Here is a 140,532-nt window from a genome sequence, read left to right on the forward strand (position 1 = left end):
TAGGGATTTAGGGTCTGGTTAGGATTTAAGGTTTAGGGGTTAGGGCTAGAGGTTTAGGGGTTTAGGGGTTAAGAGCTAAGGATATATAGTTTAGGGTTTCATGGGTCGAGTTAGGGTTTTGGGTTTAGATTAATTTTTTTATTTATATTTTAAATATGTTTTTAAATTTCATATATAATTGAAAAGGATAAGATAACAAATATTTTAAAATATTTAATTAATTATCATTATAGTTTAGGGTTTATATGGCTTAAGGTATATGGTTAATTTAAGATTGAAGGCCAGTTTAGGAGTTACTATTTTAAGGTTTGGGGATTATATATGGATTTAGGGATTATGGTTTAAGGTTTAGGGGTTATGAGTTAAGGGGTTTAGGGGTTAAGAGCTAGGGATTTAGGGTTTCAAGGGTTGGATTAAGGTTTAAGGTTTAGACTAATTAGTTTTTTTATTTATATATTAAATATGTTCTTATATAATTGTAAAAAGATATAATAATAAGTTTAATATATTGAAATTATGAGTATAGTAAATTTATATTATTTAAGAGATCATATATAATAGATAGACTTTATATATGTATATTGAATGGTTAATTTAAGATTTAAGGTTTACTTTATATTTGTTAAATGATACAATTTTATACAATTAATTAATGCTTTTAAATTTAAAAATATTTAATCTAAACCATTTGATATATTTAATATGGATAGATAGGTAATTATTTAAATTGGATAGGACCAAATTATAAGAAAAAATAAAATACAAAAATAAAAATGGAATAAAAAATAATTCTTTATGTAATTATTTAATTTGGATAGGACCAAATTATAAGAAAAAATAAAATACAAAAAAAATGAAATAAAAAATTTTCTAATTATTTTAAATATTACTTAAAATTATAATATTTCTTTATGTAAAATTTATATGAAAGATACAATAATTGAATATAAAAAAATATGCGAGCTTTAGCGGCGTTTTCAGCAAAAAATGCCACTACTATGTATTAAAATTTCCTAAAACGGTGCCGTTTGGGTAGAAAAATTTAAATTTTTTAGTGGCGTTTTCAGCAAAAACGCTGCAAAAGGTAGACATTACCGGCGTTTTTGTGAAAACGCCGCAAATATGTATTGCAATTTTTCAATAGGGTCAGTTTAGGTAGTGGCGTTTTTTCTTTAAAACGCCACAAATGTGGAAGAAAATAAAAGATAATTAAAATAGAAAAATAAAAATGGAATTTAAACACTAAAAATGTTAATTTTATCTAATTTATTATAAATATTACTTAAAGGAAACTAATAAATAAGTTAAAAAAATTAATATATAACATTTGACAATTTAGGAGAGGACCAAATTAACAAATGGAATTAAATTAAAATAAAAAATAAAAACGCTAAAATTTATAATTTTATCTAAAATTTATAAATATTAGTTAAAACACTAAAATTTATAATTTTTACTACTATATATTATAAATATTACTTAACAAAACTATGGAATACCTAAACGGCGCCGTTTCAATATAAAATTTGATTTCGTAGTGGCGTTTCCACTAAAAACGCCGCAATAAACGAGACATTAGAGGCGTTTGGAATAAAAACACCACAAAAATTCTTAATTTTATAGACAAAACGGCGTAACTTTAGTCTGCGATTTTAATGGCTTTAGCGGCGCTAGGGGAAAAGGCCACTAAATGTGCGCAGCGCCGCAAGGTTGGGCTGTTGTTTAAACAAAACGTTTTTTGTGGGCATTAGTGGCACTACTGTAGAAACGCCGCAAATTTTCAATTATTTCTGCTTCCAAATCCCTAAGCAGCCCGTGCCCTCTTCCTCTTCCCTTTTTTTCCCAATCCACCTCCACCGATCCACCTCCGGTCCTCCACACGGCTCCGCCCAATTCCAGAATCAGAGGTTAGCTTAGAGCAGTGCTTCTACCGTTCTACGTATTCTACCTTTCAATTTCAAAGGTATGTTAACTTTTATTCCTTTCCTTACACTGTATTTCTTCCTCCTTACACTGATCCATCAATTTTCTTCATCTCATCTTCCAATCTTTGAAGATAATCCGTAATCTTGGATAACCTTTGAAACCCATTTTTAATCTTCGAAACTTCTTTCAGAAACTCAGATATAGTTTTCGGTACATAAACCAAACTCAAATCCAAGCTTTGAGGACCAAATCCAAACTCAAATCGTCGATAACCAAACTCCTTTCTTCTGCTCTACGAGGCGTTTCATTTATTTATTTTTTTAATTTTATTTTCAGGGTTTGGACATACATGGCCGAATCTATATAAACGAACAAGGGATTAACGCACAGGTACTTTGTCAGTCGCCCCTTGCATTTTTTATTAATTAATAATTGAATAAATAGTTACGTTCCATTATTCAAGGCGATTTGAGCATTGTGATTACTGTCTTCTTCTACCACTCCATAATTTGGTGATGAATCGACATTGTTTTTCTGCTCATTTGATTTTTCATGCTCGACTAAACAAAAGGGTGTTTTTTATCCCTTTTTTTTGCTAACGAAAATGAAATATTAGGTTGCAAATGCTAGTGCTTGCTTCATTTTTGACCTTGTACAGTTATTTTCAAATTTAAACTACAAAAATTTTAGTAATTGAAAATGCATATAGTTCTCATATGCTTTTCCATGTATGTACAGGCATATTTTTCCTATCTTCATTCAGCACTGTCTTGGTGCTTAGTTCCTTCCAGCATATTGATTAATTGTAGAAGATAGTATAGTTTGGTCTTTTTTGTTCTCTTCTTTCCCTCCCATTCCTCCTTTCATTTTAAAGTACTCAAGTCGTATGTTGTTTGGAAAAACAAGGGCAGAGTATTTCTTGAATGCAAGTAAATGATTGATATTGATGGCAGTGCTAGAAAGTTGCATAGCTTGGTTTGCAGTGCATAATGCCTATCAGATTCCTTGGAGTAGTTCATTTTTTGCCACTAATAATTTCTTCTATACCCCTTCATTTTGCAGTATAGTGGGCCCTCAAAACATTCTTTTGCATATGTTGAATGGCTAAAAGAAGATGACAGATTTTTAGATATACTAGTTCAGACATCTCCAGCGTTTAAGGGGCATGCCTTTCCCAAACTGAAGCTGCGATATAAGCCTTCACTTGTACAAGTAAGCAATATGTTTATGTGTCTGCATGTCTGTCCTTGCATATTTGTTTAATTGTATCCAAATTTGAGTTATTCCTTTTCTCTTTTGCTGCTTTTTGGTCTTCATAATTGTATTGTGTTCTTTTTTCTGTGATGCGGTATACACATTTGCCTTTAGCTAATTACTCTTGTAAAAGGCTTACATATTAGTTGTAACTGTTTAACATAGAATTTCTTGATGGAATGTTTAACTGTTTTAATTACTCAATACTATTACACTCCCACCGGTATTTAAATCCTAATGGAAGAAGCATATTAATTGTAACTTCATAATTCATAAAATAGCTACCTTTAATGTAACCTTACTACCTTAGCATGCATGCTGTTGATATGCTTCATAAAGGATTCAACAAACTTAGAAAGATGAAATTAGGTGGAAATTACAGGATGAAAGGTACAAGATTCAAAGCTAAAAACACCCTCACCTTGTGTCTTCAACATTTAGGTGAACCTTATTTCAAGTAAATAAAGGAACACTATAATTTTTAGAACTTAGGACTTCAACTTGGAGGATTTGGATTCAGATCTTGTAAAGGGAGGCTAGGTATATGGAATGTGAAAGAGCCATCTTTTTTCTATGATTCAAGTCGACTGGCTTCCTAACATACTGAAAGGATAAAATGTTACACGGTTAAATCCCTATTCCCTTGTTTTTCTCACAATATAGTTCAACACTTCAACTGGTCAACTTAACGGTATCTAATAATCCCTAGTTGTCCTACATATTGTAGCATAAACTTTAAAAATTGTATTTGTGGTCTAACTTTATGGATCTGTGTTCTTCCAGCTTGTTCAGAAGCATCTGATTTCAGTATTAGGATTTTACTTATGTTTAGGATGGAACTATTTGTTGAACTTGCATTTGATGATTGTGACTATAGACAATTTTTCATTAATCTCATTGTTCTTTTGATGTTTGGGCATTTATATACCTTATTTCTGTCTCTCTTTTACTCATCCAATTCAGTTGAATATACACACACAAAAATGTTATAAATACTGAGGTTGATTGCAATTACAGCAAAGTCGGTTGCAGCTGATATGAACCCCCAAGTTTTGGTTGGTATATATGTTCAATAAAACTGTGAAGTATGAAATGGCAGTTTTGGATGACTTTTTAGTAAATTTCAAACAATTGATTATTGAAGACAAGTAAGCTTGATGCTTATGTTTTGTTTTTTTATTATAATGTTGTTTATTTCAACTCATGCTATTTACTTGGACTTTTACTTATGTTTTTTATTATAATCTTTTTGTATTATGTTTGTTATTTATTTGGAATCATGTTGTTTATTTGGGTTGATGTTGTGTTACTTTTATTTATTCACTTATATACTTCAATTTTTTGTTGTATGATTATGTTTAAAAACTTTAAAGAAAATTATTTTTTGAAAAATTACATAAAAATAAACAACAATAATTTTATTTTATTTTTAAACTTAACTCGAACAAATAATTCGATTCGATTTCTATCTCACTCGATTCGATTCGATAAAATTTCAAATAAAGTTAGGATGATAAAATGGGATTCGAAAACTCGATTAACTCGAAAATTTTCGATTCGATTCGATTCGATCGAATGCTCACCCCTAATAACAATCATATCATAACTTATATATACAGTTACATAATAAAATTTGATAACTCAAATTTATCAATCATATCATAACTTATATATACAGTTACATAATACATAACTTAAATAAAATTTTTATTTATTCTTACATAATACATAACTTAAATAATAACCTACATAACTTACATAGAAACTTATATAGAAACTTGCATAACTTACATAATAACATAAAAACTTAGATAATACATAGCGTACATAACTTACATAATACACCACTTACATAAATAACTTGCATAATACACCACTTACATAAATAACTTGCATAATACATAGCCTACGTAACTTACTTAACTTACATAATACACCACTTACGTAACTTAAATAACTTAAATTTGTCAATCATATAACTTAAATAACTTACGTGATAATACATAACTTATATAACTTAAATTTATCAATCATATCATAACTTACAGACATAAATATTAATCATATCACAACTTACATAACCAACATATATAATGACTTACATAATAACCTAAATAGTAAATTACATAATAATACATAACCAGATCAAATTAAATAAGTTACATAATACACAAAATAAAAAACTTACATAACTTACATAAGACATAAATTACATAACCTACTTAATACATAACTTACATAACTTAGATAATACATAACTTACATAATTTACTTAATACATAACTTACATAACTTACATAAATATCCCTTATGTGGTGGAACTCAAATAAGTTAAATACACTTATAAGTTACCGTGATATTTACTATACCTTAACTTAAATAATAACTTACATACCTTAATTACACTTATTCCTAAATCTTAAACCCGTGCAATTTATTGTCAATGTCAGACATACATAATTAAGAAATGGATCGCTCTTGGATGAATTTGTCAAGGGTAAGCGACGGTTATCGAAATGGAGTACAGACTTTTCTAAATTTTGCATTTCAATATGCAAGCCAAGAGAACATGATTCTTTGCCCGTGTAAGAAGTGTGTGAACATAAACTGGCATTATCGTGAAGTTGTATACGAGCATCTAATTGTTGATGGTTTTGTTCGGGGTTATAAACAATGGTTTTTTCATGGAGAATGCCCGCCGAGTACTTCCTCCTCAAGGATGGATGTATCTTATGATGGTAATGCTTACCATCAGTCTGTTAGAGGGGATGACATGGAAGGGATGTTGCGGGATGCATTTAATATGCACAATCATGGTTTGCAGTCGTTCCCAGCAGACTTTGTGGCATCTGATGATTGTAATCTCGGTGGAAATGCTTTTGCCGAACAGGGAAGAAGTGTACCTCATGAAGAGCCGAATGGAGAAGCGGCGAATTTCTACGCGCTACTTAATGAGATGAACTCAAAACTATATGAGGGATCGAAATTTTCAAAAATGTCTTTCTGCATTCGTCTTTTCCAGTTAAAATGTTTGGGAGGGTGGACCGGGAACTCATTGACAATGCTGTTAGAGTTTTTGAGAGAAATGTTTCCGTTTGCAAAAATCCCTCAATCATGCAAAGATATGAAGAAAATGATAAAAGACTTAGGTCTTGGGTACAACAAAATCTACAGTTGCCCGAATGATTGCATGTTGTACTGGGGCGATCGGAGAAACCAACAGTGCTGTCATGTATGCGGCGAATCCCGTTGGATAAATAGAAACACAGAAGATGGGAACGACGATGAAAATGATGCACAACCAAGAAAGAAGCCAGTCAAGATTTTGCGGTATTTTCCGCTGATACCAAGGCTTCAAAGGCTTTTCATGTCGTCGAAGACAGCGGAGTCAATGACGTGGCACCATGAAGGTCGAACCGATGATGGACTATTAAGGCATCCGGTAGATTCTTTAGCTTGGAAATCATTTGACAATAAATTTCTGAGCTTTGCAAGTGATCGAGGAGTGTGAGGCTTGGCCTAGCATCTGATGGATTTAATCCTTACAAGATCATGAGTACTGCATACAGTACTTGGCCAGTAGTGCTTGTTCCTTACAATCTGCCTCCGTGGATTTGCATGAAGCAATCTTCCCTTATCTTATCTATGATTATCCCTGGAGAGAAAGGGCCCGGGAATGATATCGACATTTATTTACAGCCACTTATTGAAGAGTTAAAACAATTATGGGCTGGTGTCGAGACATACGATGTGCTGAGAAAGGAGAACTTTAATTTACGTGCAGCTTTGATGTGGACCATTAATGACTTCCCCGCATATGCCAATTTATCTGGTTGGAGTACCAAGGGTCGTTATGCGTGCCCTTGTTGTGCTGCACAAACATGTTCGCAATGGTTATACAATGGGAAGAAGTTCTCTTACATGGGGCATCGTCGGGGGTTACCGGAAAATCATAGATTTAGATCTCAGAGTTCGACATTTGACGGTACTGAAGAGTTCAGAGAAGCTCCTTCGCAGACAAGTGGATCTGAAATCTTGTTAATGTTGGAAGATATGAATTTCAGTTATGGGAAGATGAATCAACCGGCAACCACGCAAAGAAATAAAAGATCAAATGATGAAGCTGATGATAACTCCGATGAAGAGGGTGATCCTAATGAGGCGGACTTGTGGAAAAAAAGAAGTATTTTTTTTGAGTTGCCTTATTGGGAGCACCACCTTTTACGACACAATCTTGATGTTATGCACATTGGGAAAAATGTTTGCGAGAACATTGTCTGTACAATTTTGAATGTAGACGAAAAATCAAAAGACAATCTTCAGAGTCGACTTGATTTAGTTCAGATGGGAATTCGACCTGATCTTCATCCAAATCCACTTCCGAATGGTAAATATCGGTTGCCGCATTCTATTTTCTCAATGTCGAAGACAGAGAAAGAAGTGTTCTGCATGGTGTTGAAGGATATAAAGGTTCCAGATGCGTATGCATCTAATATATCTCGATGTGTTAGTGTTAAAGATCGAAGACTATATTCGCTAAAATCACATGACTATCACATCTTAATGCAAGATTTACTGCCAGTTGCTCTACGATGTTGTATTTCGAAGAAGGTGACGTCTTGTATAATTGAACTATCCAATATAATGAAAGTCATTTGTGGCAAAGTTTTGGATGTTCAAGAACTTCAGAAGGTACAGGATCGAGCCGCTTTAACTTTATACAACATGGAGAAAATCTTCCCACCTTCCTTCTTCACTATTATGGTTCACTTGATAATCCATCTCCCGCATGAAGCAATTCTTGGCGGACCCGTTTTCTATCGATGGATGTATCCCATAGAAAGGTGTTAATTATAATTTTTAAAATTTTCCTCCATTCACCTATATGCCTTTAGTTACAACTTTTGATAATGTTGTATACCGTGTTTAGGTTCCTATCCAAATTAAAGTCTTTTTGCCGCAACAAGCGTTATCCAGAAGGATCGATTGCTGAAGGCTACTTGGCAGAGGAATGTATGACCTTCTGTTCAAGATATTTGGAAGATGTTGAAACAAGGTTGAACAGACCAAATAGAAATGCTGGACTCACGGATCATAACTTTGCCGAGACTTATTTGTTCCAAAGTTTTGGAGAACCAATCGGTAAAGTTGAAATTGCAGAATTAGATGATTTATCGTGGGTTCAAGCACATCAATATGTTCTGTTTCACCACGAATCAATCGAACCTTTACGCAAGTAAGTTCTGGAAATTTGATAAATATTCATCATTTAAAAATTGTTTATAGTCTAACAAAGTGAACATATTTTTAACATAGTGAGTACAAACAAATATTGAGATCACGTTCGCGCTCCCGAAGAACACAACATCGAGATATCAATAAGTTGTTTACAGAATCTTTTCATGAATGGTTAAGCCAAACGGTATGTAATTGGAGCTTTCACTGACAAATAATAACATTTACTCCAAACATTTTTAATTACTCAGTTTACTTTCCATTCAATAGGTTTGGAGTGGGAAGAACGTCACCGATGAAGTTAAATGGCTTTCCCAAGGTCCAAATCGGGTGGTTAAAAGATATAGTGCGTTCCTCATAAACGGATTCAGATTTCATACAAAATATCGCGAGAGATTGAGGAGAACGCAAAATTGTGGAATAGTGGTTAATTCCTCAATTACAAGTTATGCTAGTGCTAGGGACAATAATCCTGTGGAGGGAAATGTGGAATATTTTGGACTTCTTACTGACATAATTGAGTTGGATTACTACGGTAAATGGAAAGTTGTCTTATTTCGAGGTGATTGGGCCGATGTTAATACTGCACGTGGAATCAAGCAAGATCAATTTGGTTTCACAATGGTAAACTTTGCTCGATTGATTCACATAGGACAGCAATTGATTGATGAGCCGTATGTATTTTCTTCTCAAGTCAAACAAATTTTTTACTCAAAAGACCCAACTGATGAGGGTTGGTACGTTGTACTCCGTAACATCCCTAGAGACTTGTTTGACATGGGCAGTGGAAGTAGAGATGACATTGACGACAGAACACAAACTTTGCCATTTCCAGAACAGAACTTAAACGAAAACATCCCTAGTACTAGTACACAATTTCAATGGGTCCGCCAGGATACGGATGAAGAGATTTACGAATTATAATGTAGTAAGCTTTTACGATTATCTAATTACATCTACGAATGATGACATTTCAACTATTTTATATGTGATATTATTGTTGTAATTGTATACTAAGTTTTCAACTAATTTATTTGTATTGCAGATAAAATGCCTAGAAGAAAAGTGCGATCGCACCGTATTGTTCAAGGTACTCCAAACTCGGCGGAAACAAACAGTACTGAACAACAGACTGCTATTGGATCTTCGAATGTTCCGGTTACACCTGAGGAACCTATAGAAGTTCAAAGTAATTTAACATTTAATTTACATGTGTGTTGACTTCTTGTTTGTTTTTTTTTAAATTTCGTATATTACAATACTTTTATTTTTCAGATGAAACTGGTCAGACGCGGAGAGGTCGCGGACGTACGGTACTGAGCGATTTGTACGACCTAGATCCAGTCGAGCGTGTCCAAGTATCCAGTAATAGCTTCGGTCAACCTGTTGGATCAGAAGCTCGCCTTTTAGCAGGATACATGGGCATTCTAGCACGGAATGCAAATATGTTACCCATTAACTTCGAGTCATGGCATAAAGTGCCCGAGAGTAACAAGAACCAAGCTCTGGATAACATTAAGGTAACAAAATGTGTATGTCATTTATAATACTTGAGTTTAAGTTTCGTTTACATTTACTTTCTTAAGTTGTGTTTTTTGTAGGCGATATTTGCTCTAGAGGTCTCCGATGCTTATGTAAAGAAGGCATTGGGAAAAAGATGGAGAGACCATAAGAACACTTTAAAGAAAGACTATTTTAAAACAAAAACAACACTCGAGGAGAGATTACAAAATGTCCCGCCGGGAATGCTGAGGTACCAGTGGGAAGAGGTCGTTAGATTTTGGACTTCGAAGAAAGGAGAGGTATGTGTAACTTATAAAATTTTGTAATTACTTTGGTGTATAGTATTTCCTAATTAACGTACTAATAATTTCATAATGTAGGATCGTGAAGAAGTTGGAAAAAAAAGTAGGCAGCAACAAAAATTCACTCACACAGCTGGGTCGAAAAGTTTTGCGTGTGTAGCTCATGCAGAGGTATTTTCAATTTTTTAATATTAGAAGATATTTATTACTTACTTACATTAATATTTTTACTATTGTATTGTAGGAACTGTCGTCCGGTCAAAAAGTTGGACGCCTTCAACTTTTTGACATTACACATAGGAAGAAAGATGGAAACCCTATGACTCCTGAAGCTGCAGAAATTATGGTACGTTTGCTTAATTAATACAATTTATATTGTTTTAATAATTTATAGTGTTTATTTTCTAATGATTTATTTCATTTATTGTAATGCAAATATTGTTAAGTTATGTTGCATTGGGTTTTTTTAATATATATTGCGTTCCTAATTATAGGATTTATTTTTTAGGAAAAATTAAAGGATAAAAAGGCGGAGTACGAAGCGATTGCTTCCAGTGATAGTTCTGTTCATATTGACGACATTGATAACCGGATTATCACTGAAGTTTTGGGTCCTGAAAGGTATGGTCGGGTTAGATTTCAAGGATCTTTTGTTAACCCATCCCAATATTTTGGATCTAGCTCACAACAATATATGCCTTCGGGGAGTCGAGCCGAAGCTGAAGTTCAGAGGTTAAGAGACCAGATGGCTCAAAAGCAAGCGACAACAATTGAACAAATTACACAACTTAAAGCGGAGGCAACATCGAGAGAAGCTGAGGTTCAAAAAAGATTTGAAGAACTCCAGCTACAACTGAAAGCAGATGCAGCAGCGAGAGAAGTTGAGGTTCAACGAAAATATGAAGAACTCCAGCAGCAGCTTAAAGCAGATGCGGCAGTAAGAGAAGCGGAGGTGGCAGCTAGAGAAGTACAGGCTGCAGCGAGAGAAGCAGAGGCTAAAGCGAGGGAAGCAGAGGCTGCAGCGAGGGAAGCAGAGCAGCGTCAAAAGTTCGATGAACTCCAGCAGCAGCTTCAGAGCATGATGAAGATGTTTCAGCAGTCGCAACAGCCGCCGTCTTAGACTATCGTGTAAATATACTTCGATTTTGACTTTTAATTACCATTTTAACTTTTAACATTTTTGTAAGAATAATACGAAATTTATTTTATTTATTGATATTTATTATTTGTTTAATATATAGATTTATTACTTTTGGCTGGTTTAGATATAATTTCTTTTGATTTGTTTTTACAGGAGGGCTGAAAATATAAAAAATTTTATTTTACAAATCTGCCAAATTTAGTGGCGTTTTTTAAAAACGCCACTAAAGGTGTTGGCCTTTAGTGGCGTTTTTGGTCAAAGCGCCGCTAAAGATAAGGGTCTTCAGCGGCATTTGTGGAAAAAAGCGCCACTAAAGATCATGGTCTTTAGTGGCATTTTTGGGGAAAGCGCCGCTAAAGATTAGGTTCTTTAGTGGCGTTTTGTGGTCGAAGTGCCGCTATAGATCAGGGTCTATTGCGGCGTTTTAGGGGAAAGCGCCGCTAAAGATTAGGTTCTTTAGTGGTGTTTATGGTCAAAGCGCCGCTATAAATCAGGGTCTATTCCGGCGTTTGAGAAAAAAACGCCGCTAAAGACCCTGATCTATAGCGGCGCCTCTAGCACAAACGCCGCTAAAGATCAGGGTCTTTAGCGGCGCTTCAACTAAAGCGCCGCTAAAGGTCTTAGTCTTCAGCGGCGTTTGTGCTAAAAGCGCCGCTATAGACCAACACCTTTAGCGGCGTTTATTTCTCAAAACGCCGCTAAAGTTAGCGGCGCTAAAAAGCGCCGCTAAAGGCCTAAAAAAGTGCCGCTAAAAACCTGTTTTGGTGTAGTGGGTGGAATGGATATATATTGGACTAATACACAATATGTGTCAGATATAAATATATATTAAAAATGTGAGTTAACATTATCATTACCAATGTATTTGAAGCAATATGATTCCTTCTTTTACCTTAAAAAAAAATTCTTTCAAAGTATTGATAAATATAGGATTAATATATTATTTGATACTTGAATTTAGTTTCAATGTTCAATTTGATATTTAAGTTTTTTTTTTGCCCAAGTTTGATACTTGAGTTTGGCTTCATCCTTCAGTTTGGCGCCCAAGACTTTTTTCAATATGATACTTGAGTTTTTCTTTGTCCCATTTAAGTACATGAGTTTGGCTTTAATGTTCAATTTAGTACTTGAGTTCTTTTTTCTATTCCAATTAAATACCTATTTTTTTTTACTAAAGCACATGTGCCAACTATTCATTGGCCCACATAATGTCTTTTAGTATGAATACCAAATCGAATATTGAAACTAAATTCAAGTACCAAATTAGAACAAAAAAAAAACTTAAAGTATTACGTCTACATTTGAACCACCATTAAAGTTTTATATGCATAATTGTACAAAATTTATATATCAAACTGCACATTAAATCAAAATTAATGTATCCTTTTAATATTTATTCTTTCTTATATTAATTTATGAGTGTAACAATAATTCTATAATATTTATCCTTCATTTTTTTAATATCACATGAATAGAATTCTTCAGTTTTCACTTTTACGATAAAAAAACGATGCTTTCAAATCCACCGACATGAGAAAGGACATCCACTTACAAAATATCTACATTGTAATCTGTCAATGGAATTGTACTATCATATCCCATCATTATTTAATTTTAGACATTTAATTCATTATTTAAAATTTTAAGCATTTTACTGAACTTTAAATCTTGGGATGATAATTAGATTTGGCATATGGGAAAGACAATCAAATTTATAGACTGAAAACACAAGAGCACGGGAAGCCAGAACAATTTTTAGGAGCTAAATAAAATTTTAATTTTTTATAATCTCTATTTTTATAATTTTTAAAAAATTAAATTAAATTATTATTATTTTAAAGTGATCAAAGTGTAATTTTACTTTTGTTAATTTAAATTTTTAAAATTTTTAAAAAAATCTAAATAGTAATTTTTCATTTTAAGAGAAAATCAGGGCCGCTGCCAACCCCCTAAATTAGCCTCTGCACATAGGAGGATTTATTTATTTTTGTCCTTTTTTTTTGGATCATTTTCGTCTTCAATCTTCAAATACTAGTCAAATTATTCTTTTCACAAAAAAACTAATTGAACTGTTAAATTTGAATGACATTGATATGACAACTCACATGATATTCTACGTATACTTTACTATATACATGAATAATTTTCTAAAATTTTATCTTTTTTAAAAAAAATTGTTAAATTTTTTATTAATTTTTATGAATTAACAATTTGGTCAGTTTTTCTATCCAAAAGAAAACAATGTCTAAAATTTGAATGTTGAGGATAATATGATAAAATAATAATAATAATAATAAAGGTCAAAGTAAAAAATGAGTAAACATTAACGGCTAAATATATCATTACACCAATTTTTTTTATATCAAAAGGGGTAATTTCACTCTCACAAATTCTAATTTGTAGCATAGGACATATTACAATATAGACAGTAGAACCAAGTAAGCCCTCATTTTGATCAAATGTATTGGCAAAAGAATGGTATTGTAAAAATCTCTTGGTAACTTGCATCGTCAGCGAAAAAAAACGTTGATATAGTACAGACAAAATGATGGCAGAAGACAAAAATGGCTTGCGATGATCGAACGACGGTTATTCAGATATGTCTGAGGGCAATAAGATCATCTTACCAGAACAAACAATTCTGACACCTTTCCATGTTAATAAAATCTGTGTTTTGCCAATTAAGCTAATCATCGTCCGATGGCAAAGTTGGACTTTTAGAGCAGGCATCTATCTGATGAAGTTCCAACATCTTTGTCTCCGGATTGCATAGCCCTGGATGACAAGCGTAAGATTAGAACAGTGTCTGGAGATTTCGAAGCCATTGTCGCAACTTAGAAGGCTAAATACAAGTTCATACTGGCCTAGTTTTCTATCGAGAGCTGTTCTTTAATGGTTATTTTAAAATCATTACGAGGTCACCAAAGAGTGTTTTAAGGGGAAATGATCTAAGGTAGTACCACATTTGTGGATTTGTGGAACTCTACCAAGTTCATATCACCTACAATCATAGATCCTATGGTGCTTGATGAAGAAATAGGAAATATTATGGGAAATAGAAACCATTTTAAAGTCCCTCTCCCTTTTAATTGGTTGTGAAATCCATAGAAATAAACAGCGGTCGGCAAGCTTAGAATGCTTATTACTGGTGGCACAAGGTTGTAAGCCTTAAATGGAACCCAACCTGAACATTTGGGGATATCCCAGACAGCAACAGATGATTGCGTACACTCTGGCTCACATAATGCTCGATTATCCTCATGGTTGACATTCATTGCAAGCATCCATGCACCAATGGTCACATCCTCATTACTGAACATCCGAAAACTGCAGTTCATACAAAATGGGAAAAAAAATCATAATAAATCAGAGATATAAAAAAGTAATAGATGAAGGATCATTAGTAACATTACTTAATATAATGTTATGAAATGAACTTCCAAGAGAAAGAATCATCTTATGTTTCCATTTAGAACCAACCCTTCATCCCCCCTGACCTCCTCAATCAAGGACAACGGAATTGGGAAATGATAAAAAGATTGATCAGCATTCATTATTTTTCAGTTCAAAACAAGGCCGGTGCTGAGCCCATGGCCCAATAGTTCAAAACAAGAGTTCAAACATTTGAGTCACATATTAAGCTAAGCTTACAGAGTTCAATACAAGGTTGAAATTAGGAAATGTTTGGGATGCAAAACCAACATTGTCAGCAAGTCAAAATCTATGACCCAAATATAGACAAGACGCCAACAAGACACATAAAGAACAGAGGGAACCGATTTAACAGATAACTATGGATTAGATATCAAATCATTAAGAGTACCTGTCGTTTCTTAGAGCAACCAAACTTGCAACAACATCAGCTGAAAGAGCATATATTGGACCGTAGGCGTGAAGAAAGTACTCCTTGCCTAGGAGAAAGGATAATGGCTCATACCTGCACGTATTTAGTCAAATAATGCAATAAGATAAATCTTGTACAACATAATTCACAAAAGAAAACTATGGTGAACTTTTCAAAACCTTCAAATTATATCCTCGTCACCCTTTATGTATGCATACAAGAGACAAAACATAAATGCAAAATCCTACAGATGAATAAGAACATTCTACGCTACACATTTGTTCGCCAACAAAAGAAAACTATGGTTTTGTACGATCCTTACAAATGATCATGCAATTATAACCAATAGACGTTAATGATTTCCTGAGTTTTCCTTAAAATTTGGTGATGTCAATAGATGTCATTAAACTCTTTCCATTCACCTCCTAAATCAAATTGACAATATCAACCAAAGACCAAAAAGAAAGAAAAAAAACACTATATTTCTTCCATCAATTTACAGCAGAAGCACTCCCATCAACAAACCAGAAATGCTCACCAAAAATATGAACAGAAAAGGCAGTTAAAACAAATTTCTAAACCATAGATTAATATAGTAAATACTACAACAATACTAACCATTTTAGCTTAGGATCGGTGAATACCGGACCCTTTTTCATGCAACCAAGGTAAGTCTGAGAGTGAGAACGTTCTTTTACTAGTAAAAGTGATAGCCGATCTGCAAATCAACAGTACAACATTTTTATCTAACAACATAGGTGCAGAATGAAGGTCAGAAAACCATTCAACTCATGCATAAAAGAGTTAATAAATCAAGTCACCTGGCCTCAAATATATATCATCATCAGCTTTGACGTAAAACTCTGAATCAAAGAGTGCATACGCAGCTTTAAAGAATGCTAACCTGAAGCAGACATTCTAAATTAAGGGATCTTTCAATTGAATAACATGGCCAATTGAAAACTAAAATATCCGAAAAAAGAACTAACGTTTTGTACGGGAGCTTACTGTACTCCTCCTCAATATCTAACAAAAGGAAATCATCATATTCTGCTACTTCTTTTTTCAGCTCTGCCATCTTTGATTTATCATTTGTTCTACCAATTACAAACCTAAAAGCTAATCCAGTTGCTTCTTCCAATCTGAAAAATAAAAATTAAATCGTATTTAAAATGTAAAGTTAATTCAAACGGACCTTAATCGTTCTATACTAAAACAAATTACCGGTAAAACAAATATACCGTTGAAGGCCTTGACGATCAGAAGGCATCCATGTCTTTCTCAAAGACTGTCTCCGACCAGTGGAGCCAAACCCGGTTTGGATCCCAACGAAGCCCATTATTTTATGCCTCTTAGTCCCATCATCATCACCAGCAGCGGAACGACCGTTGTTGCCATGACCAGTTTTGTCCCAAATGACACGGACGGATCTAGGGTCGGAGTTCCGGCAACGGTAACCGGATCCACCGGAGGAAAGGAAAGAAGAGAGGGCGAAGAGGAAAGAGAGAATGGCGAAGGTGAGGAGGAAGGCGAAGATGAGGAGAGTAGATCTGGTGTGAGGCGTTGCCGGCGGCGAAGTGCGCGCGTGGAAGAACTTGGGAGAGGATGGCATAACTGTGAATTTGAAGAGAAGGGAGGGAGAGATTTGGGGAGAGATAAGGACTTAGGAGAGAAAGCAAGACTCGGTACTCATTTGAAGCGGAAGGCAAGTCAAATTAGACACAAAGAGAGTGACACCCTTCTGTCTTTTAACTATCTGCTTTCCTTTTAATCTTTTGGGTTAATTCTATCAACTATCTTTAAACTATGACTTCAATTTTAATTTGGTCCTTAATTTTAAGATTCAATTGGAAAGTTTTGAAACTTGGGACCCTTAAAATTTAATCTACAGTTTAAGTGTGGTTGATGATGCTAACCCCTTTTTTCAGTTCTTTTAATTCATCTGCTGTTAGATATTGTCTTGATTGCGAGGTTAAGCAAATGGGATTAATCTATCTCGACTCGGGTCATTCACATTTTCATTTTAGTCATTTAAAAATATCTTTTTAATTTGATCAAAAATTTTCTTTAAATCCGAGTCAAATTTTGATAAAAAAATATATTTAAATTTGATGCCTCTTTTCTTTCTTCACTGTTGTTACAAATTTAGAGCTTAAGTGACCAGAATGATAAATTTTTTAATAGTGGTGATCAAATTGAAAAAAAAAATTGTGATCAAAATGAAAGCATAAAAAAAGTTGAATGAACAACTAGCCAATTTATCCTTTTTTTTATCTAATTAGTTTAGATTATTGGTCCAAAAACATATTATATATTTTATAATTAAATTTAAATAAACTTATTAAATTATAATTCAATCTAGTCAAATTAAATCTGTCCATGAGTCGACTTCATCCAACTTAAATTTAATTTAAATAATAAATAATAAATAATAAATTTTAAATTTAAATTTAATTATAAAATATATTATTATAAAATATGTTTTTAATATTTTATTACTTTTTAATAATAAAAGGGGTTGTTTTGAAATGGACGGCTAACTTGAAATTATTATTTTTAAAATCAAACCATAGTCCAATTCAACTTTACCTATGGACGTACTCAACTTATAAAAGACTTTATCCAGAATCCGATTTAAGTGCGATAGGGCTGCTCGGCCCGACGACCCTCTTGAAATATGGGAGAGTTCGGGTAAAAATATAGGCCCGAAATATGAATTTGGGTAAAAAAATGAGCCCCGTTTAGAAAACGGGCCGGGCCTCGAGCACCACTTTTTTAGCCTGGGCCCAACCCTGCCCGAATATATAATAAATATATTTTTTATTTTTTTATTTTAAAATATTTTTAAAATACATTTTTTTATTTTTTATTTTTAAAATATATTTTTGGTGTTTATTAAAAAATAGGCCGGGCCGGGCCAGACTCGGGCTTAGGAATTTTTTTCGGGCCGGGCCTGGACAAAATTTCAGGTAAGAATTTTGAATAAGATTAAGTAAAAAGAATCTTCTAAAAAAAACAAGAATTCAATCTTGCAAATAGAATACTCCAAAGGTGCTTCTATGATTCAAATAATCAAAACTGTCCTCCATAATAAATAGTGAAAGTGCCTATATGTAGCTACAATTTGAATGAAAAACAAACCCCTAATTTAATTAAAACTCTAAGTTGGCTAATCAAGAAAAAAATTAGTTGAACTACACCTGCTTGTCGACTAAAAACGTAAAACTTCTAAACTAGCTTAAAAGACTTTAAAATATCTTAAAATTCAAATGAAATAAATACAAAAAACATAAAAAAAATAATAAATACAATATGGGATTATATATAATCAAAATAAAGCTTTAAAATCGAACCCAAATTGATTTAAACATAGAGCAACGCCCAAAACTTGTAATTTTCAAAATAATCTCGTTTAGAATATCTTTCTGGTGCAGTCTTCAGTTAAACGATGTAACTTGATCTCTTGAACTCGAGATCATGTGATTCAATGTGTGTTTCAAAGCTAAGAGCCTACTCTTTCGTTATTTAAATGACATCTTAACCCAAAAATGCCTGGAAGTCATACGTAAATCCATCACAAATATTCTATTTTTCATGACTTGAAAACTGATAGATTTCTAACACCCCAAACCTAGTCTAGATGTTATGGTCGTATGTCACTTGGGAAATTTGCTGCAATGCTGCAAGAGCAGATATTGTGGATATACCGCCAGAATTGCAGTAAAACTACCATAACACATTCCATCCATCACATATTATATCTTACCCTAATGCACATGCAAAAACATACCAACATCTCATGCTACATATGATCTTAGCGAAACAGATTTATGACATGCTTACACAAGTTTCATTAAAACAAATTATGGCACATAGCCTACATAGAGTTTTACTAATCAGTGTTATGCTTTACTAACATATAAACATTTAGATTACAAATTTCGTGGTCTTACTAGATTACTAAATATCTATGTAGCTGATTTAAAAAAACTCACTTCTGGTCAAACGGGGCCCACAAACTACCCAAAATGGACCTACACGCCTTGTGGTCTGTAACGCCCCAAAATTTTAATTTTGTGTATTGTGAACGTGTGACACAAAATATTTGTCTGCTTTAGTAGTTTTGTGTTCTAGGTGTGTTTAGGAGGTCCCAAGTTCAAGCCAGGACTTGGGCAAATTTTGGTATCTGGTTAGTAGGCTTTTAAGTAAAAGTTGGCAAAAAATTAACAGAATGGGCCTGTTGGTTTGGTGGATAAGTGGAGTGTTGGTATGAAGGAGGTCCTGTGTTTGAATCTTGGCGTGGACATTATTTTTACTAGTGCGTCCAGGAGAGTTTGAGATGGACTAAAAATCTGAGTAGTGGATTTAGTGAGGAGTTTGATAGAGAGAAATAAGGGATTAGGGTGGTTATCAAATATTCTGTTCATCTTTTTTTTACTTTCCCAAAAATCCCTCCACCCTCTTGCCGTTTTTCTCTTCATTGCTGCTGAATTTTTGCTCTTTTTCACCCTTCATCTTCTTGATTTTTCTTTTCCCACTCTGCCTCGTGTCACTCCACTTTTGTCTGCGATCATTTGGTAACTTTTAGATAAGTGATTTGTCTTTGTTTGTTAACTTTCTTCTAAAGTGTTTTGTTTATGGCAATTAAGGGAGGATTCAAGGGCTCATAATCACCAACCGGAGTCTTAGTTTGTATGGGAATTACTGTTCACCGATTGAAGGTAAGGTTTAGTCGCTTATGGGTTAAAACCTCGATAAGAGTTCAATTTGGGATCACGTTATGTAAGATTAAATTAGTGTTATTTGTTCAATTATAGGCTTTGGAGTGCTCGGGGACTGTTTTAGCATAAAACAAAACCAGGTGTGTACCTGAAACGCAGAAAATGAGATTCGGCGAAAAACTGAAATTGCTTGCTGTTTGGACAGCAGCAGTAGGCTAACTTTGAAAAATCACCATAAATTGTGGAAATCGAATTAGAAGATGAAAAAAATATGAAATTAAAGCTTATTGAGTTACGTTTCTCATAGAAGAAACGGTGGAAGTAATGGAATTGTAAACCGTGAGATTTAATAAATTTTGTGAGACAAGGTTAGAATGAATTCGGGTTCCCCTATTCTGACGTTGAAAAATCATCAAAAATTGGAGAAAAATAATTAGGGGTTAAAGTTTACATGTTTAAATTATTAATGAGTCTATTTTCAATAGAAACAAATGGAAATATCATCCAAATTTTGTACTAAGAGATAATTAATTTTTAGCAAAGAAAGGTTGAAGCTGTCAGACAGCAGAAGAGGGGTATGTTTGAAGATTTTACTGTAGAAAAGGTGTTTGAGTCTAGTTTGAAAGACATCATGCGGATATTGATTTGGAATTCTGTAGCTCAAGATATAAATAATTTAGTAACAATGACTCAAGTAGACAACTTTGAAGGAACATATAAGTAAATAGTGAAAAAATATATGAATACTTAGTTAGCACGAGTTACATTAAAAATGGACCACGCGGCCAAGGCCAATTTGGGCCGAGTGGGCCACACGAGTAGACCACATGGGCGTGTGAGCCCATTTTCACTGAATTGATTGCTAAGGTTGCACGGGTCACCCAAGACGACTGTGAACCTACTGTAGGGTCGGTAAGCATCACTTAGACCCCTAATTGTACGAAGTGACTGTTTGATTTATATATGTGTTGAGCATGATGATAGTATGCTTGTATACTGAGCTAGTTATATGTACTGATGTCCTGATATAGTATGTCATGACTTGTATGTTGCATTGCATGAGGTTGGGTTGATTATTTTTGGAGGAAGTGTACTGAAAGGCTCTTAAGCCTAACATACTGGCAGCTCAGCTGCAAATTAATATTTTGTGCTGCTTCTGGTACTACCTAGAGTGTAGGTATGGGTGGGTTGATTTGATTCTCACATGGAGTGTAGGGTTGGACGGAGTTGGTGTGTAGAGGCTGGTTGGGTAGGACTTTGTTACTAAATACTGCATGACTACTACTGATACTGTGATGGGCTAAGGTCCTACTGCATATTTGATACTGTACTAAAAAAGGGCTTGGCCCAGGACTGATTAAACTGTGCACTGTGATTTGCTATTGTTTATTTTCTATGGGAATACATACTGAGTTTTTTTTGTAAACTCACCCCTTTTGTTTAAATGTGCACAGGTAATTCCCAGATCTAGACGGATCGGTGCGGTGGAGGACCCGACGGTGACCACGGTTTTGGACTGTCATGGTTTTTAACCCATATTTACGATAATTGGTTTTATTTCTATTCTGTTTTCACTGGCTAAGTTTTTGTGCTGCAATTGGACTTTCGGATTTTGGTTTTGGGTTTTAACTATCTTTACCTTATGGATTACAACTGCTAGTAGTAGGAAACCTCAGTTTTTATTTTAAAATAAACAAATATTTTTCCTAAACGCACGATTGTTTAATTAGTTTTAAAAGCTTCCACAAACGAATCACGTTTTGAAACTATCGATTAAATGAGCAACGTAATTTTGGAACTAATAAAATATTAAGATAAGGAATTCAATGGAAATGTTTTTAACGCGATGACACGGTTTTCAAACACCCTATCATGTGAAATCACTAGATCCGGCCATAACGTCTGGGCCAGGTTTAGGGTGTTAAATGGTCCACACACCGTACTTGACCAAGCTGTATAGGCCCACATAATTTGCCACACGGCCTACCACACGGTCTACCACATAGACTACCACATGTTCGTGTGACCAACACGGTCTACCACATGGCTTACCATATGGCTGTGTAACCGACATGGTCTATAACACAACCTACCACATGGTTATGTGACCCACACGGTCTGTTACATGGCCTACCACACGATCGTGTAACCCACAGGGTCTGCCACATGGCTAGTTACACGACAGTGTGATACAGTTTGCTAGCTTCAAAATTTTCACGAAATTCTAGATTTTTTATGATTATTTTTAGTGTTTTTGGGTTAGAAAGACACACCTAAACACTTCTGATATGTTGTCTCGGCAGCAGCAATTTTGGAATCTACACACGAAATTTGAATCGAACCAATTAACTAATACACATACTAATACAACCTAAATAATTAGTTCTTATAAACTAAACGAAACCAACCTTTAATTTGAACATTCAAACACTTACCCTTGGAAAAGAACAACAACCTTTAACCACACTTAACTTGCTAGAGGATCGTCGTGTGTCTTACGATATTCCCTTATCAATACAAGAATGTTCAATTTCAACATTAAAACCAATTAAAAGTCCACTTTACTCCATGTCAACTAAAGAAGAAAACCACGTTACTACAACAAAATAATGACCAACACTTACCAAGAGACGACCTAAAGGGTGGCAACACAGAAATATGGCAAACCATAAAACTAAAGGAAGAAAACAGAGGAAGTGGTGGTAAGAGAGGAATGAAGAGGAAGGAACAGTAGAAGCAATTTTTTTATCAGCCCAAAGTTCATAGAAAACAACAGAAAGAAGGAAGATTGTGAAGGTTCATAGGAAACAAAGAAAGATAGAAGAATGTGGAAAAAGAGGGAAACATTGGACGACAGAAATGGGGAGTATTTTTAGGGATATTTCCCTTTTTTTAAAAAAAATTAACAAATAAAATAAGATTCTAACAAAATCCCCTTAATATTCAATTTGTTATTCACAACTCTAATCCCCTTAATATTCTAACCAAATCTCCTTAATAAGATAAATTAAAATTAAAATAACAAGAGTTTTGAAATTAAAATTTGGTTCAAACACTCACCGATCATGCGTTCGCCTAATCGTCGAAAGCTCAAACTAGCTTTTTCTAAACTTGAAGAAGGCTCGAATGATTCTGAAGTTTCAACAAGTAAAAAAAAAATCACAATCAACATGCATCCATAGACTCTCTTAAATAACAAAAAACACAAGCCTAAGTTAGATTCTCTTGGAATCAAAACCTTCGACATCTCATACTTGAAACTCAATTATCTCGGTCTACACTTAATCTTTTTGCCTAAAATCGATTCCATTAATCTAATTATTCACCTACGACTAATTCCCAACCTTTAAACTATGAAAAACTACGCAATTCATGGTATCAAAAATTTTCAACATGTTAAAATTGAAGAAATCTTTAACGAAACTTTAAACTCAATTTAGAAACCTTCTATTCATAACAAAACTAATTGAAAAACACTTTGAAACTACGTTTTTATCCAAAATCCTGAAATCCACCATTAACGACCCAATTTTCTACTTTTATTCAAAGCATGCAATTTAATGGCTAAAAACTCAGTTTAAAAGACCAGATAACATCTAAAACTAAGAGAAAGACAAATTGCTACCTTCAATGGAAGAAAAATAGAGCTTTCGTCGAAAATCTAAAAATCCTACAAGATTGAGAGATTACAAATTCAATGGTGTCTGAGGTGTTTTTCTTAAAATTCTATGAAGGTTTAAGGTTGTGAAACTGAAAGAAAATGAAGGGAACAAAGTTTGGGAATCAAAATTTGAATAGGAAGAGCTTGGGAGAGGATGGGACGATAATCAAAAGAACAGGGAGAACATTATTGTGAAATTTGTCGGTAGGGGAAATATATTATGTTGATTTTAAAGTTTTGGTTTATCTGCCTTATAAACAATCAAAATTTAGCCATTTTTACAAATTAGTCCTTATTTCAATATTGAAATCAGTCCTTATTTCTGATTTAGAGCTAAGATCCCTAAAATACCCCTTAAACTTCTAGACCTAATTTTGGGGTGTGACAAAGAAAAGTGAAGAAAAAGAAAGATTAGAGACGGTTTTGAGGCGAAAAGAAATCGAATGTTCAGAGATTGAAAGCTACTTTGGAAAATGTTTCCTTGAAACCAAAACGCATGAAAATAGCAAGTATAATATTAAAGCAAAATAACAAGATAAATAAAGAATATCAAAGTAACAGTGGAAAAAGGAATAGATAAGCTAATAGAGATGAATAGAAGGATAAGTGTTTGATTGAATCCTCTGGGAATGATTTCCCGAAAAAATTAATCGATGGCTTTAACTAACCCTTAAAGAGCGAAACCTTGGCAACACAGAGCTTGAAGAAATTCCCCAAAAATTTTGAATAAGATTAAGTAAAAGGAATCTTCTAAATAAAAACAAGAATTGAATCTTGCAAATAGAATACTCTAAAGAGTGCTTCTATGATTCAAATAATCAAAACTGACCTCCACAATGAATAGTGAAAGTGCCTATATGTAGCTACAATTTGAATGAAAAACAAACCCCAAATTTAATTAAAACTCTAAGTTGGCTAATCAAGAAAAATTCTAGTTGAACTACACCTTCTTGTAGACTAAAAACGTAGAACTTCTAAACTAGCTTAAATGACTTAAAAATATCTTAAAATTCAAATTAAATAAACGCAAAAAAATATACAATATGGGATTATATATAATCAAGATAAAGCTTTAAAATCAAACCCAAATTGATTTAAACATAGAGCAACGCCCAAAACTAGTAATTTTCAAAATAATCTCGTTTAGAATATCTTTCTGGTGCAGCCTTCACTTAAACAACGTAACTTGATCTCTTGAACTCGAGATCATGTGATTCAATGTGTGTTTCAAAGCTAAGAGCCTAGACATTATGCTTGTATGGCACTTGGGAAATTTGCAGCTATGCTTCAAGAACAGATACTCCAAATATACCGCCAGAATTGCAGTAAAAATACCAGAACACATTTCATCCATCACATATTATATCTTACCCCAATGCACATGCAAAAACATACCAACATCTCATGCTACATATGATCATAACGAAACAGATTTATGACAAGCTTACACAAGTTTCATTAAAACAAATTATGGCACATAGCCTACATAGAGTTTTACTAATAAGAGTTATGCTTTACTAACATGTAAACATTTAGATTACAGATTTCGCGGTCTTACTAGATTACTAAATATCTACATACCTGATTTAAAAAATCTCACTTCAGGTCAAACGGGGCCCACAAACTACCCAAAATAGACCTACACGCCCGTGTGGTCCACACACCCAATTTTTGGGGTGTGACAGTATTTATTTCCCTAAAAGAAAATACAAGTACTACAAAAAAGGGAATATAAAATGAAAAGAGTCCTAATCAAATAAATACACCTCAAGATATATCTTTTGTTTTCCAAAGGGAAAGCACAATAGGTCAACATGAAACTCTCTTAACCCAACCCTTCCGTGGATAATACTAGCATTTTCTATTAATATACACGGGCATTGTCATTACTAAAAAAAATCTTACCCTAGTAAATTCAAAATTCAAAATATACTTGAAATATGAAGTTTAAAAAAGGGAAGAAATTTACATTTCATTTCATTAGTTACCTGGAATCATGTTTGTGAACGAAACTACTGTTTTTTTTTTAGTTTTTCATAATTAATGAATATGTTTGTGCTATATCCTATAATATATTTATATCAACTAAACCTATAATTCGTAAAGGTTATTCATCACAAAAAAAATATTAGGAAAACTAACAAAACAAAATAATGCCTAAAAATAATGACAACTTGAAACCTATGTTTCACAGTTTCAAAATGTTAGCTATTAAAACAAGACATTTACTTTAAAAAAGAAAAAACACAATATATAAGGTAGCTCTCTCCATTAATTTTAAGCATTAGAAAGTAAAGAATTCAATAACCATTTGTTACCCTTATTTCTTTGATATTAGAATAATTTCAAATGGAATTTCGGGGAGTAATCTTTATTAGTTTTCTTTTTTTTCAACTTGGAGTTAATTCCAATGCCTTCCAAATGAATGATTTGATAAGCAAATTGCCAGGACAACCAGATGTTAATTTCAGGCAATTTGCTAGATATATTAATGTGGATGAAAATGCCGTTGGTCGAAGTCTTTTTTACTATTTTGTTGAAGCTGAAAAAGATCCCCTAACTCAACCCCTCACCGTTTGGTTAACTGGAGGTTAACTTCTTTGAATATTTTTTTATTGTAGTTTCTGATGTTATGCCGATTTCCTAGTACCTATCCTATAAGAATAAGTTAGATGAAATTTACTATGTGCAAGTCACAGACAAGGGGATGCTAGGGCTTTGTCCCCATTGGTTAGATGTTACAATTGAATTTTTAGCCTTTCCCGAAAATTTATAATTTAATTTAATCCCCTTTTGCCCCTTCAAATGGAAACATTATCGCTTTTTGCCTTCATTAGAAAGTAATAATTCAATTTAGGCCATTTCCATGCAAAGATTTTAGCTTTATCTCCATCCCTAATACAAAATTTATAGCCTTGCTCTGACTATGATTTTTTCCTCATCTGGAAAGCCATATGTTTAAATATATACTGAATACTTATCGAACTAGACTAGTCATCACGTTAGATCGAACCATTACTCTATTTTTCTAGCTTTACTTGAGCCTAGCCGACAAGTTTGTTTGATTATTCACATATAATAAAACCTTTTGTGTAATACTATTCAGGACCAGGGTGTTCTTCCGTTGGAGATGCCTTTGGAAGTGTTGGACCTTTTATTGTTACGAAAGATGCTCATGATCTCCAAACAAATTTATTTTCATGGAACAAAGGTTGTCTAATTTCCTATGCTTATCTTTTATTGATATTTTATTTTTTTGTGTATATATATCATGGTCTATAGTTATTTTTTTCATATCAATATAAATTTATCAAAAAATATTAAATGTTTTAGAACTATAAAATGTTACAGTACGTCTAGTTTTCATTGTGTTTAAATGAATTGCATTGTCTTTCTTATATTGTTTTTTTTTGTATTTCTATACCTATAAAAATTCTGTCTAATATATGTTTCAGTGTCAAATCTATTGTTTATCGACTCCCCTATTGGATCTGGATGGTCATATTCAAACACAAGTAGTGATTATAATAACGGAGATGATATCACTAGTAAGATCGTAGTATTTATACTTCATTATTAATTAAAATAGTTTGGATATTATATATATTGATGGGTTTCAATTGTTTGTTCCGTACAGATAAAATATTGCTTACATTTATACAGAAATGGTATGAAAAATATCCGGTCTTCAAGTCGAAAGATCTATATCTAGTTGGATCAAGTTTTGCAGGTGAACAATTTCTTAGTTCTATATCAACATATTTTTAATACACCAAACTCTGCTTAATGAATAACTAAACAAAATATAATGCGATCTCTAGCATATAATTATTTCTCTATATATATTGTACTTTATTATTTACATATCAAGCTTGCAACATTATTATTTTTTAGATTTAAACTCAAATAATTAAATTTCTTATTAAATTAATAACTTTTTAAAAATAATTCAAAAAATATAAATATTTTCATAAATTATTTTTTTAACATACTTCTTGAATTGAATACGTCAAACTAATTATTGAATAGAAATATAACAATCAAATGATCTTGTCTTAATACGAGTTATGGATAAGTCTCTATGCAACAATACAAACAATATAACGTGTTCATTACTATAATTAAATTTGTGGATTTTATTTAGGACACTTCGTACCAAATCTTGCGAATGCTTTACTCGACGACAACAAGCAATCCAAGCAATCCAAATTTAACATCAAAGGATTGGTTGTAAGTAAAATTGTATCTAATTAATCAAATTTAATTGCCACTTTAATATATATTTGCTTAGAAGGATTAGTTAGAAATGTTCGGGCTTGAGTAACTTGCCTAATTCGAGAAGGCTTAGCTTTATTAGATTGGATTAAGATACCGACTTCTACAATTTGGATCAAATCATTATGACTTTGATTACTGTTCATTAGCTTACATCATAGACAATAAATTTTGATTTAATCAAGCATCGGCACTAACATAAAAAATTAAAATTGTACTGAAATATTTTTAAGAATTTTATCGGACCTAGATAAAACAAAAATAACACGTGTTGCAGCTCAAATCTCCCATAAACATGGTGTGGTCCAATTCAATGTTAATTTAAATATTTTATTGTGAACTTTATTTTATTTTTTTAATTGTAACTATTTTGATCAGCTGGGAAACCCAATGCTTCGTAAAAAGCTAGACGATATTGCAAAAATTGATTTCTTTTTCTCTCGGGAGATGATAAACAGCTCGTTGTATAACGAAATCAAGAAAGAATGCAATGCCATTGATGAAAATAATTACTTTTCTAGCATCAAAACCACTTGGAGCGCAAAATGCAAAAACCTTGTGTTTGAGGCCAATTTGGCTGCTTTCAAGACCGATGCTCATAATTACTCCCCACAGAAGCTATTTGATGTCTTTCGCCCTCCTTGTGCTGAAACTGAGCAAGATTTGAACTTAGGAAAACAGGTTTCCATTTATTTCTTTACATTCCTCTTACTTTACTACAATTCAAAACTACAAATAACGTACGTTCGTATAGAATCGAATTAACTGATCAACGGAGTAGAACTAATTTGTGTTATTTTTCTTTTATTGGTCATATCAAAAGCATAAAACTTTATTTTTTGGCCCAGGTTCCTATAGTTAGCACAGAAGTAGACATGTGCCATCCATTAAGGGTGCAATTTTACTTTAATCTCCCAGAAGTTCAAAAAGCTTTCCATGGGAATCAAACAAACTTGTCATATAGATGGAAGGGTTGTTTCACGTAAGTTCTCCCTTAAAACTTGAAAATAATTTATGTTTTTCTTCCTGATATGTTCATATAATTACTTTTTAGAAATTATTTTAAATTCAAGTTTTAATACTCGCGGTCAATTTTTCTATCTCCATATTGTCACCTCTTGTTTAGGTAAAATAAATAAATCACTTATTTATTGCGGTGAATGTTGTGTAAAAATTGTTAACCTTAAAATTTTCATTATATGTCACTCTTATTTATTTAGAGCTAATTTTAAATACAACGAAGCTGATAAGGACCTTGACATGCTTCCTGCGCTTAAAAACCTTCTTCAACAATCCGTTCGCATTACAATATTCAGGTTGGTATTGTATTTGTGTGCCATACTTTTTTCCAATACTTTCTTGAAATAAGTTAAATAAGTATGAAGAATCAAAGTGGACGATTTTGAAAAGAAATTCTCATGCCATTTGACTGATATTTTTATTTTATTAATGTGTTTACAATGTTGTAGTGGAGATCAAGATGGTATAATACCGATAGAGGGAACCTTACAACATTTGAAAAAATTGGCTGAGGAGTTAAACATCAAGTTAACAAAAGAGGAAACATGGAGTGTTAGAACCAAGGTTTTATGTTTACACATTTAATTATATATATTAGGTTCTTTTTTTTATATTATGATTAGATATATTTAAGCATCAAATTATCCATCCGATATGATTACCAATTTGGGTCTAAACTTGAACACGAAATTTTAAGTGTTGAATCGATTGGCTTGATTAGTGCAATCAAGGCAAGCTCACACTAATTACCTAGTTCAATGGGCCTGACCAATACGTGCTAGGCTATGAACAAGATATTTCACAAATTTTGGGCAACTCGTCCTGATTTTTTTTAAATATGAAATTATTAAGGTAAACATATTTTATACTTACTAAATAGTTAGTCGAGCCAATAGGTTGGCCCGACCTAAGATGTAGTAATTGAATTTTTTTAAAACTTAATCATAAAAAAGTAAATATATTAGAAGAAAATAATTTTGCAGCATTTCATATATATTGAACAATGAAATGGGTTTCCTTTTTTTGGATATAACACTATTTATATTTATAAAGTTCTTTTTTAATACAATAAAATTAATTATAAATGTTTAACAGGAAGGAGGGTTGAAGTATGAATTTGGAGACTTACTAAAATTCTTGACGGTGAAGGGAGGTAATCATCATGTTACATTCTCTCGACCATCACAAGCTTTTTCTATTTTCTCAATGTTCACAATTAATTGGATGCATTGAGGATTGGTGATGAAACTTATGGAGCACACGATCACGATTCATGTTGAATCCATCATTCACTATAATAAGACTTATTGTTGTAATAATTTATTGTGATGATATGTATTATTTTATGATGCATGGACATCATAAATTTTTATATTATGCAATAAAATAATTAATTAAATCATTTGATATCTAACAAATAATTATTATTTTAACAAAATCATGCAATTTTCATACATGAAATTAACAAATAAAGAGAACTCTTAATAAAAAACCCAAGATGCGTAACAATTTTGTATCAATTTGCTTGAACCTTTTCAAACACCTTTTATAATTTTGTTATATGCATTTTGTATATTTGAATATATTAGATACATACTCTAAAACAATGTCAATAGTAATTTCTTATATTTTCTTGATCATAAGTGTATTATATAAATAATTATGAATAAAAGATGGAGTAATACATTTGCGTAGTGCTTATCATAGAAGACGATCACAATAGGTACACAAAACCCTTTTTCCTTTAACTCTCCTACAAAAGAAAACTTAACCCTAGATTTGCATTCCTATGTGATTGGCCGCCACCTTCTCCCTTCTATTACTTCCCCCTTCATTTTACTTTTTTTTTGTTTCCTTCGTTACCCCTTGTCTTTGAAAATTATAAAGGCCTCCCTCGGGGTGGTTTTGGAGCAACAATTTTGGGAAGCAACACGATTGAGCTTCTTTCATAGCCGCTGTCTCAACTCCTGCATTAGGGTGCTTATTTACATTACAAATTTGGCATTGTTGTGGAAACATCCCAGAACAAGATGAGTGTGCTTTTATGGCACACTGGGGTGGACAACAAATGGCTTTCAAGTTTGTTGTGTCTTGGCCTTTCTTTGTTCGACTCTAGTGTCTCCGTGATTCCCTTGTCTTGTAAATTTCAGTTTTGCTTTAGCCCTTGGGTTGTAGTCAAGAAATACGATCACATTGCATGCAAGAGAAAGGCTTGTGAACCAATTCTGCTTTCAAAATTAGTGAAGGAAAACCTATGTTTCTTAGGCTTTGCAGGCCTTATTCCAAGAGTTATTTTGCTCGATTTCTGATGCATTCTCGCACCTTTTTATATCGCACTGTATTGTCAAATGCTTATGCAACAACTTTTACTTTAATGAAAGTTTCTTTTCATTTGTTAAAATTACACAATTTCCCAATCCATGTACTTAAACGAATAACAAAATATGTCAATAACTTCATTTCTCCAATCAATTACGCTCTCTTCTTTTATCTTGATTTGTCAATATCTCAACTTCCCATCTCTTGCTCAAAGCTTAAATATTTTTTCTTTTACCAACTTCTCTAGATCAAGTAGTCAGTATCATACTAGTGGATGCAAAGTTTTTGTTTTGGTAACCGTAGTAGTGTATTTTATGTTTTGTTTCGGGCTTAATGTTGTTTATTAAATATATTTTCCCATTTGTATATATAGTCTAATTCTTAGTTTCTTGATAAAATATATTATATATGCAAATATACCATAACATTATACATTTGAACAATTTATTGAAAAATATATTTTTTTAAATATTAATTGCATCCAATATTATAATTTTATGCAATTATCCAATGCTAATAAACTACTAAAAAAATGCAAATTTTATTGAATGTAAAATCTATGCAATCGTTGTGGCTAAGATAAGCCGAATAAACTGAAACACAACCAAAACAAACCCAAATTTGGTTCAAGCACAAAGAACTGATCCAAGATAAATTAAAATTAAAATAACAAGAGTTTTGAAATTAAAATTTGATTCAAACACTCACCGATCATGCTTTCGCCTAATCGTCGAAAGCTCAAACTAGCTTTTTCTTAACTCGAAGAAGGCTCCAATGATTCTGAAGTTTCAACAAGTAAAAAAAAAATCACAATCAACATGCATCCATAGACTCTCTTAAATAACAAAAAACACAAGCCTAAGTCAGATTCTCTTGGAATCGAAACCTTCGACATCTCATACTTGAAACTCAATTATCTCGGTCTACACTTAATCTTTTTGCCTAAAATCGATTCCATTAATCTAATTATTCACCTACGACTAATTCCCAACCTTTAAACTATGAAAAACTACCCAATTCATGGTATCAAAATTTTCAACATGTTAAAACCCAAGAAATCTTTAACGAAACTTTAAAATCAATTTAGAACCTTCTATTCATAACAAAACTAATTGAAAAACACTTTGAAACCACGTTTTTATCCAAAATCCTGAAATCCACCATTAACGACCCAATTTTCGACTTTTATTCAAAGCATGCAATTTAATGGCTAAAAACTCAGTTTGAAAGACCAGATAACATCTAAAACTAAGAGAAAGACAATTTGATTCCTTCAATTAAAGAAAAATAGAGCTTTAGCAGAAAATCCAAAAATCCCACAAGATTGAGAGATTACAAATTCAATGGTGTCTTAGGTGTTTTTCTTAAAATTCTATGAAGGTTTAATGTTGTGAAAATGAAAGAAATCAAGGGAACGGAGTTTGGGAATCAAAATTTGAATGGGAAGAGCTTGGGAGAGGATGGGACGATAATCAAAAGAAAATGGAGAACACTATTGTGAAATTTGTAGGTAGGGGAAATATATTAGGTTGATTTTAAAGTTTTGGTTTAACTGCCTTATAAACGATCAAAATTTAGCCATTTTTACAAATCAATCCTTATTTCAATATTGAAATCAGCCCTTATTTCTGATTTACCATGCTACGGAATTCCCAAACACACTAGAGCTAAGATCCCTAAAATACCCCCAAAACTCCTAGACCCAATTTTGGGGCGTGACAAAGAAAAGTGAAGAAAAAGAAAGATTAGAGACGGTTTTGAGGTGAAAAGCAATCGAATGTTCAACGATGAAAACCTACTTTGGAAATTGTGCTCCTGAAACCAAAACGCATGAAAATAGCAAGTATAATATTAAAGCAAAATAACAAGATAGATAAAGAATATCAAAGTAACAGTGGAAAAAGGAATAGATAAGCTAATGGAGATGAATAGAAGGATAAGTGTTTGATTGAATCCTCTGGGAATGATTTCCCAAAAAAATTAATTGATGGCTTTAACAAACCCTCCAAGAGCGAAACCTTGGCAACACAGAGCTTGAAGAAATTCCCCAAAAATTTTGAATAAGATTAAGTAAAAGGAATCTTCTAAATAAAAACAAGAATTGAATCTTGCAAATAGAATACTCCAAATAGTGCTTCTATGATTCAAATAATCAAAATTGTCCTCCATAATGAATAGTGAAAGTGCCTATATGTAGCTACAATTTGAATGAAAAACAAACCCCAAATTTCATTAAAACTCTAAGTTGGCTAATCAAGAAAAATTCTAGTTGAACTACACCTTCTTGTCGACTAAAAACGTAAAACTTCTAAACTAGCTTAAATGACTTAAAAATATCTTAAAATTCAAATTAAATAAATGCCAAAAAAATAATAAATACAATATGGGATTATATATAATCAAAATAAAGCATTAAAATCGAACCCAAATTGATTTAAACATAGAGCAACGCCCAAAACTTGTAATTTTTTGAAATAATCTCGTTTAGAATATCTTTCTGGTGCAGCCTTCACTTAAACGACGTAACTTGATCTCTTGAACTCGAGATCATGTGATTCAATGTGTGTTTCAAAGCTAAGAGCCTACTCTTTCATTATTTAAATGACATCTTAGCCCAAAAATGCCTGGAACTTATACGTACATCCATCACAAATAATCTATTTTTCGTGACTTAAAATTTGACAAATTTCTAACACCCCAAACCTGGCCTAGACTTTATGGTTGTATGGCACTTGGGAAATTTGCAGCTATGCTTCAAGAACGGATATTCCGGATATAGCGCCAGAATTGCAGTAAAACTACCGGAACACATTTCATCCATCACATATGATATCTTACACCAATGTACATTCAAAAACATACCAACATCTCATGCTACATATGATCGTAACGAAACAGATTTATGACATGCTTACACAAGTTTCATTAAAACAAATTATGGCACATAGCCTACCTAGACTTTTACTAATAAGAGTTATGCTTTACTAACATGTAAACATTTAGATTACAGATTTCGTGGTCTTACTAGATTACTAAACATCTACATACCTGATTTAAAAAATCTCACTTCCGGTCAAACGGGGCCCACAAACTACCCAAAATGGACCTACACGCCCGTGTGGTCCACACACCCTACTTGACCAAGCTGTCTGGGCCCACATAATTTGCCATACGGCCTACCACACGGTCATGTGACCCACACGATCTACCACAGCCTACCACATGTTCGTGTGACACACACGGTCTGCTAAATGGCTTACTATATGGTCCTGTGACCGACACGTTCTACCACACCACCTACCACACGGTCGTGTGACCCACACGATCTTCCGCATGGCCTACCACACGATCTGTCACATGGCCTACCACATGATCGTGTAACCCACACGGTCTGCCACATGGCTAGTTACACGACCGTGTGATACAGTTTACCAGCTTCAAAATTTTCGCAAAATTCTAGATTTTTCGTGATTATTTTAGTGTTTTTGGGTGAGAAACACACAGCTGAACACTTCTGATATGTTGTCTCAGCAGCAGCAATTTTGGAATCTACACACAAAATCCAAATCGAACCAATTAACTAATACACATACTAATAAGACCTAAATAATCGATTTCTCTAAACTAAACGAAACCAACCTTTAATTTGAACATCCAAACACTTACCCTTGGAAAAGAAAAACAACCTTTAACAACACTTAACTCGCTGGAGGATCGTTGTGTGTCTTACGATATTCCCTTATCAATACAAGAATGTTCAAACTCAGCATTAAAGCCAATTAAAATTCCACTTTAGTCCATGTGAACTGAAGAAGAAAACTACATTACTATAACAAAATAACGACCAACACTTGCCAAGAGACAACCTAAAGGGTGACAACGCAGAAACATGGCAAACCATAAAACTAAAGGAAGAAAGTAGATGAAGTGTTGGCAAGAGAGGAATGAAGAGGAAGGAACAGTAGAAGCAATTTTTTTTATCAGCCCAAAGTTCACAGAAAACAAAAGAAAGAAGGAAGATTATGAAGGTTTATAAGAAACAAAGAAAGATAGAAGAATGTGGAAAGAGAGGGAAACATTGGACGACAAAAATGGGGAGTATTTTTAGGGATGTTTCCCTTTTTTTAAAAAATAAACAAATAAAATAATATTCTAACCAAATCCCCTTAATATTCAATTTGTTATTCACAAATCTAATCGCTAAGAATTTGAATTTTACCCACATACTACTGTTTTGGGCAGCACATCTTAAGGGAAACAAAAATTAATTTTGTTTTACACACACAAGATTCAAACATGAAACCCAAGGATAATTTCCATTGAACCACCAAACTCATTCTTGTCAACAAACTACTAAGAATAAAATATAATCTACATGCGAACAACCAATTGAAGGAGCAAAAATTAACAAAACTCAAGGGAAGGGAATCAAACATAGGACCTCTAGCACACAACCAAGGCACTTAACCATTAAATCAAATCAAATTTCTTAACATAATTAAACTCAAAAAATTATCAAATTTGGGGCATTACAACTCTCGGTTCACGAACCCAATTTCTACTCACCCAATTTTTGGGGTGTGACAGTATTTATTTCCCTAAAGAAAATACAAGCACTACAAAAACGGGAATATAAAATGAAAAGAGTCCTAATCAAATAAATACACCTCAAGATATATCTTATGTTTTCCAAAGGGAAAGCACAATAGGTCCAACATGAAACTCTCTTAACCCAACCCTTCCGTGGATAATACTAGCATTTTCTATTAATATACACGGGCATTGTCATTACTAAAAAAAATCTTACCCTATTAAATTCAAAATTCAAAATATACTTGAAATATGAAGTTTAAAAAAAGGGAAGAAATTTACATTTCATTTCATTAGTTACCTGGAATCATGTGTGTGAACAAACTACTGTTTTTTTTTTACTTTTTCATAATTAATGAATATGTTTGTGCTATATCCTAGAATATATTTATATCAACTAAACCTATAATTCGTAAAGGTTATTCATCACAAAAAAAAATAGGAAAACTAACAAAACAAAATAATGCCTAAAAATAATGACAACTTGACACCTATGTTTCACAGTTTCAAAATGTTATCTATTAAAACAAGATATTTACTTTAAAAAAGAAAAAACACAATATATAAGGTAGCTTTCTCCATTAATTTTAAGCATTAGAAAGTAAAGAATTCAATAACCATTTGTTACCCTTATTTCTTTGATATTAGAATAATTTCAAATGGAATTTCGGGGAGTAATCTTTATTAGTTTTCTTTTTTTTCAACTTGGAGTTAATTCCAATGCCTTCCCAATGAATGATTTGATAAGCAAATTGCTAGGACAACCAGATGTTAATTTCAGGCAATTTGCTGGATATATTAATGTGGATGAAAATGCCGTTGGTCGAAGTCTTTTTTACTATTTTGTTGAAGCTGAAAAAGATCCCCTAACTCAACCCCTCACCGTTTGGTTAACTGGAGGTTAACTTCTTTGAATATTTTTTTATTGTAGTTTCTGATGTTATGCCGATTTCCTAGTACGTATCCTATATGAATAAGTTAGATGAAATTTACTATGTGCAAGTCACAGACAAGGGGATGCTAGGGCTTTGTCCCCATTGGTTAGATGTTACAATTGCATTTTTAGCCTTTCCCGAAAATTTATAATTTAATTTAATCCCCTTTTGCCCCTTCAAATGGAAACATTATCGCTTTTTGCCTTCATTAGAAAGTAATAATTCAATTTAGGCCATTTCCATGCAAAGATTTTAACTTTATCTCCATCCCTAATACAAAATTTATAGCCTTGCTCTGACTATGATTTTTTCCTCATCTGGAAAGCCATATGTTTAAATATATACTGAATACTTATCGAACTAGACTAGTCATCACGTTAGATCGAACCATTACTCTATTTTTCTAGCTTTACTTGAGCCTAGCCAACAAGTTTGTTTGATTATTCACATATAATAAAACCTTTTGTGTAATACTATTCAAGACCAGGGTGTTCTTCCGTTGGAGATGCCTTTGGAAGTGTTGGACCTTTTATTGTTACGAAAGATGCTCATGATCTCCAAACAAATTTATTTTCATGGAACAAAGGTTGTCTAATTTCCTATGCTTATCTTTTATTGATATTTTATTTTTTTGTGTATATATATCATGGTCTATAGTTATTTTTTTCATATCAATATAAATTTATCAAAAAATATTAAATGTTTTAGAACTATAAAATGTTACAGTACGTCTAGTTTTCATTGTGTTTAAATGAATTGCATTGTCTTTCTTATATTGTTTTTTTTTGTATTTCTATACCTATAAAAAATTCTGTCTAATATATGTTTCAGTGTCAAATCTATTGTTTATCGACTCCCCTATTGGATCTGGATGGTCATATTCAAACACAAGTAGTGATTATAATAACGGAGATGATATCACTAGTAATATCGTAGTATTTATACTTCATTATTAATTAAAATAGTTTGGATATTATATATATTGATGGGTTTCAATTGTTTGTTCCGTACAGATAAAATATTGCTTACATTTATGCAGAAATGGTATGAAAAATATCCGGTCTTCAAGTCGAAAGATCTATATCTAGCTGGATCAAGTTTTGCAGGTGAACAATTTCTTAGTTCTATATCAACATATTTTTAATACACCAAACTATACTTAATGAATAACTAAACAAAATATAATGCGATCTCTAGCATATAATTATTTCTCTATATATATTGTACTTTATTATTTACATATCAAGCTTGCAACATTATTATTTTTTAGATTTAAAACTCAAATAATTAAATTTCTTATTAAATTAATAACTTTTTAAAAATAATTCAAAAAAATATAAATATTTTCATAAATTATTTTTTTAACATACTTCTTGAATTGAATACATCAAACTAATTATTGAATAGAAATATAACAATCAAATGATCTTGTCTTAATACGAGTTATGGATAAGTCTCTATGCAACAATACAAACAATATAACGTGTTCATTACTATAATTAAATTTGTGGATTTTATTTCAGGACACTTCGTACCAAATCTTGCTAACGCTTTACTCGACGACAACAAGCAATCCAAGCAATCCAAATTTAACATCAAAGGATTGGTTGTAAGTAAAATTGTATCTAATTAATCAAATTTAATTGCCACTTTAATATATATTTGCTTAGAAGGATTAGTTAGAAATGTTCGGGCTTGAGTAACTTGCCTAATTCGAGAAGGCTTAGCTTTATTAGATTGGATTAAGATACCGACTTCTACATTTTGGATCAAATCATTATGACTTTGATTACTGTTCATTAGCTTACATCATAGACAATAAATTTTGATTTAATCAAGCATCGGCACTAACATAAAAAATTAAAATTGTACTGAAATATTTTTAAGAATTTTATTGGACCTAGATAAAACAAAAATAACACGTGTTGTAGCTCAAATCTCCCATAAACATGGTGTGGTCCAATTCAATGTTAATTTAAATATTTTATTGTGAACTTTATTTTATTTTTTTAATTGTAACTATTTTGATCAGCTGGGAAACCCAATGCTTCGTAAAAAGCTAGACGATATTGCAAAAATTGATTTCTTTTTCTCTCGGGAGATGATAAACAGCTCGTTGTATAACGAAATCAAGAAAGAATGCAATGCCATTGATGAAAATAATTACTTTTCTAGCATCAAAACCACTTGGAGCGCAAAATGCAAAAACCTTGTGTTTGAGGCCAATTTGGCTGCTTTCAAGACCGATGCTCATAATTACTCCCCACAGAAGCTATTTGATGTCTTTCGCCCTCCTTGTGCTGAAACTGAGCAAGATTTGAACTTAGGAAAACAGGTTTTCATTTATTTCTTTACATTCCTCTTACTTTACTTCAATTCAAAACTACAAATAACGTACGTTCGTATAGAATCGAATTAACTGATCAACGGAGTAGAACTAATTTGTGTTATTTTTCTTTTATTGGTCATATCAAAAGCATAAAACTTTATTTTTTGGCCCAGGTTCCTATAGTTAGCACAGAAGTAGACATGTGCCATCCATTAAGGGTGCAATTTTACTTTAATCTCCCAGAAGTTCAAAAAGCTTTCCATGGGAATCAAACAAACTTGTCATATAGATGGAAGGGTTGTTTCACGTAAGTTCTCCCTTAAAACTTGAAAATAATTTATGTTTTTCTTCCTGATATGTTCATATAATTACTTTTTAGAAATTATTTTAAATTCAAGTTTTAATACTCGCGGTCAATTTTTCTATCTCCATATTGTCACCTCTTGTTTAGGTAAAATAAATAAATCACTTATTTATTGCGGTGAATGTTGTGTAAAAATTGTTAACCTTAAAATTTTCATTATATGTCACTCTTATTTATTTAGAGCTAATTTTAAATACAACGAAGCTGATAAGGACCTTGACATGCTTCCTGCGCTTAAAAACCTTCTTCAACAATCCGTTCGCATTACAATATTCAGGTTGGTATTGTATTTGTGTGCCATACTTTTTTCCAATACTTTCTTGAAATAAGTTAAATAAATATGAAGAATCAAAGTGGACGATTTTGGAAAGAAATTCTCATGCCATTTGACTGATATTTTTATTTTATTAATATGTTTACAATGTTGTAGTAGAGATCAAGATGGTATAATACCGATAGAGGGAACCTTACAACATTTGAAAAAATTGGCTGAGGAGTTAAACATCAAGTTAACAAAAGAGGAAACATGGAGTGTTAGAACCAAGGTTTTATGTTTACACATTTAATTATATATATTAGCTTCTTTTTTTTATATTATGATTAGATATATTTAAGCATCAAATTATCCATCCGATATGATTACCAATTTGGGTCTAAACTTGAACACAAAATTTTAAGTGTTGAATCGATTGGCTTGATTAGTGCAATCAAGGCAAGCTCACACTACTTACCTAGTTCAATGGGCCTGACCAATACGTGCTAGGCTATGAACAAGATATTTCACAAATTTTGGGCAACTCGTCCTGATTTTTTTTTAAAATGAAATTATTAAGGTAAACATATTTTATACTTACTAAATAGTTAGTCGAGCCAATAGGTTGGCCCGACCTAAGATGTAGTAATTGAATTTTTTTAAAACTTAATCATAAAAAAGTAAATATATTAGAAGAAAATAATTTTGCAGCATTTCATATATATTGAACAATGAAATGGGTTTCCTTTTTTTGGATATAACACTATTTATATTTATAAAGTTCTTTTTTAATACAATAAAATTAATTATAAATGTTTAACAGGAAGGAGGGTTGAAGTATGAATTTGGAGACTTACTAAAATTCTTGACGGTGAAGGGAGGTAATCATCATGTTACATTCTCTCGACCATCACAAGCTTTTTCTATTTTCTCAATGTTCACACTTAATCTTTTTGCCTAAAATCGATTCCATTAATCTAATTATTCACCTACGACTAATTCCCAACCTTTAAACTATGAAAAACTACCCAATTCATGGTATCAAAATTTTCAACATGTTAAAACCCAAGAAATCTTTAACGAAACTTTAAAATCAATTTAGAAACCTTCTATTCATAACAAAACTAATTGAAAAACACTTTGAAACCACGTTTTTATCCAAAATCCTGAAATCCACCATTAACGACCCAATTTTCGACTTTTATTCAAAGCATGCAATTTAATGGCTAAAAACTCAGTTTAAAAGACCAGATAACATCTAAAACTAAGAGAAAGACAATTTGATTCCTTCAATTAAAGAAAAATAGAGCTTTAGCAGAAAATCCAAAAATCCCACAAGATTGAGAGATTACAAATTCAATGGTGTCTTAGGTGTTTTTCTTAAAATTCTATGAAGGTTTAATGTTGTGAAAATGAAAGAAATCAAGGGAACGGAGTTTGGGAATCAAAATTTGAATGGGAAGAGCTTGGGAGAGGATGGGACGATAATCAAAAGAAAATGGAGAACACTATTGTGAAATTTGTAGGTAGGGGAAATATATTAGGTTGATTTTAAAGTTTTGGTTTAACTGCCTTATAAACGATCAAAATTTAGCCATTTTTACAAATCAATCCTTATTTCAATATTGAAATCAGCCCTTATTTCTGATTTACCATGCTACGGAATTCCCAAACACACTAGAGCTAAGATCCCTAAAATACCCCCAAAACTCCTAGACCCAATTTTGGGGCGTGACAAAGAAAAGTGAAGAAAAAGAAAGATTAGAGACGGTTTTGAGGTGAAAAGCAATCGAATGTTCAACGATGAAAACCTACTTTGGAAATTGTGCCCCTGAAACCAAAACGCATGAAAATAGCAAGTATAATATTAAAGCAAAATAACAAGATAGATAGAGAATATCAAAGTAACAGTGGAAAAAGGAATAGATAAGCTAATGGAGATGAATAGAAGGATAAGTGTTTGATTGAATCCTCTGGGAATGATTTCCCAAAAAAATTAATTGATGGCTTTAACAAACCCTCCAAGAGCGAAACCTTGGCAACACAGAGCTTGAAGAAATTCCCCAAAAATTTTGAATAAGATTAAGTAAAAGGAATCTTCTAAATAAAAACAAGAATTGAATCTTGCAAATAGAATACTTCAAATAGTGCTTCTATGATTCAAATAATCAAAATTGTCCTCCATAATGAATAGTGAAAGTGCCTATATGTAGCTACAATTTGAATGAAAAACAAACCCCAAATTTCATTAAAACTCTAAGTTGGCTAATCAAGAAAAATTCTAGTTGAACTACACCTTCTTGTCGACTAAAAACGTAAAACTTCTAAACTAGCTTAAATGACTTAAAAATATCTTAAAATTCAAATTAAATAAATGCTAAAAAATAATAAATACAATATGGGATTATATATAATCAAAATAAAGCATTAAAATCGAACCCAAATTGATTTAAACATAGAGCAACGACCAAAACTTGTAATTTTTTGAAATAATCTCGTTTAGAATATCTTTCTGGTGCAGCCTTCACTTAAACGACGTAACTTGATCTCTTGAACTCGAGATCATGTGATTCAATGTGTGTTTCAAAGCTAAGAGCCTACTCTTTCATTATTTAAATGACATCTTAGCCCAAAAATGCCTGGAACTTATACGTACATCCATCACAAATAATCTATTTTTCGTGACTTGAAATTTGACAAATTTCTAACACCCCAAACCCAGCCTAGACTTTATGGTTGTATGGCACTTGGGAAATTTGCAGCTATGCTTCAAGAACAGATATTCCGGATATAGCGCGAGAATTGCAGTAAAACTACCGGAACACATTTCATCCATCACATATTATATCTTACCCCAATGCACATTCAAAAACATACCAACATCTCATGCTACATATGATTGTAACGAAACAGATTTATGACATGCTTACACAAGTTTCATTAAAACAAATTATGGCACATAGCCTACCTAGAGTTTTACTAATAAGAGTTATGCTTTACTAACATGTAAACATTTAGATTACAGATTTCGTGGTCTTACTAGATTACTAAACATCTACATACCTGATTTAAAAAATCTCACTTCGGGTCAAACGGGGCCCACAAACTACCCAAAATGGACCTACACGCCCGTGTGGTCCACACACCCTACTTGACCAAGCTGTGTGGGCCCACATAATTTGCCATACGGCCTACCACATGGTCATGTGACCCACACGATCTACCACATAGCCTACCACATGTTCGTGTGACACACACGGTCTGCTAAATGGCTTACTATATGGTCCTGTGACCGACACGTTCTACCACACCACCTACCACACGGTCGTGTGACGCACACGATCTGCCGCATGGCCTACCACACGGCCATGTGACGCACACGATCTGTCACATGGCGTACCACATGATCGTGTAACCCACATGGTCTGCCACATGGCTAGTTACACGACCGTGTGATACAGTTTACCAGCTTCAAAATTTTCACAAAATTCTAGATTTTTCGTGATTATTTTTAGTGTTTTTGGGTGAGAAAGACACAGCTGAACACTTCTGATATGTTGTCTCGACAGCAGCAATTTTGGAATCTATACACAAAATTTAAATCGAACCAATTAACTAATACACATACTAATACGGCCTAAATAATCGATTTCTATAAACTAAACGAAACCAACCTTTAATTTGAACATCCAAACACTTACCCTTGGAAAAGAAAAACAACCTTTAACAACACTTAACTCGCTGGAGGATCGTTGTGTGTCTTACGATATTCCCTTATCAATACAAGAATGTTCAAACTCAGCATTAAAACCAATTAAAATTCCACTTTAGTCCATGTGAACTGAAGAAGAAAACTACATTACTACAACAAAATAACGACCAACACTTGCCAAGAGACAACCTAAAGGGTGACAACGCAGAAATATGGCAAACCATAAAACTAAAGGAAGAAAGTAGAGGAAGTGTTGGCAAGAGAGGAATGAAGAGGAAGGAACAGTAGAAGCAATTTTTTTTATCAGCCCAAAGTTCACAGAAAACAAAAGAAAGAAGGAAGATTATGAAGGTTTATAAGAAACAAAGAAAGATAGAAGAATGTGGAAAGAGAGGGAAACATTGGACGACAAAAATGGGGAGTATTTTTAGGGATGTTTCCCTTTTTTAAAAAAAAAATAAACAAATAAAATAATATTCTAACCAAATCCCCTTAATATTCAATTTGTTATTCACAAATCTAATCGCTAAGAATTTGAATTTTACCCACATACTACTGTTTTGGGCATCACATCTTAAGGGAAACAAAAATTAATTTTGTTTTACACACACAGGATTCAAACATGAAACCCAAGGATAATTTCCATTGAACCACCAAACTCATTCTTGTCAACAAACTAATAAGGATAAAATATAATCTACATGCGAACAACCAATTGAAGGAGCAAAAATTAACAAAACTCAAGGGAAGGGAATCGAACATAGGACCTCTAGCACACAACCAAGGCACTTAACCATTAAATGAAATCAAATTTCTTAACATAATTAAACTAAAAAATTATCAAGTTTGGGGCATTACAACTCGCGGTTCACTAACCCAATTTCTACTAACCCAATTTTTGGGGTGTGACAGTATTTATTTCACTAAAAGAAAATACAAGCACTACAAAAAAGGGAATATAAAATGAAAAGAGTCTTAATCAAATAAATACACCTCAAGATATATCTTATGTTTTCCAAAGGGAAAGCACAATAGGTACAACATGAAACTCTCTTAACCCAACCCTTCCTTGGATAAAACTAGCATTTTTTATTAATATACACGGGCATTGTCATTACTAAAAAAAATCTTACCCTATTAAATTCAAAATTCAAAATATACTTGAAATATGAAGTTTAAAAAAAGGGAAGAAATTTACATTTCATTTCATTAGTTACCTGGAATCATGTTTGTGAACGAAACTACTGTTTTTTTTATGTTTTTCATAATTAATGTGTAACAGCCCAATTTTGGGCCTAGTCGGAACAGTGGTTTCGAGACCACAAATCTGAAGAGGGAAAATATTATTATCATATTTTTATGGTCTACAATTTCACGGAAAATTTCTTAAGAATTTCGTTCGAAAATTTCAACGTTTGGGCACTCAATTTAGTTAAAAGGACTAAATTGTAAAAAGTGCAAAAGTTGAGTTCTACATGTTAGAAGTGTCTAATTGTTATGAAATTATAAATTGGTGGTCCTTATATGGTAATTAGACCATTAGTTAATTGATGGACAAAAATAGACATAAGAAATGGGTGAAATAGATTTTTTTAAGTAAGGGCATTTTAGTCATTTGGTAATTAAATAGAATTAAATAGGGAAAAGATGGCAAAATATGCTCATCTTCTTCATGGTGAACAAAATCAGCAAGGGGGAAGCCATATTTAGGGTTTTTAAGCTTCCAAGCTCCATAGTAAGTGATTCCAAGCCCCGTTTTTACTGTTCTTTACGTTTTTTGAGTCCCGGTAACTTGGTTTAGCTTATTCTACCATTAATTTGTGTTAGGGTTTATATTTGGAAAAATACCCATAGGTGAAATGTGTTTATTTTGCTGTTTAATGGTAGAATATAAAGCTATAAATTTTGTTAAACAATTTTTGCTAAGCGATTTTAAATGAAAACGGGTAAATTGACATAATTGGTAAAAATACCTACTGTTTAAAAGTGTGTGTTAGAGCGAGAATTTGATGTTGTCATAGAAGGGAAAAATGTTCAGCATGTCATAAAACATAAGAATAAGAGATGAATTTTAATTTTTGAGCTTAGGGACAAAAGTGTAAATATGTAAAATTTTGGGGGCAAAATTGTAATTTTTCAAAAAGTTGGGTGGAGGACTGTTTTATTAAATGTGAACATTAAATGAGTTAAATATGCTATTATAGATCAAGAAAGATGAGAAGACTACCTCAAACGGGGAAAAGAGAAGATAGTGGAGTAAATTACAAAATTACGATATTTTGCACCGAGGTAAGTAAACATGTGATTTAATGCATTATTTTGATATTATTCAATATATGTTGGGATTTAATAGAACATAGAATAAATATTCGGCATGATCCTAAAAATGTGGTTAAGTTGGGAAAGGTGGTAAAATGTTGAAAATATGGGTTCCGGTTGAACACTCGGAATAAGTCGAAGTATTTTAAATGTGAAGGGGGTTGCTAAGTGCTGATTCCCCCAAGGGGTTGCTAAGTGCTGATTCCCCGATTCATTGGTGGTTGCTAAGTGCTGATTCCACCGTATCTTGAATATAAAGGGGGTTGCTAAGTGCTGATCCCACCGTATTTTAAATGTGAAGGGGGTTGCTAAGTGCTGATTCCCCCAAGGGGTTGCTATGTGCTGATTCCCCGAATCATTGGTGGTTGCTAAATGCTGATTCCACCATATCTTTGAATGTGAAAGGGGTTGCTAAGTGCTGATTCCCCAAATCACTGGTGGTTGCTAAGTGCTGAATCCACCGATAACGATTAATATTCCGAGTGTTCAATGAGTAAATTGGGAAGGTGAATATTTATATGTGGTGGACAAGGTTATGAGAGGAATATTGAGTTTTATACTGAATCGACCCATGTATAAAGTGGGAGGAAGTATAAAAAATACAAAAGAAACAATTTAAATACAAAACTGTTTTAAACAACAGCAGTTGGGCAACTTTGAAAAATCACCATAAATGGTGGAAAATTAACTAGAGGTTGAATAATATATTAAATTTAATATTAATGAGTCCATTTTCATACGAAAGAAACAGAGCAAGTAAAAGAGTTGTATATTTGGGGATATTTGACTTTATTTGACACAGGGTTGGATTGATTTCGAAATCCCCTATTCCAAATTTGGAAAATCACTAAAAAATGTAAAAAAATAATTATGACCTGAAATTTATATTCCTGGATTCCTTAATGAGTCCATTTTTAAGAGAAACAAACGAGAACATTTTTTGAATTTTGTACAGGTAGTTAATTAAATTTTACTAAAGGGAGGTCAGAACCGTCGGGCAGTGAAATAGGGGAATATTTAAAGAATAAACTGTACTAATTGACAGAATAAAAAATTATGAAAATTTTATGGTGGAAAGGTATATGAGTCTAGTTTTGGGAAATTTTACGAAACTTAATTTGGAGTCCTGTATCTCCAGATAAAAATAAATTAGCGCCTGTGATGCATAAAGACAGATTGCTGGAAATTAAACGAACCTTGAAATTTATGTGTGATTAAAATTATGTTATTATGTAATCATGTGAGGAATTTATTTATTTGCCATATGTTTACTTACTAAGCTATATGCTTACTCGTTTTTATTTTCCCTTGATTACAGCGACATCAGCCAGCTCGGAATTTGGATGAAGTCAGGAAATCATCCACACTATCATCAACTTTTTGGGTATTTTGTAATTAATATATTTTGAAATATGGCATGTATGGATGACTTTATGTAATGTGGTATAAATATGTATATATTCAGTATTGTTCGGTTTAATATGTTGGTGTTTATTAATGGATAAATTATGTCTGAACATATAACTGTAATTGGTTGGAAATATTGAAGTTGTTTGAAATTGTATTTGAAAATTTACAGGGGGTTTTATGTAAAAATAAGCAGAAATGCTGCCGAAATTTTTATAAAAAAAATTATAAGTGTTTGAGTTCTAGTAATACCTCATACTCTGTTCCTACAAGGAACGCGGGTAAGGGGTGTTACATTTCAGTGGTATCAGAGCTACGGTTTAGCCGGTTCTCGGACTAATAAAATATACGAGAAAGTCTATCTATACATGCCATAATTATATTGTGATAGTGTGATGATTTCTGACATTTTAAATTGTATTTATATTTTTTATATAGTAAATGGAACCAGACCGAGCTGTAATGGATGATGTGGAAAGTAACACGCCAGCTTCCGCACAAGGGGCCGTGCCTAAAGAAAGTAGACATGAGACGCATAGTCAGGATGAGGCTCGGGAAGCCTTCCTTCGAATGATGAGTAATTGGTACACAGAATTTGTTCGTGTAAATCCGAATGCTCAACCTCCTTTACCCCCTCCTATTTCTCAACCGGTCCCCGTAGCTCCACAAAGTGTTGATTTGGTGAAATCAAGTAAACCGCCCGTTGACAAAATCCGAAAGCATGGTGCTGAAGATTTCAGGGCTAATGTTGGTGATGATCCAGAAAAAGCAGAGTTTTGGCTGGAAAACACTATTTGGGTATTTGATGAACTATCTTGTACTTCTGATGAATGTTTGAAATGTGATGTGTCTTTACTGAAGGATTTATCATACCGTTGGTGGAAAACATTAATATCAGTGGTTCCGAAAGAAAGAGTTACTTGGGACTTCTTCCAGGAGGAATTCAGAAAGAAATATATAAGCCAACGATTTATTGATCAGAAACGCAAGGAGTTTCTTGAGTTGAAGCAGGGTCGGATGTCTGTGGCAGAATATGAAAGGGAGTTTGTTAGGCTCAGCAAGTATGCCCAGGAATGTGTGCCCACGGAGGCCATTATGTGTAAAAGATTTGAAGAGGGGTTAAATGAAGATATCAGATTGTATGCTGGGGTTTTAGAGTTGAAAGAATTTGCAGTACTGGTTGACCGAGCTTGCAAAGCTGAAGAACTGAGTAATGAAAAGAGAAGAGCGGAGATTGAAGCTCGAGATGTAAGAAAAAGGTCAATGAGCAGGACATTTCAATCCCAACCAAAGAAGCTTAAAGGGATGGATCCGCGATCAACTGGTTCAGCTGGGTAATCACGTAGAGATCGAGGGAAATCATACCCCGGGACTAAAACTCAAACTACCTCGATGGCAAGTGTGGGCAATGTGGGGAATACTAAACCTTAGTGTCAACAGTGTGGCAGGCGACATGTTGGAGAGTGTTGGGGATTTAGACGAGCCTGTTTCAGGTGTGGTTCTCAAGAACATTATATAAAAGATTGCCCTGAGAGAATAGAGGAAGAAAGATTGCAGAGAGCTAGATCGGGTGATATTGTTAGTAGAGGTAGACCACCCAGGAATGTTGAGAGCAAAGTTAGCGGTAAAAGTGTGGTGAAAGATATAGTTGGGAGATTAGAAACTAGAGCGCCTGCCAGAACTTATGCCATACGTGCTCGTGAGGATGCATCATCTCCTGATGTAATTACTGGTACATTTTCTCTTCATGATATTGATGTTGTTGCTTTGATTGACCCTGGTTCTACTCATTCATATATATGTGTGAATTTAGTATCTAGTAAGAATTTGCCTATTGAAAATACTGAATTTGTGGTTAAAGTATCAAATCCTAGTAAGAACTGTCGGGCAGTGAAACAGGGGAATATTTAAAGAATAAACTGTACTAAGTGGATAAATAAAAAATTCTGAAAATTTTATGGTGGAAAGGTATATGACTAGTTTTGGGGAAAATTTACGGAACTTAATTTGGAGTCCTGTATCTCCAGATAAAAATAAATTAGCGCCTGTGACGCAGAAAGACAGTTTGCTGGAAATTAAACGAACCTTGAAATTTATGTATGATTAAAATTAGGTTATTATGTAATCATGTGAGGAATTTATTTATTTGTCATATGCTTACTTACTAAGCTATATGCTTACTCGTTTTTATTTTCCCTTGATTATAGCGACATCAGCCAGCTCGGAATTTGGACGAAGTCAGGAAATCATCCACACTATCATCAACTTTTTGGGTATTTTGTAATTAATATATTTTGAAATATGGCATGTATAGATGACTTTATGTAATGTGGTATAAATACGTATATATTCAGTATTGTTCTGTTTAATATGTTGGTGTTTATTAATGGATAAATTATGTCTGAACATATAACTGTAATTGGTTGGAAATATTGTTGTTTGAAATTGTCTTTGAAAATTTACACGGGGTTTTATGTAAAAATAAGCAGAAATGCTGCCGAAATTTTTATAAAAAAAATTATAAGTGTTTGAGTTCTAGTAATACCTCATACTCTGTTCCTACAAGGAACGCGGGTAAGGGGTGTTACATTTCAGTGGTATCAGAGCTACGGTTTAGCCGGTTCTCGGACTAATAAAATATGCGAGAAAGTCTATCTATACATGACATAATTATGTAATGTGGTATAAATACGTATATATTCAGTATTGTTCTGTTTAATATGTTGGTGTTTATTAATGGATAAATTATGTCTGAACATATAACTGTAATTGGTTGGAAATATTGTTGTTTGAAATTGTCTTTGAAAATTTACACGGGGTTTTATGTAAAAATAAGTAGAAATGCTGCCGAAATTTTTATAAAAAAAATTATAAGTATTTGAGTTCTAGTAATACCTCATACTCTGTTCCTACAAGGAACGCGGGTAAGGGGTGTTACATTTCAGTGGTATCAGAGCTACGGTTTAGCCGGTTCTCGGACTAATAAAATATGCGAGAAAGTCTATCTATACATGACATAATTATATTGTGATAGTGTGATGACTTCTGACATTTTAAATTGTGTTTATATTTTTTTATATAGTAAATGGAACCAGACCGAGCTGTAATGGATGATGTGGAAAGTAACACGCCGGCTTCCGCACAAGGGAGTGTGCTTTTATGGCACACTGGGGTGGACAACAAATGGCTTTCAAGTTTGTTGTGTCTTGGCCTTTCTTTGTTCGACTCTAGTGTCTTTGTAATTCCCTTGCCTTTTAAATTTTAGTTTTGCTTTAGCCCTTGGGTTGTAGTCAAGAAATACGATCACGTTGCATGCAAGAGAAAGGCTTGTGAACCAATTCTGCTTTCAAAATTAGTGAAGGAAAACCTATGTTTCTTAGGCTTTGCAGGCCTTATTCCAAGAGTTATTTTGCTCGATTTCCGATGCATTCTCGTACCTTTTTATATCGCACTGTATTGTCAAATGCTTATGCAACAACTTTTACTTTAATGAAAGTTTCTTTTCATTTGTTAAAATTACACAATTTCCCAATCCATGTACTTAAACGAATAACAAAATATGTCAATAACTTCATTTCTCCAATCAATTACGCTCTCTTCATTTATCTTGATTTGTCAATATCTCAACTTCCCATCTCTTGCTCAAAGCTTAAATATTTTTTCTTTTACGACCTTCTCTAGATCAAGTAGTCACTATCATACTAGTGGATGCAAAGTTTTTGTTTTGGTAACCGTACTAGTGTATTTTATGTTTTGTTTCGGGCTTAATGTTGTTTATTAAATATATTTTCCCGTTTGTATATATAGTCTAATTCTTAGTTTCTTGATAAAATAAATTATATATGCAAATATACCATAACATTATACATTTGAACAATTTATTGAAAAAAATATATTTTTATTAAATATTAATTACATCCAATGATTATATTTTATTTCTAAATGCAACTATAAAATAAAATTCTTACTTTTTAAGACAAAATAGTGCAAAATTTTTATTGGAAGTGTAAAAATCTTATGCCAATCGTTGTGGGCTAAGAGAAGCCGAAATAAACTGAAACACAACCAAAACAAACCTAAATTTGGTTCAAGCACAAAGAACTGATCCAAGATAAATTAAAATTAAAATAACAAGAGTTTTGAAATTAAAATTTGGTTCAAACACTCACCGATCATGCTTTCGCCTAATCGTCGAAAGCTCAAACTAGCTTTTTCTTAGCTCGAAGAAGGCTCCAATGATTCTGAAGTTTCAACAAGTAAAAAAAAAAATCACAATCAACATGCATCCATAGACTCTCTTAAATAACAAAAAACACAAGCCTAAGTCAGATTCTCTTGGAATCGAAACCTTCGACATCTCATACTTGAAACTCAATTATCTCGGTCTACACTTAATCTTTTTGCCTAAAATCGATTCCATTAATGTAACACCCCGAACCCGAAACCGACACCGGAGTCGAACACGAGGTGTTAACTGACTTTAACCCCTTATAAAATTTATTTTCCAGACACTGCCCAATCTGTGTACTAGTCGTTTTAAAAATCATATCTTGAGTTTCGTAACTCAAAAATCAGTTTCGTGATTTTTCCCAGAAACTAGACTCATGTGCCCATCTATGTATTTTTTTCTAGAATTTTTGGTCGGGCCAATTAGTACAGTTTATTAGTCAAAGTCTCCCATATTGCAGGGGTCGACTACACTGACCTTTGCCCATTACGACTTGGATATCTACCTGCACGGGGCTTCAATACTGATGCCGTTTGTTTCTATGAAAACTAGACTCAGAGAGGAATCTGTACATATATGGTACGACCCCTAATTATCTCTGGTTAATTTATAATGAATTTCCAAAGTCGGAGCAGGGAATCCAGAAACCGTTCTGGCCCTGTCCCACAAAAATCTGATTATCTCTTAATATACTGCCCATATGATCTTTTCGTTACTTCCTCATGAAAACAGACTCATCGAGCTTCGATTACATAATTTATTCATCAATTAATTCCACTCCTACTATTTTTAGTGATTTTTCAATCTCATGACACTGCTGCTGCCAGCATCTGTTACGAAAGTAACTAGGTCCATTTCATGCCTACCCTTGATCCAACTCAATCGAACATTCGTGCCATTTTTGGCATGGCTTAAAGTTTACATGCCAAAGTTCAAACACAACGTAATAGCTTATACATGCCAAAATGTTCTTCTAAGCCAACTAAGAAGGAAGTACCAAAACTTGCTATCCGGTGTGATGACTTCGATGACGACCTGACCCCGCAAAAATAGATGAGTCCAAGCATCCTATAATGGGTGACAAGGAAACACCGAGTGAGTTTATAACTCAGTAAGTCATAAGCAATGTACTACCATCCATCAATAACATTATCACAAGAGGAAACAAATTGGAACGAGACAATTTACTCCATCCATACCGAACCATACCATAGTTCCTCCCACCTATCGATTCAATTTCATATCAATTCATGCATTCACATTCCATATACTCATCAATAGGACATTGAAGCATTTTCATAAATCAATTTATTTTCGTTACAATCAAACGACTAAACGGCCTGTCACCCATCCTACGATAAATTTTATGTACGTGACTTCAAGTATATTTGTCACATAGGTTCAAACTTACCGGGCTCAACACCAAGTATAAGCATAGCACCTATTAGCCATGTACTCAGGACACTTACCCGATCCGCTGTCCGCGATCGACTCAATGGTGTCGCACACATAGTGTCCATAATGATTCATGAATGTATATTGAGTCCGCACACTCAGTGCTACATAATCAACTCGCACACTTAGTGCTACGTAATCAACTCGCACACTTAGTGCTACGTAATCAACTCGCACACTTAGTGCTACGTAATCAAATCGCACACTTAGTGCTACATAGTCAAACTCGCACACTTAGTGCCGCATGGTCAATTCGCACACTTAGCGCATCATATTCATTTCGCACACTTAGTGCAACATAGTCAAATCGCACACTTAGTGCTGTACAATTTAATCCCGCGCACTTAGCGCCAATCTCATGGTCATAAATGGTTATACCCGCACGTTTAGTGCCGAGATCAACAACTCAGTACATCTTACCTCTTTTCTTTTCATTCAACAATTTCATCATCACATACGTACATGCATATATATATGTATATTTATTCATTCCATTCAGCATCAATACATAAACATTATGACCATTTGAAATAATACCAACTACATGCTTAACGACTTACCTCGTGTTGGGTAAGACGGTTCCAACTCGGCTACTCGATGACCTTTTTTTTGCCTTTGCTCGATTCACCTCCTTTAACTCCTTGAGCTAAATCAAACAAATTTAACTCATTAAAGTCTCATTTTGCTAGCTTATGGCCGAATATGACAAGGAGTTTGATGGGTCATATGGCCACCTTTTAGCTCAAATACACAATGGTCATATGCATTTTTAATCACATCAAATGATTCAATACAATTCACTCGAACATCAAAAGAGAACCTCAAGGTACTTAGTCCATATACACATTAGACATTAGAGTCACATATGTACGAATTCACGAATCGAATTCGACATATTAGCTAATTTTCCCTTTAGCCGAACCTTCTAAGTCAAGATAAAGCCATCAACATGCTTACCTTTGACCGAACATACACATCAACTTAGGTGCCCATTTATATGGCCGAACACACACATGTCTATGTTAAGGCCGATTGCAACACTCAATACATTCTACAAGTATGGACACTTGCATTGACTAAACACCATTTCTATTATTTTTACTCCAAAGCCGAATGCCTCTCAAGCCCTAAGCTCATGACCCTTTCATCATTAAGCAAGTGTTATAGCACAACTAACATCCATTTTCAATTTGAACACCAACATAAAAATATTAAACATGAAAATCCATAGCCGAAACCTATACATGACATTACTCATTCCACCCATCGAAACAATATTTGTTCAAGACATCAAGCATTTTTATTTGGGTATTACATATATGAGCATTTAGAATTTATATTTTTAGCAAGATCAATTTCTTTCCTCAACACATTCTTCATCAAAACTTAAAGGAAGTAATCAAATTTCCTTCTTTAATAGCCATAGCCGAATGCTCCATCCATCCATCAAAGTTAAAAATTTTGCATGGTCTAAGTAAGAACCATGATAATTAACCTAAAACAAGCTAAAATTTCACAACTTTAACACAATATACTAACCTTATTAAGCATTCAAATGGCCGAAAGTTCTTTGCCCCTATTCCTTCCTTCACATTCGGCTTAGAAGAAACAAAGATGAACACTTAGTTTTCTTCACCCATTTCCCCCCCTTCTCAAGCTTCAAGTGACCGAATGTTTTTGCCCCAATTCTTTCTTTCAATCCGGCCAAGAAGAACCAAAAAAAACACAACTTGTTTTTCTTTCTTCCTTAGAACATTCGGCCAAGGGGAAATGAAGAAAGATGGACACTTTTTTTTTTGTTTTTCCTTCTTACTTTCACGGCAATGGGGAGGGGAAGAAACAATTACACACATCCTTTCCTTTTTCCATTTCTTTATTTCCCCATACTTCTTATTATATTTTATCCTACATACCTCACTAGGCCAACATGTTCCCAACATGTTTCCACCCATAGCATGGCCGGCCACTACTTATTAGGAGGGGGAATTTGACATGCAAGTCCCCCCTTTTTTCCCACATGCACTAATAGGTCCTTACGCATTGACCTATCACATTTTAAAATTTTCTCACATAAGTCCTATTGACTTAATTCACATGCAATCGACTAAATCGAAGCTTGAAATTTTCACACATTCATAGTTACATATTCTAGACAATAAATATCACATTCAAACATTTCGGTGACTCAGTTTAACGGTCCCGAAACCACTTCCCGACTAGGGTCAATTTTGGGCTGTCACAACTCTCCCTCACTTAAGAAATTTTCGTCCTCAAAAATCTTACCGGTAAATAGGTTTGGATATCGTTCTTTCATCGAGCTCTCGGGTTCCCAGGTTGCTTCCTCGATCCCGTGTTTGAGCCACAACACCTTAACCAACGGAACCCTTTTATTTCGCAACTCTTTCACTTCACGAGCTAGGATACGAATCGGTTCTTCTTCATAGCTCAAGTCAGATTGAATTTCAACTTCTGAGGGATTAATCACATGTGACGGATCAGATCTATAACATCGAAGCATTGAAACATGGAAGACATCGTGCATCCTTTCAAGTTCAGGGGGCAAAATCAATCTATATGCAACCGGCCCCACTCGTTCAGAAATTTCGTACGGCCCAATGAATCTCGGGCTCAACTTGCCTTTACGGCCAAATCTGAGTACCTTCTTCCAAGGTGACACTTTAAGAAACACTTTATCTCCCACCTGATATTCAATGTCCTTTCGTTTTAAATCCGCATACGATTTTTGACGATCTGTGGCTACCTTCAGACTTTCGCGGATTACCTTTACTTTTTGTTCGGCATCTTTAATCAAATCAACTCCGAAAATTTTACTTTCACCAAGCTCGGTCCAAAACAATGGCGTACGGCATTTACGACCGTACAAAGCCTCATACGGTGCCATCTTAATACTTGATTGAAAACTATTGTTGTAAGCGAATTCAATCAAAGGTAAATACCGTTCCCATGAACTACTGAACTCGAGGATGCAACATCTCAACATATCCTCAAGTATCTGAATTATCCGCTCGGATTGACCATCGGTTTGGGGGTGAAAAGCGGTGCTAAAATGCAGCTTGGTACCCAAAGCTTCTTGCAATTTCTTCCAAAATCGCGAGGTGAATCTCGGATCTCTATCCGACACGATAGAAATAGGTACTCCATGTAATCTCACAATCTGAGAAACATACAATTCGGCTAGTTTATCCAATGAAAGATCCGTACGCACGGGGATAAAGTGAGCCGACTTAGTCAGTCTATCAACCACAACCCAAATTGCATCCTTCTTACTTGCGGACAATGGCAGTCCGGACACAAAGTCCATCGTGACTCGGTCCCATTTCCACTCGGGTATCATGATCGGCTGAAGTAACCCTGAAGGCACTTGATGTTCCGCTTTCACTTGTTGACATATTAAACATCTCGAAACAAAGTCGGAGATGTCTCGTTTCATACCATGCCACCAAAACCGACGTTTCAAGTCGTTGTACATTTTCGTGCTCCCCGGGTGAATTGACATTCGGCTACAATGGGCTTCGTTCAGAATCATCGGAATGAGTTCCGAATTCCTTGGAACACACAAACGACTTCTAAACCTCAAACAACCATCATCATCAATCTGAAACTCCGATTCCTTGTTCGGAACACACTCAGCTCGTTTTGCAACCAATTCATCATCGACTTCTTGAGCTTCAAGAATTTGATGAGTCAATAATGGTTTGGCTTTTAATTCAGCTACTAACACATTGTCAGGTAGAACAGACAAGTGTACATTCATCGCTCGCAAAGCAAACAGTGATTTCCGGCTTAAGGCGTCCGCAACCACATTAGCCTTTCCCGGGTGGTAATCAATGACAAGCTCGTAATCTTTCAACAACTCAAGCCAACGTCTTTGTTGCAGATTCAAGTCTCGTTGAGTCATCAAATATTTGAGACTTTTGTGATCCGAAAACACATGGCACTTCTCACCAAACAAATAATGTCGCCATATTTTCAATGCAAACACAATGGCGGCTAGTTCGAGATCATGGGTCGGATAATTTCTCTCGTGTGGCTTCAATTGTCTCGACGCATAGGCCACAACTCGACCTTCTTGCATCAATACGCAACCCAACCCAAGTAGGGATGCGTCACTATAAATGACAAACTCTTTACCCGATTCGGGTTGCACCAAAATTGGAGCTTCAGTCAAATGAGTTTTCAGTTGATCGAAGCTTTTCTGACATTTCTCCGTCCATTCGAACTTAACATCCTTTTGAAGTAACTTCGTCATTGGTGTGGCTATCATCGAGAAACCTTTGACAAATCGTCGGTAATAACCGGCGAGTCCTAGAAAGCTCCGGACTTCGGTAACATTCCTCGGAGGCTTCCAGTTAAGTATGGCTGAAATTTTGCTCGGGTCAACTCGAATACCCGATGCGGATACCACATGACCCAAGAAGCTAACCTCTCTTAACCAGAACTCACACTTACTGAACTTAGCATATAACTGCTTATCCCACAAAATTTGTAACACTAGCCTCAGGTGCTCAGCATGTTCGGTCTCATCTCTTGAATAGACCAAGATGTCATCAATGAACACAACTACGAACCGATCCAAATATGGTCTGAAGATCCGATTCATCAAATCCATAAACACCACAGGGGCATTAGTGAGCCCAAACGGCATCGCTAAGAACTCATAATGACCGTACCTCGTTCTGAAAGCAGTTTTGGGTACGTCCGAATCTCGAATCCGCAACTGATAATAACCCGATCTCAAATCTATCTTTGAAAACACCGATGCTCCCTTTAATTGATCGAATAGATCATCAATACGCGGTAACGGATACTTATTCTTTATCGTCACTTTATTCAGTTGACGATAGTCAATGCACAACCTCATGGTTCCGTCCTTCTTTTTCACGAACAATACTGGTGCACCCCAAGGTGAGAAACTCGGTCGAGCGAAACCTCTATCCGTCAATTCTTGCAACTGAGCTTTCAACTCTTTTAACTCGGTTAGTGCCATACGATACAGAGCGATCGAAATTGGCGTAGTTCCAGGTACAAGCTCAATACCAAACTCTACCTCCCGAACAGGTGGCAAACCCGGTAACTCTTCAGGAAAAACATCCGGGTATTCACAAACCACCGGCACCGATTCGGGTTTCTTTTCTAACTCCTTGTCATCAAGTACATACGCGAGGTATGCTTCGCATCCTTTCCTTACATATTTCCGGGCCAACATTGCTGATATTACAGCTGGCAACCCCCTTAAGTCCGCAGACTCAACTCGGATTATTTCGTTATTTGCGCACCTCAAATCGATAGTCTTGCTTTTGCAATTCACAACCGCATCATGCGCGGTTAACCAATCCAAACCAAGAATAACATCAAACTCGTCGAACGGCAAAAGCATCAAATCGGCCGGAAAACAGGATTCTCGGATTATTAGAGGGCATCTCTTACACACTTTATCAACAAGTACGCATTGACCCAAAGGGTTTGATACTCGAATTACGAGCTCAGTAGACTCAACAGGTAGAGTCTTACTGGTTGCTAAGGTTTCGCATACATATGAATGAGTAGAACCAGGGTCAATCAATGCAATCACATTAGTATCAAAGAGAGTGAAGGTACCAGTGATGACGTCGGGGGAGGATGCCTCCTCTCGTGCGCGAATGGCATATGCTCTAGCAGGAGTACGGTTCTCGGCTCGATCGGCCGTATCAGAGGCCCCCCTCTGACTACCACCCCTGCCTCCTAAAATTCTCGGTGGTCTACCTCTAAATGTCACTCCACTAGGTCTTGCACCTTGAATCTTATTCTTCTCATCCAGCTCCGTGCAATCTCTAATGAAGTGGTCCTTCGAACCGCATCCGTAACAGGCCCTGCTAGTAGACTTGCCCCAACATTCACCTAGGTGTCGTCTTCCACATTGGGGACATTCAGGTTTCTCGTGACGATTATTGCCCACACTAGCTACCGAAGTAGCTCGGGAGCCCATCGATGGTCTTGCCCTGATGGAAATTCCCGCAGTCGCCCTCGACTTATTAATGTCCTCCCTGAACTTCTTTACAGCTGAGAACGGAGCTTTACCCGTCGATCTTTTACGATAATCTCTAGCTTCAAATTCAGCCTTCCTCTTCTCCTTTCCAAGTTCTCCCGCCTTGCAGGCTCGTTCGACTAGTGTTACGAATTCTTTTATTTCCAAAATACCCATTAGTAGCTTTAAATCTTCATTCAATCCTTCCTCAAATCTTTTGCACATAGCAACCTCATCAGCTACACACTCCCGGGCATACCTACTGAGTCTTACGAATTCATGTTCGTATTCAGATACAGTCATACGGCCTTGCTTGAGTTCCAAGAACTCCTTACGCTTCTGATCAATGAACCGTTGGCTAATAAATTTCTTTCGGAATTCCGTTTGAAAGAAGTCCCAAGTTACTCGCTCGTTCGGGACTATGGAAATCAAGGTCCTCCACCAATAGTAGGCTGAGTCTCGCAACAAAGATACAGCACATTTTAGACATTCGTCGGGTGTGCATGACAATTCATCGAACACCCGAATGGTGTTATCAAGCCAGAACTCGGCCCTTTCGGCATCATCAGTTACTATGGCCTTGAACTCCTCGGCCCCACGCTTCCTAATCAAGTCTACAGGTGGCTTACTCAGCCTCACAGGATCAGCGACTGATGGCATTACAGGCTCTTGGGGTGGATTATTCAAATTTGGGAATTGTTGGACAGCCGGGTTGGTTTGGGCATATTGTGCGACCCACTCATTCATCATGGTAAAGAAGGCTTGCTTAGCCCCCTCACATTGATTATTCGCAGATGACTGAGGTTCAACAGGCGGCGTCCCTTGTGCAGGAGCAGCCGCTACGCTCTCAACGTCATCCGCTAGGGTTCTTTCTTCACCGGGGTCCATTTACTAATCAAAACAAAAACATTTCAACCGTCGGAAGTCATCACACATTTAAACATTAACATTCGGCATGTATAGCTAGACTCATACGCGCTATGGTAGTCCTAGAACCGACTAAACCATAGCTCTGATACCAATCAAATGTAACACCCCGAACCCAAAACCGACACCAGAGTCGAACACGAGGTGTTAACTGACTTTAACCCCTTATAAAATTTATTTTCCAGACACTGCCCAATCTGTGTACTAGTCGTTTTAAAAATCATATCTTGAGTTTCGTAACTCAAAAATCAGTTTCGTGATTTTTCCCAGAAACTAGACTCATGTGCCCATCTATGTATTTTTTTCTAGAATTTTTGGTTGGGCCAATTAGTACAGTTTATTAGTCAAAGTCTCCCATATTGCAGGGGTCGACTACACTGACCTTTGCCCATTACGACTTGGATATCTCCCTGCACGGGGCTTCAATACTGATGCCGTTTGTTTCTATGAAAACTAGACTCAGAGAGGAATCTGTACATATATGGTACGGCCCCTAATTATCTCTGGTTAATTTATAATGAATTTCCAAAGTCAGAGCAGGGAATCCAGAAACCGTTCTGGCCCTGTCCCACAAAAATCTGATTATCTCTTAATATACTCCCCATATGATCTTTTCGTTACTTCCTCATGAAAAAAACTCATCGAGCTTCGATTACATAATTTATTCATCAATTAATTCCACTCCTACTATTTTTAGTGATTTTTCAATCTCATGATACTGCTGCTGCCAGCATCTGTTACGAAAGTAACTAGGTCCATTTCATGCCTACCCTTGATCCAACTCAATCGAACATTCGTGCCATTTTCGCATGGCTTAAAGTTTACATGCCAAAGTTCAAACACAACGTAATAGCTTATACATGCCAAAATGTTCTTCTAAGCCAACTAAGAAGAAAGTACCAAAACTTGCTATCCGGTGTGATGACTTCGATGACGACCTGACCCCGCAAAAATAGATGAGTCCAAGCATCCTATAATGGGTGACAAGGAAACACCGAGTGAGTTTATAACTCAGTAAGTCATAAGCAATGTACTACCATCCATCAATAACATTATCACAAGAGGAAACAAAATGGAACGAGACAATTTACTCCATCCATACCGAACCATACCATAGTTCCTCCCACCTATCGATTCAATTTCATATCAATTCATGCATTCACATTCCATATACTCATCAATAGGACATTGAAGCATTTTCATAAATCAATTTATTTTCGTTACAATCAAACGACTAAACGGCCTTTCACCCATCCTACGATAAATTTTATGTACGTGACTTCAAGTATATTTGTCACATAGGTTCAAACTTACCGGGCTCAACACCAAGTATAAGCATAGCACCTATTAGCCATGTACTCAGGACACTTACCCGATCCGCTGTCCGCGATCGACTCAATGGTGTCGCACACATAGTGTCCATAATGATTCACGAATGTATATTGAGTCCGCACACTCAGTGCTACATAATCAACTCGCACACTTAGTGCTACGTAATCAACTCGCACACTTAGTGCTACGTAATCAACTCGCACACTTAGTGCTACGTAATCAAATCGCACACTTAGTGCTACATAGTCAAACTCGCACACTTAGTGCCGCATGGTCAATTCGCACACTTAGCGCATCATATTCATTTCGCACACTTAGTGCAACATAGTCAAATCGCACACTTAGTGCTGTACAATTTAATCCCGCGCACTTAGCGCCAATCTCATGGTCATAAATGGTTATACCCGCACGTTTAGTGCCGAGATCAACAACTCAGTACATCTTACCTCTTTTCTTTTCATTCAACAATTTCATCATCACATACGTACATGCATATATATATGTATATTTATTCATTCCATTCAGCATCAATACATAAACATTATGACCATTTGAAATAATACCAACTACATGCTTAACGACTTACCTCGTGTTGGGTAAGACGGTTCCAACTCGGCTACTCGATGACCTTTTCTTTGCCTTTGCTCGATTCACCTCCTTTAACTCCTTGAGCTAAATCAAACAAATTTAACTCATTAAAGTCTCATTTTGCTAGCTTATGGCCGAATATGACAAGGAGTTTGATGGGTCATATGGCCACCTTTTAGCTCAAATACACAATGGTCATATGCATTTTTAATCACATCAAATGATTCAATACAATTCACTCGAACATCAAAAGAGAACCTCAAGGTACTTAGTCCATATACACATTAGACATTAGAGTCACATATGTACGAATTCACGAATCGAATTCGACATATTAGCTAATTTTCCCTTTAGCCGAACCTTCTAAGTCAAGATAAAGCCATCAACATGCTTACCTTTGACCGAACATACACATCAACTTAGGTGCCCATTTATATGGCCGAACACACACATGTCTATGTTAAGGCCGATTGCAACACTCAATACATTCTACAAGTATGGACACTTGCATTGACTAAACACCATTTCTATTATTTTTACTCCAAAGCCGAATGCCTCTCAAGCCCTAAGCTCATGATCCTTTCATCATTAAGCAAGTGTTATAGCACAACTAACATCCATTTTCAATTTGAACACCAACATAAAAATATTAAACATGAAAATCCATAGCCGAAACCTATACATGACATTACTCATTCCACCCATCGAAACAATATTTGTTCAAGACATCAAGCATTTTTATTTGGGTATTACATATATGAGCATTTAGAATTTATATTTTTAGCAAGATCAATTTCTTTCCTCAACACATTCTTCATCAAAACTTAAAGGAAGTAATCAAATTTCCTTCTTTAATAGCCATAGCCGAATGCTCCATCCATCCATCAAAGTTAAAAATTTTGCATGGTCTAAGTAAGAACCATGATAATTAACCTAAAACAAGCTAAAATTTCACAACTTTAACACAATATACTAACCTTATTAAGCATTCAAATGGCCGAAAGTTCTTTGCCCCTATTCCTTCCTTCACATTCGGCTTAGAAGAAACAAAGATGAACACTTAGTTTTCTTCACCCATTTCCCCCCTTCTCAAGCTTCAAGTGACCGAATGTTTTTGCCTCAATTCTTTCTTTCAATCCGGCCAAGAAGAACCAAAAAAAACACAACTTGTTTTTCTTTCTTCCTTAGAACATTCGGCCTAGGGGAAATGAAGAAAGATGGACACTTTTTTTTTTTGTTTTTCCTTCTTACTTTCACGGCAATGGGGAGGGGAAGAAACAATTACACACATCCTTTCCTTTTTCCATTTCTTTATTTCCCCATACTTCTTATTATATTTTATCCTACATACCTCACTAGGCCAACATGTTCCCAACATGTTTCCACCCATAGCATGGCCGGCCACTACTTATTAGGAGGGGGAATTTGACATGCAAGTCCCCCCTTTTTTCCCACATGCACTAATAGGTCCTTACGCATTGACCTATCACATTTTAAAATTTTCTCACATAAGTCCTATTGACTTAATTCACATGCAATCGACTAAATCGAAGCTTGAAATTTTCACACATTCATAGTTACATATTCTAGACAATAAATATCACATTCAAACATTTCGGTGACTCGGTTTAACAGTCCCGAAACCACTTCCCGACTAGGGTCAATTTTGGGCTGTCACAATTAATCTAATTATTCACCTACGACTAATTCCCAACCTTTAAACTATGGAAAACTACCCAATTCATGGTATCAAAAATTTTCAACATGTTAAAACCCAAGAAATCTTTAACGAAACTTTAAACTCAATTTAGAAACCTTCTATTCATAACAAAACTAATTGAAAAACACTTTGAAATCACGTTTTTTATCCAAAATCATGAAATCCACCATTAACGACCCAATTTTCGACTTTTATTCAAAGCATGCGATTTAATGGCTAAAAACTCAGTTTAAAAGACCAGATAACATCTAAAACTAAGAGAAAGACAAATTGATTCCTTCAGTGAAAGAAAAATAGAGCTTTAGAAGAAAATCCAGAAATCCCACAAGTTTGAGAGATTACAAATTCAATGGTGTCTTAGGTGTTTTCTTAAAATTCTATGAAGGTTTAATGTTGTGAAAATGAAAGAAATCAAGGGAACGGAGTTTGGGAATCAAAATTTGAATGGGAAGAGCTTGGGAGAGGATGGGACGATAATCAAAAGAAAATGGAGAACACTATTGTGAAATTTGTAGGTAGGGGAAATATATTAGGTTGATTTTAAAGTTTTGGTTTAACTGCCTTATAAACAATCAAAATTTAGCCATTTTTACAAATCAATCCTTATTTCAATCTTAAAATCAGCCCTTATTTCTGATTTACCAAGCTACGGAATTCCCAAACACACTAGAGCTAAGATCCCTAAAATACCCCCAAAACTCCTAGACCCAATTTTGGGGCGTGACAAAGAAAAGTGAAGAAAAAGAAAGATTAGAGACGGTTTTGAGGTGAAAAGAAATCGAATGTTCAACGATGAAAACCTACTTTGGAAAATGTGCTCTTGAAACCAAAACACATGAAAATAGCAAGTATAATTTTAAAGCAAAATAACAAGATAGGTAAAGAATATCAAAGTAATAGTGGAAAAAGGAATAGATAAGCTAATGCAGATGAATAGTAGGATAAGTGTTTGATTGAATCCTCTGGGAATGATTTCCCAAAAAAATTAATTGATGGCTTTAACAAACCCTCCAAGAGCGAAACCTTGGCAACACAGAGCTTGAAGAAATTCCCCAAAAATTTTGAATAAGATTAAGTAAAAGGAATCTTCTAAATAAAAACAAGAATTGAATCTTGCAAATAGAATACTCCAAATAGTGCTTCTATGATTCAAATAATCAAAACTGTCCTCCATAATGAATAGTGAAAGTGCCTATATGTAGCTACAATTTGAATGAAAAACAAACCCTAAATTTAATTAAAACTCTAAGTTGGCTAATCAAGAAAAATTCTAGTTGAACTACACCTTCTTGTCGACTAAAAACGTAAAACTTCTAAACTAGCTTAAATGACTTAAAAATATCTTAAAATTCAATTTAAATAAATGCCAAAAAAATAATAAATACAATATGGGATTATATATAATCAAAATAAAGCATTAAAATCGAACCCAAATTGATTTAAACATAGAGCAACGCCCAAAACTTGTAATTTTTTGAAATAATCTCGTTTAGAATATCTTTCTGGTGCAGCCTTCACTTAAACGACGTAACTTGATCTCTTGAACTCGAGGTCATGAGATTCAATGTGTGTTTCAAAGCTAAGAGCCTACTCTTTCATTATTTAAATGACATCTTAGCCCAAAAATGCCTGGAACTTATACGTACATCCATCACAAATAATCTATTTTTCGTGACTTGAAATTTGACAAATTTCTAACACCCCAAATCCGGCCTAGACTTTATGGTTGTATGGCACTTGGGAAATTTGCAGTTATGCTTCAAGAACGGATATTCCGGATATAGCGCCAGAATTGCAGTAAAACTACCGGAACACATTTCATCCATCACATATTATATCTTACCCCAATGCACATTCAAAAACATACCAACATCTCATGCTACATATGATCGTAACGAAACAGATTTATGACATGCTTACACAAGTTTCATTAAAACAAATTATGGCACATAGCCTACATAGAGTTTTACTAATAAGAGTTATGCTTTACTAACATGTAAACATTTAGATTACAGATTTCGCGGTCTTACTAGATTACTAAATATCTACATACCTGATTTAAAAAATCTCACTTCCGGTCAAACGGGGCCCACAAACTACCCAAAATGGACCTACACGCCCGTGTGGTCCACACACCCTACTTGACCAAGCTGTCTGGGCCCACATAATTTGCCATACGGCCTACCACACGGTCATGTGACCCACACGATCTACCACAGCCTACCACATGTTCGTGTGACACACACGGTCTACTAAATGGCTTACTATATGGTCCTGTGACCGACACGTTCTACCACACCACCTACCACACGGTCGTGTGACCCACACGATCTTCCGCATGGCCTACCACACGATCTGTCACATGGCCTACCACATGATCGTGTAACCCACACGGTCTGCCACATGGCTAGTTACACGACCGTGTGATACAGTTTACCAGCTTCAAAATTTTCGCAAAATTCTAGATTTTTCGTGATTATTTTTAGTGTTTTTGGGTGAGAAACACACAGCTGAACACTTCTGATATGTTGTCTCAGCAGCAGCAATTTTGGAATCTACACACAAAATCCAAATCGAACCAATTAACTAATACACATACTAATACGACCTAAATAATCGATTTCTATAAACTAAACGAAACCAACCTTTAATTTGAACATCCAAACACTTACCCTTGGAAAAGAAAAACAACCTTTAACAACACTTAACTCGCTGGAGGATCGTTGTGTGTCTTACGATATTCCCTTATCAATACAAGAATGTTCAAACTCAGCATTAAAACCAATTAAAATTCCACTTTAGTCCATGTGAACTGAAGAAGAAAACTACATTACTACAACAAAATAACGACCAACACTTGCCAAGAGACAACCTAAAGGGTGACAAGCAGAAGTATGGCAAACCATAAAACTAAAGGAAGAAAGTAGAGGAAGTGTTGGCAAGAGAGGAATGAAGAGGAAGGAACAGTAGAAGCAATTTTTTTTATCAGCCTAAAGTTCACAGAAAACAAAAGAAAGAAGGAAGATTATGAAGGTTTATAAGAAACAAAGAAAGATAGAAGAATGTGGAAAGAGAGGGAAACATTGGATGACAAAAATGGGGAGTATTTTTAGGGATGTTTCCCTTTTTTTTAAAAAAAATAAACAAATAAAATAATATTCTAACCAAATCCCCTTAATATTCAATTTGTTATTCACAAATCTAATCGCTAAGAATTTGAATTTTACCCACATACTACTGTTTTGGGCATCACATCTTAAGGGAAACAAAAATTAATTTTGTTTTACACATACAGGATTCAAACATGAAACCCAAGGATAATTTCCATTGAACCACCAAACTCATTCTTGTCAACAAACTACTAAGAATAAAATATAATCTACATGCGAAAAACCAATTGAAGGAGCAAAAATTAACAAAACTCAAGGGAAGGGAATCAAACATAGGACCTCTAGCACACAACCAAGGCACTTAACCATTAAATCAAATCAAATTTCTTAACATAATTAAACTCAAAAATTATCAAATTTGGGGCATTACAACTCTCGGTTCACGAACCCAATTTCTACTAACCCAATTTTTGGGGTGTGACAGTATTTATTACCCTAAAAGAAAATACAAGCACTACAAAAAAGGGAATATAAAATGAAAAGAGTCCTAATCAAATAAATACACCTCAAGATATATCTTATGTTTTCCAAAGGGAAAGCACAATAGGTCCAACATGAAACTCTCTTAACCCAACCCTTCCGTGGATAATACTATCATTTTCTATTAATATACACGGGCATTGTCATTACTAAAAAAATCTTACTCTATTAAATTCAAAATTCAAAATATACTTGAAATATGAAGTTTAAAAAAAGGGAAGAAATTTACATTTCATTTCATTAGTTACCTGGAATCATGTTTGTGAACGAAACTATGTTTTTTTTTTAGTTTTTCATAATTAATGAATATGTTTGTGCTATATCCTATAATATATTTATATCAACTAAACCTATAATTCGTAAAGGTTGTTCATCACAAAAAAAAATTAGGAAAACTAACAAAACAAAATAATGCCTAAAAATAATGACAACCTGAAACCTATGTTTCACAGTTTCAAAATGTTAGCTATTAAAACAAGATATTTACTTTAAAAAAGAAAAAACACAATATATAAGGTAGCTCTCTCCATTAATTTTAAGCATTAGAAAGTAAAGAATTCAATAACCATTTGTTACCCTTATTTCTTTGATATTAGAATAATTTCAAATGGAATTTCGGGGAGTAATCTTTATTAGTTTTCTTTTTTTCAACTTGGAGTTAATTCTAATGCCTTCCCAATGAATGATTTGATAAGCAAATTGCTAGGACAACCAGATGTTAATTTCAGGCAATTTGCTGGATATATTAATGTGGATGAAAATGCCGTTGGTCGAAGTCTTTTTTACTATTTTGTTGAAGCTGAAAAAGATCCCCTAACTCAACCCCTCACCGTTTGGTTAACTGGAGGTTAACTTCTTTGAATATTTTTTATTGTAGTTTCTGATGTTATGCCGATTTCCTAGTACGTATCCTATATGAATAAGTTAGATGAAATTTACTGTGTGCAAGTCACAGACAAGGGGATGCTAGGGCTTTGTCCCCATTGGTTAGATGTTACAATTGCATTTTTAGCCTTTCCTGAAAATTTATAATTTAATTTAATCCCCTTTTGCCCCTTCAAATGGAAACATTATCGCTTTTTGCCTTCATTAGAAAGTAATAATTCAATTTAGGCCATTTCCATGCAAAGATTTTAGCTTTATCTCCATCCCTAATACAAAATTTATAGCCTTGCTCTAACTATGATTTTTTCCTCATCTGGAAAGCCATATGTTTAAATATATACTGAATACTTATCGAACTAGACTAGTCATCACGTTAGATCGAACCATTACTCTATTTTTTTAGCTTTACTTGAGCCTAGCCGACAAGTTTGTTTGATTATTCACATATAATAAAACCTTTTGTGTAATACTATTCAGGACCAGGGTGTTCTTCCGTTGGAGATGCCTTTGGAAGTGTTGGACCTTTTATTGTTACGAAAGATGCTCATGATCTCCAAACAAATTTATTTTCATGGAACAAAGGTTGTCTAATTTCCTATGCTTATCTTTTATTGATATTTTATTTTTTTGTGTATATATATCATGGTCTATAGTTATTTTTTTCATATCAATATAAATTTATCAAAAAATATTAAATGTTTTAGAACTATAAAATGTTACAGTACGTCTAGTTTTCATTGTATTTAAATGAATTGCATTGTCTTTCTTATATTGTTTTTTTTTGTATTTCTATACCTATAAAAAATTCTGTCTAATATATGTTTCAGTGTCAAATCTATTGTTTATCGACTCCCCTATTGGATCTGGATGGTCATATTCAAACACAAGTAGTGATTATAATAACGGAGATGATATCACTAGTAAGATCGTAGTATTTATACTTCATTATTAATTAAAATAGTTTGGATATTATATATATTGATGGGTTTCAATTGTTTGTTCCGTACAGATAAAATATTGCTTACATTTATGCAGAAATGGTATGAAAAATATCCGGTCTTCAAGTCGAAAGATCTATATCTAGCTGGATCAAGTTTTGCAGGTGAACAATTTCTTAGTTCTATATCAACATATTTTTAATACACCAAACTATACTTAATGAATAACTAAACAAAATATAATGCGATCTCTAGCATATAATTATTTCTCTATATATATTGTACTTTATTATTTACATATCAAGCTTGCAACATTATTATTTTTTAGATTTAAACTCAAATAATTAAATTTCTTATTAAATTAATAACTTTTTAAAAATAATTCAAAAAAATATAAATATTTTCATAAATTATTTTTTTAACATACTTCTTGAATTGAATGCATCAAACTAATTATTGAATAGAAATATAACAATCAAATGATCTTGTCTTAATACGAGTTATGGATAAGTCTCTATGCAACAATACAAACAATATAACGTGTTCATTACTATAATTAAATTTGTGGATTTTATTTCAGGACACTTCGTGCCAAATCTTGCTAATGCTTTACTCGACGACAACAAGCAATCCAAGCAATCCAAATTTAACATCAAAGGATTGGTTGTAAGTAAAATTGTATCTAATTAATCAAATTTAATTGCCACTTTAATATATATTTGCTTAGAAGGATTAGTTGGAAATGTTCGGGCTTGAGTAACTTGCCTAATTCGAGAAGGCTTAGCTTTATTAGATTGGATTAAGATACCGACTTCTACATTTTGGATCAAATCATTATGACTTTGATTACTGTTCATTAGCTTACATCATAGACAATAAATTTTGATTTAATCAAGCATCGGCACTAACATAAAAAATTAAAATTGTACTGAAATATTTTTAAGAATTTTATCGGACCTAGATAAAACAAAAATAACACGTGTTGCAGCTCAAATCTCCCATAAACATGGTGTGGTCCAATTCAATGTTAATTTAAATATTTTATTGTGAACTTTATTTTATTTTTTAATTGTAACTATTTTGATCAGCTGGGAAACCCAATGCTTCGTAAAAAGCTAGACGATATTGCAAAAATTGATTTCTTTTTCTCTCGGGAGATGATAAACAGCTCGTTGTATAACGAAATCAAGCAAGAATGCAATGCCATTGATGAAAATAATTACTTTTCTAGCATCAAAACCACTTGGAGCGCAAAATGCAAAAACCTTGTGTTTGAGGCCAATTTGGCTGCTTTCAAGACCGATGCTCATAATTACTCCCCACAGAAGCTATTTGATGTCTTTCGCCCTCCTTGTGCTGAAACTGAGCAAGATTTGAACTTAGGAAAATAGGTTTTCATTTATTTCTTTACATTCCTCTTACTTTACTTCAATTCAAAACTAAAATAACGTACGTTCGTATAGAATCGAATTAACTGATCAACGGAGTAGAACTAATTTGTGTTATTTTTCTTTTATTGGTCATATCAAAAGCATAAAACTTTATTTTTTGGCCCAGGTTCCTATAGTTAGCACAGAAGTAGACATGTGCCATCCATTAAGGGTGCAATTTTACTTTAATCTCCCGGAAGTTCAAAAAGCTTTCCATGGGAATCAAACAAACTTGTCATATAGATGGAAGGGTTGTTTCACGTAAGTTCTCCCTTAAAACTTGAAAATAATTTATGTTTTTCTTCCTGATATGTTCATATAATTACTTTTTAGAAATTATTTTAAATTCAAGTTTTAATACTCGCGGTCAATTTTTCTATCTCCATATTGTCACCTCTTGTTTAGGTAAAATAAATAAATCACTTATTTATTGCGGTGAATGTTGTGTAAAAATTGTTAACCTTAAAATTTTCATTATATGTCACTCTTATTTATTTAGAGCTAATTTTAAATACAACGAAGCTGATAAGGACCTTGACATGCTTCCTGCGCTTAAAAACCTTCTTCAACAATCCGTTCGCATTACAATATTCAGGTTGGTATTGTATTTGTGTGCCATACTTTTTTCCAATACTTTCTTGAAATAAGTTAAATAAGTATGAAGAATCAAAGTGGACGATTTTGAAAAGAAATTCTCATGCCATTTGACTGATATTTTTATTTTATTAATATGTTTACAATGTTGTAGTGGAGATCAAGATGGTATAATACCGATAGAGGGAACCTTACAACATTTGAAAAAATTGGCTGAGGAGTTAAACATCAAGTTAACAAAAGAGGAAACATGGAGTGTTAGAACCAAGGTTTTATGTTTACACATTTAATTATATATATTAGCTTCTTCTTTTTTATATTATGATTAGATATATTTAAGCATCAAATTATCCATCCGATATGATTACCAATTTGGGTCTAAACTTGAACACGAAATTTTAAGTGTTGAATCGATTGGCTTGATTAGTGCAATCAAGGCAAGCTCACACTACTTACCTAGTTCAATGGGCCTGACCAATACGTGCTAGGCTATGAACAAGATATTTCACAAATTTTGGGCAACTCGTCCTGATTTTTTTATTTAAATATGAAATTATTAAGGTAAACATATTTTATACTTACTAAATAGTTAGTCGAGCCAATAGGTTGGCCCGACCTAAGATGTAGTAATTGAATTTTTTTAAAACTTAATCATAAAAAAGTAAATATATTAGAAGAAAATAATTTTGCAGCATTTCATATATATTGAACAATGAAATGGGTTTCCTTTTTTTGGATATAACACTATTTATATTTATAAATTTCTTTTTTAATACAATAAAATTAATTATAAATGTTTAACAGGAAGGAGGGTTGAAGTACGAATTTGGAGACTTACTAAAATTCTTGACGGTGAAGGGAGGTAATCATCATGTTACATTCTCTCGACCATCACAAGCTTTTTCTATTTTCTCAATGTTCACAATTAATTGGATGCATTGAGGATTGGTGATGAAACTTATGGAGCACACGATCACGATTCATGTTGAATCCATCATTCACTATAATAAGACTTATTGTTGTAATAATTTATTGTGATGATATGTATTATTTTATGATGCATGGACATCATAAATTTTTATATTATGCAATAAAATAATTAATTAAATCATTTGATATCTAACAAATAATTATTATTTAACAAAATCATGCAATTTTGATACATGAAATTAACAAATAAAGAGAACTCTTAACAAAAAAACCCAAGATGCGTAACAATTTTGTATCAATTTGCTTGAACCTTTTCAAACACCTTTTATAATTTTGTTATATGCATTTTGTATATTTGAATATATTAGATACATACTCTAAAACAATGTCAATAGTAATTTCTTATATTTTCTTGATCATAAGTGTATTATATAAATAATTATGAATAAAAGATGGAGTAATACATTTGCGTAGTGCTTATCATAGAAGACGATCACAATAGGTACACAAAACCCTTTTTCCTTTAACTCTCCTACAAAAGAAAACTTAACCCTAGATTTGCATTCCTATGAGATTGGCCGCCACCTTCTCCCTTCTATTACTTCCCTCTTCATTTTACTTTTTTTTTGTTTCCTTCGTTACCCCTTGTCTTTGAAAATTATAAAGGCCTCCCTCGGGGTGGTTTTGGAGCAACAATTTTGGGAAGCAACACGATTGAGCTTCTTTCATAGCCGCTGTCTCAACTCCTGCACTAGGGTGCTTATTTACATTACAAATTTGGCATTGTTGTGGAAACATCACAGAACAAGATGAGTGTGCTTTTATGGCACACTGGGGTGGAAAACAAATGGCTTTCAAGTTTGTTGTGTCTTGGCCTTTCTTTGTTCGACTCTAGTGTCTCCGTGATTCCCTTGTCTTGTAAATTTCAGTTTTGCTTTAGCCCTTGGGTTGTAGTCAAGAAATACGATCACATTGCATGCAAGAGAAAGGCTTGTGAACCAATTCTGCTTTCAAAATTAGTGAAGGAAAACCTATGTTTCTTAGGCTTTGCAGGCCTTATTCCAAGAGTTATTTTGCTCGATTTCCGATGCATTCTCGCACCTTTTTATATCGCACTGTATTGTCAAATGCTTATGCAACAACTTTTACTTTAATGAAAGTTTCTTTTCATTTGTTAAAATTACACAATTTCCCAATCCATGTACTTAAACGAATAACAAAATATGTCAATAACTTCATTTCTCCAATCAATTACGCTCTCTTCTTTTATCTTGATTTGTCAATATCTCAACTTCCCATCTCTTGCTCAAAGCTTAAATATTTTTTCTTTTACCAACTTCTCTAGATCAAGTAGTCAGTATCATACTAGTGGATGCAAAGTTTTTGTTTTGGTAACCGTACTAGTGTATTTTATGTTTTGTTTCGGGCTTAATGTTGTTTATTAAATATATTTTCCCGTTTGTATATATAGTCTAATTCTTAGTTTCTTGATAAAATATATTATATATGCAAATATACCATAACATTATACATTTGAACAATTTATTGAAAAAATATATTTTTTTAAATATTAATTGCATCCAATGATTATATTTTATTTCTAAATGCAACTATAAAATAAAATTCTTACTTTTTAAGACAAAATAGTGCAAAATTTTTATTGGAAGTGTAAAAATCTTATGCCAATCGTTGTGGCTAAGATAAGTCGAAATAAACTGAAACACAACCAAAACAAACCCAAATTTGGTTCAAGCACAAAGAACTGATCCAAGATAAATTAAAATTAAAATAACAAGAGTTTTGAAATTAAAATTTGGTTCAAACACTCACCGATCATGCTTTCGCCTAATTGTCGAAAGCTCAAACTAGCTTTTTCTTAACTCGAAGAAGGCTCCAATGATTCTGAAGTTTCAACAAGTAAAAAAAAATCACAATCAACATGCTTCCATAGACTCTCTTAAATAACAAAAAACACAAGCCTAAGTCAGATTCTCTTGGAATCGAAACCTTCGACATCTCATACTTGAAACTCAATTATCTCGGTCTACACATAATCTTTTTGCCTAAAATCGAGTCCATTAATCTAATTATTCACCTACGACTAATTCCCAACCTTTAAACTATGAAAAACTACCCAATTCATGGTATCAAAAATTTTCAACATGTTAAAACCCAAGAAATCTTTAACAAAACTTTAAAATCAATTTAGAAACCTTCTATTCATAACAAAACTAATTGAAAAACACTTTGAAACCATGTTTTTATCCAAAATCCTGAAATCCACCATTAACGACCCAATTTTCGACTTTTATTCAAAGCATGCAATTTAATGGCTAAAAACTCAGTTTAAAAGACCAGATAACATCTAAAACTAAGAGAAAGACAATTTGATTCCTTCAATTAAAGAAAAATAGAGCTTTAGCAGAAAATCCAGAAATCCCACAAGATTGAGAGATTACAAATTCAATGGTGTCTTAGGTGTTTTTCTTAAAATTCTATGAAGGTTTAATGTTGTGAAAATGAAAGAAATCAAGGGAACGGAGTTTGGGAATCAAAATTTGAATGGGAAGAGCTTGGGAGAGGATGGGACGATAATCAAAAGAAAATGGAGAACACTATTGTGAAATTTGTAGGTATGGGAAATATATTAGGTTGATTTTAAAGTTTTGGTTTAACTGCCTTATAAACGATCAAAATTTAGCCATTTTTACAAATTAATCCTTATTTCAATATTGAAACCAGCCCTTATTTCTGATTTACCATGCTACGGAATTCCCAAACACACTAGAGCTAAGATCCCTAAAATACCCCCAAAACTCCTAGACCCAATTTTGGGGCGTGACAAAGAAAAGTGAAGAAAAAGAAAGATTAGAGACGGTTTTGAGGCGAAAAGAAATCGAATGTTCAACGATGAAAACCTACTTTGGAAATTGTGCTCTTGAAACCAAAACGCATGAAAATAGCAAGTATAATATTAAAGCAAAATAACAAGATAGATAAAGAATATCAAAGTAACAGTGGAAAAAGGAATAGATAAGCTAATGGAGATGAATAGAAGGATAAGTGTTTGATTGAATCCTCTGGGAATGATTTCCCAAAAAAATTAATTGATGGCTTTAACAAACCCTCCAAGAGCAAACCATGGCAACACAGAGCTTGAAGAAATTCCCCAAAAATTTTGAATGAGATTAAGAAAAAGGAATCTTCTAAATAAAAACAAGAATTGAATCTTGCAAATAGAATACTCCAAATAGTGCTTCTATGATTCAAATAATCAAAACTGTCCTCCATAATGAATAGTGAAAGTGCCTATATGTAGCTACAATTTGAATGAAAAACAAACCCCAAATTTCATTAAAACTCTAAGTTGGCTAATCAAGAAAAATTCTAGTTGAACTACACCTTCTTGTCGACTAAAAACGTAAAACTTCTAAACTAGCTTAAATGACTTAAAAATATCTTAAAATTCAATTTAAATAAATGCCAAAAAATAATAAATACAATATGGGATTATATATAATCAAAATAAAGCATTAAAATCGAACCCAAATTGATTTAAACATAGAGCAACGCCCAAAACTTGTAATTTTTTGAAATAATCTCGTTTAGAATATCTTTCTGGTGCAGCCTTCACTTAAACGACGTAACTTGATCTCTTGAACTCAAGATCATGTGATTCAATGTGTGTTTCAAAGCTAAGAGCCTACTCTTTCATTATTTAAATGACATCTTAGCCCAAAAATGCCTGGAACTTATACGTACATCTATCACAAATAATCTATTTTTCGTGACTTGAAATTTGACAAATTTCTAACACCCCAAACCCGGCCTAGACTTTATGGTTGTATGGCACTTGGGAAATTTGCAGCTATGCTTCAAGAACGGATATTCCGGATATAGCGCCAGAATTGCAGTAAAACTACCGGAACACATTTCATCCATCACATATTATATTTACCCCAATGCACATTCAAAAACATACCAACATCTCATGCTACATATGATCGTAACGAAACAGATTTATGACATGCTTACACAAGTTTCATTAAAACAAATTATGGCACATAGCCTACATAGAGTTTTACTAAAAGAGTTATGCTTTACTAACATGTAAACATTTAGATTACAGATTTCGCGGTCTTACTAGATTACTAAATATCTACATACCTGATTTAAAAAATCTCACTTCCGGTCAAACGGGGCCCACAAACTACCCAAAATGGACCTACACACCCGTGTGGTCCACACACCCTACTTGACCAAGCTGTGTGGGCCCACATAATTTGCCATACGGCCTACCACACGGTCATGTGACCCACACGATCTACCACATAGCCTACCACATGTTCGTGTGACACACACGGTCTGCTAAATGGCTTACTATATGGTCCTGTGACCGACACGTTCTACCACACCACCTACCACACGGTCGTGTAACCCACACAATCTTCGCATGGCCTACCACACGGCCATGTGACGCACACGATCTGTCACATGGCCTACCACGTGATCGTGTAACCCACATGGTCTGCCACATGGCTAGTTACACGACCGTGTGATACAGTTTACCAACTTCAAAATTTTTACAAAATTCTAGATTTTTCGTGATTATTTTTAGTGTTTTTGGGTGAGAAAGACACAGCTGAACACTTCTGATATGTTGTCTCGACAGCAGCAATTTTGGAATCTACACACAAAATCCAAATCGAACCAATTAACTAATACACATACTAATACGACCTAAATAATCGATTTCTATAAACTAAACGAAACCAACCTTTAATTTGAACATCCAAACACTTACCCTTGGAAAAGAAAAACAACCTTTAACAACACTTAACTCGCTGGAGGATCGTTGTGTGTCTTACGATATTCCCTTATCAATACAAGAATGTTCAAACTCAGCATTAAAACCAATTAAAATTCCACTTTAGTCCATGTGAACTGAAGAAGAAAACTACATTACTACAACAAAATAACGACCAACACTTGCCAAGAGACAACCTAAAGGGTGACAACGCAGAAATATGGCAAACCATAAAACTAAAGGAAGAAAGTAGAGGAAGTGTTGGCAAGAGAGGAATGAAGAGGAAGGAACAGTAGAAGCAATTTTTTTTATCAGCCCAAAGTTCACAAAAAACAAATGAAAGAAGGAAGATTATGAAGGTTTATAAGAAACAAAGAAAGATAAAAGAATGTGGAAAGAGAGGGAAACATTGGACGACAAAAATGGGGAGTATTTTTAGGGATGTTTCCCTTTTTAAAAAAAATAAACAAATAAAATAATATTCTAACCAAATCCCCTTAATATTCAATTTGTTATTCACAAATCTAATCGCTAAGAATTTGAATTTTACCCACATACTACTGTTTTGGGCAGCACATCTTAAGGGAAACAAAAATTAATTTTGTTTTACACACACAAGATTCAAACATGAAACCCAAGGATAATTTCCACTGAACCACCAAACTCATTCTTGTCAACAAACCACTAAGAATAAAATATAATCTACATGCGAACAACCAATTGAAGGAGCAAAAATTAACAAAACTCAAGGGAAGGGAATCAAACATAGGACCTCTAGCACACAACCAAGGCACTTAACCATTAAATCAAATCAAATTTTTTAACATAGTTAAACTCAAAAATTATCAAATTTGGGGCATTACAACTCTCAGTTCACGAACCCAATTTCTACTAACCCAATTTTTGGGGTGTGACAGTATTTATTCCCTAAAAGAAAATACAAGCACTACAAAAAAGGGAATAGAAAATGAAAAGAGTCCTAATCAAATAAATACACCTCAAGATATATCTTATGTTTTCCAAAGGGAAAGCACAATAGGTCCAACATGAAACTCTCTTAACCCAACCCTTCCGTGGATAATACTAGCATTTTCTATTAATATACACGGGCATTGTCATTACTAAAAAAAATCTTACCCTATTAAATTCAAAATTCAAAATATACTTGAAATATGAAGTTTAAAAAAAGGGAAGAAATTTACATTTCATTTCATTAGTTACCTGGAATCGTGTTTGTGAACAAAACTACTGTTTTTTTTTTAGTTTTTCATAATTAATGTGTAACAGCCCGATTTTGGGCCTAGTCGGAACAGTGGTTTCGAGACCACAAATCTGACGAGGGAAAATATTATTATCATATTTTTATGGTCTACAATTTCACGGAAAATTTCTTAAGAATTTCGTTCGAAAATTTCGACGTTTGGGCACTCAATTTAGTTAAAAGGACTAAATTGTAAAAAGTGCAAAAGTTGAGTTCTACATGTTAGAAGTGTCTAATTGTTATGAAATTATAAATTGGTGGTCCTTATATGGTAATTAGACCATTAGTTAATTGATGGACAAAAATAGACATAAGAAATGGGGAAATAGATTTTTTTAAGTAAGGGCATTTTAGTCATTTGGTAATTAAATAGAATTAAATAGGGAAAAGATGGCAAAATATGCTCATCTTCTTCATGGTGAACAAAATCAGCAAGGGGGGAAGCCATATTTAGGGTTTTTAAGCTTCCAAGCACCATAGTAAGTGATTCCAAGCCCCGTTTTTACTATTCTTTACGTTTTTTGAGTCCCGGTAACGTGGTTTAGCTTATTCTACCATTAATTCGTGTTACGGTTTATATTTGGAAAAATACCCATAGGTGAAATGTGTTTATTTTCTGTTTAATGGTAGAATATGAAGATAGAAATTATGTTAAACAATTTTTGCTAAGCGATTTTAAATGAAAACGGGTAAATTGACATAATCGGTAAAAATACCTACTGTTCAAAAGTGTGTGTTAGAGCGAGAATTTGATGTTGTCATAGAAGGGAAAATTGTTCAGCATGTCATAAAACATAAGAATAAGAGATGAATTTTAATTTTTGAGCTTAGGGACAAAAGTGTAAATATGTAAAATTTTGGGGGCAAAATTGTAATTTTTCAAAAAGTTGGGTGGAGGACTATTTTATTAAATGTGAACATTATATGAGTTAAATATGCTATTATAGATCAGGAAAGATGAGAAGACTACCTCAAACGGGGAAAAGAGAATATAGTTGAGTAAATTGCAAAATTACGATATTTTGCACCGAGGAAAGTAAACATGTGATTTAATGCATTATTTTGATATTATTCAATATATGTTGGGATTTAATAGAACATAGAATAAATATTCGGCAAGATCCTAAAATGTGGTTAAGTTGGGAAATGTGGTAAAATGTTGAAAATATGGGTTCCGGTTGAACACTCGGAATAAGCCGAAGTATTTTAAATGTGAAGGGGGTTGCTAAGTGCTGATTCCCCAAGGGGTTGCTAAGTGTTGATTCCCCGATTCATTGGTGGTTGCTAAGTGCTGATTCCACCGTATCTTGAATATAAAGGGAGTTGCTAAGTGCTGATTCCCCGATTCATTGGTGGTTGCTAAGTGCTGATCCCACCGTATTTTAAAGGTGAAGGGGGTTGCTAAGTGCTGATTCCCCCAAGGGGTTTCTAAGTGCTGATTCCCCAAATCACTGGTGGTTGCTAAGTGCTGAATCCACCGATAACGGTTAATATTCCGAGTGTTCAATGAGTAAATTGGGAAGGTGAATGTTTATATGTGGTGGACAAGTTTATGAGAGGAATATTGGGTTTATACTAAATCGACCCATGTATAAAGTGGGAGGAAGTATAAAAAATACAAAAGAAACAATTTAAATACAAAATTGTTTTGAACAACAGCAGTTGGGCAATTTGAAAAATCACCATAAATGGTGGAAAATGAACTAGAGGTTGAATAATATATTAAATTTAATATTAATGAGTCCATTTTCATACGAAAGAAACAGAGCAAGCAAAAGAGTTGTATATTTGGGGATATTTGACTTTATTTGACACAGGGTTGGATTGATTTCGAAATCCCCTATTCCAAATTTGGAAAATCACTAAAAAATGTAAAAAAATAATTATGACCTGAAATTTATATTCCTGGATTCCTTAATGAGTCTATTTTTAAGAGAAACAAATGAGAACATTTTTCGAATTTTGTACAGGTAGTTAATTAAATTTTACTAAAGGAGGTCAGAACCGTTGGGCAGTGAAATAGAGGAATATTTAAAGAATAAACTGTACTAATTGGCAGAATAAAAAATTATGAAAATTTTATGGTGGAAAGGTATATGAGTCTAGTTTTGGGAAATTTTACGGAACTTAATTTGGAGTCCTGTATCTCCAGATAAAAATAAATTAGCGCCTGTGATGCAGAAAGACAGATTGCTGGAAATTAAACGAACCTTGAAATTTATGTGTGATTAAAATTATGTTATTATGTAATCATGTGAGGATTTTATTTATTTGCCATATGTTTACTTACTAAGCTATATGCTTACTCGTTTTTATTTTCCCTTGATTATAGCGACATCAGCCAGCTCGGAATTTGGACGAAGTCAGGAAATCATCCACATTATCATCAACTTTTTGGGTATTTTGTAATTAATATATTTTGAAATATGGCATGTATGGATGACTTTATGTAATGTGGTATAAATATGTATATATTCAGTATTGTTCGGTTTAATATGTTGGTGTTTATTAATGGATAAATTATGTCTGAACATATAACTGTAATTGGTTGGAAATATTGAAGTTGTTTGAAATTGTCTTTGAAAATTTACAGGGGGTTTTATATAAAAATAAGCAGAAATGCTGCCGAAATTTTTATAAAAAAATTATAAGTATTTGAGTTCTAGTAATACCTCATACTCTGTTCCTGTAAGGAACACGGGTAAGGGGTGTTACATTTTAGTGGTATCAGAGCTACGATTTAGCCGGTTCTCGGACTAATAAAATATACGAGAAAGTCTATCTATACATGCCATAATTATATTGTGATAGTGTGATGATTTCTGACATTTTAAATTGTGTTTATATTTTTTTATATAGTAAATGGAACCAGACCGAGCTGTAATGGATGATGTGGAAAGTAACACGCCGGCTTCCGCACAAGGGGCCGTGCCTGAAGAAAGTAGACATGAGACGCATAGTCAGGATGAGGCTCGGAAAGCCTTCCTTCGAATGATGAGTAATTGGTACACAGAATTTGTTCGTGTAAATCCGAATGCTCAACCTCCTTTACCCCCTCCTATTTCTCAACCGGTCCCCGTAGCTCCACAAAGTGTTGATTTGGTGAGATCAAGTAAACCGCCCGTTGACAAAATCCGAAAGCATGGTGCTGAAGGTTTCAGGGCTAATGTTGGTGATGATCCAGAAAAAGCAGAGTTTTGGCTGGAAAACACTATTTGGGTATTTGATGAACTATCTTGTACTTCTGATGAATGTTTGAAATGTGCTGTATCTTTACTGAAGGATTTATCATACCGTTGGTGGAAAACATTAATATCAGTGGTTTCGAAATAAAGAGTTACTTGGGACTTCTTCCAGGAGGAATTCAGAAAGAAATATATAAGCCAACGATTTATTGATCAGAACCGCAAGGAGTTTCTTGAGTTGAAGCTTCTTCCTAACGCAAGGAATTCAGAAAGAAATATATAAGCAGGATGTCTGTGGCAGAATATGAAAGGGAGTTCGTTAGGCTCAGCAAGTATGCCCACGGAGGCCATTATGTGTAAAAGATTTGAAAAGGGGTTAAATGAAGATATCAGATTGTATGCTGGGGTTTTAGAGTTGAAAGAATTTGCAGTACTGGTTGACCGAGCTTGCAAAGCTGAAGAACTGAGTAAAGAAAAGAGAAGAGCGGAGATTGAAGCTCGAGATGTAAGAAAAGGTCAATGAGCAGGACATTTCAATCCCAACCAAAGAAGCTTAAAGGGATGGATCCGCGATCAACTAGTTCAGCTGGGTATTCACGTAGAGATCGAGGGAAATCATACCCCGGGACTAAAACTCAAACTACCTCGATGGCAAGTGTGGGCAATGTGGGGAATACTAAACCTTAGTGTCAACAGTGTGGCAGGCGACATGCTGGAGAGTGTTGGGGATTTAGACGAGCCTGTTTCAGGTGTGGTTCTCAAGAACATTATATAAAAGATTGCCCTGAGAGAATAGAGGAAGAAAGATTGCAGAGAGCTAGATCGGGTGATATTGTTTGTAGAGGTAGACCACCCAAGAATGTTGAGAGCAAAGCTAGCGGTAAAAGTGTGGCGAAAGATATAGTTAGGAGATCAGAAACTAGAGCGCCTGCCAGAACTTATGCCATACGTGCTCGTGAGGATGCATCATCTCCTGATGTAATTACTGGTACATTTTCTCTTCATGATATTGATGTTGTTGCTTTGATTGACCCTGGTTCTACTCATTCATATATATGTGTGAATTTAGTATCTAGTAAGAATTTGCCTATTGAAAATACTGAATTTGTGGTTAAAGTATCAAATCCTAGTAAGAACCGTCGGGCAGTGAAACAGGGGAATATTTAAAGAATAAACTGTACTAATTGGATAAATAAAAAATTCTGAAAATTTTATGGTGGAAAGGTATATGAGTCTAGTTTCGGGAAAATTTACGGAACTTAATTTGGAGTCCTGTATCTCCAGATAAAAATAAATTAGCGCCTGTGACGCAGAAAGACAGTTTGCTGGAAATTAAACGAACCTTGAAATTTATGTATGATTAAAATTATGTTATTATGTAATCATGTGAGGAATTTATTTATTTTTCATATGCTTACTTACTAAGCTATATGCTTACTCGTTTTTATTTTCCCTTGATTATAGCGACATCAGCCAGCTCGGAATTTGGACGAAGTCAAGAAATCATCCACACTATCATCAACTTTTTGGGTATTTTGTAATTAATATATTTTGAAATATGGCATGTATAGATGACTTTATGTAATGTGGTATAAATACGTATATATTCAGTATTGTTCGGTTTAATATGTTGGTGTTTATTAATGGATAAATTATGTCTGAACATATAACTGTAATTGGTTGGAAATATTGAAGTTGTTTGAAATTGTAAAAATAAGCAGAAATGCTGCCGAAATTTTTATAAAAAAAATTATAAGTGTTTGAGTTCTAGTAATACCTCATACTCTGTTCCTGCAAGGAACGTGGGTAAAGGGTGTTACATTTCAGTGGTATCAGAGCTACAGTTTAGCCGGTTCTTGGACTAATAAAATATGCGAGAAAGTCTATCTATACATGACATAATTATATTGTGATAGTGTGATGACTTCTGACATTTTAAATTGTGTTTATATTTTTTATATAGTAAATGGAACCAGACCGAGCTGTAATGGATGATGTGGAAAGTAACACGCCGGCTTCCGCACAAGGGAGTGTGCTTTTATGGCACACTGGGGTGGACAACAAATGGCTTTCAAGTTTGTTGTGTCTTGGCCTTTCTTTGTTCGACTCTAGTGTCTTCGCGATTCCCTTGCCTTTTAAATTTCAGTTTTGCTTTAGCCCTTGGGTTGTAGTCAAGAAATACGATCACGTTGCATGCAAGAGAAAGGCTTGTGAACCAATTCTGCTTTCAAAATTAGTGAAGGAAAACCTATGTTTTCTTAGGCTTTGCAGGCCTTATTCAAAATTAGTTATTCCAAAATTTGGTTCAAGCACAAAGAACTGATCCAAGATAAATTAAAATTAAAATAACAAGAGTTTTGAAATTAAAATTTGGTTCAAACACTCACCGATCATGCTTTTGCCTAATCGTCGAAAGCTCAAACTAGCTTTTTCTTAACTCGAAGAAGGCTCCAATGATTCTGAAGTTTCAACAAGTAAAAAAACAAAATCACAATCAACATGCATCCATAGACTCTCTTAAATAACAAAAAACACAAGCCTAAGTCAGATTCTCTTGGAATCGAAACCTTCGACATCTCATACTTGAAACTCAATTATCTCGGTCTACACTTAATCTTTTTGCCTAAAATCGATTCCATTAATCTAGTTATTCACCTACGACTAATTCCCAACCTTTAAACTATGAAAAACTACCCAATTCATGGTATCAAAAATTTTCAACATGTTAAAACCCAAGAAATCTTTAACGAAACTTTAAACTCAATTTAGAAACCTTCTATTCATAACAAAACTAATTGAAAAACACTTTGAAATCACGTTTTATCCAAAATCATGAAATCCACCATTAACGACCCAATTTTCGACTTTTATTCAAAGCATGCAATTTAATGGCTATAAACTCAGTTTAAAAGACCAGATAACATTAAAACTAAGAGAAAGACAAATTGATTCCTTCAGTGAAAGAAAAATAGAGCTTTAGCAGAAAATCCAGAAATCCCACAAGATTGAGAGATTACAAATTCAATGGTGTCTTAGGTGTTTTTCTTAAATTCTATGAAGGTTTAATGTTTTGAAAATGAAAGAAATCAAGGGAACGGAGTTTGGGAATCAAAATTTGAATGGGAAGAGCTTGGGAGAGGATGGGACGATAATCAAAAGAAAATGGAAAACACTATTGTGAAATTTTAGGTAGGGGAAATATATTAGGTTGATTTTAAAGTTTTGGTTTAACTGCCTTATAAACAATCAAAATTTAGCCATTTTTACAAGTCAGTCCTTATTTCAATATTGAAATCAGCCCTTATTTCTGGTTTACCATGCTACGGAATTCCCAAACACACTAGAGCTAAGATACCTAAAATACCCCAAAAACTCCTAGACCCAATTTTGGGGCGTGACAAATAAAAGTGAAGAAAAAGAAAGATTAGAGACGGTTTTGAGGCGAAAAGAAATCGAATGTTCAACAATGAAAACCTACTTTGGAAATTGTGCTCTTGAAACCAAAACGCATGAAAATAGCAAGTATAATATTAAAGCAAAAAAAAAGATAGATAAAGAATATCAAAGTAACAGTGGAAAAAGGAATAGATAAGCTAATGGAGATGAATAGAAGGATAAGTGTTTGATTGAATCCTCTGGGAATAATTTCCCAAAAAATTAATTGATGGCTTTAACAAACCCTCCAAGAGCGAAACCTTGGCAACACAGAGCTTGAAGAAATTCCCCAAAAATTTTGAATAAGATTAAGTAAAAGGATTCTTTTAAATAAAAACAAGAATTGAATCTTGCAAATAGAATACTCCAAATAGTGCTTCTATGATTCAAATAATCAAAACTGTCCTCCATAATGAATAGTGAAAGTGCCTATATGTAGCTACAATTTGAATGAAAAACAAACCCCAAATTTCATTAAAACTCTAAGTTGGCTAACCAAGAAAATTTCTAGTTGAACTACACCTTCTTGTCGACTAAAAACGTAAAACTTCTAAACAAGCTTAAATGACTTAAAAATATCTTAAAATTCAATTTAAATAAATGCCAAAAAAATAATAAATACAATATGGGATTATATATAATCAAAATAAAGCATTAAAATCGAACCCAAATTGATTTAAACATAGAGCAACGCCCAAAACTTGTAATTTTTTGAAATAATCTCGTTTAGAATATCTTTCTGGTGCAGCCTTCACTTAAACGACGTAACTTGATCTCTTGAACTCGAGATCATGTGATTCAATGTGTGTTTCAAAGCTAAGAGCCTACTCTTTCATTATTTAAATGACATCTTAGCCCAAAAATGCCTGGAAGTTATATGTACATCCATCAGAAATAATCTATTTTTCGTGACTTGAAATTTGACAAATTTCTAACACCCCAAACCCGGCCTAGACTTTATGGTTGTATGGCACTTGGGAAATTTGCAGCTATGCTTCAAGAACGGATATTTCGGATATAGCGCCAGAATTACAGTAAACTACCGCAACACATTTCATCCATCACATATTATATCTTACCCCAATGCACATTCAAAAACATACCAACATCTCATGCTACATGTGATCGTAACGAAACAGATTTATGACATGCTTACACAAGTTTCATTAAAACAAATTATGGCACATAGCCTACATAGAGTTTTACTAATAAGAGTTATGCTTTACTAACATGTAAACATTTAGATTACAGATTTCGCGGTCTTACTAGATTACTAAATATCTACATACCTGATTTAAAAAATCTCACTTCCGGTCAAACGGGGCCCACAAACTACCCAAAATGGACCTACACGCCCGTGTGGTCCACACACCCTACTTGACCAAGCTGTGTGGGCCCACATAATTTGCCATACGGCCTACCACATGGTCATGTGACCCACACGATCTACCACAGCTTACCACATGTTCGTGTGACACACATGGTCTGCTAAATGGCTTACTATATGGTCCTGTGACCGACACGTTCTACCACACCACCTACCATACGGTCGTGTGACCCACACGATCTGCCGCATGGCCTACCACACGATCTGTCACATGGCGTACCACATGATCGTGTAACCCACATGGTCTGCCACATGGCTAGTTACACGACCGTGTGATACAGTTTACCAGCTTCAAAATTTTCACAAAATTCTAGATTTTTCGTGATTATTTTTAGTGTTTTTGGGTGAGAAAGACACAGCTGAACACTTCTGATATGTTGTCTCGGCAGCAGCAATTTTGGAATCTACACACAAAATCCAAATCGAACCAATTAACTAATACACATACTAATACGACCTAAATAATCTATTTCTATAAACTAAACGAAACCAACCTTTAATTTGAACATCCAAACACTTACCCTTGGAAAAGAAAAACAACCTTTAACAACACTTAACTCGCTGGAGGATCGTTGTGTGTCTTACGATATTCCCTTATCAATACAAGAATGTTCAAACTCAGCATTAAAACCAATTAAAATTCCACTTTAGTCCATGTGAACTGAAGAAGAAAACTACATTACTACAACAAAATAACGACCAACACTTGCCAAGAGACAACCTAAAGGGTGACAACGCAGAAATATGGCAAACCATAAAACTAAAGGAAGAAAGTAGAGGAAGTGTTGGCAAGAGAGGAATGAAGAGGAAGGAACAGTAGAAGCAATTTTTTTTATCAGCCCAAAGTTCACAGAAAACAAAAGAAAGAAGGAAGATTATGAAGGTTTATAAGAAACAAAGAAAGATAGAAGAATGTGGAAAGAGAGGGAAACATTGGACGACAAAAATGGGGAGTATTTTTAGGGATGTTTCCCTTTTTTTTAAAAAAATAAACAAATAAAATAATATTCTAACCAAATCCCCTTAATATTCAATTTGTTATTCACAAATCTAATCGCTAAGAATTTGAATTTTACCCACATACTACTGTTTTGGGCAGCACATCTTAAGGGAAACAAAAATTAATTTTGTTTTACACACACAAGATTCAAACATGAAACCCAAGGATAATTTCCATTGAACCACCAAACTCATTCTTGTCAACAAACTACTAAGAATAAAATATAATCTACATGCGAACAACCAATTGAAGGAGCAAAAATTAACAAAACTCAAGGGAAGGGAATCAAACATAGGACCTCTAGCACACAACCAAGGCACTTAACCATTAAATCAAATCAAATTTCTTAACATAATTAAACTCAAAAATTATCAAATTTGGGGCATTACAACTCTCGGTTCACGAACCCAATTTCTACTAACCCAATTTTTGGGGTGTGACAGTATTTATTACCCTAAAAGAAAATACAAGCACTACAAAAAAGGGAATATAAAATGAAAAGAGTCCTAATCAAATAAATACACCTCAAGATATATCTTATGTTTTCCAAAGGGAAAGCACAATAGGTCCAACATGAAACTCTCTTAACCCAACCCTTCCGTGGATAATACTAGCATTTTCTATTAATATACACGGGCATTGTCATTACTAAAAAAAATCTTACCCTATTAAATTCAAAATTCAAAATATACTTGAAATATGAAGTTTAAAAAAAGGGAAGAAATTTACATTTCATTTCATTAGTTACCTGGAATCATGTTTGTGAACGAAACTACTGTTTTTTTTTTAGTTTTTCATAATTAATGAATATGTTTGTGCTATATCCTATAATATATTTATATCAACTAAACCTATAATTCGTAAAGGTTATTCATCACAAAAAAAAATATTAGGAAAACTAACAAAACAAAATAATGCCTAAAAATAATGACAACTTGAAACCTATGTTTCACAGTTTCAAAATGTTAGCTATTAAAACAAGATATTTACTTTAAAAAAGAAAAAACACAATATATAAGGTAGCTCTCTCCATTAATTTTAAGCATTAGAAAGTAAAGAATTCAATAACCATTTGTTACCCTTATTTCTTTGATATTAGAATAATTTCAAATGGAATTTCGGGGAGTAATCTTTATTAGTTTTCTTTTTTTTCAACTTGGAGTTAATTCTAATGCCTTCCCAATGAATGATTTGATAAGCAAATTGCTAGGACAACCAGATGTTAATTTCAGGTAATTTGCTGGATATATTAATGTGGATGAAAATGCCGTTGGTCGAAGTCTTTTTTACTATTTTGTTGAAGCTGAAAAAGATCCCCTAACTCAACCCCTCACCGTTTGGTTAACTGGAGGTTAACTTCTTTGAATATTTTTTTATTGTAGTTTCTGATGTTATGTCGATTTCCTAGTACGTATCCTATATGAATAAGTTAGATGAAATTTACTGTGTGCAAGTCACAGACAAGGGGATGCTAGGGCTTTGTCCCCATTGGTTAGATGTTACAATTGCATTTTTAGCCTTTCCTGAAAATTTATAATTTAATTTAATCCCCTTTTGCCCCTTCAAATGGAAACATTATCGCTTTTTGCCTTCATTAGAAAGTAATAATTCAATTTAGGCCATTTCCATGCAAAGATTTTAGCTTTATCTCCATCCCTAATACAAAATTTATAGCCTTGCTCTGACTATGATTTTTTCCTCATCTGGAAAGCCATATGTTTAAATATATACTGAATACTTATCGAACTAGACTAGTCATCACGTTAGATCGAACCATTACTCTATTTTTTTAGCTTTACTTGAGCCTAGCCGACAAGTTTGTTTGATTATTCACATATAATAAAACCTTTTGTGTAATACTATTCAGGACCAGGGTGTTCTTCCGTTGGAGATGCCTTTGGAAGTGTTGGACCTTTTATTGTTACGAAAGATGCTCATGATCTCCAAACAAATTTATTTTCATGGAACAAAGGTTGTCTAATTTCCTATGCTTATCTTTTATTGATATTTTATTTTTTTGTGTATATATATCATGGTCTATAGTTATTTTTTTCATATCAATATAAATTTATCAAAAATATTAAATGTTTTAGAACTATAAAATGTTACAGTACGTCTAGTTTTCATTGTGTTTAAATGAATTGCATTGTCTTTCTTATATTGTTTTTTTTTTGTATTTCTATACCTATAAAAAATTCTGTCTAATATATGTTTCAGTGTCAAATCTATTGTTTATCGACTCCCCTATTGGATCTGGATGGTCATATTCAAACACAAGTAGTGATTATAATAACGGAGATGATATCACTAGTAAGATCGTAGTATTTATACTTCATTATTAATTAAAATAGTTTGGATATTATATATATTGATGGGTTTCAATTGTTTGTTCCGTACAGATAAAATATTGCTTACATTTATGCAGAAATGGTATGAAAAATATCCGGTCTTCAAGTCGAAAGATCTATATCTAGCTGGATCAAGTTTTGCAGGTGAACAATTTCTTAGTTCTATATCAACATATTTTTAATACACCAAACTATACTTAATGAATAACTAAACAAAATATAATGCGATCTCTAGCGTATAATTATTTCTCTATATATATTGTACTTTATTATTTACATATCAAGCTTGCAACATTATTATTTTTTAGATTTAAACTCAAATAATTAAATTTCTTATTAAATTAATAACTTTTTAAAAATAATTCAAAAAAATATAAATATTTTCATAAATTATTTTTTTAACATACTTCTTGAATTGAATGCATCAAACTAATTATTGAATAGAAATATAACAATCAAATGATCTTGTCTTAATACGAGTTATGGATAAGTCTCTATGCAACAATACAAACAATATAACGTGTTCATTACTATAATTAAATTTGTGGATTTTATTTCAGGACACTTCGTGCCAAATCTTGCTAATGCTTTACTCGACGACAACAAGCAATCCAAGCAATCCAAATTTAACATCAAAGGATTGGTTGTAAGTAAAATTGTATCTAATTAATCAAATTTAATTGCCACTTTAATATATATTTGCTTAGAAGGATTAGTTGGAAATGTTCGGGCTTGAGTAACTTGCCTAATTCGAGAAGGCTTAGCTTTATTAGATTGGATTAAGATACCGACTTCTACATTTTGGATCAAATCATTATGACTTTGATTACTGTTCATTAGCTTACATCATAGACAATAAATTTTGATTTAATCAAGCATCGGCACTAACATAAAAAATTAAAATTGTACTGAAATATTTTTAAGAATTTTATCAGACCTAGATAAAACAAAAATAACACGTGTTGCAGCTCAAATCTCCCATAAACATGGTGTGGTCCAATTCAATGTTAATTTAAATATTTTATTGTGAACTTTATTTTATTTTTTTAATTGTAACTATTTTGATCAGCTGGGAAACCCAATGCTTCGTAAAAAGCTAGACGATATTGCAAAAATTGATTTCTTTTTCTCTCGGGAGATGATAAACAGCTCGTTGTATAACGAAATCAAGCAAGAATGCAATGCCATTGATGAAAATAATTACTTTTCTAGCATCAAAACCACTTGGAGCGCAAAATGCAAAAACCTTGTGTTTGAGGCCAATTTGGCTGCTTTCAAGACCGATGCTCATAATTACTCCCCACAGAAGCTATTTGATGTCTTTCGCCCTCCTTGTGCTGAAACTGAGCAAGATTTGAACTTAGGAAAATAGGTTTTCATTTATTTCTTTACATTCCTCTTACTTTACTTCAATTCAAAACTACAAATAACGTACGTTCGTATAGAATCGAATTAACTGATCAACGGAGTAGAACTAATTTGTGTTATTTTTCTTTTATTGGTCATATCAAAAGCATAAAACTTTATTTTTTGGCCCAGGTTCCTATAGTTAGCACAGAAGTAGACATGTGCCATCCATTAAGGGTGCAATTTTACTTTAATCTCCCGGAAGTTCAAAAAGCTTTCCATGGGAATCAAACAAACTTGTCATATAGATGGAAGGGTTGTTTCACGTAAGTTCTCCCTTAAAACTTGAAAATAATTTATGTTTTTCTTCCTGATATGTTCATATAATTACTTTTTAGAAATTATTTTAAATTCAAGTTTTAATACTCGCGGTCAATTTTTCTATCTCCATATTGTCACCTCTTGTTTAGGTAAAATAAATAAATCACTTATTTATTGCGGTGAATGTTGTGTAAAAATTGTTAACCTTAAAATTTTCATTATATGTCACTCTTATTTATTTAGAGCTAATTTTAAATACAACGAAGCTGATAAGGACCTTGACATGCTTCCTGCACTTAAAAACCTTCTTCAACAATCCGTTCGCATTACAATATTCAGGTTGGTATTGTATTTGTGTGCCATACTTTTTTCCAATACTTTCTTGAAATAAGTTAAATAAGTATGAAGAATCAAAGTGGACGATTTTGAAAAGAAATTCTCATGCCATTTGACTGATATTTTTATTTTATTAATATGTTTACAATGTTGTAGTGAAGATCAAGATGGTATAATACCGATAGAGGGAACCTTACAACATTTGAAAAAATTGGCTGAGGAGTTAAACATCAAGTTAACAAAAGAGGAAACATGGAGTGTTAGAACCAAGGTTTTATGTTTACACATTTAATTATATATATTAGCTTCTTCTTTTTTTATATTATGATTAGATATATTTAAGCATCAAATTATCCATCCGATATGATTACCAATTTGGGTCTAAACTTGAACACGAAATTTTAAGTGTTGAATCGATTGGCTTGATTAGTGCAATCAAGGCAAGCTCACACTACTTACCTAGTTCAATGGGCCTGACCAATACGTGCTAGGCTATGAACAAGATATTTCACAAATTTTGGGCAACTCGTCCTGATTTTTTTATTTAAATATGAAATTATTAAGGTAAACATATTTTATACTTACTAAATAGTTAGTCGAGCCAATAGGTTGGCCCGACCTAAGATGTAGTAATTGAATTTTTTTAAAACTTAATCATAAAAAAGTAAATATATTAGAAGAAAATAATTTTGCAGCATTTCATATATATTGAACAATGAAATGGGTTTCCTTTTTTTGGATATAACACTATTTATATTTATAAATTTCTTTTTTAATACAATAAAATTAATTATAAATGTTTAACAGGAAGGAGGGTTGAAGTACGAATTTGGAGACTTACTAAAATTCTTGACGGTGAAGGGAGGTAATCATCATGTTACATTCTCTCGACCATCACAAGCTTTTTCTATTTTCTCAATGTTCACAATTAATTGGATGCATTGAGGATTGGTGATGAAACTTATGGAGCACACGATTACGATTCATGTTGAATCCATCATTCACTATAATAAGACTTATTGTTGTAATAATTTATTGTGATGATATGTATTATTTTATGATGCATGGACATCATAAATTTTTATATTATGCAATAAAATAATTAATTAAATCATTTGATATCTAACAAATAATTATTATTTTAACAAAATCATGCAATTTTCATACATGAAATTAACAAATAAAGAGAACTCTTAACAAAAAAACCCAAGATGCGTAACAATTTTGTATCAATTTGCTTGAACCTTTTCAAACACCTTTTATAATTTTGTTATATGCATTTTGTATATTTGAATATATTAGATACATACTCTAAAACAATGTCAATAGTAATTTCTTATATTTTCTTGATCATAAGTGTATTATATAAATAATTATGAATAAAAGATGGAGTAATACATTTGCGTAGTGCTTATCATAGAAGACGATCACAATAGGTACACAAAACCCTTTTTCCTTTAACTCTCCTACAAAAGAAAACTTAACCCTAGATTTGCATTCCTATGAGATTGGCCGCCACCTTCTCCCTTCTATTACTTCCCTCTTCATTTTACTTTTTTTTTGTTTCCTTCGTTACCCCTTGTCTTTGAAAATTATAAAGGCCTCCCTCGGGGTGGTTTTGGAGCAACAATTTTGGGAAGCAACACGATTGAGCTTCTTTCATAGCCGCTGTCTCAACTCCTGCACTGGGGTGCTTATTTACATTACAAATTTGGCATTATTGTGGAAACATCACAGAACAAGATGAGTGTGCTTTTATGGCACACTGGGGTGGAAAACAAATGGCTTTCAAGTTTGTTGTGTCTTGGCCTTTCTTTGTTCGACTCTAGTGTCTCCGTGATTCCCTTGTCTTGTAAATTTTAGTTTTGCTTTAGCCCTTGGGTTGTAGTCAAGAAATACGATCACATTGCATGCAAGAGAAAGGCTTGTGAACCAATTCTGCTTTCAAAATTAGTGAAGGAAAACCTATGTTTCTTAGGCTTTGCAGGCCTTATTCCAAGAGTTATTTTGCTCGATTTCCGATGCATTCTCGCACCTTTTTATATCGCACTGTATTGTCAAATGCTTATGCAACAACTTTTACTTTAATGAAAGTTTCTTTTCATTTGTTAAAATTACACAATTTCCCAATCCATGTACTTAAACAAATAACAAAATATGTCAATAACTTCATTTCTCCAATCAATTACGCTCTCTTCTTTTATCTTGATTTGTCAATATCTCAACTTCCCATCTCTTGCTCAAAGCTTAAATATTTTTTCTTTTACCAACTTCTCTAGATCAAGTAGTCAGTATCATACTAGTGGATGCAAAGTTTTTGTTTTGGTAACCGTACTAGTGTATTTTATGTTTTGTTTCGGGCTTAATGTTGTTTATTAAATACATTTTCCCGTTTGTATATATAGTCTAATTCTTAGTTTCTTGATAAAATATATTATATATGCAAATATACCATAACATTATACATTTGAACAATTTATTGAAAAAATATATTTTTTTAAATATTAATTGCATCCAATGATTATATTTTATTTCTAAATGCAACTATAAAATAAAATTCTTACTTTTTAAGACAAAATAGTGCAAAATTTTTATTGGAAGTGTAAAAATCTTATGCCAATCGTTGTGGGCTAAGATAAGTTGAAATAAACTGAAACACAACCAAAACAAACCCAAATTTGGTTCAAGCACAAAGAACTGATCCAAGATAAATTAAAATTAAAATAACAAGAGTTTTGAAATTAAAATTTGGTTCAAACACTCACCGATCATGCTTTCGCCTAATTGTCGAAAGCTCAAACTAGCTTTTTCTTAACTCGAAGAAGGCTCCAATGATTCTGAAGTTTCAACAAGTAAAAAAAAATCACAATCAACATGCTTCCATAGACTCTCTTAAATAACAAAAAACACAAGCCTAAGTCAGATTCTCTTGGAATCGAAACCTTCGACATCTCATACTTGAAACTCAATTATCTCGGTCTACACATAATCTTTTTGCCTAAAATCGAGTCCATTAATCTAATTATTCACCTACGACTAATTCCCAACCTTTAAACTATGAAAAACTACCCAATTCATGGTATCAAAAATTTTCAACATGTTAAAACCCAAGAAATCTTTAACGAAACTTTAAAATCAATTTAGAAACCTTCTATTCATAACAAAACTAATTGAAAAACACTTTGAAACCATGTTTTTATCCAAAATCCTGAAATCCACCATTAACGACCCAATTTTCGACTTTTATTCAAAGCATGCAATTTAATGGCTAAAAACTCAGTTTAAAAGACCAGATAACATCTAAAACTAAGAGAAAGACAATTTGATTCCTTCAATTAAAGAAAAATAGAGCTTTAGCAGAAAATCCAGAAATCCCACAAGATTGAGAGATTACAAATTCAATGGTGTCTTAGGTGTTTTTCTTAAAATTCTATGAAGGTTTAATGTTGTGAAAATGAAAGAAATCAAGGGAACGGAGTTTGGGAATCAAAATTTGAATGGGAAGAGCTTGGGAGAGGATGGGACGATAATCAAAAGAAAATGGAGAACACTATTGTGAAATTTGTAGGTATGGGAAATATATTAGGTTGATTTTAAAGTTTTGGTTTAACTGCCTTATAAACGATCAAAATTTAGCCATTTTTACAAATTAATCCTTATTTCAATATTGAAACCAGCCCTTATTTCTGATTTACCATGCTACGGAATCCCCAAACACACTAGAGCTAAGATCCCTAAAATACCCCCAAAACTCCTAGACCCAATTTTGGGGCGTGACAAAGAAAAGTGAAGAAAAAGAAAGATTAGAGACGGTTTTGAGGCGAAAAGAAATCGAATGTTCAACGATGAAAACCTACTTTGGAAATTGTGCTCTTGAAACCAAAACGCATGAAAATAGCAAGTATAATATTAAAGCAAAATAACAAGATAGATAAAGAATATCAAAGTAACAGTGGAAAAAGGAATAGATAAGCTAATGGAGATGAATAGAAGGATAAGTGTTTGATTGAATCCTCTCGGAATGATTTCCCAAAAAAATTAATTGATGGCTTTAACAAACCCTCCAAGAGCAAAACCTTGGCAACACAGAGCTTGAAGAAATTCCCCAAAAATTTTGAATGAGATTAAGAAAAAGGAATCTTCTAAATAAAAACAAGAATTGAATCTTGCAAATAGAATACTCCAACTAGTGCTTCTATGATTCAAATAATCAAAACTGTCCTCCATAATGAATAGTGAAAGTACCTATATGTAGCTACAATTTGAATGAAAAACAAACCCCAAATTTCATTAAAACTCTAAGTTGGCTAATCAAGAAAAATTCTAGTTGAACTACACCTTCTTGTCGACTAAAAACGTAAAACTTCTAAACTAGCTTAAATGACTTAAAAATATCTTAAAATTCAATTTAAATAAATGCCAAAAAAATAATAAATACAATATGGGATTATATATAATCAAAATAAAGCATTAAAATCGAACCCAAATTGATTTAAACATAGAGCAACGCCCAAAACTTGTAATTTTTTGAAATAATCTCGTTTAGAATATCTTTCTGGTGCAGCCTTCACTTAAACGACGTAACTTGATCTCTTGAACTCGAGATCATGTGATTCAATGTGTGTTTCAAAGCTAAGAGCCTACTCTTTCATTATTTAAATGACATCTTAGCCCAAAAATGCCTGGAACTTATACGTACATCTATCACAAATAATCTATTTTTCGTGACTTGAAATTTGACAAATTTCTAACACCCCAAACTCGGCCTAGACTTTATGGTTGTATGGCACTTGGGAAATTTGCAGCTACGCTTCAAGAACGGATATTCCAGATATAGCGCCAGAATTGCAGTAAAACTACCGGAACACATTTCATCCATCACATATTATATCTTACCCCAATGCACATTCAAAAACATACCAACATCTCATGCTACATATGATCGTAACGAAACAGATTTATGACATGCTTACACAAGTTTCATTAAAACAAATTATGGCACATAGCCTACATAGAGTTTTACTAATAAGAGTTATGCTTTACTAACATGTAAACATTTAGATTACAGATTTCGCGGTCTTACTAGATTACTAAATATCTACATACCTGATTTAAAAAATCTCACTTCCGGTCAAACGGGGCCCACAAACTACCCAAAATGGACCTACACACCCGTGTGGTCCACACACACTACTTGACCAAGCTGTGTGGGCCCACATAATTTGCCATACGGCCTACCACACGGTCAAAAATTAACAAAACTCAAGGGAAGGGAATCAAACATAGGACCTCTAGCACACAACCAAGGCACTTAACCATTAAATCAAATCAAATTTTTTAACATAGTTAAACTCAAAAATTATCAAATTTGGGGCATTACAACTCTCGGTTCACGAACCCAATTTCTACTAACCCAATTTTTGGGGTGTGACAGTATTTATTCCCTAAAAGAAAATACAAGCACTACAAAAAAGGGAATAGAAAATGAAAAGAGTCCTAATCAAATAAATACACCTCAAGATATATCTTATGTTTTCCAAAGGGAAAGCACAATAGGTCCAACATGAAACTCTCTTAACCCAACCCTTCCGTGGATAATACTAGCATTTTCTATTAATATACACGGGCATTGTCATTACTAAAAAAAATCTTACCCTATTAAATTCAAAATTCAAAATATACTTGAAATATGAAGTTTAAAAAAAGGGAAGAAATTTACATTTCATTTCATTAGTTACCTGGAATCATGTTTGTGAACGAAACTACTGTTTTTTTTTTAGTTTTTCATAATTAATGTGTAACAGCCCGATTTTGGGCCTAGTTGGAACAGTGGTTTCGAGACCACAAATCTGACGAGGGAAAATATTATTATCATATTTTTATGGTCTACAATTTCACGGAAAATTTCTTAAGAATTTCGTTCAAAAATTTCGACGTTTGGGCACTCAATTTAGTTAAAAGGACTAAATTGTAAAAAGTGCAAAAGTTGAGTTCTACATGTTAGAAGTGTCTAATTGTTATGAAATTATAAATTGGTGGTCCTTATATGGTAATTAGACCATTAGTTAATTGATGGACAAAAATAGACATAAGAAATGGGGAAATAGATTTTTTTAAGTAAGGGCATTTTAGTCATTTGGTAATTAAATAGAATTAAATAGGGAAAAGATGGCAAAATATGCTCATCTTCTTCATGGTGAACAAAATCAGCAAGGGGGGAAGCCATATTTAGGGTTTTTAAGCTTCCAAGCACCATAGTAAGTGATTCCAAGCCCCGTTTTTACTGTTCTTTACGTTTTTTGAGTCCCGGTAACTTGGTTTAGCTTATTCTACCATTAATTCGTGTTACAGTTTATATTTGGAAAAATAACCATAGGTGAAATGTGTTTATTTTTCTGTTTAATGGTAGAATATGAAGATAGAAATTATGTTAAACAATTTTTGCTAAGCGATTTTAAATGAAAACGGGTAAATTGACATAATCGGTAAAAATACCTACTATTCAAAAGTGTGTGTTAGAGCGAGAATTTGATGTTGTCATAGAAGGGAAAATTGTTCAACATGTCATAAAACATAAGAATAAGAGATGAATTTTAATTTTTGAGCTTAGGGACAAAAGTGTAAATATGTAAAATTTTGGGGGCAAAATTGTAATTTTTCAAAAAGTTGGGTGGAGGACTATTTTATTAAATGTGAACATTAAATGAGTTAAATATGCTATTATAGATCAGGAAAGATGAGAAGACTACCTCAAACGGGGAAAAGAGAATATAGTGGAGTAAATTGCAAAATTACGATATTTTGCACCGAGGTAAGTAAACATGTGATTTAATGCATTATTTTGATATTATTCAATATATGTTGGGATTTAATAGAACATAGAATAAATATTCGGCAAGATCCTAAAATGTGGTTAAGTTGGGAAAGGTGGTAAAATGTTGAAAATATGGGTTCCAGTTGAACACTCGGAATAAGCCGAAGTATTTTAAATGTGAAGGGGGTTGCTAAGTGCTGATTCCCCAAGGGGTTGCTAAGTGTTGATTCCCCGATTCATTGGTGGTTGCTAAGTGCTGATTCCACCGTATCTTGAATATAAAGGGAGTTGCTAGTGCTGATTCCCCGATTCATTGGTGGTTGCTAAGTGCTGATCCCACCGTATTTTAAAGGTGAAGGGGGTTGCTAAGTGCTGATTCCCCCAAGGGGTTTCTAAGTGCTGATTCCCCAAATCACTGGTGGTTGCTAAGTGCTGAATCCACCGATAACGGTTAATATTCCGAGTGTTCAATGAGTAAATTGGGAAGGTGAATGTTTATATGTGGTGGACAAGTTTATGAGAGGAATATTGGGTTTATACTAAATCGACCCATGTATAAAGTGGGAGGAAGTATAAAAAATACAAAAGAAACAATTTAAATACAAAATTGTTTTGAACAACAGCAGTTGGGCAACTTTGAAAAATCACCATAAATGGTGGAAAATGAACTAGAGGTTGAATAATATATTAAATTTAATATTAATGAGTCCATTTTCATACGAAAGAAACAGAGCAAGCAAAAAAGTTGTATATTTGGGGATATTTGACTTTATTTGACACAGGGTTGGATTGATTTCGAAATCCCCTATTCCAAATTTGGAAAATCACTAAAAAATGTAAAAAAATAATTATGACCTGAAATTTATATTCCTGGATTCCTTAATGAGTCTATTTTTAAGAGAAACAAATAAGAACATTTTTCGAATTTTGTACAGGTAGTTAATTAAATTTTACTAAAGGGAGGTCAGAACCGTTGGGCAGTGAAATAGAGGAATATTTAAAGAATAAACTGTACTAATTGGCAGAATAAAAAATTATGAAAATTTTATGGTGGAAAGGTATATGAGTCTAGTTTTGGGAAATTTTACGGAACTTAATTTGGAGTCCTGTATCTCCAGATAAAAATAAATTAGCGCCTGTGATGCAGAAAGACAGATTGCTGGAAATTAAACGAATCTTGAAATTTATGTGTGATTAAAATTATGTTATTATGTAATCATGTGAGGAATTTATTTATTTGCCATATGTTTACTTACTAAGCTATATGCTTACTCGTTTTTATTTTCCCTTGATTATAGCGACATCAGCCAGCTCGGAATTTGGACGAAGTCAGGAAATCATCCACATTATCATCAACTTTTTGGGTATTTTGTAATTAATATATTTTGAAATATGGCATGTATGGATGACTTTATGTAATGTGGTATAAATATGTATATATTCAGTATTGTTCGGTTTAATATGTTGGTGTTTATTAATGGATAAATTATGTCTGAACATATAACTGTAATTGGTTGGAAATATTGAAGTTGTTTGAAATTGTCTTTGAAAATTTACAGGGGGTTTTATATAAAAATAAGCAGAAATGCTGCCGAAATTTTTATAAAAAAATTATAAGTATTTGAGTTCTAGTAATACCTCATACTCTGTTCCTGTAAGGAACACGGGTAAGGGGTGTTACATTTTAGTGGTATCAGAGCTACGATTTAGCCGGTTCTCGGACTAATAAAATATACGAGAAAGTCTATCTATACATGCCATAATTATATTGTGATAGTGTGATGATTTCTGACATTTTAAATTGTGTTTATATTTTTTATATAGTAAATGGAACCAGACCGAGCTGTAATGGATGATGTGGAAAGTAACACGCCGGCTTCCGCACAAGGGGCCGTGCCTGAAGAAAGTAGACATGAGACGCATAGTCAGGATGAGGCTCGGGAAGCCTTCCTTCGAATGATGAGTAATTGGTACACAGAATTTGTTCGTGTAAATCCGAATGCTCAACCTCCTTTACCCCCTCCTATTTCTCAACTGGTCCCCGTAGCTCCACAAAGTGTTGATTTGGTGAGATCAAGTAAACCGCCCGTTGACAAAATCCGAAAGCATGGTGCTGAAGATTTCAGGGCTAATGTTGGTGATGATCCAGAAAAAGCAGAGTTTTGGCTGGTAAACACTATTTGGGTATTTGATGAACTATCTTGTACTTCTGATGAATGTTTGAAATGTGCTGTATCTTTACTGAAGGATTTATCATACCGTTGGTGGAAAACATTAATATCAGTGGTTTCGAAATAAAGAGTTACTTGGGACTTCTTCCAGGAGGAATTCAGAAAGAAATATATAAGCCAACGATTTATTGATCAGTAACGCAAGGAGTTTCTTGAGTTGAAGCAGGGTCGGATGTCTGTGGCAGAATATGAAAGGGAGTTTGTTAGGCTCAGCAAGTATGCCCACGGAGGCCATTATGTGTAAAAGATTTGAAAAGGGGTTAAATGAAGATATCAGATTGTATGCTGGGGTTTTAGAGTTGAAAGAATTTGCAGTACTGGTTGACCGAGCTTGCAAAGCTGAAGAACTGAGTAAAGAAAAGAGAAGAGCGGAGATTGAAGCTCGAGATGTAAGAAAAGGTCAATGAGCAGGACATTTCAATCCCAACCAAAGAAGCTTAAAGGGATGGATCCGCGATCAACTAGTTCAGCTGGGTATTCACGTAGAGATCGAGGGAAATCATACCCCGGGACTAAAACTCAAACTACCTCGATGGCAAGTGTGGGCAATGTGGGGAATACTAAACCTTAGTGTCAACAGTGTGGCAGGCGACATGCTGGAGAGTGTTGGGGATTTAGACGAGCCTGTTTCAGGTGTGGTTCTCAAGAACATTATATAAAAGATTGCCCTGAGAGAATAGAGGAAGAAAGATTGCAGAGAGCTAGATCGGGTGATATTGTTTGTAGAGGTAGACCACCCAAGAATGTTGAGAGCAAAGTTAGCGGTAAAAGTGTGGCGAAAGATATAGTTGGGAGATCAGAAACTAGAGCGCCTGCCAGAACTTATGCCATACGTGCTCGTGAGGATGCATCATCTCCTGATGTAATTACTGGTACATTTTCTCTTCATGATATTGATGTTGTTGCTTTGATTGACCCTGGTTCTACTCATTCATATATATGTGTGAATTTAGTATCTAGTAAGAATTTGCCTATTGAAAATACTGAATTTGTGGTTAAAGTATCAAATCCTAGTAAGAACCGTCGGGCAGTGAAACAGGGGAATATTTAAAGAATAAACTGTACTAATTGGATAAATAAAAAATTCTGAAAATTTTATGGTGGAAAGGTATATGAGTTAGTTTCGGGGAAAATTTACGGAACTTAATTTGGAGTCCTGTATCTCCAGATAAAAATAAATTAGCGCCTGTGACGCAGAAAGACAGTTTGCTGGAAATTAAACGAACCTTGAAATTTATGTATGATTAAAATTATGTTATTATGTAATCATGTGAGGAATTTATTTATTTTTCATATGCTTACTTACTAAGCTATATGCTTACTCGTTTTTATTTTCCCTTGATTATACGACATCAGCCAGCTCGGAATTTGGACGAAGTCAAGAAATCATCCACACTATCATCAACTTTTTGGGTATTTTGTAATTAATATATTTTGAAATATGGCATGTATAGATGACTTTATGTAATGTGGTATAAATACGTATATATTAGTATTGTTCGGTTTAATATGTTGGTGTTTATTAATGGATAAATTATGTCTGAACATATAACTGTAATGGGTTGGAAATATTGAAGTTGTTTGAAATTGTCTTTGAAAATTTATAGGGGGGTTTATGTAAAAATAAGCAGAAATGCTGCCGAAATTTTTATAAAAAAAATTATAAGTGTTTGAGTTCTAGTAATACCTCATACTCTGTTCCTGCAAGGAACGTGGGTAATGGGTGTTACATTTCAGTGGTATCAGAGCTACGGTTTAGCCGGTTCTTGGACTAATAAAATATGCGAGAAAGTCTATCTATACATGACATAATTATATTGTGATAGTGTGATGACTTCTGACATTTTAAATTGTGTTTATATTTTTTTATATAGTAAATGGAACCAGACCGAGCTGTAATGGATGATGTGGAAAGTAACACGCCGGCTTCCGCACAAGGGAGTGTGCTTTTATGGCACACTGGGGTGGACAACAAATGGCTTTCAAGTTTGTTGTGTCTTGGCCTTTCTTTGTTCGACTCTAGTGTCTTCGTGATTCCCTTGCCTTTTAAATTTCAGTTTTGCTTTAGCCCTTGGGTTGTAGTCAAGAAATACGATCACGTTGCATGCAAGAGAAAGGCTTGTGAACCAATTCTGCTTTCAAAATTAGTGAAGGAAAACCTATGTTTCTTAGGCTTTGCAGGCCTTATTCCAAGAGTTATTTTGCTCGATTTCCGATGCATTCTCGCACCTTTTTATATCGCACTTTATTGTCAAATGCTTATGCAACAACTTTTACTTTAATGAAAGTTTCTTTTCATTTGTTAAAATTACACAATTTCCCAATCCATGTACTTAAACGAATAACAAAATATGCAATAACTTCATTTCTCCAATCAATTACGCTCTCTTCTTTTATCTTGATTTGTCAATATCTCAACTTCCCATCTCTTGCTCAAAGCTTAAATATTTTTTCTTTTACCACTTCTCTAGATCAAGTAGTCAGTATCATACTAGTGGATGCAAAGTTTTTGTTTTGGTAACCGTACTAGTGTATTTTACGTTTTGTTTCGGGCTTAATGTTGTTTATTAAATATATTTTCCCGTTTGTATATATAGTCTAATTCTTAGTTTCTTGATAAAATATATTATATATGCAAATATACCATAACATTATACATTTGAACAATTTATTGAAAAAAATATATTTTTATTAAAATTAATTACATCCAATGATTATATTTTATTTCTAAATGCAACTATAAAATAAAATTCTTACTTTTTAAGACAAAATAGTGCAAAATTTTTATTGGAAGTGTAAAAATCTTATGCCAATCGTTGTGGGCTAAGATAAGCTGAAATAAACTGAAACACAACCAAAACAAACCTAAATTTGGTTCAAGCACAAAGAACTGATCCAAGATAAATTAAAATTAAAATAACAAGAGTTTTGAAATTAAAATTTGGTTCAAACATCACCGATCATGCTTTTGCCTAATCGTCGAAAGCTCAAACTAGCTTTTTCTTAACTCGAAGAAGGCTCCAATGATTCTGAAGTTTCAACAAGTAAAAAAACAAAATCACAATCAACATGCATCCATAACTCTCTTAAATAACAAAAAACACAAGCCTAAGTCAGATTCTCTTGGAATCGAAACCTTCGACATCTCATACTTGAAACTCAATTATCTCGGTCTACACTTAATCTTTTTGCCTAAAATCGATTCCATTAATCTAGTTATTCACCTACGACTAATTCCCAACCTTTAAAGTATGAAAAACTACCCAATTCATGGTATCAAAAATTTTCAACATGTTAAAACCCAAGAAATCTTTAACGAAACTTTAAATCAATTTAGAAACCTTCTATTCATAACAAAACTAATTGAAAAACACTTTGAAATCACGTTCTTATCCAAAATCATGAAATCCACCATTAACGACCCAATTTTCGACTTTTATTCAAAGCATGCAATTTAATGGCTATAAACTCAGTTTAAAAGACCAGATAACACTTAAAACTAAGAGAAAGACAAATTGATTCCTTCAGTGAAAGAAAAATAGAGCTTTAGCAGAAAATCCAGAAATCCCACAAGATTGAGAGATTACAAATTCAATGGTGTCTTAGGTGTTTTTCTTAAATTCTATGAAGGTTTAATGTTTTGAAAATGAAAGAAATCAAGGGAACGAAGTTTGGGAATCAAAATTTGAATGGGAAGAGCTTGGGAGAGGATGGGACGATAATCAAAAGAAAATGGAAAACACTATTGTGAAATTTGTAGGTAGGGGAAATATATTAGGTTGATTTTAAAGTTTTGGTTTAACTGCCTTATAAACAATCAAAATTTAGCCATTTTTACAAGTCAGTCCTTATTTCAATATTGAAATCAGCCCTTATTTCTGGTTTACCATGCTACGGAATTCCCAAACACACTAGAGCTAAGATACCTAAAATACCCCAAAACTCCTAGACCCAATTTTGGGGCGTGACAAATAAAAGTGAAGAAAAAGAAAGATTAGAGACGGTTTTGAGGCGAAAAGAAATCGAATGTTCAACAATGAAAACCTACTTTGGAAATTGTGCTCTTGAAACCAAAACACATGAAAATAGCAAGTATAATATTAAAGCAAAAAAAAAGATAGATAAAGAATATCAAAGTAACAGTGGAAAAAGGAATAGATAAGCTAATGGAGATGAATAGAAGGATAAGTGTTTGATTGAATCCTCTGGGAATAATTTCCCAAAAAATTAATTGATGGCTTTAACAAACCCTCCAAGAGCGAAACCTTGGCAACACAGAGCTTGAAGAAATTCCCCAAAAATTTTGAATAAGATTAAGTAAAAGGATTCTTTTAAATAAAAACAAGAATTGAATCTTGCAAATAGAATACTCCAAATAGTGCTTCTATGATTCAAATAATCAAAACTATCCTCCATAATGAATAGTGAAAGTCCCTATATGTAGCTACAATTTGAATGAAAAACAAACCCCAAATTTCATTAAACTCTAAGTTGGCTAACCAAGAAAAATTCTAGTTGAACTACACCTTCTTGTCGACTAAAAACGTAAAACTTCTAAACAAGCTTAAATGACTTAAAAATATCTTAAAATTCAATTTAAATAAATGCCAAAAAATAATAAATACAATATGGGATTATATATAATCAAAATGAAGCATTAAAATCGAACCCAAATTGATTTAAACATAGAGCAACGCCCAAAACTTGTAATTTTTTGAAATAATCTCGTTTAGAATATCTTTCTGGTGCAGCCTTCACTTAAACGACGTAACTTGATCTCTTGAACTCGAGATCATGTGATTCAATGTGTGTTTCAAAGCTAAGAGCCTACTCTTTCATTATTTAAATGACATCTTAGCCCAAAAATGCCTGGAAGTTATACGTAATCCATCAGAAATAATCTATTTTTCGTGACTTGAAATTTGACAAATTTCTAACACCCCAAACCCGGCCTAGACTTTATGGTTGTATGGCACTTGGGAAATTTGCAGCTATGCTTCAAGAACGGATATTCCGGATATAGCGCCAGAATTGCAGTAAAACTACCGCAACACATTTCATCCATCACATATTATATCTTACCCCAATGCACATTCAAAAACATACCAACATCTCATGCTACATATGATCGTAACGAAACAGATTTATGACATGCTTACACAAGTTTCATTAAAACAAATTATGGCACATAGCCTACATAGAGTTTTACTAATAAGAGTTATGCTTTACTAACATGTAAACATTTAGATTACAGATTTCGCGGTCTTACTAGATTACTAAATATCTACACACCTGATTTAAAAAATCTCACTTCCGGTCAAACGGGGCCCACAAACTACCCAAAATGGACCTACACACCCGTGTGGTCCACACACCCTACTTGACCAAGCTGTGTGGGCCCACATAATTTGCCATACGGCCTACCACATGGTCAAGTGACCCACACGATCTACCACAGCCTACCACATGTTCGTGTGACACACACGGTCTGCTAAATGGCTTACTATATGGTCCTGTGACCGACACGTTCTACCACACCACCTACCATACGGTCGTGTGACCCACACGATCTGCCGCATGGCCTACCACACGATCTGTCACATGGCGTACCACATGATCGTGTAACCCACATGGTCTGCCACATGGCTAGTTACACGACCGTGTGATACAGTTTACCAGCTTAAAATTTTCACAAAATTCTAGATTTTTCGTGATTATTTTTAGTGTTTTTGGGTGAGAAAGACACAGCTGAACACTTCTGATATGTTGTCTCGGCAGCAGTAATTTTGGAATCTACACACAAAATCCAAATCGAACCAATTAACTAATACACATACTAATACGACCTAAATAATCGATTTCTATAAACTAAACGAAACCAACCTTTAATTTGAACATCCAAACACTTACCCTTGGAAAAGAAAAACAACCTTTAACAACACTTAACTCGCTGGAGGATCGTTGTGTGTCTTACGATATTCCCTTATCAATACAAGAATGTTCAAACTCAGCATTAAAACCAATTAAAATTCCACTTTAGTCCATGTGAACTGAAGAAGAAAACTACATTACTACAACAAAATAACGACCAACACTTCCAAGAGACAACCTAAAGGGTGACAACGCAGAAATATGGCAAACCATAAAACTAAAGGAAGAAAGTAGAGGAAGTGTTGGCAAGAGAGGAATGAAGAGGAAGGAACAGTAGAAGCAATTTTTTTTATCAGCCCAAAGTTCACAGAAAACAAAAGAAAGAAGGAAGATTATGAAGGTTTATAAGAAACAAAAAAGATAGAAGAATGTGGAAAGAGAGGGAAACATTGGACGACAAAAATGGGGAGTATTTTTAGGGATGTTTCCCTTTTTTTTAAAAAATAAACAAATAAAATAATATTCTAACCAAATCCCCTTAATATTCAATTTGTTATTCACAAATCTAATCGCTAAGAATTTGAATTTTACCCACATACTACTGTTTTGGGCAGCACATCTTAAGGGAAACAAAAATTAATTTTGTTTTACACACACAAGATTCAAACATGAAACCCAAGGATAATTTCCATTGAACCACCAACCTCATTCTTGTCAAAAACTACTAAGAATAAAATATAATCTACATGCGAACAACCAATTGAAGGAGCAAAAATTAACAAAACTCAAGGGAAGGGAATCAAACATAGGACCTCTAGCACACAACCAAGGCACTTAACCATTAAATCAAATCAAATTTCTTAACATAATTAAACTCAAAAATTATCAAATTTGGGGCATTACAACTCTCGGTTCACGAACCCAATTTCTACTAACCCAATTTTTGGGGTGTGACAGTATTTATTACCCTAAAAGAAAATACAAGCACTACAAAAAAGGGAATATAAAATGAAAAGAGTCCTAATCAAATAAATACACCTCAAGATATATCTTATGTTTTCCAAAGGGAAAGCACAATAGGTCCAACATGAAACTCTCTTAACCCAACCCTTCCGTGGATAATACTAGCATTTTCTATTAATATACACGGGCATTGTCATTACTAAAAAAAATCTTACCCTATTAAATTCAAAATTCAAAATATACTTGAAATATGAAGTTTAAAAAAAGGGAAGAAATTTACATTTCATTTCATTAGTTACCTGGAATCATGTTTGTGAACGAAACTACTGTTTTTTTTTTTAGTTTTTCATAATTAATGAATATGTTTGTGCTATATCCTATAATATATTTATATCAACTAAACCTATAATTCGTAAAGGTTATTCATCACAAAAAAAAATATTAGGAAAACTAACAAAACAAAATAATGCCTAAAAATAATGACAACTTGAAACCTATGTTTCACAGTTTCAAAATGTTAGCTATTAAAACAAGATATTTACTTTAAAAAAGAAAAAACACAATATATAAGGTAGCTCTCTCCATTAATTTTAAGCATTAGAAAGTAAAGAATTCAATAACCATTTGTTACCCTTATTTCTTTGATATTAGAATAATTTCAAATGGAATTTCGGGGAGTAATCTTTAGTAGTTTTCTTTTTTTTCAACTTGGAGTTAATTCTAATGCCTTCCCAATGAATGATTTGATAAGCAAATTGCTAGGACAACCAGATGTTAATTTCAGGCAATTTGCTGGATATATTAATGTGGATGAAAATGGCGTTGGTCGAAGTCTTTTTTACTATTTTGTTGAAGCTGAAAAAGATCCCCTAACTCAACCCCTCACCGTTTGGTTAACTGGAGGTTAACTTCTTTGAATATTTTTTTATTGTAGTTTCTGATGTTATGTCGATTTCCTAGTACGTATCCTATATGAATAAGTTAGATGAAATTTACTGTGTGCAAGTCACAGACAAGGGGATGCTAGGGCTTTGTCCCCATTAGTTAGATGTTACAATTGCATTTTTAGCCTTTCCTGAAAATTTATAATTTAATTTAATCCCCTTTTGCCCCTTCAAATGGAAACATTATCGCTTTTTGCATTCATTAGAAAGTAATAATTCAATTTAGGCCATTTCCATGCAAAGATTTTAGCTTTATCTCCATCCCTAATACAAAATTTATAGCCTTGCTCTGACTATGATTTTTTTCCTCATCTGGAAAGCCATATGTTTAAATATATACTGAATACTTATCGAACTAGACTAGTCATCACGTTAGATCGAACCATTACTCTATTTTTTTAGCTTTACTTGAGCCTAGCCGACAAGTTTGTTTGATTATTCACATATAATAAAACCTTTTGTGTAATACTATTCAGGACCAGGGTGTTCTTCCGTTGGAGATGCCTTTGGAAGTGTTGGACCTTTTATTGTTACGAAAGATGCTCATGATCTCCAAACAAATTTATTTTCATGGAACAAAGGTTGTCTAATTTCCAATGCTTATCTTTTATTGATATTTTATTTTTTTGTGTATATATATCATGGTCTATAGTTATTTTTTTCATATCAATATAAATTTATCAAAAAATATTAAATGTTTTAGAACTATAAAATGTTACAGTACGTCTAGTTTTCATTGTGTTTAAATGAATTGCATTGTCTTTCTTATATTGTTTTTTTTTGTATTTCTATACCTATAAAAAATTCTGTCTAATATATGTTTCAGTGTCAAATCTATTGTTTATCGACTCCCCTATTGGATCTGGATGGTCATATTCAAACACAAGTAGTGATTATAATAACGGAGATGATATCACTAGTAAGATCGTAGTATTTATACTTCATTATTAATTAAAATAGTTTGGATATTATATATATTGATGGGTTTCAATTGTTTGTTCCGTACAGATAAAATATTGCTTACATTTATGCAGAAATGGTATGAAAAATATCCGGTCTTCAAGTCGAAAGATCTATATCTAGCTGGATCAAGTTTTGCAGGTGAACAATTTCTTAGTTCTATATCAACATATTTTTAATACACCAAACTATACTTAATGAATAACTAAACAAAATATAATGCGATCTCTAGCTATAATTATTTCTCTATATATATTGTACTTTATTATTTACATATCAAGCTTGCAACATTATTATTTTTTAGATTTAAACTCAAATAATTAAATTTCTTATTAAATTAATAACTTTTTAAAAATAATTCAAAAAAATATAAATATTTTCATAAATTATTTTTTTAACATACTTCTTGAATTGAATGCATCAAACTAATTATTGAATAGAAATATAACAATCAAATGATCTTGTCTTAATACGAGTTATGGATAAGTCTCTATGCAACAATACAAACAATATAACGTGTTCATTACTATAATTAAATTTGTGGATTTTATTTCAGGACACTTCGTGCCAAATCTTGCTAATGCTTTACTCGACGACAACAAGCAATCCAAGCAATCCAAATTTAACATCAAAGGATTGGTTGTAAGTAAAATTGTATCTAATTAATCAAATTTAATTGCCACTTTAATATATATTTGCTTAGAAGGATTAGTTGGAAATGTTCGGGCTTGAGTAACTTGCCTAATTCGAGAAGGCTTAGCTTTATTAGATTGGATTAAGATACCGACTTCTACATTTTGGATCAAATCATTATGACTTTGATTACTGTTCATTAGCTTACATCATAGACAATAAATTTTGATTTAATCAAGCATCGGCACTAACATAAAAAATTAAAATTGTACTGAAATATTTTTAAGAATTTTATCGGACCTAGATAAAACAAAAATAACACGTGTTGCAGCTCAAATCTCCCATAAACATGGTGTGGTCCAATTCAATGTTAATTTAAATATTTTATTGTGAACTTTATTTTATTTTTTTAATTGTAACTATTTTGATCAGCTGGGAAACCCAATGCTTCGTAAAAAGCTAGACGATATTGCAAAAATTGATTTCTTTTTCTCTCGGGAGATGATAAACAGCTCGTTGTATAACGAAATCAAGCAAGAATGCAATGCCATTGATGAAAATAATTACTTTTCTAGCATCAAAACCACTTGGAGCGCAAAATGCAAAAACCTTGTGTTTGAGGCCAATTTGGCTGCTTTCAAGACCGATGCTCATAATTACTCCCCACAGAAGCTATTTGATGTCTTTCGCCCTCCTTGTGCTGAAACTGAGCAAGATTTGAACTTAGGAAAACAGGTTTTCATTTATTTCTTTACATTCCTCTTACTTTACTTCAATTCAAAACTACAAATAACGTACGTTCGTATAGAATCGAATTAACTGATCAACGGAGTAGAACTAATTTGTGTTATTTTTCTTTTATTGGTCATATCAAAAGCATAAAACTTTATTTTTTGGCCCAGGTTCCTATAGTTAGCACAGAAGTAGACATGTGCCATCCATTAAGGGTGCAATTTTACTTTAATCTCCCGGAAGTTCAAAAAGCTTTCCATGGGAATCAAACAAACTTGTCATATAGATGGAAGGGTTGTTTCACGTAAGTTCTCCCTTAAAACTTGAAAATAATTTATGTTTTTCTTCCTGATATGTTCATATAATTACTTTTTAGAAATTATTTTAAATTCAAGTTTTAATACTCGCGGTCAATTTTTCTATCTCCATATTGTCACCTCTTGTTTAGGTAAAATAAATAAATCACTTATTTATTGCGGTGAATGTTGTGTAAAAATTGTTAACCTTAAAATTTTTATTATATGTCACTCTTATTTATTTAGAGCTAATTTTAAATACAACGAAGCTGATAAGGACCTTGACATGCTTCCTGCGCTTAAAAACCTTCTTCAACAATCCGTTCGCATTACAATATTCAGGTTGGTATTGTATTTGTGTGCCATACTTTTTTCCAATACTTTCTTGAAATAAGTTAAATAAGTATGAAGAATCAAAGTGGACGATTTTGAAAAGAAATTCTCATGCCATTTGACTGATATTTTTATTTTATTAATATGTTTACAATGTTGTAGTGGAGATCAAGATGGTATAATACCGATAGAGGGAACCTTACAACATTTGAAAAAATTGGCTGAGGAGTTAAACATCAAGTTAACAAAAGAGGAAACATGGAGTGTTAGAACCAAGGTTTTATGTTTACACATTTAATTATATATATTAGCTTCTTCTTTTTTTATATTATGATTAGATATATTTAAGCATCAAATTATCCATCCGATATGATTACCAATTTGGGTCTAAACTTGAACACGAAATTTTAAGTGTTGAATCGATTGGCTTGATTAGTGCAATCAAGGCAAGCTCACACTACTTACCTAGTTCAATGGGCCTGACCAATACGTGCTAGGCTATGAACAAGATATTTCACAAATTTTGGGCAACTCGTCCTGATTTTTTTATTTAAATATGAAACTATTAAGGTAAACATATTTTATACTTACTAAATAGTTAGTCGAGCCAATAGGTTGGCCCGACCTAAGATGTAGTAATTGAATTTTTTTAAAACTTAATCATAAAAAAGTAAATATATTAAAGAAAATAATTTTGCAGCATTTCATATATATTGAACAATGAAATGGGTTTCCTTTTTTTGGATATAACACTATTTATATTTATAAATTTCTTTTTTAATACAATAAAATTAATTATAAATGTTTAACAGGAAGGACGGTTGAAGTACGAATTTGGAGACTTACTAAAGTTCTTGACGGTGAAGGGAGGTAATCATCATGTTACATTCTCTCGACCATCACAAGCTTTTTCTATTTTCTCAATGTTCACAATTAATTGGATGCATTGAGGATTGGTGATGAAACTTATGGAGCACACGATCACGATTCATGTTGAATCCATCATTCACTATAATAAGACTTATTGTTGTAATAATTTATTGTGATGATATGTATTATTTTATGATGCATGGACATCATAAATTTTTATATTATGCAATAAAATAATTAATTAAATCATTTGATATCTAACAAATAATTATTATTTTAACAAAATCATGCAATTTTCATACATGAAATTAACAAATAAAGAGAACTCTTAACAAAAAAACCCAAGATGCGTAACAATTTTGTATCAATTTGCTTGAACCTTTTCAAACACCTTTTATAATTTTGTTATATGCATTTTGTATATTTGAATATATTAGATACATACTCTAAAACAATGTCAATAGTAATTTCTTATATTTTCTTGATCATAAGTGTATTATATAAATAATTATGAATAAAAGATGGAGTAATACATTTGCGTAGTGCTTATCATAGAAGACGATCACAATAGGTACACAAAACCCTTTTTCCTTTAACTCTCCTACAAAAGAAAACTTAACCCTAGATTTGCATTCCTATGTGATTGGCCGCCACCTTCTCCCTTCTATTACTTCCCTCTTCATTTTACTTTTTTTTGTTTCCTTCGTTAGCCCTTGTCTTTGAAAATATAAAGGCCTCCCTCGGGGTGGTTTTGGAGCAACAATTTTGGGAAGCAACACGATTGAGCTTCTTTCATAGCCGCTGTCTCAACTCCTGCATTAGGGTGCTTATTTACATTACAAATTTGGCATTGTTGTGGAAACATCACAGAACAAGATGAGTGTGCTTTTATGGCACACTGGGGTGGACAACAAATGGCTTTCAAGTTTGTTGTGTCTTGGCCTATCTTTGTTTGACTCTAGTGTCTCCGTGACTCCCTTGTCTTGTAAATTTCAGTTTTGCTTTAGCCCTTGGGTTGTAGTCAAGAAATACGATCACATTGCATGCAAGAGAAAGGCTTGTGAACCAATTCTGCTTTCAAAATTAGTGAAGGAAAACCTATGTTTCTTAGGCTTTGCAGGCCTTATTCCAAGAGTTATTTTGCTCGATTTCCGATGCATTCTCGCACCTTTTTATATCGCACTGTATTGTCAAATGCTTATGCAACAACTTTTACTTTAATGAAAGTTTCTTTTCATTTGTTAAAATTACACAATTTCCCAATCCATGTACTTAAACGAATAACAAAATATGTCAATAACTTCATTTCTCCAATCAATTACGCTCTCTTCTTTTATCTTGATTTGTCAATATCTCAACTTCCCATCTCTTGCTCAAAGCTTAAATATTTTTTCTTTTACCAACTTCTCTAGATCAAGTAGTCAGTATCATACTAGTGGATGCAAAGTTTTTGTTTTGGTAACCGTACTAGTGTATTTTATGTTTTGTTTCGGGCTTAATGTTGTTTATTAAATATATTTTCCCGTTTGTATATATAGTCTAATTCTTAGTTTCTTGATAAAATATATTATATATGCAAATATACCATAACATTATACATTTGAACAATTTATTGAAAAAATATATTTTTTTAAATATTAATTGCATCCAATGATTATATTTTATTTCTAAATGCAACTATAAAATAAAATTCTTACTTTTTAAGACAAAATAGTGCAAAATTTTTATTGGAAGTGTAAAAATCTTATGCCAATCGTTGTGGGCTAAGATAAGCTGAAATAAACTGAAACACAACCAAAACAAACCCAAATTTGGTTCAAGCACAAAGAACTGATCCAAGATAAATTAAAATTAAAATAACAAGAGTTTTGAAATTAAAATTTGGTTCAAACACTCACCGATCATGCTTTCGCCTAATCGTCGAAAGCTCAAACTAGCTTTTTCTTAACTCGAAGAAGGCTCCAATGATTCTGAAGTTTCAACAAGTAAAAAAAAAATCACAATCAACATGCATCCATAGACTCTCTTAAATAACAAAAAACACAAGCCTAAGTCAGATTCTCTTGGAATCGAAACCTTCGACATCTCATACTTGAAACTCAATTATCTCGGTCTACACTTAATCTTTTTGCCTAAAATCGATTCCATTAATCTAATTATTCACCTACGACTAATTCCCAACCTTTAAACTATGAAAAACTACCCAATTCATGGTATCAAAAATTTTCAACATGTTAAAACCCAAGAAATCTTTAACGAAACTTTAAAATCAATTTAGAAACCTTCTATTCATAACAAAACTAATTGAAAAACACTTTGAAACCACGTTTTTATCCAAAATCATGAAATCCACCATTAACGACCCAATTTTCGACTTTTATTCAAAGCATGCAATTTAATGGCTAAAAACTCAGTTTAAAAGAACAGATAACATATAAAACTAAGAGAAAGACAAATTGATTCCTTCAATTAAAGAAAAATAGAGCTTTAGCAGAAAATCCAGAAATCCCACAAGATTGAGAGATTACAAATTCAATGGTGTCTTAGGTGTTTTTCTTAAAATTCTATGAAGGTTTAATGTTGTGAAAATGAAAGAAATCAAGGGAACGGAGTTTGGGAATCAAAATTTGAATGGGAAGAGCTTGGGAGAGGATGGGACGATAATCAAAAGAAAATGGAGAACACTATTGTGAAATTTGTAGGTAGGGGAAATATATTTGGTTGATTTTAAAGTTTTGGTTTAACTGCCTTATAAACGATCAAAATTTAGCCATTTTTACAAATCAATCCTTATTTCAATATTGAAATCAGCCCTTATTTCTGATTTACCATGCTACGGAATTCCCAAACACACTAGAGCTAAGATCCCTAAAATACCCCCAAAACTCTTAGACCCAATTTTGGGGCGTGACAAAGAAAAGTGAAGAAAAAGAAAGATTAGAGACGGTTTTGAGGCGAAAAGAAATCGAATGTTCAACGATGAAAACCTACTTTGGAAATTGTGCTCTTGAAACCAAAACGCATGAAAATAGCAAGTATAATATTAAAGCAAAATAACAAGATAGATAAAGAATATCAAAGTAACAGTGGAAAACGGAATAGATAAGCTAATGGAGATGAATAGAAGGATAAGTGTTTGATTGAATCCTCTGGGAATGATTTCCCACAAAATTTAATTGATGGCTTTAACAAACCCTCCAAGAGCGAAACCTTGGCAACACAGAGCTTGAAGAAATTCCCCAAAAATTTTGAATGAGATTAAGTAAAAGGAATCTTCTAAATAAAAACAAGAATTGAATCTTGCAAATAGAATACTCCAAATATTGCTTCTATGATTCAAATAATCAAAACTGTCCTCCATAATGAATAGTGAAATTGCCTATATGTAGCTACAATTTGAATGAAAAACAAACCCCAAATTTCATTAAAACTCTAAGTTGGCTAATCAAGAAAAATTCTAGTTGAACTACACCTTCTTGTCGACTAAAAACGTAAAACTTCTAAACTAGCTTAAATGACTTAAAAATATCTTAAAATTCAATTTAAATAAATGCCAAAAAATAATAAATACAATATGGGATTATATATAATAAAATAAAGCATTAAAATCGAACCCAAATTGATTTAAACATAGAGCAACGCCCAAAACTTGTAATTTTTTGAAATAATCTCGTTTAGAATATCTTTCTGGTGCAGCCTTCACTTAAGCGATGTACCTTGATCTATTGAACTCGAGATCATGTGATTCAATGTGTGTTTCAAAGCTAAGAGCCTACTCTTTCATTATTTAAATGACATCTTAGCCCAAAAATGCCTGGAACTTATACGTACATCCATCACAAATAATCTATTTTTCGTGACTTGAAATTTGACAAATTTCTAACACCCCAAACCCGGCCTAGACTTTATGGTTGTATGGCACTTGGGAAATTTGCAGCTATGCTTCAAGAACGGATATTTCGGATATAGCGCCAGAATTGCAGTAAAACTACCGCAACACATTTCATCCATCACATATTATATCTTACCCCAATGCACATTCAAAAACATACCAACATCTCATGCTACATATGATCGTAACGAAACAGATTTATGACATGCTTACACAAGTTTCATTAAAACAAATTATGGCACATAGCCTACATAGAGTTTTACTAATAAGAGTTATGCTTTACTAACATGTAAACATTTATATTACAGATTTCGCGGTCTTACTAGATTACTAAACATCTACATACCTGATTTAAAAAATCTCACTTCGGGTCAAACGGGGCCCACAAACTACCCAAAATGGACCTACACGCCCGTGTGGTCCACACACCCTACTTGACCAAGCTGTGTGGACCCACATAATTTGCCATACGGCCTACCACACGGTCATGTGACCCACACGATCTACCACATAGCCTACCACATGTTCGTGTGACACACACGGTCTGCTAAATGGCTTACTATATGGTCCTGTGACCGACACGTTCTACCACACCACCTACCACACGGTCGTGTGACCCACACGATCTGCCGCATGGCCTACCACACGATCTGTCACATGGCCTACCACATGATCGTGTAACCCACATGGTCTGCCATATGGCTAGTTACACGATTGTGTGATACAGTTTACCAGCTTCAAAATTTTCACAAAATTCTAGATTTTTCGTGATTATTTTTAGTGTTTTTGGGTGAGAAAGACACAGCTGAACACTTCTGATATGTTGTCTCGACAGCAGCAATTTTGGAATCTACACACAAAATCCAAATCGAACCAATTAACTAATACACATACTAATACGACCTAAATAATCGATTTCTATAAACTAAATGAAACCAACATTTAATTTGAACATCCAAACACTTACCCTTGGAAAAGAAAAACAACCTTTAACAACACTTAACTCGCTGGAGGATCGTTGTGTGTCTTACGATATTCCCTTATCAATACAAGAATGTTCAAATTCAGCATTAAAACAAATTAAAATTCCACTTTAGTCCATGTGAACTGAAGAAGAAAACTACATTACTACAACAAAATAATGACCAACACTTGCCAAAAGGCGACCTAAAGGGTGACAACGTAGAAATATGGCAAACCATAAAACTAAAGGAAGAAAGTAGAGGAAGTGTTGGCAAGAGAGGAATGAAGAGGAAGGAATAGTAGAAATAAACTGAATCACAACCAAAACAAACCAAAATTTGGTTCAAACACAAAGAACTGATCCAAGATAAATTAAAACTAAAATAACAAGAGTTTTGAAATTAAAATTTTAAAATAAAACTACTAAAAGAAATATCGCAAAAAATTTTGTGAAGTCAATACGATTAGGATCTAGTGAAAGGTGAAACCTCAATTTTGATTCACTAGTTCGGTCAACAATGCAAAGATAAATTCAATATTCTTTAATGAATTTGTTATTGTTACCAACAAAACTCCTAGCAACAAGTCTCCCTTAACAGAAGCTCATTGAAATTATTTCACTTATTAAAAAATAACCTTAAAGTTATGTACCTAAGATTTAATTTGTTAGTGTCAACAAAATCTAAAGAATCCCAATTCTTGCCAACTAGCACATGTAAGCAGGGTTTACTTAGATTGTATTACATATCCACGAAACATGAATTACCTGCATAGCTTATACTTAATCATGTTGTTTGTCACAAGTTTAAACTAATTAAATAATGATATATTTAAGAATTGTAATTGATATGGAAAAATTCTAAGCTATTGAATATGATACCTACAGTCAACAAACCTACATATTAGTGATTAATAGAGAAGGTACATAAATGTCAAAGAACGAAGAAGTTACTTACAAATTTTCCACTCACTATCACTACATATTAGCATCATTAGCACAACATTATCACTATCATTCGTCATGTATATCATGCCCACATTTAAACTTTCACAATAGTCATCACAAGCATATAGCACATGTCATAGCATCACATCTTAGTTCTCGTTTCCACAATCACATAAGCACATATTTCACAAATTAAACATGGGTATGAGAAAACTTATACTCGGAATTTAGAGTAAGGATTTAGGCTACTTCTAAATTCCCAATTAACACAATGAATCGTGTCTACAAGCAATGATTCCAAACACTTACCGATCACGCTTTCACCTAATCGTTGAAAGGTCAAACTAGCTTTTTCTTAACTCGTAAAAGGTCCTAATGATTCCGATGTTTCAACAAGTAAATCATGCAAAAAGCACAATTAACATACAGCCAAAGACTCTCTTAAAGAAAAAAAACCACAAGCCTAAGTCAAATTCTCTTGGAACCGAAACCGTCGACATCGCAAAATTAAAACTCAATTATCTTGGTCTATATTTAATCTTTTTGCCTAAAACTGATTCCATTCATCTAATTATTCACCAATGACTAATTCCAAACCTTTAAACTATGCAAAACTACGCAATTCATGGTATCAAAAGTTTTCGACATGTTATGACAATTTTTACAATAATTCATTAAAACTCAAGAAATCTTTAACGAAACTTTAAACTCGATTTAGAAACCTTCTATTCATACCAAAACTAATTGAAAAACACTTTGAAACTACATTTTTATTCAAAATCCTAAAATCCACCATTAACGACTCAAGTTTTGACTTTTATTCAAAACATGTGATTTAATGGCTAAAAACTCATTTTAAAATGCTAGATAACATCTAAAAATAAGGGAAAGACGAATTGTTACCTTCGATGGAAGAAAACAAAGCTTTAGTCAAAAATTTAAAAATCCCACCAGATTGAGAGAATACAAATTCAATGGTGTCTTAAGTGTTTTCTTAAAATTCTATGAAGGTTTAATGTTTAAGAATGAAAGAAATCAAGGGAATGGAGTTTGGGAATCAAAATTTGAATAGGAAAAGCTTGGGAGAGCAAGGGACGACAATCAAAAGAAAAGGGAGAAAACTATCGTGAAATCTGTAGATGGGGGAAATATATTAGGTTGATCTTATATAGGGAGAGTTTAGATAGTTCAACTATGATTAATCTTAACCACAATAATATTAAATTAATATAATACTTATCAAGATAAATATTAAATTAAATTTAATATTAAATCTATTAAATTAATAGAATTTTTATCTATAAGAAAAATATTAAATTTAATTTAATATTAAATTTATTAAAATAATATTAAATTTTTTCACTGCTTAACCACCGGAGAACCACCATCGCCGACCATCCATTGGCCACCAGAATGTTGCTATCACAATCGTCGACACTGTCTTGCCCGATGATGTTATTATAGGCACGACACCCTAAGTCGATTCGATTGTTGTAGATTCAATTCGGGCCTAGTGGTGGCCCAATCGGTCAAGTCTAGCCATCGGTTGGATCGTTGATCCAGTCTCACATACCAAATTCGATTTGACACGTTTTTGGGTCTCGACCTCAGTTTTAGGTTTTCGAGCTCAACTTTCTATCTCAGGTCCAATTTTCAAGTTCAACTATCATTGGGTTAATTGATTTACTTGAACATTAATTTCCAAAAATATTATTTTTATTTTAATTAATTTAATTTTTCTTAATCAAAATTAACTTTCCCAAAAATCACTAAGATTTTCCAAAATTAACTTTTCAAGAAAACTGTAACACCCCAAACCTGGCCTAGACATTATGGCCGAATCTGGCGATGTCACATGGAAAGGGATTTGAAGACAAGATTGTCGAGTATAAAAAGCCGTTATAGTAACTTAGCTTTTATTTAATTCGGAAAAAAAACTAGTTGATTTGTTTGAAAACTTGTCCCTTAGCGGAAACTTTTGTAACCAATTAATTTAGGGAAAATCGTTTCTGTTTACGAAAATGCTTAATTTTTAGAAAAAAAATTGTGTTTTGTGGAGTTGCAGTTTAAAAAAAACCACAAAAAACAGTATAAAGTCCAAAATTTCAAGCCAACCAGTCCATAGTCCAGAAGATACATCAAAAACCCGCAATAAGTAATAAATTCTAAGCATTAACGGAAAATAGTCCAAAATTTATGTGTGGCCACCGTCGAGTCCTCTGCTGTACCGACCCGTCACGTCTGGGGATTACCTGTACAGATTAAATTGAGAAAGGGTGAGTTTTCACTAACTCAGTGTGTAATCCCCATAGAAAACATGCATACAGATAATCAACAGAATTCAGTTAGATACAATCTAGGGCTTAGGCCCATCACAGAATCAGTTTGGGTCTTAGCTCGTTCAAATACTGTCTCAAAAATACATTAGGACCTTGGCCCATGTTAGATACAGAATGTAGATACAGTAAATCAGAATCCTACCCACTAGCCTTTACACACCATCTCCGTCCAACCCAACACACCATGTGCGGATTAAATCAGCCCACCCATCCCTACACACCATGCTGTACCGAAATATGGCACATAATCAGACAGTTGCAGCTGAGCTGCCAGATAACAGGCTTAATAGCCTTTCAGACACTTCCTCCAAATATCATCAACCCACCCCGATGCAATGCAACATACAAAATATATCATGCCATTATGCAATTAATAGTACATACATTTAGATGTCATAAGTCATGCTCGATATAGAGATTAGTCAAACAGATCACACATATAGGGATCTAAGTAAAGCTTACCGACCCTACAATAGGTCCACAGTCGACTTGGGCGACCCGTGCAACCTTACAGAACTTTTCAGAAAAATGGGCTCACACGCACATGTGGCCCACTTGGCCAAAATTGGCCTTGGCCGTGTGATCCATTTTCAATGCAACACGTGCTAACTAAATATTCATATATGTTTTCACTATTTACTTATGTGTTCCTTCAAAGTTGTCTACTTGCGTCACTATTACTAAATTATTTATATATTGAGCTAAAGAATTCTGAATTAAAATCCGCTCGATTTCTTTGAAACTAGACTTCAAATACCTTTCTACCATAAAATTTTCAAAATTTTTGGTTCAGCCAATAAGTACAGTAAAATCTTCAAACTTACCCCTGTTTTGCTGTTTGACAGCTTCGACCCTTCTTTGCTAAAAATTAATTATCTCTTGGTAAAAAATTTGGATGAAGTTCCTATTTGTTTCTATTGAAAATAGACTCATTAATAATTTAAACATGTAAATTTGAACCCCTAATTATTTTTCTCCAATTTTTGATGATTTTTCAAAGCTAGAACAGGGGAACCCGAATTCATTCTGACCCTGTCTCACAAAGTTTATCATATCTCACGATTTACAATTCCATTACTTACACCGTTTCTTCTATGAGAAACTAGGTTCAATAAGATTTAATTCCATATTTTGTTCATCCTTTAATTTGATTTCCACAATTTATGGCGATTTTTAAAATTTATCCTATTGCTATCCAAACAGCAAGAAATTTTAGATTTTCGCTGAATCCTTTTTTTTTTTGCGTTTCGGGTACACACCTGGTTTTGTTTGATGCTAAAATAGTCCCCGAGCACTCCAAAGCCTATAATTAAGATACTAAACATCAATTTAATAGATTTACAAGTGAATTGACAACCAAGAATGAACATAATCCCAACTTACCACCAACGATAACCCTCTGTTTAACTATTGTTAAGACGAGAACACTGAATTCACCAGACCGAGCCTCCCCCTACGCCCAAATCGCAAAGAAAAGACATTACCACTTCAATCGCTAGGAAATTCATGATAGAAACAAAGAGAAACACTTACCAAAACTAAGCGAGCACTAACTGTGTGCGAAAACAAAGGAAAATAAATGGATTAGGGAAATATCAAGAAGAAGAAAAAGAAGAGAAAGATGGAAAAACTCAGAGAATTTCGACAAGAGGAGAGGGAGAAGAATAGAAGGAAAAAAAATTTTGCAAAAGAGAGTCAAATTTTGGTTATGAGAAAAAATAAAATAAAATCCCGATAACCCCCAAAATCCCTTAATCTTCTCCCATAATTCCCACTACACATCCACTACACAGAATCCCCGTATTACCCAACTCTATCCCGAAATCTGAGCAAAAATAATAATACTCTTGCCTGCATAGGGATTTTAACAGAAGGCCTCCACCATAATAACACACCATTTAACCACTAAACCAGCAGGCCCATTCATTCAAATACCAAAATTTACCCAACAATCAAATAAAAGCCTACTAAACAAGAGTAAGGCCTAATTCATTCAAATACCAAAATTTGCCCAAGCGAAAGCTTCAACTTGGGACCTCCCAAACACTCCCAGAACACGTAACCACTAAAGCTGACAGATATTTGTGTTATATTTTCACAATAAAGAAATTAGAAATTTTTGGGCGTTACAACTCTACCCCCTAAAAAATAATTTCGTCCTCCAAATTTTACCTGATCAAAATATATGAGGATATTGCTGACACATCGAATCCTCAGGCTACCACGTGGCCTCCCAGTGCTATGATTATGCCACAGAACCTTCACTAAGGGAATAGACTTTTTCCAAAAGACCTTTAAATCACGCCCCTAAATCTAAATCGGCTCCTCCTCTCAGGTCAAATCTGGCCTAACCTCAATCTCCTCAACAGAAACAACATGCATGGGTTCAGAGCAGTAGCACCTCAACATCGAGACGTGAAAAACATCATGAATGCGGTCCAACTTCGGAGGTAACTCCAACTGATAAGCGACATGTCTCACACGTTTAAGAATACGGTATGGTCCAATAAACCGAGGGCTCAACTTGCCTTTGTGACTGAACCTCAAAACTTTTTCCATGGCGAGACCCTGAGAAAAACTAAGTCCCCCATAGAATACTCGATCTCACGCCTCTTCAAATTCGCATAAGATTTCTGCCTGCCAGAAGCCGCTTTCAAATGATCTCGAATCAATCTAACATTATCCTCTGTCTAAGAGACCAACTCAAGACCCAAAACACGTCGCTCGTCCAACTCAGTCCAACATAAAGGAATGCGACACTTACGATCGTACAGTGCCTCGTAAGGTGCCATCTGGATGCTAGACTGGAAGCTATTATTGTAGGAAAACTCCGCTAATGGAAAGTACTCCTCCTAATTACCTTGGAAATCAATAACACAGCTCCTCAACATCTCCTCCAGTATCTGAATTACCCTCTCTGACTAACCATCTATCTGAGGAAGGAAAACAGTTCTGAAGTCTAATCTTGAACCCAAAGCCTCATGAAGCTTCTTCCAGAATCGACACGTGAAATAAGGATCCCTATCGAAAATGATCAAGATAAGTACCCCACGCAGTTTCACTATTTCTGATATGTAGAACTTAGCTAATTTCTAAAGAGAAAAGTCTGCCCGTACCAAGATAAAGTGAGCAGACTTGGTCAATCGATCCACAATGACCTAGACAGAATCCTTCTTAGCGGGTGTTAGAGGCAACCCACTAACGAAGTCTATCGTTACTTGCTCCCATTTCCATAACGGTATCTTAACTGGCTGCAGCTAACCTGAAGGTCACTGATGCTCAGCCTTAACTTGCTGACAAGTCAAACAGCAAGCAACAAAGTTGGTAACCTCACACTTCAATCTTGGCCACCAGTACAATTCCAAAAAATCTCGGTACATCTTGTTCCCGCCGGGATGCATAGTATAGGGACTACCATGCACCTCTCTCAGAATCGACTGTCTTAAATCCTCATCATTTGATACACAAATTCGACCGTGAAAACAAAGTACCCCATCACTGTTTATCCCAAAATTAGTAGTGCCACCATTCTCAACCTGACGAAAACATAACCTAAGAGACTTATCCCCCAATTGTTACCTCAAATCTGTTCAATCCATGTTGTTTTGAGCTAAAGTTCTGCCAACAGACTTCCATCGTTGAATAGGCTAAGTCGAGCGAACATCGCTCTCAGATCGGTCATAGCCCTACAGCTCAACGCATCGACTACCACATTAGCCTTACCGGGATGGTACTCAATGGTACAATCATAATCCTTAAGCAGCTCAACCCATCCATCTGCCTAAGATTTAACTCCTTCTGAGTGAGGAGATACTTAAGGCTTTTATGATCAGTGTAGATAATACACTTCTCACCGTACAGATAATGCCTCCAGATTTTTAATGCAAAGACTACAGCAGCCAACTCCAAATCGTACGTCGGATAGTTCGCCTCGTGTGTCTTAAGCTGATGAGACGCGTATGCAACCAACTTACCATCCTGCATCAACACACATCCCAAACTCACATGTGATGCATCATTATAAACCGTGAACTCTTTTCCAGGTTCAGGCTGTACCAAAACAGGAGCCTCAGTCAGTACAGTCTTAAGCTTCTCAAAGCTATCTTGCGGCTCATTAGTCCAGTCAAACGGTACACTTTTACGTAACAACTTAGTCAAGGGTGCTACAATCAGTGAAAATCCTTCCACAAACCGTCGGTAATAACCTGCTAGCCCCAAAAAGTTGCGAATCTTAGACATATTCCTAGGCTGCTTCAAGTCCAATATAGCCTCAATTTTTCGAGGATCGACTCGAATCCCCTCAGCAGACACCACATGACCCAGAAATGTTACTTCACGTACCCAGAACTCGCACTTGCTAAACTTAGCATAGAGCTGATTTTCCCTCAAAATCTGAAGAACAATCCTAAGGTGCTCGTACAATCCTAAGGTGCTCGTCATGCTCATCCTCAGTCCTCGAATAAACCAATATATCATCGATGAACACCACTACAAACTAATCCAGGTAGGGTTGAAACACTCGATTCATCAGATCCATAAAAGTTGTCGGTGCATTAGTCAGTCCAAATGGCATCACTAGGAACTCGTAGTGACCATAACGAGTCCTAAATGTTGTCTTATGCACATCAGCCTCCTTAACCCTCAACTGATGATACCCAAAACGCAAGTCAATTTTAGAGAATAGAGACGCCCCTCGGAAGTGGTCAAACAAATCATCAATCCTCAGAAGTGGATACTTGTTCTTAATAATCAACTTATTTATTTATCAGTAGTCGATACACATCCTCATGGATCCATCATTTTTCTTAAAAAATAGTACTAGTGCCCCCCAATGGGACACACTAGGGCGGATGAACCCACGATCTAATAACTCTTAAATTTGAGCCTTAAGCTCCGTAAGCTCCTTCGGTGCCATTCGATAGGGAGCGATAAACACCGGAGCTGTACCAGGCAAAAGCTCAATCCCAAACTCTACTTCCCGATTCGGAGGTAAACCCGGTAGCTCCTCAGGAAAGACGTCTGAAAAATCCCTCACAGTTTTGATATCCTTAACAGTAAAGTCCCCAAAAGCAAAAACACTTATGTAGGTCAAATACGCCTCACATCCCTTGCGAACCAATTTCTCAACTACCAGTGCAGAGATCACGTTAGCCAAGTAATTCTGACATTTCCTAATCACAACTACTTCATTACACCCTTCAGTTCTCAATACGACCCTCTTAGTCTCACAGTCCAAACTGACACGATGCTTGACCAACTAGTTTATCCCCAATATCATATCGAACTCCCCAAATGGAAGCTCCATCAAATTAGCCAAAAATACCGTCCCTTAAACCTCTAAAGGAACATCTCTATACAGTTTGCTAACTCCAACAGATTGCCCCAGTGGGCTCAGCACTGTCACCTCACTAGAAGTACTCTCAATCGGAATCCCTAGGTTTTTGTAAACAGAAAAAAGCAACATAGGAATACGTAGATCCTATATCTATAAATGCAATGTAAGGCACGTCAAAAATAAGAAATGTACCCATGATAATGTCTGGAGTATCTCTATCCTCTCAGCAATGAGCAGCATAAACTAGGGCCGGTTATCTCGCCTCCGCCTGTCCAGCACCTCTGCTCGGTTCTCTCTGCCCACGACCCATACCATTGCCACCATTAGACTGACCACAGCCCCTAGACGGCTACTAAACTACCCTAGGTGGCTGTACAGTACCAGAACCCGTATCTTGCACCTAATCGAACCCCAACGGACACTTTCAAACACGGTGCTCAGTAGACCCACATCTTAAACAAGCCCCAGTCGTCCTCCAACATTCACCCTGATGGCGTCTTCCACAATTTCCACAAAGCATGATCCTACTAGGCACAACAGGGGCCCCAACTCTAACTAGCCCACCAGATCTGACCTTTTTCTTAGGCCTCATCACAGAACTCGAGGGCTCCAAATCCCTCTTATTCTTTCCTCTCTCCTTATCCCAATTTTGGCACTCAGTGCGCTTCACCTCTTCGGCAATCTTCGCTTTCTCTACCAATGCTTAAAAGTCGTGCTCCCTCTACGGAGCTATCAGAACTCTCAAACTGTTCCTGAGTCCATCCTCGAAGCGGACAAAACTCTCATATTCAGTCGCCACCATGCCGCAGTATAGCGGCTCAATTTTAAAAACTCAGCCTCACACTCGGCTAGCGTGAGATTCAGAAACTCACGTCTTCTAGCGTCGATGAAGCTTGCCCCCACATATTCACCTTGGAAAGAAGACTTATAGAAATCCTATATCAATCGTTCAGGCTAAGTTCCCTCCTTAACGGTCAGCCACCACTGGTATGCTTCATCGCGAAGCAAGGAAACAGCCTCTTTCAATTTTTGTTCAGGGGTAAAGTCCAGATCGTCCATGATTCTTTCCGTGGCCTCCATCTAACACTTGGCCACGCTAGGGGTGACTCCAGTGACACCCCTGAATAGCTCAACCCCATTGGACCGGAGTCATTCTATAACTGACCCTCAGCCTTCAGATCCAATGTTGGGCCCAGCGACCCTCTCTAATATCCTCAACATAGCCCAGGACAAGGCGTCATCCCCAGCCATGCGATCATGAGACATAGTCTCTCTAGCAGGTGAAACTGGTATCTCGCTCGTATCCAGATTTGGCATACTGTCTAACGATGAGGACTTAGCTTGAGCCCCTCTACAGCCTCTACCTCGGCCTCTAGTACCCCGTCCGCAGATACTTCGGGCACTCATCGTAGAATTCGTAGCTTATCTATGTTAACAGTTTATGAATTAGTTACAATTTTGATATCTATTAGTAGATATTTTATGCAAAACAGTATCAGAAGTTTAGAGTTTGTTATCACGAATCGCAGTCTTACTACTATTTTTAGTTTCTCTACTATTTTCAGTATACACTATCTACAATGTCCTCAGTACAGTGTACCACCTATAGTAGTTTTAGAATATGCTACTCATATTTTCAAAAACTTCTTAGAGTTTTTAGAACACTTACAGAATCGACACCGGAGACTCAGTGTACCACATACTCAGTCAAAAATATTTCAAACTATTTAAAAAATCATTTCCTTAAAACCAAGTTCTAAAACCCAAATCCACAGCCGAGTTTTGTAACCTGGCTCTAATACCACTAAATGTAACACCCCAAACCCGGCCTAGATGTTATGGCCAAATCTGGCAATGTCACATGGAAAGGGATTTGAAGACAAGATTGTCAAGTACAAAAAATCGTTACAGTAACTTAGCTTTTATTTAATTCAGAAAAAAACTAGTTAATTTGCTTTAAAACTTGTCTCTTAGCAGAAACTTTTATAACCAATTAATTTAGAGAAAATCGTTTCTATTTACGAAAATTCTTAGTTTTTAGAAAAAAAACCGTGTTTTGTGGAGTTGCAGTTCAAAAAAAACATAAAAAACAGTATAAAGTCCAAATTTTGAAGCCAACCAGTCCATAGTCCAGAAGATACATCAAAACCCCCCAAATAAGTAATAAATTCTAAGCATTAACGGAAAATAGTCTGAAATTTACCTGTAGCCACCGTCGAGTCCTCCGTTGCACCAACCCATCAAGTCTGGGGATTACCTGTACAGATTACACAGGGAAAGGGTGAGTTTTTCGCAAACTCAGTGTGTAATCCCCACAGAAAACATGCATACAGATAATCAATAGAATTCAGTTAGATACAGTCTGGGGCCTAGACCCATCACAGAATCAGTTTGGGCCTTAGCCCGGCCAAATATTGTCTTAGAAATACATTAAGGCCTCGGCCTATATCAAATACAGAATGCAGAGACAGTAAATCAGAATCCTACCCACCAGCCTCTACACACCATCTTTGTCCAACCCTACACACCATGTGGGGATTAAATCAACCTACCCATCCCTACACACCATGCTGTACCGAAATGCGGCACATAATCAGAAGGTTGCAGCTGAGCTGCCAGATAACACGCTTAATAGCCTTTCAGACACTTCCTCCAAATATCATCAACCCACCCCGATGCAATGCAACATACAAAATATGTCATGCCATTATGTAATTAATAGTACATACATTCAGATATCATAAGTCATGTTTGGTATAGAGATCAGTCAGACAGATCACACATGTAGAGGTCAACATAAAGCTTACCGACCTTACAGTAGGTCAACAGTAGACTTGGGCGACTCGTGCAACCTTACAGAACTTTTCAAAAAAATGGGCTCACATGCCCATATGGCCCACTCGGCCCAAATTGGCCTTGACCGCGTGATCCATTTTCAATGTAACCCGTGCTAGCTAAATATTCATATATGTTTTCACTATTTACTTATGTGTTCCTTCAAAGCTGTCTACTTGAGTCACTGTTACTAAATTATTTATATATTGAGCTACAGAAGTCCGAATTACAATCCTCTTGATGTCTTTGAAACTAGACTCAAATACCTTTCTACCATAAAATTTTCAAAATTTTTAGTTCAGCCAATAAGTACAGTAAAATCTTCAAACTTACCCATGTTCTGCTGTCTGACAACTTCGACCCTTCTTTGCTCAAAATTAATTATCTCTTGGTAAAATATTTGGATGAAGTTTCTATTTATTTCTATTGAAAATAGACTCATCAATAATTTAAACATGTAAATTTTAACCCCTAATTATTTTTCTCAAATTTTTTATGATTTTTCAAAGTCAAAACAGGGGAACACGGATTCATTCTGACCTTGTCTCATAAAGTTTATTATATCTCATGATTTACAATTCCATTTCTTACATCGTTTCTTCTATGAGAAATAGACTCAATAAGCTTTAATTTCACCCTTTTTTCATCCTCTAATTTGATTTCCACAATTTATGGTGATTTTTAAAATTTAGCCTACTGCTGTTGTCCAAACAACAAGCAATTTCAAATTTTCGCCAAATTCCTTTTTTTGCATTTCGGGTACACACCTGGTTTTGTTTGATGCTAAAACAGTCCCCGAGCACTCCAAAGCCTATAATCAAGATACTCAACATCAATTTAATAGATTTACAAGTGAATTGACAACCAAGAACGAATAGAAACCCAACTTACCACCAACGATAACTCTTCATTTAACTATTGTTAAAACGAGAACACTGAATTCACCAATCCGAGCCTCCCCCTATGCCCAAATCGCAGAGAAAAAACATTACTACTTCAGTCGCTAGGAGATTCATGACAGAAACGAAGAGAAACACTTATCGAAACTCAGCGAGCACTAACCGCGTGCGAAAACGAAGGAAAATAAATGGATTAGGGAAAAATCAAGAAGAAGAAAAAAAAAGAGAAAGATGGAAAAACTTAGAGAATTTCAGTAAGAGGAGAGAGAGAAGAATAGATGGTAGAATTTTTTTGGAAAAAAGAGTCAAAATTTGGTTATGGGAAAAAAAATAAAATAAAATCCCAATAACCCCCAAAATCCCTTAATCTTCTCCCCTAATTCCCACTACACATCCACTACTCAGAATCCCCTATTACACAACTCTATCCAAAAATCTGAGCAAAAAATAATAATAAACTTGCCAGCAAAAAAAATAATACCCTTGCCTGCACTGGGATTCAAACACAAGACCTCCACCATAATAACACACCATTTAACCACCAGAATACCAAAATACCCAACAATCATTCATTCAAAATACCAAAATTTTGAACAAGAGTAAGGCCAACAAGAGTAAGGCCTAATTCATTCAAAATACCAAAATTTTCCCAAGCGAAGGCTTGAACTTGGGACCTCCCAAACATTCCCAGAACATGTAACCACTAAAGCTGATAAATATTTGTGTCATATTTTCACAATAACGAAATTAGAAATTTTGGAGCGTTACAAAAATTCTTTACTAAAATTCTCTAGTTGAAAAATGCTCACGACTATCCAATTTAATTACACATCAAATAAATCGACTCGTTTAATTTTTTTCAAAGTCATAGTGTAACACCCCTAACCGTCTCTGTCACCAGATTGGGGTTACAGAGCGTTACAGAATAGATCAAGACATTTATCATCAAATAGAAACAAAAAAATAAAATAAATGATAACATTCAATGGCTTATAAAAACCAGGATAAAAATACATTTATGGGCCTTAAATCGAGATTACAGGGCCCTAAAAATAGTTTGGGAACAATATGAGACTAATTTGAATCAAAACAGAAAAATATGCAAAAATTTGAAAATTTTGGAAACAGGGGTCACACGACCGTGTGGCCAGGCTGCGTGGAATAGCCCAAGTCATGTGGCTTCCCCACATGCCCATGTAGCCAGACTGTATAACTAATTGTGACCGTGTGAAAAATCTTGCACCTACAAATTAATAAGACATATGGCCGTGTGAAATAGTCCAAGCTGTGTGCACCTTAAAAAGCTTCCACAACAAGGCAAACTTTTATCCAACACTTAGGTTCCAAGCCAAATCAAAATCAACCATTTCCATACTCGTAAAACACATTGAAACAAGCCTAAAACATGGCAAAACAATCAACCAAAGTACCTAACCAATGTGTCCTCATTGACACGACAATTCAATTATCAACCTTAATTCACTTGACATTTCAACTAATTTACATTCAAATTCATAAGTTCATATATAAAACTCATGCCAAACTTATCATTTCTTCTTAATCATTCAAATTTATTTATACCATGATCAAACACTTAAATAAGGTTTATATCACATGACCAAAACAACTTTATATGAATATATTCACACTAAGATTAAAGGCACATACATAAGTAAGGTTATACCAAGCTTAACACATAACATTTGTAACAAGTATCTAAACATATGCAAAAACACCTATTACATGCCATATAACCCAAAATAAACATATCAAAATCTACCAAAATGTATTTAGATAGTGTGATCTTCAAGTTGATCCGATCGTCCGACTCCACAAAACGTTATCTACAAGGAACAGAAAAAAACACGAATAAGCTTCACTAGAGCTTAGTAAGTTCAACGGTTAAAATGATAAAGCTTACCAAATTAAATATAACAATTTTAATAACAAGATTAAAAACCAAATTTCTCTGTTAACCATAATTCACAATAGGTGAGTTTATACATAAACAAGTACGAAATCATTCACTATCAAGACACAATGCTATCAGGAGATTCATAAATAATCTTTCAACAATTCAATAACAAGGCATTTAACAAAAAATAACATTACCCGATGAACGATATATGGATATGAGTACACAGTTATCCATCCAAAACACGCTAAATACTCAAACAAGCAAATCCAACCGATAACAAGCTGACACCAAGTGTCTAGCCCGTAGGCTAACATCCCTCCGAAAACACCATAGGCACTGAGTGCCAAGCCCGAAGGATTTACATCTGCCCCCAATAACACGCCAGACTTACTGTAATATATCGCAATAGTCCACAACAAATGCTGAACTTTGGTATATTAAGTGTAAAATCACATGTCAAGAATTATCGTCTCATCTCACATTAATCCCCGTACCACGTGCACTATAACCTATTAGCATGCCAATCGTACTCTATCATACGTTCATCAACTCAACAGATATTACCGCTAAACCAAAAACTAGCTTAGAAGAAATTGAGTTTTGAAATCAAGAGTGGTTATCTCTCGATTTTGAGTCTAAATTTTGGAAATTTTGTATAAGCAAATTGATCTGGTTCAGTGGTTAAGTGTTCTAGTTATAAAGGCGAGGTTTTAGGTTTGAATCATATCTCTTGAAACTTTTCTATTTTTAATTAAAATCATATCTTTGGACATGTGAGTTATAAGTTAATTTCGATCAATTGATGGCAACAATGAGCCTAGTGGTTCAATGGTTAAGCTTCTGTGTACTCTTTGGTCCTGTGTTAAAATCCTTATGAAAGCAATAGGGAAATGTTTTATTTTGAATTGCTCCTTGTGGTAGTTATTCTTTTTAGTTAATTAAACTTCCCAGAAACCTCTTGTATGGTTTCACATTTTTTTATTCTTTTCTTTCTTTCTTCTTCCATGTTTTTTTCTGCCATTCATCATTTGTTCTTTATTTTTCTTCGTTTTGATTTTTTCTCTTCAAATTACCTTACGTTTTGCTATGTTTCTCAAAATTGATTCTGTATGAGGTCTAACTTCCCTTGCCTAGTTTAATTCGGTTGCCAGTAAGTTTGAATTTAAGGTTTTGTGTCAAAATTTCTTCGATGTAACTTTGATTTTGGACGCTAATCTTAGCGATTTGTTTATGAATGAGTCTGTAACACCCCAAACCTGGCCCAAACGTTATGGCCGGTTCTAGTGATGGCACATAATAGGGTGTTTAAAAATCGTGTCGTCGCGTTAAAACCATTTCCATTAAATTCCTTATCTTAATATCTTATTAGTTCCAAAATTGTGTTGCTTATTTAATCGATAGTTTCAAAACATTATTCGTTTGCGAAAGCCTTTAAAACAGATTAAACAATCGTGCGTTTAGGACAAACATTTGTTTCTTTTGAAAACTGAGGTTTCTTACTACTAGCAGTTGTAATCTATAGGGTAAAGACAATTAAAACCCAAAAACAAAGTCCGAAAGTCCAATTACAACCTAAAAACTTAGCCAGTAAAAATAGAATAGAAATAAAACTAATTATCGTTAATATGGGTTAAAAACCATGAAAGTCCAAAGTTGTGGTCATCGCCGAGTCCTCCGCCACACCAATCCGCCTAGATCTGGAGATTACCTGTGCATATTTAAACAAAAGAGGTGAGTTTACAAAAACTCAGTGTGTAATCCCACATAAAAAAAACAATAGCAAATCACAATGCACAGTTAAAGTAGTCATGGTCCTAAGCCATTTTTCAGTATCAGTAACAGTTTGGGCCTTAGCCCATCTCAGTATAGTATCAAATATGCAGTAGGTCTTATCCCATCACAGTATCAGTAGCAGTCATGCAATATTCAGTAACAAAGTCCTACCCAACCAGCCTCTACACACCATCTCCGTCCAACCCTACACTCCATGTGGGGATAAAATCAACCCACCCATCCCTACACTCTAAGTAGTACCGAATGTGGCACAAAATAGTAATTTGCAGCTAAGCTACCAGTATGTTAGGCTTAAGAGCCTTTCAGTACACTTCCTCCAAATATAATCAACCCAATCCCATGCAATGCAACATACAAGTCATGACATGCTATCTCAGGACATCAGTACATATAACCAGTTCAGTATACAAGCATACTATCATCATGCTCAACATATATATAAATCAAATAGTCAGTTCATATAATTAGGGGTCTAAGTGATGCTTACCGGCCCTACAGTAGGTTCACAGTCGACTTGGGTGACCCGTGTAACCTTAGCAAGCAATTCAGTGAAAATGGGCTCACACGCCCATGTGGTTTGCCCGTGTGGGCCCACACGCCCGTGTGGCCCACTCAGCCTAAATTGGCCTTAACTGCGTGTTCCATTTTTAATGTAACCCGTGCTAGCTAAATATTCATATATGTTTTCACTATTTACTTATATGTTCCTTTAAAGTTGTCTACTTGAGTCACTCTTACTAAATTATTTATATCTTGAGCTACAAAATTCCAAATTAAAATCTGCTTGATTTCTTTGAAACTAGACTCAAATACCTTTTTACAGTAAAATTTTTAGAATTTTTGGTTTATCCAATAAGTAACGTAAAATCTTCAAACTTACCCTTGTTTTTCTGTCTAACAGCTTCGACCCTTCTTTGCTAAAAATTAATTATCTCTTGATAAAAAATTTGGATGAAGTTCCCATTTGTTTCTATTGAAAATAGACTCACTAATCATTCAAACATGTAAATTTGAACCCCTAATTATATTTATCCAATTTTTGATGATTTTCCAAAGGTAGAACAGGGGAACCTAAATTCATTCTGACCTTGTTTCACAAAATTTATTATATCTCACTATTTACAATTCCATTACTTACACTGTTTCTTCTATTAGAAACTAGACTCAATAAGATTTAATTAAATATTTTTTTCATCCTCTAATTCAATTTCCACAATTTATGGTGATTTTTAAAGTTATGCTACTGCTGCTATCCAAACACCAAGCAATTTCAGCTTTTCGCCGAATCCCATTTTCTGCGTTTCGGGTAGACACCTGGTTTTGTTTGATGCTAAAATAGTCCCTGAGCACTCCAAAGCCTATAATTGAACAAATAACACTAATTTAATCTAACATAACATGATCTCAAATCGAACTCGTATCGAGGTTTTAACCCATAAGCGACTAAACCTTACCTTCAACCGATGAACAGTATTTCCCACACAAACTAAGACTCCGATTGGTGATTACGAGCCCTTGAATCCTCCCCTAATTGGCATAAACAAAACACTTCAGAAGAAAGTTAACAAACAAAGATAAATCACTTATCTAAAACTTATCGAACGATCGCAGACAAACGTGGAGCGACATGAGGCAGAGTGGGAAAAGAAAAAACAAGAAGATGAAGGGTGAAAGAGAGCAAGAATTCGGCAGCAATGAAGAGAAAAATGGTAAGAGGGTGGAGGAATTTTGGGGAAAGTAAAAAAAAAGAAAAAAATGAACAGAATATGATAACCACCCCAATCCCTTATTTCTCTCCATCAAACTCCCCACTAAATTCACTACTCAGATTTTTAGTCCATCTCAAACTCTCTTAGACGCACGAACAAAAATAATACCCACGCCAAGATTCGAACACAGGACCTCCTTCACACCAACACTCCACTCATCCACCAGACCAACAGACCCATTCTGTTAATTATTTGCCAACCTTTACTTAAAAGCCTACTGACCAAAGATAGGGCTTATAAATAAAAAAATTAAAATTTTCCCAAGTCCTAGCTTGAACTTAGGACCTCCCAAACACACCCAGAACACATAACCACTAAAACAGACAGATATTTTGTGTCACACATTCACAATACCCAAAATTAAAATTTTGAGGCATTACAGAGTCATCTAATTTGTTGCTATAATGTCATTTTAGGGACGAGAATTCATCATTGTTGCCTCTGCATTGAATCTGTAACAGGTGGGTAACCAAAATCTGAATTTTTGCAATTTATAAACGTTGAAAAACATTGTCTTCAACACCACACGGTGGTGTGTCAAGCCGTGTGGTAGAACGTGTGGTAGATTGTGTGAGTCACTATTTAGGGTCACATGGGCTAAGGACACGGGCATGTGTCCAGACCATGTAATTCACTGTTTAGGACCACACGACCATGTGCAAGGCCGTGTGACAAGCCGTGTGAGTCACTAAGAGGCTCACAGGGGTATGTGCTAGGCCATGTGGGCTACACAGGTCAGACAACCAGGTCATGTGGATCTACACGGGTGTGTAGGTCAAAATTCTCAATTTTTCCTAGGGTCGTGAACATCGTCTGGATCGAAGGTAGGCCTTCCGTAAGGTTTGTATGATCTATATTAAGCTACAAAGCTCAAGAATTGTTGATCTGTTAGTGAATAATCTGCTATTTGAATGTATGTATGTATGTTTCAATTTAAGATAAGGAAAGATGATTCCTAATGTATAATGTACCTTGTTTGGATGCGTTGAGCTATGTGAATTATCCAGGTACGATCCGTATTCTATTAAGTCTGATGGTACGCCCCTGTGTTACTTTGTTGATTAAGAATATGTGATATCCGAATATGATGAATTGATTGGTATTGATTCTAATTTATAACCATACATGTGACTTCATAGCAATCTAATGTGATCTGTTGAGGTTTGATAAATCTGTTTTACAAAGCATGGACTCTTGTGCCTACTGATTCTATTATTATACGATAGCATGACCTACATGCTTATTACTCTGACTCTGTATATGCATGCCATGACATACTGTATGAGATTTTGGATGATGTGAAAGGGGGAACTTTTTGGCAATTTAATCATCTGCATTATCTGGTGGTTATCCACAATCCTATTCTGGCAGCTTGACTGCAATATTGTGGCTTGACCACATGTATCTAATCTAACAATTTTAACTGCAAATTTAAGTGGCACTATCCACAATTATCTGTTGGTGTGATTTGGTTGGACAAGTTCTGGGGAACTCTATTTTGGTGTGTAGCGGAGTTGGGTAGGATCCTTTTTGATAAATCTGCACTCTGATTGGTATTGAAAAATACTGTAACAACGTAGACATACATTTGCTATTTTGTTCTGCTCTATTCTATTTTGTTCTGTTCTATTTTGTTTTGTTTTGTTGAACTACCATTGTTGCAATCTCTATGATACTTTGGATCTGCTCTGTGCTGGTTATATGGCCACTGTAATAACCCAAATTTGCCCGGCCCACATACATTTCAGAAAAAAATAAATAAATAAACCAAAAAAAATACTAAAAGTTCAATGTCCAGATTACAAAACACCCACCAAACCAAATTAACCCACTAGCCTAAACCCAATTAGCCTAAGCCCAATACCTTAGCCCAACTAGCCTAAACCAGAAATCAACAAACCCTAGCAGCATTCAGCCTCCACCGCCGCAGCAGAGCCAGGCCTCCTCCTCGCGCATGTTGCGTCCGCATGCGAGTAGCGCCTCTGCGCCAAATCCACGCGAGCCTCTGTACACTCCAGCTGGCCTCCGTACCTGCAATAAACAGAAGCAGACAAAACAACAGCAAGGGATAGCAAGAAAAGGGCAGTAAATAGTGCAAGATTTTTTCTGTATTTTTTCTTTTGATTTTCTGTCATTTCTTCGGCTATATAATGCCATTAAACAGAATTTGTAAGGGGTTACGAAGATTTTATAAGACAAAAATACAAAAAAATTCAGAAAACAAGAAAGAATACATCGTTTAGGATTCTCCAACTTCGCTTGATTTTGATTTTTTTTCTTTGTTGTCTTCTTCGATTTGTTCTTATTTTATATACGAAAAAATATAAAGAAAGGTAAGGGATCTTACCTCGACGTCGGCGCCAATGAAGCCTTCCTCCCCTCTGTGTGAAACAGAGTGGGATGGGCGGAGGCCTGGGTTTTGGAACGGCAGAGGATGGTTTCAGACTTGCAGTGGTTGAGAGGCAGGAATGCCCAAATTTTTGTCGTGTGGCTGAAATGATTTTAGGGTTTTCGAAATTAGTTCTTATAGGATATTTAAACGACGTCGTTTGGGGCCTGAATCAGTGGCCCCCAAAACGGCGTCGTATTTGCTCATACCCGCGCGGTGACCCGACCCGAGGGAAGGATCCGCGCATTTCATTTCAATGGTCTATTTTCGTGTAAAGTCCCCTTTTGTTTTGTAGTATTTCAATCCAATTTTCTTTAAATTTTTTATTTATACTACATATTTTATTCTGATTTCATTTTGGTCCAAGATCAAACGATGGCGTTTTTGTCCTCCGGATTTGAACTTTTGAAGTTGCGTGTTTAATTGTTCTTTTGGTCCTTAGTTTTGGATTCGGTTGTAAATTTAGTCCTTCAAACTTTGTAATTTTAATTCAATCATTTTTATTATTATTTTTTTTATATTCCATTTAATTTTGTAAATATTTATTGTTTTTATGATAACTGAACATTTTTATTATTATTATTATTATTATTATTATTATTATTATTATTATTATTATTATTTCTGTACTTTAAATTAAGTTTCAATTTAAATTTAGGTTCTAATAGCATAATTACAAATTGGATTAGCATCTATTTTAAATTTATTTATAGCATATTTTAATATCATTTCGACATTGTTTTTAAATTTATTAATAAAATTCTATGATGTGATATATTATTATTTTAAATTATTATTTTTTAAAAATTTATCATACATTATTTAAAAAATCTATTATATACTTTATTTGCAAACTTGGCATGTTATTATTTGTTCTGTCATTCTTTCAATATATATACATATTCATAAGAATTTGATATACTTTATATATTTTAATATTTTATTTTAATGCTATATTTTAAAATTCTTTTTTATTTACATAATAATATTCTTTAAATGCTATTATTTTGTATATATATATATATATATATAACCTATTAAATTATTCATTTCTAAAATAGATGTATTATTGTTTTGATCTTAGTGTGATTATTATATATTATATGTTTGTGTTAAATCAATTTTTATTTATCTTTGTTATTTGAGTTGTTATTTATCTTTTGCATTGTGTATTACTATTCAATCATGTTCCATTTGTAAGAATTGTATCTTATTAAAGCACTACAATCATTTTATTTCATAATTTCTAAAAAGGCTTGGTGTTCATAGTTCCCGAGAAAATTGTGCCCTAACTTACTGGGCTTCAATTTTTTCGATGCATTTAGATAATTAAGTGTTCATTTTATTTAAACCATATAATTTTTAAAATAAAGTTCTTAAGATTTCAAAATGGTGGATCCTAACTTACTGGATATGACATTTTGTTATCTCGATTTTAAAATAAAGGCAATGTTTGATGTTTAAGAATTTTGAGAAAGTGAACCCTAAATTACTGGATTCTGATTTCTCAATTAACTTAAATAATCAAATATCCTTCTTAAAGTACATGATTCTCTTAAAAAGGGGACAAATCTAATTTTGACAATTGAATTGTCGTACCCTAACTCATTGAGTGTGACAATTTATTTCTCCAAAATAAGTACGTCTTATCTTTCAATTTGGTTTATCCAAATTTAAACTTCAAAGGATCGTATTTTAAAATCTTTTCAAATTTTGACATTAAGACATTAAACAATCAATTCGGTACCAATTTTGGGCGTCACGAGGGTGCTAACTCTTCCTCGTGCATAACCGAATCCCGAACCTGTTTTCTCAAAATTCGCAAACCTAAAATTATTTACAAGGTCATCCGATCACATCTCAATAAAAGATTGGTGGCGACTCCATTTCCATTTTCAAAAGTCGATTCCCCTTTTCAAAAAAATGGTTTCGACAGCCACTATTAAGTTCTCTGCATTACTACGATTTATATGTTGTGATATGTTTATTTGTATTTGCATTTGGTTATGTACTGTGCTTTGTAGCTCACCTCTTTATCTTATCTTTATCTGTTCAGGTAAACATTTGACTTAGGATCGGACGGCGTACAGGAGCTCAGATTGTTTTTGCACTGTTGTAACTATGATTTGATCTTTTGGCTTTGTAATATGTGTCTGAACTCGCCTTGCTTTTTGCTAACCACATCAGTAACTGAAAAATTCTAACACGAAACTACAAAATCACTTAAGTCGACTAAAATGGATTTTTGGTTTTCAAAGTTAAAACTTCGAAAAGACTTCCGCTACAAATCAAGTAATGTTTTGAATGTTTTTTGAATATTTGCTAAAATTAGTTTTCAATAAGTTGGTGTAACTCTTCCAGATTCGGCTTAAACTTCAAGATCGGGTTTGGGGTGTTACACCACATCTCTTAATTTACTTTTATGATTTTGAGTTTTTAGTTTGCTTCAATATTTTTATTAGTTGCTACTTCATTTTTTTTTACTTCTTATAAAATAATTCATATATATATTTATGTTTGCAATAATTAAACTTTTTTATTCAAAATAATAAAAATTAAATTGTTATATATTTTATATTTTGTCAATTTGGTACAATTCATTTTTTTATAATTCAATGTGTTTTTCATTTTACACATTTCTTTTTTTTTTCCTTTTTTAAAGTATTTTACACATTTTTATATGAGAAAAATATTTTGTATACGAAAATTTTTAAACTTCAGAAGTAGTATAAAGGTAGGAGATTGATAAATGTATTATAAAAGTATAGTAAAATATTATAAAAATTAACTATTAAACAAAACACATGATAATTTTTAAAAGCTACTTATAAAATTAAAAAAATACAATACTAATGTACCAAATACTAACTTTTTTTTATTTTATCCATGTTTAAATTATTTTTACATTTTATACATAGTTTATTAGTTATAATGTGTCCAAAATTATAAAATTTGGCATCTTTTCTCGACTTAGATTCTTAAAAAGATTATGCCCAAATCCCAATCAGATTTAGCATGAGCATGTTGTCTTATTACACTGTTTAAAAAATAATAAAAACATTTTTATATTTTTATATTTTTATATTAAAATAAAATTAAAAGATATTTTAATTATTTAATTTTTTTTAAACCCAAATAAAAGATAAATGTTATTTTAGTTGGAATAGTAAAATTGAGTTAATAAAAATGATTATGATTTAGATTCAAATTTTAATGGTATAATGATTTATTTGGTCTTTTAATTTTAAAAAAAATTATTTTAGCATTTCATTTAATTTTTCTTTTAGTCCTTGAACTTATATTGTTTGTCGAATCATTCCAAAATATATGGTAGCCCACGTGTATGCCCGTTAGCAATTAATTAATTTTTTAAATTAAAAATTCTAAAACATATATTTTATATAGTTTTTATACTTTTTTAATAATTTTAAATTTTTAAAATTATTTTTATAATTTTTAAAATTTTAAAAAAAATTAAAAAGTTAATTAATTGTTAACATGACATCTATGTGTATGTCACATCATCAGAGTTAATAGACGTTAACATTTCCATCCATTTTTGAGTGA

General features: G+C 33.8%; 8 protein-coding genes across 8 annotated transcripts; 7 read left to right on the top strand and 1 right to left on the bottom strand.

Moving 5' to 3' along the window:
* Positions 1–13,667: 13,667 nt before the first annotated feature.
* LOC107941624 (probable beta-1,3-galactosyltransferase 14) lies at positions 13,668–16,940 on the bottom strand. The gene is made up of 7 exons (XM_016829871.2): positions 16,447–16,940; positions 16,195–16,347; positions 16,027–16,109; positions 15,824–15,923; positions 15,185–15,298; positions 14,546–14,688; positions 13,668–14,136 (listed from the first exon to the last, which is right to left on the bottom strand). The coding sequence occupies exons 1-7, from the start codon at positions 16,815–16,817 to the stop codon at positions 14,048–14,050; spliced, it is 1,053 nt and encodes a 350-aa protein (XP_016685360.1). The 5' UTR covers positions 16,818–16,940; the 3' UTR covers positions 13,668–14,047.
* An 8,946-nt stretch (positions 16,941–25,886) lies between these two features.
* Positions 25,887–30,259, top strand: LOC107902929 (serine carboxypeptidase-like 44). The gene is made up of 10 exons (XM_041092754.1): positions 25,887–26,177; positions 26,694–26,798; positions 27,043–27,143; positions 27,251–27,317; positions 27,732–27,817; positions 28,241–28,543; positions 28,711–28,844; positions 29,083–29,178; positions 29,332–29,446; positions 29,978–30,259. The coding sequence occupies exons 1-10, from the start codon at positions 25,937–25,939 to the stop codon at positions 30,113–30,115; spliced, it is 1,386 nt and encodes a 461-aa protein (XP_040948688.1). The 5' UTR covers positions 25,887–25,936; the 3' UTR covers positions 30,116–30,259.
* A 6,141-nt stretch (positions 30,260–36,400) lies between these two features.
* On the top strand, positions 36,401–39,764 carry LOC121216808 (serine carboxypeptidase-like 44). Its single transcript, XM_041092218.1, has 7 exons — positions 36,401–36,691; positions 37,209–37,312; positions 37,766–37,832; positions 38,250–38,335; positions 38,759–39,061; positions 39,229–39,362; positions 39,601–39,764. The coding sequence occupies exons 1-7, from the start codon at positions 36,451–36,453 to the stop codon at positions 39,746–39,748; spliced, it is 1,083 nt and encodes a 360-aa protein (XP_040948152.1). The 5' UTR covers positions 36,401–36,450; the 3' UTR covers positions 39,749–39,764.
* Positions 39,765–47,562: 7,798 nt separating this feature from the next.
* Positions 47,563–49,555, top strand: LOC121216809 (uncharacterized). Its single transcript, XM_041092219.1, has 2 exons — positions 47,563–48,842; positions 49,318–49,555. Exon 1 carries the CDS (start codon positions 47,573–47,575, stop codon positions 48,446–48,448), a length of 876 nt encoding a protein of 291 aa, XP_040948153.1. The 5' UTR covers positions 47,563–47,572; the 3' UTR covers positions 48,449–48,842; positions 49,318–49,555.
* An 18,147-nt stretch (positions 49,556–67,702) lies between these two features.
* LOC121217229 (serine carboxypeptidase-like 44) lies at positions 67,703–70,249 on the top strand. The gene is made up of 6 exons (XM_041092755.1): positions 67,703–67,882; positions 68,398–68,502; positions 68,748–68,840; positions 68,930–69,022; positions 69,439–69,524; positions 69,947–70,249. The coding sequence occupies exons 1-6, from the start codon at positions 67,714–67,716 to the stop codon at positions 70,247–70,249; spliced, it is 849 nt and encodes a 282-aa protein (XP_040948689.1). The 5' UTR covers positions 67,703–67,713.
* An 81-nt stretch (positions 70,250–70,330) lies between these two features.
* LOC107902928 (serine carboxypeptidase-like 42) lies at positions 70,331–71,968 on the top strand. Its single transcript, XM_041092220.1, has 4 exons — positions 70,331–70,549; positions 70,788–70,883; positions 71,037–71,151; positions 71,687–71,968. The coding sequence occupies exons 1-4, from the start codon at positions 70,443–70,445 to the stop codon at positions 71,822–71,824; spliced, it is 456 nt and encodes a 151-aa protein (XP_040948154.1). The 5' UTR covers positions 70,331–70,442; the 3' UTR covers positions 71,825–71,968.
* A 16,160-nt stretch (positions 71,969–88,128) lies between these two features.
* LOC121216811 (serine carboxypeptidase-like 42) lies at positions 88,129–92,305 on the top strand. The gene is made up of 8 exons (XM_041092221.1): positions 88,129–88,238; positions 88,755–88,859; positions 89,105–89,197; positions 89,287–89,379; positions 89,796–89,881; positions 90,305–90,908; positions 91,147–91,510; positions 92,047–92,305. Exons 4-6 carry the CDS (start codon positions 89,307–89,309, stop codon positions 90,605–90,607), a joined length of 462 nt encoding a protein of 153 aa, XP_040948155.1. The 5' UTR covers positions 88,129–88,238; positions 88,755–88,859; positions 89,105–89,197; positions 89,287–89,306; the 3' UTR covers positions 90,608–90,908; positions 91,147–91,510; positions 92,047–92,305.
* A 15,495-nt stretch (positions 92,306–107,800) lies between these two features.
* Positions 107,801–111,534, top strand: LOC121216812 (serine carboxypeptidase-like 44). The gene is made up of 9 exons (XM_041092222.1): positions 107,801–108,021; positions 108,539–108,643; positions 108,889–108,981; positions 109,071–109,163; positions 109,579–109,664; positions 110,088–110,390; positions 110,558–110,691; positions 110,930–111,025; positions 111,179–111,534. Exons 1-9 carry the CDS (start codon positions 107,853–107,855, stop codon positions 111,312–111,314), a joined length of 1,215 nt encoding a protein of 404 aa, XP_040948156.1. The 5' UTR covers positions 107,801–107,852; the 3' UTR covers positions 111,315–111,534.
* The last annotated feature ends 28,998 nt before the right edge of the window (positions 111,535–140,532 follow it).

This window comes from Gossypium hirsutum, chromosome D05 (assembly GCF_007990345.1).
Source record: "Gossypium hirsutum isolate 1008001.06 chromosome D05, Gossypium_hirsutum_v2.1, whole genome shotgun sequence".
NCBI classification, from domain to species: domain Eukaryota; kingdom Viridiplantae; phylum Streptophyta; class Magnoliopsida; order Malvales; family Malvaceae; genus Gossypium; species Gossypium hirsutum.

Coding starts and splice junctions, on each gene's coding strand:
- LOC121216811 (XM_041092221.1), top strand. CDS start 89,307: ATGCAGAAATGGTATGAAAAATATCCGGTCTTCAAGTCGAAAGATCTA. Junction 89,380..89,795: donor AGCTGGATCAAGTTTTGCAG/GTGAACAATTTC, acceptor ATTTTATTTCAG/GACACTTCGTGCCAAATCTT. Junction 89,882..90,304: donor TTAACATCAAAGGATTGGTT/GTAAGTAAAATT, acceptor TATTTTGATCAG/CTGGGAAACCCAATGCTTCG.
- LOC107941624 (XM_016829871.2), bottom strand. CDS start 16,817: ATGCCATCCTCTCCCAAGTTCTTCCACGCGCGCACTTCGCCGCCGGCA. Junction 16,348..16,446: donor GATCGTCAAGGCCTTCAACG/GTATATTTGTTT, acceptor TTTATTTTTCAG/ATTGGAAGAAGCAACTGGAT. Junction 14,689..15,184: donor GTTGCTCTAAGAAACGACAG/GTACTCTTAATG, acceptor TATGAACTGCAG/TTTTCGGATGTTCAGTAATG.
- LOC121216809 (XM_041092219.1), top strand. CDS start 47,573: ATGGATGATGTGGAAAGTAACACGCCAGCTTCCGCACAAGGGGCCGTG.
- LOC107902929 (XM_041092754.1), top strand. CDS start 25,937: ATGGAATTTCGGGGAGTAATCTTTATTAGTTTTCTTTTTTTTCAACTT. Junction 26,799..27,042: donor TTTATTTTCATGGAACAAAG/GTTGTCTAATTT, acceptor TATATGTTTCAG/TGTCAAATCTATTGTTTATC. Junction 29,447..29,977: donor CATGGAGTGTTAGAACCAAG/GTTTTATGTTTA, acceptor AATGTTTAACAG/GAAGGAGGGTTGAAGTATGA.
- LOC107902928 (XM_041092220.1), top strand. CDS start 70,443: ATGTGCCATCCATTAAGGGTGCAATTTTACTTTAATCTCCCGGAAGTT. Junction 70,550..70,787: donor AGATGGAAGGGTTGTTTCAC/GTAAGTTCTCCC, acceptor TTATTTATTTAG/AGCTAATTTTAAATACAACG. Junction 71,152..71,686: donor CATGGAGTGTTAGAACCAAG/GTTTTATGTTTA, acceptor AATGTTTAACAG/GAAGGAGGGTTGAAGTACGA.
- LOC121216812 (XM_041092222.1), top strand. CDS start 107,853: ATGAATGATTTGATAAGCAAATTGCTAGGACAACCAGATGTTAATTTC. Junction 108,022..108,538: donor CACCGTTTGGTTAACTGGAG/GTTAACTTCTTT, acceptor AATACTATTCAG/GACCAGGGTGTTCTTCCGTT. Junction 111,026..111,178: donor GTTCGCATTACAATATTCAG/GTTGGTATTGTA, acceptor ACAATGTTGTAG/TGGAGATCAAGATGGTATAA.
- LOC121216808 (XM_041092218.1), top strand. CDS start 36,451: ATGGAATTTCGGGGAGTAATCTTTATTAGTTTTCTTTTTTTTCAACTT. Junction 37,313..37,765: donor TTTATTTTCATGGAACAAAG/GTTGTCTAATTT, acceptor ACATTTATGCAG/AAATGGTATGAAAAATATCC. Junction 38,336..38,758: donor TTAACATCAAAGGATTGGTT/GTAAGTAAAATT, acceptor TATTTTGATCAG/CTGGGAAACCCAATGCTTCG.
- LOC121217229 (XM_041092755.1), top strand. CDS start 67,714: ATGAATGATTTGATAAGCAAATTGCTAGGACAACCAGATGTTAATTTC. Junction 68,841..68,929: donor TAACGGAGATGATATCACTA/GTAAGATCGTAG, acceptor TGTTCCGTACAG/ATAAAATATTGCTTACATTT. Junction 69,525..69,946: donor TTAACATCAAAGGATTGGTT/GTAAGTAAAATT, acceptor TATTTTGATCAG/CTGGGAAACCCAATGCTTCG.